Source organism: Arachis hypogaea, chromosome 13 (genome assembly GCF_003086295.3).
Source record: "Arachis hypogaea cultivar Tifrunner chromosome 13, arahy.Tifrunner.gnm2.J5K5, whole genome shotgun sequence".
Lineage (NCBI taxonomy): Eukaryota > Viridiplantae > Streptophyta > Magnoliopsida > Fabales > Fabaceae > Arachis > Arachis hypogaea.
In genome coordinates, this window is record NC_092048.1 from 42,844,142 (window position 1) to 42,988,320 (window position 144,179).

Genomic DNA, 144,179 nt, shown 5'->3' on the forward strand with positions numbered 1-144,179 from the left:
TCCGGAATCACTGATCTTAGACCCATTATTTTGTAATAATGGTTTGAATGTTCTTTAGTTAAGAACTTCCCTTGCTTCCAAAGTGGTTTTGGAACACTCTCTTTCTTGCCTCTTGGAGTGGGTTGTTTTCCTTTAGGAGCCATGATCTTAGTGGGTATGGTTTAGTGATCACGGATAAACACACCAAACTTAGAGGTTTGCTTGTCCTCAAGCAAAAGAAAAGAAAGGAGAGGGATAGAAGGAGAGCTAGTGTAGGATGGTGGATGAGAGGGGAGGGAGGCCGAATCCATATTTAAAGGGAGAGGGGGTGGGTTATTTCGAAAATACAAAGAAAGATAAGATAGAAGATATGATTTAAGATTGAAAAGATATGAAAGATATTTGAAAAAAGATAGATTTGGATTTTTGAAAAAGATAGTATGGAAATTTGAAAAAGATATTGATTAGTTGAGAAGATTTTTGAATGAAAAGGGATAGATTTGTTTTGAAAATTTTGAAAAAGGGTTGAATTGGATAAAAAAAGGATTTGTGCTTATGGATTAAGATATATTTGATATTTTTAAAATAGGGTTTTTAGAAATTAGGGATTTTAGAAATCAGGGTTCTTAACATGTTTATGCAAGAAATCATGAATTGAAACATGAAAATTAAATTTAGAATGAAAAATATGAAGTAAAAACGAATTCACCTCCTCCCCACCATCCTGGCGTCTGAACGCCCAAATGCTGCCTCTCTTGGGCGTTCAACGCCCAGCTGTTGCTTCTTTCTGGCGTTGAACGCTAAGAACTCCTTTGTCACTGGGCATTTTTCTGAACGCCCAGGACGCTGTAAATCTGGCGTTAAACACCCAGAAGGAGCTTCTTTCTGGCGTTCAACACCCAGAAGATGCTTCTGTCTGGCGTTTAACGCCCAGATGGCTATCCTTACTAGCGTTCAACGCCCAGTGGATGCTTCTTTTGGGCGTTGAACGCCCAAAACAGACTCTTACTGGCGTTTTCTTGCCAGTGAGCTCTTTTTCTCTGTTTTGTGTGCAGAATCCTTCTGTAACCCTGTGAACTTATACAATTGACTCTTTACCTTAGTATCAGTGAACTTTATATAAACAAATAAAATCAAGAATAGGGCAAAATGCTTAGAGGAAGTGATGCCCCATGGCTGGGTTGCCTCCCAGCAAGCGCTTCTTTATTGTCTTTAGCTGGACCTTGCTGAGCTTTTAATCTAGCTTCAGCCTTGAGCACTCTTGCTCAACATTGCCTTCAAGATAGTGCTTGATTCTCTGTCCATTAACAATGAACTTCTTGTTAGAATCAATATCTTGAAGCTCCACATAACCATATGGTGATACACTTGTAATCACATATAGTCCCCTCCACCGGGACTTCAGTTTCCCGGGGAATAGCCTGAGCCTAGAGTTAAACAACAGAACCTTTTGTCTTGGTTCAAAGATTCTAGATGACAGCTTTCTGTCATGCCACTTTTTTTATTTTTCTTTATAAAGCTTGGCATTTTCGAAAGCAGTGAATCTGAATTCCTCTAGCTCATTTAGCTGGAGCAATCTTTTTTCTCCAGCTAATTTGGCATCAAAGTTTAGGAATCTGGTTGCCCAGTAGGCTTTATGTTCCAGTTCCACGGACAGGTGGCATGCCTTACCATACACAAGTTGGTATGGAGAGGTCCCTATAGGAGTCTTGAATGCTGTTCTGTAAGCCCACAGAGCATCATCCAAGCTTCGTGCCCAATCCTTTCTACGGGTACTTACAGTCCGTTCCAGGATTCTTTTTAGTTCTCTGTTAGAGACTTCAGCTTGCCCATTTGTCTGTGGATGATATGGAGTCGCCACCTTGTGGCGAATCCCATACCGGACCATGGCAGAGTCAAGCTGTTTGTTGCAGAAGTGAGTGCCCCCATCACTGATTAGTACCCTGGGAACACCAAACCTGCTGAATATATGTTTCTGGAGGAACTTCAGCACTGTTTTAGTATCATTGGTGGGTGTGGCAATGGCCTCAACCCATTTTGATACATAGTCAACTGCCACCAGAATATAAGTGTTTGAGTATGATGGTGGGAAAGGCCCCATGAAATCAATACCCCATACATCAAACAACTCAATCTCCAAGATTCCTTGTTGAGGCATGGCGTAACTGTGAGGCAAATTACCAGCTCTCTGGCAACTATCACAGTTATGTACAAACTCTCGGGAATCTCTGTAGAGTGTAGGCCAGTAGAAGCCACATTGGAGGACCTTGGTGACTGTTCGCTCACCTCCGAAATGACCTCTATATTGTGACCCATGGCAATGCCATAAGATCCTTTGTGCTTCTTCTTTAGGCACACACCTACGGATTATGCCATCTGCACATCTCTTAAAGAGATAGGGTTCATCCCACAAGTAGTACTTTGCATCAATAATTATTTTTTTCTTTTGTTGCCTGCTGTATTCCTTGGGAATGAACCTTGCAGCTTTGTAGTTTGCAATGTCTGAAAACCATGGTGTTTCCTGAATGGCAAACAAATGCTCATCAGGAAAGGTCTCAGAGATTTCAAGAGAGGAGAATGACGTCCCTTCTATTGGCTCTATCCGGGACAGATGGTCAGCCACTTGGTTCTCTGTCCCTTTTTTGTCTCTTATTTCTATATCAAACTCTTGCAGAAGCAACACCCATCTTATGAGTCTGGGTTTTGAATCCTGCTTTGTGAGTAGATATTTAAGAGCAGCATGATCTGTGTACACAATCACTTTTGATCCTACTAAGTATGATCTAAACTTGTCAATGGCATAAACCACTGCAAGCAATTCTTTTTCTGTGGTTGTGTAATTTTTCTGGGCATCATTCAAAACACGGCTAGCATAATAAATGACATGCAGAAGCTTGTCATGCCTCTGCCCCAGTACTGCACCAATGGCGTGATCACTGGCATCACACATTAGCTCAAATGGTAATGTCCAGTCTGGTGCAGAAATAACTGGTGCTGTGACCAGCTTGGCTTTTAGCATTTCAAATGCCTACAGACACTCTGTGTCAAACACAAATGGCGTGTCAGCAGCTAGCAGATTGCTCAGAGGTTTTGCGATTTTTGAAAAATCCTTTATAAACCTCCTATAGAATCCTGCATGCCCCAGAAAGCTTCTAATTGCCTTAACATTGGCAGGTGGTGGTAATTTTTCAATTACCTCTATTTTTGCTTGATCCACCTCTATTCCCTTGTTTGAAATTTTATGCCCAAGGACAATCCCTTCAGTCACCATAAAGTGACATTTTTCCCAGTTTAAAACCAGGTTGGTCTCTTGGCATCTTTTTAGAACTAGTTTCAGGTGATCAAGACAGGAGCTGAATGAGTCTCCATATACTGAGAAGTCATCCATGAAGACTTCCAAAAATTTTTTCACCATATCAGAGAAAATAGAGAGCATGCATCTCTGGAAGGTTGCAGGCGCATTACACAGCCCAAATGGCATCCTTCTATAAGCAAACACTCCAAATGGACATGTGAATGTTGTTTTCTCTTGATCCTGGGGATCTACTGCAATCTGGTTATAGCCTGAGTAGTCATCCAAAAAGTAGTAATAATCATGACCTGCCAATCTTTCTAGCATCTGGTCTATGAATGTGATGAGCGGATATTTTATACGCTATTTGGGGTTAATTTCATATAGATTTTAGTATGTTTTAGTTGGTTTTTAGTTTATTTTCATTAGTTTCTAGGCAAAATTCATATTTTTGGACTTTACTATGAGTTTGTGTGTTTTTCTGTAATTTTAGGTATTTTCTGGCTGAAATTGAGGGAGCTGAGCAAAAATCTGATTCAGGCTGAAAAAGGACTGCTGATGCTGTTGGATTCTGACCTTTCTGCACTCAAAATGGATTTTCTGGAGATACAAAACTCCAAATGGCGTGCTTTCAATTGCGTTGGAAAGTAGACATCCAGGGCTTTCCAGAAATATATAATAGTCCATACTTTGCTCAAGGATAGACGACGTAAACTGGCGTTCAACGCCAGTTCTCTGTCCAATTCTGGCATCCAGCGCCAGAAACAAGTTGCAAGTTGGAGTTCAACGCCAGAAAAGGATCCAAAGCTGGCGTTGAACGCCCAAAACAGCCCTAGGCACGTGAAAGCTTTAGTCTCAGCCCCAGCACACACCAAGTGGGCCCCAGAAGTGGATTTCTGCACTATCTGTCATAGTTTACTCATTTTCTGTAAACCTAGGTTACTAGTTTAGTATTTAAACAACTTTTAGAGATTTATTTTGTATCTCATGACATTTTAGATCTGAACTTTGTATCCTTTGACGGCATGAGTCTCTAAACTCCATTGTTGGGGGTGAGGAGCTCTGCTGTGTCTCGATGAATTAATGCAAGTATTTCTGTTTTTCATTCAAACATGCGTGTTCCTATCTAAGATATCCATTCGTGCCTAACTATGGAAAGGGTGATGATCAGTGACACTCATCACCTTCCTCAATCCATGAACGTGTGTCTGACAATCAGTTCCGTTCTACATCAGATTGAATGAATATCTCTTAGATTCCCTAATCAGAATCTCTGTGGTATAAGCTAGATTGATGGCGGCATTCATGAGAATCCGGAAAGTCTAAACCTTGTCTGTGGTATTCCGAGTAGGATTCTGGGATTGGATGGCTGTGACGAACTTCAAACTCGCGAGTGCTGGGCGTAGTGTCAGACGCAAAAGGATAGTAAATCCTATTCCGGTACGACTGAGAACCTGCAGATGATTAGCCGTGCGGTGATAGCGCACCTGGACCCTTTTCACTGGAAGGATGGATGGTAGCCATTGACAACGGTGATCCACCTACACACAGCTTGCCATAGGAGGACGTGCGTGCTTGAATTAGAGGACAGAGGAAAGCAGAGATTCTGAAGACAAAGCATCTCCAAAACTCCAACATATTATCCATTACTGCTTAACAAGTAACCTTTAATCCATGCTCTCTTGTTTATTCGCAACTCAACTGATAAATATAATTGACTTCCTGACTAAGAATTGCAAGATAACCATAGATTGCTTCAAACCAACAATCTCCGTGGGATTCGACCCTTACTCATGTAAGGTATTACTTGGACGACCCAGTGCACTTGCTGGTTAGTGGTACGAGTGTGAAAAGTGTGATTCACAATTCGTGCACCAAGTTTTTGGCGCCGTTGCCGGGGATTGTTCGTGTTTGAACAAATGACGGTTTATTTTGTTGCTTAGATTAGAAAAATTTTTCTTTTTGGTTTAGAGTCTCTTATTATTGTTCTTGGTTAAAAATATCCTTCTTCAAAACAAGTCTTACATTTATTGCCCAATTGGCTAGAGTGTTGGTTTATGTTCTTGATGATTGGGCACCAGTTCTATTAAAAATCTTTTTCAAAAATAATTTTTCCTTGATTAAATCTTGTGCCAAACTTTAAGTTTGGTGTTTTCTTGTTGATTTTTTCTTTGGTGTTTGAAAATTTTATTTTGGTTTTCTAAAAATTTTAAGTTTGGTGTTCCTTATTCATGTTCTTGTGTTCTTGTGAATCTTCAAAGTGTTCTTGAGTTTTTCCTTGTGTCTTGATCTTAAAATTTTTAAGTTTGGTGTTCCTTGGTGTTTTCCCTTCAAAAATTTTCGAAAACAAGGAGCATTAGATCTAAAAATTTTAAATCTTGTGCTATTTTATTGTTTTTCTCTCTCCTCCTTAAATTCAAAAATATCTCCCCTCTCTATTTTAAAACAAATTTTCAAAAATTATTCTTAAAAAAAAATTCATACCTTTTTCAAAACTTTCTAACCACTTTCTCTCTCCTCAGTTTTTTGAAATTCTTCACCCATTTTTATTTATTTTATTTTAATTTTTTTATTTCAAAAATAAAATAAATTAAAAAAATATTATTTTTATTCTATTTTACATCATCTCCCTTTCTCCATCATGGATCTAAGCGGAAATGAACAGTCCAGGAGGACTCTGAGGTCATATGCTAACCCCTCTACTGCTTCATATGGGAGCAGTATCTGCATACCCTCCATTGGAGTCAGTAGCTTTGAGCTGAATCCTCAACTCATCATCATGGTGCAGCAAAATTGCCAGTATTCCGGTCTTCCACAGGAAGAACCTACAGAGTTTCTGGCACAATTTTTACAAATTGCTGACACAGTACATGATAAGGAAATAGATCAGGATGTCTACAGACTATTACTGTTTCCATTTGCTGTAAAAGATCAAGCTAAGAGGTGGTTAAATAACCAACCTAAAGCCAGCATAAGAACATGGAAACAGCTGACAGAAAAATTCCTGAATCAATACTTTGCCCCCAAAACGGATGACACAGCTAAGGCTGGACATCCAAGGCTTTAAACAAGGAGATAAGGAATCTCTTTATGATGCCTGGGAGAGATACAGAGAGATGCTACGAAAATGCCCCTCTGAAATATTTTCAGAGTGGGTTCAGTTAGACATCTTCTAATATGGGCTTGCAGAAGGAGCTCAGATGTCTCTAGATTACTCAGCTGGTAGATCTATCCACATGAGAAAGACAATTGAAGAGGCTCAAGAGCTCATTGATACAGTTGCCAGGAATCAGCATCTGTACCTAAGCAGTGACCCTTCCATGAAAGAAGAGGTTAAAACAGTAACTGCTGAACTCAGCCCTGTAAAACAAGCTGCTGAATTCAATTAGCAATTAGACTTTCTAACAAAGCAGTTAACCGAATTCAAGGATAAACTACAAGAGACAAGGATGGCTAATATAAATATGGAAGAACAATTGAAGCAAACAAAGCAGCAGCTGTCAAGACAAATAACAGAAGAATGCCAAGCAGTTCAATTAAGAAGTGGGAAAACATTAAATACCCCACCTCAAGGCAGCAAAGAGCTAAGGAATGAGCAAACCACCCAAAATTTACCTGAGGACAGTAAGAGCCCAGGGAAAAATAATTCTGGCATTAAAACGCCAGCAATCTTGTCGAAGGATGGCGTTGAACGCCCAGACCATGCCCAAGACTGGCGTTCAACGCCAGTAACAAGCAAGGACTGGCGTTCAACGCCAGAAACAAGCAAGGATCTGGCGTTGAACGCCTAAAATGGGCAAGATCTGGCGCTGAACGCCCAAAATGGGCACAGTTCTGGCGTTCAGACGTCAGGAACAGACAAGGAGTTGGCGTCTCACATCACTCCAGCTTCTAACTCTGGCACTCAATTGCCAGTGAGGGATCAGACACACACAAGTGCTGATGACAACCCCTCTAAAAAGGCTTCTTCAACCACTTCTGTAGGCAATAAACCTACAGCAACTAAGGTTGAGGAATATAAAGCCAAGATACCTTATCCTCAAAAACTCCGGAAAGAGGAACAGGATAAGCAATTTGCTCACTTTGCAGATTATCTCAGGACTCTTGAAATAAAGATTCCATTTGTAGAGGCACTTGAGCAAATACCTTCTTATGCCAAGTTCATGAAAGAGATCTTGAGTCATAAAAAGGATTGGAGAGAAACAGAAAGAGTTCTCCTCACTGAAGAATGCAGTGCAGTCATTCTAAAAAGCTTTCCTGAAAAGCTTAAAGACCCTGGGAGTTTTCTAATACCATGCATATTAGAAGGTAATTGCACCAAGACAGCTTTGTGCGATCTTGGGGCAAGCATCAACCTAATACCTGCATCAACTATCAGAAAGCTTGGCTTAACTGAAGAAGTTAAACCAACCAAGATATGTCTCCAACTTGCTGATGGCTCCATTAAATACCCATCAGGCGTGATTGAAGACATGATTGTCAAAGTTGGGCCATTCGCCTTTCCCACTGACTTTGTAGTGCTGGAAATGGAGGAGCACAAGAGTGCTACTCTCATTTTAGGAAGACCCTTCCTAGCAACTGGACAAACCCTCATTGATGTCCAACAAGGGGAAATAACCCTGAGAGTCAATGATGATGAGTTTAAGTTGAATGCTATCAAAGCCATGCAGCATCCAGACACATCAAAAGACTGCATGAAAGTTGATCTTATTGACTCTTTGGTAGAAGAGATCAACATGGCTGAGAGTCTCGAATCAGAGTTGGAAGACATCTTTAAAGATGTTCAGCCTGAATTGGAGAATTCAGAGGAGATGAAAGAGCCTATGAAAATTCCTCTAGAAGAGAAAAAACCTCCTAAACCCGAGCTCAAACCATTACCACCATCCCTGAAATATGTATTTCTGGGAGAAGGTGACACTTTTCCAGTGATCATAAGCTCTGCTTTAAATCCACAGGAAGAGAAAGCACTTATTCAAGTGCTAAGGACACACAAGACAGCTCTTGGGTGGTCCATAGGTGACCTTAAGGGCATAAGCCCAGCTAGATGCATGCACAAAATCTTATTAGAGGATAATGCTAAACCAGTGGTTCAACCACAGAGGCGGCTAAATCCAGCCATGAAGGAAGTGGTGCAGAAAGAGGTCACCAAATTACTAAAGGCTGGGATTATTTATCCTATTTCTGATAGCCCCTGGGTGAGTCCTGTCCAAGTCGTCCCAAAAAAGGGAGGCATGACAGTGATCCATAATGAAAAAAATGAACTGGTTCCTACAAGAACAGTTACAGGGTGGCGCATGTGTATTGACTACAGAAGGCTCAATACAGCCACCAGAAAGGATCATTTTCCTTTACCATTCATAGACCAGATGCTAGAAAGACTGGCAGGTCATGATTATTACTGCTTTTTGGATGGCTACTTAGGCTATAACCAGATTGCAGTAGATCCACAAGATCAAGAGAAAACAGCATTCACATGTCCATCTGGAGTGTTCGCTTATAGAAGGATGCCATTTGGGCTGTGTAATGCGCCTGCAACCTTCCAGAGATGCATGCTCTCTATTTTCTCTGATATGGTGGAAAAATTTTTGGAGGTCTTCATGGATGACTTCTCAGTATATGGAGACTCATTCAGCTCCTGTCTTGATCACCTGAAACTTGTCCTAAAGAGATGCCAAGAGACCAACCTAGTCTTAAACTGGGAAAAATGCCACTTCATGGTGACTGAAGGGATTGTCCTTGGGCATAAAATCTCAAACAAGGGAATAGAGGTGGATCAAGCAAAAATAGAGGTAATTGAAAAATTACCACCACCTGCCAATGTTAAGGCAATTAGAAGCTTTCTGGGGCATGCAGGATTCTATAGGAGGTTTATAAAGGATTTTTTAAAAATCGCAAAACCTCTAAGTAATCTGCTAGCTGCTGAGACGCCATTTTTGTTTGACACAGAGTGTCTGCAGGCGTTTGAAACGCTGAAAGCTAAGCTGGTCATAGCACCAGTTATTTCCGCACCAAACTGGACATTACCATTTGAGCTAATGTGTGATGCCAGTGATCACGCCATTGGTGCAGTATTGGGACAGAGGCATGACAAGCTTCTGCACGTCATTTATTATGCTAGTCGCGTTTTAAATGATGCCCAGAAAAATTACACAACCACAGAAAAAGAATTACTTGCAGTGGTTTATGCCATTGACAAGTTCAGATCATACTTAGTAGGATCAAAAGTGATTGTGTATACTGACGATGCTGCTCTTAAATATCTACTCACAAAGCAGGATTCAAAACCCAGGCTCATCAGATGGGTGTTGCTTCTGCAAGAGTTTGATATAGAAATAAGAGACAGAAAAGGGACAGAGAACCAAGTGGCTGATCATCTGTCCCGGATAGAGCCAGTAGAAGGGACGTCCCTCCCCTCTCTTGAGATCTCTGAGACTTTTCCGGATGAACATTTATTTGCCATTCAGGAAACACCATGGTTTGCCGATATTGCAAACTATAAAGCTGCAAGGTTCATACCCAAAGAGTACAACAGGCAACAGAAGAAAAAATTAATCACTGATGCAAAGTACTACTTGTGGGATGAACCCTATCTCTTTAAGAGATGTGCAGACGGAATAATCTGTAGGTGTGTTCCTAGAGAAGAAGCACAGAGGATCCTATGGCATTGCCATGGATCTCAATATGGAGGCCATTTCGGAGGTGAGCGAACATCCACCAAGGTCCTCCAATGTGGCTTCTATTGGCCCACACTCTATAAAGATTCCCGAGAGTTTGTACGTAACTGTGACAGTTGCCAAAGAGCTGGTAATCTACCGCATGGTTACGCCATGCCTCAACAAGGAATCTTGGAGATTGAGTTGTTTGACGTATGGGGAATTGACTTCATGGGACCTTTCCCACCATCATTCTCAAACACATATATTCTGGTGGCAGTTGACTATGTATCAAAATAGGTTGAGGCCATTGCCACACCCACCAATGATACTAAAACAGTGCTGAAGTTCCTCCAAAAATATATCTTCAGCAGGTTTGGGGTCCCTAGAGTACTAATCAGTGATGGGGGCACTCACTTCTGCAACAAACAGCTTTACTCTGCCATGGTCCGGTATGGGATTCTCCACAAGGTGGCGACTCCATATCATCCACAGACTAATGGACAAGCTGAAGTCTCTAACAGAGAGCTAAAAAGAATCCTAGAACAGACTGTAAATACCCGTAGAAAGGATTGGGCAAGAAGCTTGGATGATACTCTGTGGGCATACAGAACAGCATTCAAGACTCCTATAGGGACCTCTCCATACCAACTGGTCTATGGTAAGGCATGTCACCTGCCCGTGGAACTGGAACATAAAGCCTACTGGGCAACCAGATTCCTGAACTTTGATGCCAAATTAGCTGGAGAAAAAAGATTGCTCCAGCTAAATGAGCTAGAGAAATTCAGATTCACTGCTTTCGAAAATGCCAAGCTTTATAAAGAAAAATAAAAAAATGGCATGACAGAAAGCTGTCATCTAGAATCTTTGAACCAGGACAAAAGGTTCTGTTGTTCAACTCTAGGCTCAGGCTATTCCCCGGGAAACTGAAGTTCCGGTGGAGGGGACCATATGTGATTACAAGTGTATCACCATATGGTTATGTGGAGCTTCAAGATATTGATTCTGATAAGAAGTTCATTGTCAATGGACAGAGAATCAAGCACTATCTTGAAGGCAATGTTGAGCAAGAGTGCTCAAGGCTAAAGCTAGACTAAAAGCTCAGCAAGGTCCAGCTAAAGACAATAAAGAAGCGCTTGCTGGGAGGCAACCCAGCCATGGGGCATCAATCCTCTAAGCATTTTGCCCTATTTTTATTTTTATTTGTTTATATAAAGTTCATTGATAACAAGGTAAAGAATCAATTGCATAAGTTCACAGGGTTACAGAAGGAATCTGCACACAAAACAGAGAAAAAGAGCTCACTGGCAAGAAAACGCCAGTAAGAGTCTGTTTTGGGCGTTCAACGCCCAAAAGAAGCATCCACTGGGCATTGAACGCCAGTGAGGATAGCCATCTGGGCGTTAAACGCCAGAAAGAAGCTCTTTCTGGGCGTTTAACGCCAGATTTACAGCATTCTGGGCGTTCAGAAAAATGCCCAGTAACAAAGGACTTCCTGGCGTTCAACGCCAGAAAGAAGCAGCAGCTGGGCATTGAACGCCCAGGAGAGGCAGCATTTGGGCGTTCAAACGCCAGGATGGTGGGGAGGAGGTAAATTCATTTTTTCTTCATATTTTTCATTTTAATTTTGATTTTCATGTTTCAATTCATGATTTCTTACATAAACATGTTAAGAACCCTGATTTCTAAAATTCCTAAATTCCAAAAACCCTATTTTAAAAATATCAAATGTATCTTAATCCATAAGCACCAACCCTTTTTACCCAATTCAACTCTTTTTCAAAATTTTCAAAACAAATCTATCTCTTTTCATTCAAAAATCTTTTCAACTAATATCTTTTTCAAATCTCCACATTATATTTTTCAAAATTTTGATTTATCTTTTTCAAAAATCTTTTATATCTTTTCAATTTTAAACTATATCCTCTCTTATCATATCTTCTATCCTATCTTTTCCAAGTCAATCTTTTTTTTATCATATCTTTTCTAAATTTTCGAACCCACCCCCCTCCCTTTAAATATGGGTTCGGCCTCCCCCCCTTCCATCAACAATTGCACCTAGCTCTCCTTCTATCCCTCTCCTTTCTTTTCTTTTGCTTGAGGACAAGCAAACCTCTAAGTTTGGTGTGTTTATCCGTGATCACTAAGATCATGGCTCCTAAGAAAAAACAACCCACTTCAAGAGGCAAGAAAGAGAGCATTCCAAAACTACTTTGGAATCAAGGGAAGTTCTTATCTAAAGAACATTCAGATCATTATTACAAAATAATGGGTCTAAGATCAGTGATCCCGAAAGTTAGATTCGATCTGAAAGAAGACGAATATCCGGAGATCCAAGAGCAAATTCGAATCAGGAACTGGAAGGTCCTAGCTAATCCTGAAACGAAAGTGGGAAGGAATATGGTCCAGGAGTTCTATGCTAATATGTGGCAGACAGACAAGCAAAAACTATCTGGAACTGCTTTCTATGAATATCGAACCGTGGTCAGAGGAAAGATTGTTCATACCAACCCTGACAAGATCAGGGAGATCTTAAAGCTACCTCAGCTGAAAGATGATCCAGACTCTTTCAACAGGAGAATAATGAGAACAGACAAGGGCCTGGATAAGATTCTAGAGGATTTATGTATCGCTGGAGCCAGGTGGACCACCAGCACGAAGGGTGTCCCAAATTAACTCAAAAGAGAAGATCTCAAACCAGTCGCCAGAGGATGGCTGGACTTCATTGGGCATTCTCTGCTGCCCACCAGCAACCGTTCTGAAGTCACTGTTAAAAGAGCAGTGATGATCCATTGCATCATGATGGGAAAAGAAGTGGAAGTTCATCAACTGATTTCAACTGAATTCTACAAAATTGCTAATAAAAATTCTAAAGAGGCCAGGTTGGCTTACCCAAGCTTGATTTCTCTGCTCTGCAAGGACGCTGGAGTAAGGATGGGAATAACTGAGTATATCTCAATCGAGAAACCAATCACCAAAGCATCAATGGAAAAACAACAAGCACAGGATGATCCCATCAAGAAGAAAACACAGGAATTTCTCCCAGAAATCCCTCAATCTGAATATTGGGAGTATCTTGAAACATCAGTTACCAAAATGCAAGAAGCTATAGAACAAATAATAAAAGAACAGAAGGAACAAAGTCAAATTCTTTGCTATTTGATTAAAGAACAAGAGGAGTAAGGGCGTGATTTGAGGGAATTGAAGTGCCAGAAGTTATCTCTTGAAGGACCAAGCACCCCACAGATCCGAGGAACATCCACTTCCCAGAACAAAGGTTGTTAAATTCCAATTTCTGCTTTAACTCTGTGATAGTTGTCGTTATAGGAGTTTACCTTAGGAGTCATATAGTAGTAATTAGTATCTATTTTGATTTTATCTCCAATTAAGTTATAGTCTATTTTTCTCATCATCAGCAAACATGAATAAAATAGTAGATCTTTTGAATAAGAGGCAATAAAATTTTGAGTTTTTAATAATAAAAATTCTAATTAGTTACATGTGGTGGTAATGCTTTCTGTCTTCTGAATGAATGCTTGAACATTGCATATGTCTTTTGAATTTGTTGTTTAAGACTGTTAAATATGTTGGCTCTTGAAAGAATAATGAACATGAGACATGTTATTGATAATCTGAAAAATGATAAAAAATGATTCTTGAAGCAAGAAAAAGCAGCAAAGAACAAAGCTTGCAGAAAAAAAATAATATAAAGAAAGAAAAAGAGAAAGCAAGCAGAAAAAGCCAATAGCCCTTAAAACCAAAAGGCAAGGGTAATAAAAAGGATCCCAAGGCTTTGAGCATCATTGGATAGGAGGGCCTAAGGGAATAAAATCCTGGCCTAAGCGGCTAAACCAAGCTGTCCCTAACCATGTGCTTGTGGCGTGAAGGTGTCAAGTGAAAACTTGAGACTGAGCGGTTAAAGTCAAGGTCCAAAGAAAAAAAAAAGAGAGTGTGCTTAAGAACTCTGGATACCTCTAATTGGGGACTTTAGCAAAGCTGAGTTACAATCTAAAAGGTTCACCTAATTATGTGTCTGTGCCATTTATGTATCCGGTAGTAATACTGGAAAACAAAGTGCTTAGGGCCACAGCCAAGACTCATAAAATAGTTGTGTTCAAGAATCATCATACTGAAATAGGAGAATCAATAACACTATCTGAATTCTAAGTTCCTATAGATGCCAATCACTCTGAGCTTCAATGGATAAAGTGAGATGCCAAAACTATTCGGAAGCAAAAAGCTACTAGTCCCACTCATCTAATTAGAATCTGAGCTTCACTCAAAAACTCTGAGATATTATTGCTTCTCAACCTATTAGTCTTCTATTTTATTTGTCTAGTTGCTTGAGGACAAGCAACAGTTTAAGTTTGGTGTTGTGATGAGCGGATATTTTATACGCTTTTTGGGGTTAATTTCATATAGATTTTAGTATGTTTTAGTTGGTTTTTAGTTTATTTTCATTAGTTTCTAGGCAAAATTCATATTTCTGGACTTTACTATGAGTTTGTGTATTTTTCTGTAATTTCAGGTATTTTCTGGCTGAAATTGAGGGAGCTGAGCAAAAATCTGATTCAGGCTGAAAAAGGACTGCTGATGCTGTTGGATTCTGACCTCCCTGCACTCAAAATGGATGTTTTGGAGCTACAAGACTCAAAATGGCGTGCTTCCAATTGCGTTGGAAAGTAGACATCCAGGGCTTTCCAGCAATAATAGTCTATACTTTGCTCAAGGATAGATGACGTAAACTGGCGTTCAACGCCAGTTCTCTGCCCAATTCTGGCATCCAGCGCCAGAAACAAGTTGCAAGTTGGAGTTCAACGCCAGAAAAGGATCCAAAGCTGGCGTTGAATGCCCAAAACAGCCCCAGGCACGTGAAAGCTTTAGTCTCAGCCCCAGCACACACCAAGTGGGCCCCAGAAGTGGATTTCTGCACTATCTGTCATAGTTTACTCATTTTCTGTAAACTTAGGTTACTAGTTTAGTATTTAAACAACTTTTAGAGATTTATTTTGTATCTCATGACATTTTAGATCTGAACTTTGTATCCTTTGACGGCATGAGTCTCTAAACTCCATTGTTGGGGGTGAGGAGCTCTGCTGTGTCTCGATGAATTAATGCAAGTATTTCTGTTTTCCATTCAAACATGCGTGTTCCTATCTAAGATATCCATTCGCGCCTAACTATGGAAAGGGTGATGATCAGTGACACTCATCACCTTCCTCAATCCATGAACGTGTGTCTGACAATCACTTCCGTTCTATATCAGATTGAATGAATATCTCTTAGATTCCCTAATCAGAATCTCCGTGGTATAAGCTAGATTGATGGCGGCATTCATGAGAATCCGGAGAGTCTAAACCTTGTCTGTGGTATTCCGAGTAGGATTCTGGGATTGGATGGCTGTGACGAACTTCAAACTCGCGAGTGCTGGGCGTAGTGACAGACGCAAAAGGATAGTAAATCCTATTCCGGTACGACTGAGAACCTGCAGATGATTAGCCGTACGGTGACAGCACACCTGGACCCTTTTCACTGGAAGGATGGATGGTAGCCATTGACAACGGTGATCCACCTACACATAGCTTGCCATAGGAGGATGTGCATGCTTGAATTAGAGGACAGAGGAAAGCAGAGATTCTGAAGAGAAAGCATCTCCAAAACTCCAACATATTATCCATTACTGCTTAACAAGTAACCTTTAATCCATGCTCTCTTGTTTATTCGCAACTCAACTGATAAATATAATTGACTTCCTGACTAAGAATTGCAAGATAACCATAGATTGCTTCAAACCAACAATCTCCATGGGATTCGACCCTTACTCACGTAAGGTATTACTTGGACGACCCAGTGCACTTGCTGGTTAGTGGTGCGAGTGTGAAAAGTGTGATTCACAATTCGTGCACCAGAATGGTAAAGGAAAATGATCCTTTCTGGTGGCTGTATTGAGCCTTCTGTAGTCAATACACATGCGCCACCCTGTAACTGTTCTTGTAGGAATCAGTTCATTATTTTCATTATGAACCACTGTCATGCCTCCCATTTTGGGGACAACTTGAATAGGGCTCACCCAGGGGCTATCAGAAATAGGATAAATAATCCCAGCCTCCAGTAATTTGGTGACCTCTTTCTGTACCACTTCCTTCATGGCTGGATTTAGCCGCCTCTGTGGTTGAACCACTGGTTTAGCATTATCCTCCAATAAGATTTTGTGCATGCATCTAGCTGGGCTTATGCCCTTAAGGTCACCTATGGACCACCCAAGAGCTGTCTTGTGTGTCCTTAGCACTTGAATAAGTGCTTCCTCTTCCTGTGTATTTAAAGTAGAGCTTATGATCACTGGAAAAGTGTCACCTTCTCCCAGAAATGCATATTTCAGGGATGGTGGTAATGGTTTGAGCTCGGGTTTAGGAGGTTTTTCCTCTTCCAGAGGAAATTTCAGAGGCTCTTTCATCTCCTCTGAATTCTCCAATTCAGGCTGAACATCTTTAAAGATGTCTTCCAACTCTGATTCGAGACTCTCAGCCATGTTGATCTCTTCTACCAAAGAGTCAATAAGATCAACTTTCATGTAGTCTTTTGATGTGTCTGGATGCTGCATGGCTAACTGAAGATGTCTAACTGAGATCTGAGCTCTTTCTGTAAGCCCATAATAGAAGATGTCTAACTGAACCCACTCTGAAAATATTTCAGAGGGACATTTTCGTAGCATCTCTCTGTATCTCTCCCAGGAATCATAAAGAGATTCATTATCTCCTTATTTAAAGCCTTGGATGTCCAGCCTTAGCTGTGTCATCCGTTTTGGAGGAAAGTATTGATTCAGAAATTTTTCTGTCAGCTGTTTCCATGTCCTTATGCTAGCCTTAGGTTGGTTATTTAACCACCTCTTGGCTTGGTCTTTTACAGCAAATGGAAACAGTAATAATTTGTAGACATCCTGATCTACTTTCTTATCATGTACTGTGTCAGCAATTTGTAAAAACTGTGCCAGAAACTCTGTAGGTTCTTCCTGTGGAAGACCGGAATACTGGCAGCTTTGCTGCACCATGATAATGAGCTGAGGATTCAACTCAAAGCTACTGACTCCAATGGAGGGTATGCAGATACTACTCCCATAAGAAGCAGTAGAGGGGTTAGTATATGACCCCAGAGTCCTCCTGGACTGTTCATTTCCACTTAGATCCATGATGGAGAAAGGGAGATGATGTAAAATAAAAAAAATATTTTTATTTATTTATTTATTTAATTATTTCAGAAATAAAATGAATTAAAATAAAATAAATAAAAATAGGTGAAGATTTTCGAAAAATGAAAAAAATGGTTCAGGAAGTTTTGAAAAAGATATGATTTTTGAAAAAGGTTTTAAATTTTGAAATAAAAATCTGAATTTTAAGATCAATTTTCGAAAATTTGCTTTAGAATGGAGGGAAAAGATATTTTTTTTTGAATTTGATAAGGAGAGAGAAAAACAATAAAATAGCACAAGATTTAAAATTTTTAGATCTAATGCTCCTTGTTTTCGAAAATTTTGGAGGGAAAACACCAAGGAACACCAAACTTAAAAATTTTAAGATCAAGACACAAGGAAAAGTCAAGAACACCTTGAAGACTCACAAGAACAACAAGAACATGAAGATAGAACACCAAACTTAAAAGTTTTAGAAAACCAAACTAAAATTTTCGAAAACCAAAGGGAAATCAACAAGAAAACACCAAACTTAAAGTTTGGCACAAAATTTAATAGAGAAATTATTTTTGAAAAAGAAGATTTTGAAAAGAGTATACCAAATTGCCACGAACTTAGACCAACGCTCTAGCCAATTGGGCAGTAAATATAACACTTGTTTTGAAGAAGTATTTTTAAATAACTAAGAATAAAATATATATATATATATATATATATATATATATATATATATATATATATTTGAAAACTAATGTTTTAAAAAGGCACAAGAAAAACAAGAAAAATCACAAAACAAGAAAACCCAGAGATCAGACAAGAAAAAGTCAATAAAAAAAATAATTTTCGAAAAATTTTTTGAAAGAGAAAATAAGGATTCTAAAATTTTAACCAGAAACAATAATAAGAGACTCTAAACCAAAAAGAAAAGTTTTTCCTAATCTAAGCAACAAAATAAACCGTCAATTGTCCAAACACGAACAATCCCCAGCAACGGCGCCAAAAACTTGGTGCACGAATTGTGAATCACACTTTTCACAATTCGTACCACTAACCAGCAAGTGCACTGGGTCGTCCAAGTAATACCTTACGTGAGTAAGAGTCGAATCCCACGGAGATTGTTGGTTTGAAGCAATCTCTGGTTATCTTGTAAATCTCAGTTAGGAGGTCAATTATAATTATCAGTTGACTTGCAAATGAACAAGGGAACATAAAATAAATACTTGGTATGCAGTAATGGAGAATATGTTGGAGTTTTGGAGATGCTTTGTCTTTTGAATCTCTGCTTTCTCCCTGTCTTCTTCTTCACGCACGCAAGGTTCCTCCTATGGCAAGCTGTGTGTTGGTGGATCACCGTTGTCAATGGCTACCATCTGTCCTCTCAGTGAAAAAAGTCCAGGTGCGCTGTCACCGCACGGCTAATCATCTGTCGGTTCTCGATCATGTCAGAATAGGATCCATTGATCCTTTTGCGTCTGTCACTACGCCCAACACTCACGAGTTTGAAGCTCGTCACAGTCATTCAATCCCTGAATCCTACTCGGAATACCACAGACAAGGTTTAGACTTTCCGGATTCTCAAGAATGCTGCCAATGGATTCTAGCTTATACCACGAAGATTCTGATTAAGGAATCCAAGAGATATTCATTCAATCGAACATAGAACGGAGGTGGTTGTCAGGCACGCGTTCATAGGTTGAGAATGGTGATGATTGTCACGGATCATCACATCCATCATATTGAAGTGCAAATGAACATCTTAGATAGAAACAAGCGTGTTTGAATAGAAAACAGAAATAGTTGCATTAATTCATCGAAACACAGCAGAGCTCCTCACCCCCAACAATGGAGTTTAGAGACTCATGCCGTCAAAGAGTACAAAGTTCAGATCTAAAATTTCATGAGGTGTGAAATAAACCTCTAAAAGTTGTTTAAATACTAAACTAGTAACCTAGGTTTACAGAAAGTGAACAAACTATGATAGATGGTGCAGAAATCCACTTCTGGGGCCCACTTGGTGTGTGCTGGGGTTGAGACTTAAGCTAATCACGTGCATAGAGCTGTTTTGGGCATTCAACGCCAGCTTTGGATCCTTTTCTGGCATTGAACTCCAACTTGTAACTTGTTTCTGGCGCTGGATGCCAGACAGCAACATGGAACTGGTGTTGAATGCCAGTTTACGTCGTCTATCCTTGAGCAAAGTATGGACTATTATATATTTCTGGAAATCCCTAGATGTCTACTTTCTAACGCAATTGGAAGCACGCCATTTGGAGTTCTGTAGCTCCAGAAAATCCACTTTGAGTGCAGGGAGGTCAGAATCCAACAGCATCAGCAGTCCTTTTTCAGCCTGAATCAGATTTTTGCTCAGCTCCCTCAATTTCAGCCAGAAAATACCTGAAATCACAGAAAAACACAAAAACTCATAGTAAAGTCCAGAAATATGAATTTTGCCTAGAAAATACTAAAAATAAACTAAAAACTAACTAAAACACACTAAAAACTATATGAAATTAACCCCAAAAAGCGTATAAAATATCCGCTCATCAGCATACGCCCTATTTCTCAAATTTAAACTTTTGTTTTCAAATATTTCACCTTTCCAACAAGATTGTAAGCTTCTATGACACCATTTTAAGACTTTTGGACATAATTTTGGATATGAGAACATGGGAAAGAACTTTATAGATTTAGTTGTTGTCGTTTTGAAAAATTAGAAAATGGAGGATTAGGTTTCGGGTGTACTGAGGATGGTTTGATGGCGTGTAAAGAATGATTGTTATATGAGATGAGAATTGATGAACTGCTGAGTTTGGAATGAAAATGTGAATTGACAGTAGTTGAGATGAGTCGAGGACTCTGAATGGAAATGTTGATGTGACAGTGGTTGAAATGAGTCGAGGACTCGAATGTGCAATGATGAATCATTGATGTATTAAAAATATTTTCTGAAAAGCCACTGAACTACTGTTTTATACTGAGATTATGAGACGCTATGCGCCCGGCAGGGACGGTGGTTAATCCCGCCTATCGAGGTAGCGGCGGCGGCGTAAGGACGGTGGTTAATCCCACTTATGTTGAGATGTGAGGTCTGTGGCAAGAGTATCCCGCTCGCATCCCTTCGGATCAATAGAGTGTGTAGGCACAAAATCCTGGACAGTGATCTGAGCACTATATCTTGGGGGTTCCCAATGATGATTGCGAAGGGCGACATCTCCATGGAGGTGTGTCGGGTTGGCAGTTGAACCGACAATGTTATATCAAAGCCAATAAGACAAGCATTTATCATGTGCATTTCTATCTATTTGTTTTCTTTTGCCGACTTGTACTTGTATGCCTAATTGAATAATATGCCTATTTGCTTACTTTAATTGTAATTAATTGTAATTTCTACTGGGATTGAGGAGGTTTGGAAGACGGTGGCGATGGGATCACATGGAGGATAGGTTGGTGAAGGCTGTGGGACAACGGTGTTTGGTTAGAATAGAAATTCCTTAAGATAGAGTACTCTATTTAATTATGTTAAGATTTATATATGATTATGTTTTACTGTTTTTAGTTATGCCTTAAGATTGAATCTGGTGATGGATATGAAGTCTAGGATTGCCTTTGGCATCCCGGGGTCTTATATCTTACATCATTGGACACTGTTACCATACTGAGAACCTCCAGTTCTCATACCATATTTCTGTTGTGTTTTTCAGATGCAGGTCACAACCCACCTCGGTGAGTTGCTTGAATGGTGATAGAAGCGGAGGATCCTGTTACTCTTGGAGTCTTTTTGATTTATTTTGTTATACATCTCTCACTTTTGTAATTTACTTTTACCTAGAGGCTTGTATTGAGAGAGAAAAACTTGTATAAGCTGATTTTACTGTCTGGTTTTTGTGTAGTCTGTATATAGCTATCCGGCTTAAACTCCGCGAGCCATGGCTAGATTCTCATTATATTATACTATTATCTTATAATATCTTACTATATCTTGTGCTTTAAGTTAGTAGCTTCGTTAGTACATTTTGCACTTTTCAAATCCTATTTTTGAGCTATATCCTTCATCGGACTTCTAGATTATATAAATTCTTTCTATATATTATATGTATGAGCTTAGAACTGTCGTAACCTTTGATTAACCTTTGCTTTACGACGCGAGGTAAAGCTTAGGCTAATTAGGGTGTTACATTTAGTGGTATCAGAGCGGTTCATCCTCGTGAGTCTGAGGGATGGACCAATTGTGCTTCATTGCATACTCTGTGTGTCTTTTTCTTTGATGCTATTAGGTTATCTATTTGATATTGCATAGCATGCTTATTTGTGAGTGCCTGTTTCGGATAATTGAAGCACTAGGCTTTTGATATTGAGACTGATCACCTTGATATCGATTGTTTAGTGTAGACAGAAACCCTAATGGCCACTTGCGGACGAGGTCGAGCACGTTCACGAGAGAATAGGAATGAGCAGCCAGCTGACAATCATGCCAAATTCATGGCGGCAATAGCGAACTTAGCAAACACCATGGATGCTAATGCTACTGTAACTCTGCAAGTTGTGCAGAGGTTAGGCCAATCGGCCTGAAATGGAAACGGGAATGGCGAAGAAAATGCTAATGATAATACTGAGGGGAACAGCGACAATATGGGAGGCGCTCCGATGACCTTGGCAACTTTTCTCAAAGTTCATCCGCCAATTTTCCAAGGATCAACCAATCCTACTGAAGTGGACAACTGGTTTCAGGCCATGAAGCGTGCTTTACAGGCGCAGCACGTTCCGAATAACCAATATGTAGAATTTTCCGCTTGTCAGCTTGCAGGAGAGGCCCAGCATTGGTGGCAAGTTGAATGCCACCTACTACAGCTTCAGAAAGCCAATGTTCCTTGAGACGTATTCCAAACGGCCTTCTATAAGAAATACTTTTCTGAGTCTGCAAGGAAAGTAAAGGAGATGGAACTTATGCAGCTGAAGCAAGGTTCCTTGTCTGTGGCAGATTACATTAGCAAATTTGAGAAGCTTTGTAGGTTTTCTTGGGTGTGTCAGGGTGTCCCGAAGACCTACAAAGTCTGGAAGTGTATCAAGTACCAAAGAGGCTTGAAAGATAGCATTATGACAGCTGTGGTTCCTATGGAGATTCGTACCTTCTCCGACTTGGTGAACAAAGCAAGGGTGGTTGAGGAGTATGCCAAGACGGTAGCTTCATCCAAGGAAACTCACGGAGGAAACACTAGTAAGGGGCATGGCAAGTATTTTCGTCTGAGAGACCAAAGTTTCAAGAGAGGAGGATATGCGCCTCAAGGGCAAGGAGGTTTCAGAAAGAATACTCAGAATCAGTTTCAGTATGCTAAAGGAAGACAAAATCAGAGTAAGAATTCTCCAGATTTGACTTGTGTGCATTGTGGGCGTTTTCATCTATATGACTCTTTCAAGATTGGTTTAGGTGGTTGCTTCAACTGTGGTTTACCTGGTCATATTGCGAGGGATTGCACTCGTGGGAGGAACCCGAATGCGGGCCAGAGTCAGCATCAAGGACGGGTTTTTGTTGTGAACGCCAAGGATGCTTTTAAGGCGGATCCGTTGATGAGAGGTATATGTCTAATTGGTGATAAAACCTTAGTTGCATTATACTGGAGCTTCGCATTCGTTTATTTCATTTGCTAAGGTTGAGGAACTAGGTTTGAAAGTGTCAGAATTATCATTTGATCTGCACGTGCATACTCCGCATCAGACGGTCATGACTAGGTCAGGCTATAGGCAAGTATGTTTCAAGCTTGAGGGTAGAGACTTTGTGCATGATTTGATCTGTTTACCAATGATTGGGTTAGAGATGATTTTAGGGTTTGATTGGTTGTTAAAGAATCGGGTGTTGTTGGATTGCTTTGAGAGGACAATTCAGTTAATGCCGGAAGGGAAAAATGGGGCAGTGATAGCTGAGGGGTACTACCTGAACTCTGTAATGGTACACTGTAGTAGGGAAGAGTGTCAGGGTTATATTCTATTGGCTGCGAATCCATTAGGTGATGATCAGAACCTCAATCAAATTCCGGTAGTTAGAGACTTTCCGGAGGTATTCCTGGAAGATATCCCTGAGTTTCCACTTCAAAGGGAGATTGAATTTGCGATTAAATTGGCGCTGGGAGCCGGACCAGTGTCGATTGCGCTGTATAGGATGTCTCTGATAGAGCTGGCTGAATTAAAGACTCAGTTGGAAGAGCTTCTAAACAAGAGGTTCATTCGACCGAGTGTTTCCCCATGGGGAGTGCCAGTTTTGTTGGTGAAGAAGAAGGATGGAGGAATGCGACTGTGTGTGGATTACCGACAGTTGAACAAAGTGACGGTAAAGAACAAGTACCCGCTGCCAAGGATAGATGACTTGATGGATCAATTGCAAGGAGCTAGAGTATTTTCCAAGATTGATTTGAGATCCGGTTACCATCAGATAAGGGTGAAAGAGGATGATATCCCTAAAACTACGTTTAGGACACGCTATGGACACTACGAGTTTGCGGTAATGTCTTTTGGGTTAACGAATGCACCTGCTATTTTCATGGATTACATGAACAGAGTCTTTTGTCCCTTTTTGGACAAATTCGTGGTGGTTTTCATATACGATATCTTGGTTTATTCTAAGACAGCAAGGGAGCATGAGGAACACTTGAGGATTGTATTGCAAATCTTGAAGGAGCGGAAATCGTATGCTAAGTTGTCGAAGTGAGAGTTCTAGAAAGAGGAAGTAAAGTTCTTAGGTCATGTGGTAAGCAAAGGAGGAATAGTGGTAGATCCTTCTAAGGTAGAAGCGGTGATGGAATGGAAAAGGCCGACGACGGTGACGGAAGTTAGGAGTTTCTTCGGCTTGGCCAGATATTACTGGAGATTCATTGAAGGATTCTCCCGGATAGCACTGCCGATGACTAAGTTAATACGGAAGGAAGTGCCTTTTGTGTGGACGTTGGAGTGTGAAGAAAGTTTTCAAACTTTGAAGCAGAAGTTAACTTCAGTGCCTGTTCTAATCTTACCAGAATTGCATGAACCGTTTGAAGTGTATTGTGATGTGTCACTGAAGGATTTGGGTTGCGTGTTGATACAACACTGGAATGTGGTGGCTTACGCATCGCGTCAGCTGAGATCGCATGAGGTAAATTACCCAACTTATGACTTGGAATTAGCGGCGATTGTGTTTGCATTGAAGATTTGGAGACACCACTTGTACGGAGTGAGGTTTACGTCTTTTATGATCATAAGAGTCTCAAGTACATCTTTGATCAGAAAGAGCTTAATATGCGTCAGAGGATATGGATGGAGTGGCTAAAGGATTATGATTTTGAACGGAGTTATCAGCCTGGAAAGGCAAATGTGGTAGCAGACGCTTTGAGTCGGAAGTCTTTAACCGTAGCTTGCATGCGAATCAAGGAAGAGGATTTGGTGGATAAGTTTGTGGATCTTAAGCTAGATATTGGTGAAGTTGCCAGAAGAGCTTATTTGAATCAGTTGCAGATTACAAGTACATTTAAAACAGAGATTCAGAGGGCTCAGCAAGATGAGCAAAAGCTTCAGAAATTGTTTCAACCAGTTGGTGAGAAGAGGCTTGGAGAATTCACCAAAGGTGATGAAGGGTTGTGGAGATATAAAGGGAGGATTTGTATACCGGATGTCGGGAGTTTGAGGCAAGACTTGTTATCGGAAGCTCATAACAGTGGATTTTTTATTCATGCCGGAAGTACAAAGATGTACTACGACTTAAAGAAGATGTTCTGGTGGCCTGGGATGAAAGGTGATGTAGCAACAGTGGTATCCAAGTGCCTGATGTGTCAGAAGGTGAAGATAGAGCATAAGAAGCCATCGGGAATGTTACAGCCACTTGAGATTCCTTAGTGGAAGTGGGAAGTAATTACAATGGATTTTGTGACCGGATTACCGAGGACTAGGTCGGGATTTGATGCGGTTTGGGTGATCGTGGATTGCTTAACCAAATCTGCTCATTTTCTGCCTATCCGAGTGAACTATTCTATGGAGGAGTTAGAAAGGTTGTACATCAAAGAGATAGTAAGGTTGCACAGTGTGCCATCGAGCATAGTATCGGACCGTGATCCTCGGTTCACGTCAAGGTTTTGGGGAGCTTTCCAAAGGTCTTTCGGTACAAAACTATGTCTCGGTACTGCATATCATCCGTAAACTAATGGATAGTCAGAGAGGACTATTCAGACGTTGGAAGATATGCTAAGAGCGTGTGTATTGGATCAACCTGGAAGTTGGGACCTTTACATGCCATTGGTGGAGTTTGCGTACAACAATAGCTTTCATGCGAGCATTGGGATGGCTCCGTATCAGGCCTTGTATGGACAGAAGTGCGAATCTCCACTTTATTGGTATGAATCTGGTGAAGCAAGTATTTTGGATCCTGATTTGGTAGCAAAGACTTCTGAGAAGATTAAGAAGATTCGGGAGAGGATTCTAACTGCTCAGAGTCAACAAAAGAGTTATGCAGATCAGAGAAGGAAACCATTAGAATTTGAAGTGGGAGAGCATGTATTTCTGAAGATTACGCCAACAACTGGGTTTGGAAGAGCGATAAAAACTAAGAAGTTGAATCCAAGGTATATAGGACCGTTTGAGATTCTTAGCCGATTCGGGCCGGTGGCGTATCAAGTAGCTTTGCCACCTCATCTGTCTAACTTTCATGACGTATTCCACGTGTCACAACTCTGCAAGTACACGTCGGATGCGGCTCATGTGTTAGGACCTGAGTCGGTTGAGTTGAGGGAGAACTTAACTTTTCAAGTAACACCGGTGCGTATTGACGACACTAGTGTGAAGAAGCTGCGAGGAAAAGAAGTTCAGTTGGTTAAGGTAGCTTGGGAGCGAGCAGGAATTGAAGAGCATACTTGGGAGTTGGAAACCAAGATACGAAAAGATTACCCCGAGCTGTTCCCAAGTAATCACTAAATTTTGAGGGCAAAATTTCTTATTTGGTGGGTGATGCACGGAAAACTTGTCTCTCAACAAATCTCCCTTCGGCAAGTGTACCGAAGTTGTCGTCAAGTAAAAACTCACAATAAAGTGAGGTCGAATCCCACAGGGATTGATTGATCAAGAAACTTTAATTAGAAGAATGTTCTAGTTGAGCGAATCCAGAATTTGGGTTGAGAGTTGCAGAAATTAAAATGGCGGGAATGTAAATAACAGAAAAATAAATGCTAGAATTAAAGAACTAGAAGTAAATGACTGAAAATAAATTGCAGAATTGTAAATGGGAATGGGGGATTTGCTCATAAAAGTAAATGACAGAAATTAAAGAGAATGGGTAAGATCAGAGATGGGGAGTTCATTGGGCTTAGGAGATGTTGCAATTCTCCGGATCAAGTTCATTTTCATCTCTTCCTCAATCAATGCACTCATTGATCTCCTTGGCAATCTTAAGTGATTGAATTACAATTTCTTGCAATTCAATCTCTCAAATCTTGATCAATAGCCAATTCCTTGGTCAATTGCTCATGAGAAGAGATGAAGTATGGTCACTGATTATACCACATGCATTTCCCAAACCAAGTATTGAGAGGGTTATAGTCACATACCCATCCAAACCCAATTTGGTCCAGCATGAGAAAGCATTTCTAGCTTGATCTCTTCATTCCTCTTTCAAGGTTCAAAAGAGATCCAAGTTTGAATAGCTTCTCTTCCAAGATAACTACTCAATTGGATGAAGATCGAAAGCTTTCAAGTAAAATCAAGAGGAAAGATAGAAGAAGAATAATGAAAATTAGTATTGATCCATCAAATTACAACAGAGCTCCCTAACCCAATGAAAGGGGTTTAGTTGTTCATAGCTCTTGAAAATGAAAACAAAGATGGAGAATACATCATAAAACTAGAAATTGCAAAGAAAGTAAAATACAGAGAGTAGTTCCCTTTTTCCCAGCCTCCAGAACTTCTTTACAATTCAAAGCTACTCCTATATATACTACTCTTCTCAGCTTCTAGTTTACTCTTCAAGTCTTGGGCCTTTGGATCTTAAGTTTGAAGCAGTTCTTTTCTTGATTTGGGCTTGGCTTTACTTTCAGAGAGAAAGTGCTAAGTGTGCAGAGACTTCAGCTTAGGACGTTAGGGGTGTTAATATTTAGTGAGAATATAAGTTCGAGAACGTTAGTGACACTTAACATTGTCACTAACGTTCCAATGCACCCCTTTGCCTTACGTTAAAACCTACGTTAACTAGGTTAACGTGGCTTTTAACGTTGCCTTGTTAATCCTTCGAGAACGTTAGTGACACTCAACATTGTCACTAACGTTCCAGTGTGCCCCTTCTTGTTTCACGTTAAAGCCCACGTTAACTAGGTTAACGTGGCTTCTAACGTGGTCCTTGCCAACCTTCGAGAACGTTAGTGACACTCAACATTGTCACTAACGTTCCAATGTGCCCCTGGGTCTCACGTTAGAGTCCACGTTAACTAGGTTAACGTGGCCTCTAACGTGGCCATCTTTAGCCATCCCAACGTTAGTGACAATGTTGAGTGTCACTAACGTTGGCTCATCCTTCATTCCTCATCGTTAGCTTCCACGTTAACTAAGTTAACGTGGAGGTTAACGTGACTCTTGGGGGTTGTGTGGTTGCTTCAACGTTAGTGACAATGTTGAGTGTCACTAGGTTAACGTGGCTTCTAACGTGGCCACTTATGAGTGATTGCCAACGTTAGTGACAATGTTAAGTGTCACTAACGTTGGCTCAACTTCTCTTCTCCACGTTAGAGTTCACGTTAACTTAGTTAACGTGACTCTCTAACGTGGGCATTGATGGCTTTTTGAGAATGTTATTGGCAATCACTTTTCTCATTAATCTTGCAAGTTACCTCCCCTTTTCTTGCTTCCTTTTTGGTCTTGAAATCAAGCAATAAAGTGCATCAAAGCTCTAGTCCAAGTCATGAGTAATGCAACATAATATTTGTCACTAAACTTATGCAAAATCCTCATGAAATTATGTAAAATGCACAATGTATGCTTGAATCAAGGTATAAGTGAATATTTACCCGAAACTAGCTTATTTCCTAAAGAAATGTATGAAACTATCCTAAAAACAGTAAAAAAAAGGTCAGTGAAACTAGCCAAGATGCCCTGGCATCACAACACCAAACTTAAAGCTTGCTTGTCCCTAAGCAAGTACTGGAACAAGAGAATGATGAATGGAATATCTAGAGGAATGAGTCATCCTTGTGGAAGTCATATTACTGATTTTATGGTGGTTTCATGCATAGCAACTTAGGTTCATTCCATTACTGGCTTTCAGACCTTTATCATGTCCCTAAACACTTACTTTGTTTATATCTCATGAGACTTTTATTTATTGATCCTTTTATTGTTATTTCAAGGGTTATTTGTGTTATTTAGGCTAAGTGCTCTGTAAGGGGGCAACTCTTTAAGATAAGCTTTCAGCCAACACTCCCGAACCAGTTGGTTCAAGGTGCTAGGTGTTGAAGCACCCCTAAGGACTTACTCCCTCAAGTCTCTCCCCCATACATACACACCACAGGCATATAGTTTATTTATTTTCTTTTCTTGAGACCTTGGTGTCCAGCACCTCTTTGGGTTACTAAATGCTCTGTAGTGAGGGTTACTCTTGATAGTGGATTTTCAGCTGATAATCCCGGGTTAGTTAACCCAAGTTACCAAGTGATAAAGCACCCCTAAGAGCTTATTCATCCAAGTAGATCCCTCACACAGGAGAACCACAGACACTTCCCTCAAGAGTAAAACCATTGATGCCTAGTCTTATTGCTTACTCTTTTTCTTTTATTCCTTAACTTTGATTGTTCTTTCCCTTTTTCTTATTAGGATCTTCTTATTTAGCTAGTCTCATGGGGATATCCAAAGTCAAGTATTCAGGATAGATAGTTGTCCTCCTAACCTTGTGGTTGAACCAACTTAGCTAACTTATGACTACCCCAAAGATTCATGAATGCACCTCCACATTAGGAACTCTACTCTGGTCTTTTAAAAACCTAATCATTCTCTTCTTCAATTTGATTTAAAAGGGACAAGCTTACAAGAAAGGGAAGTAATGATGCAGTGACATAAAGACTAGTGCACATAGACCTATTCAGAACTTAAAAGACAGAATTTAAAAAGGGTTCAACTAAGAGTAACTATAAATCAGAAGTGCATTCGAGCTTCCAACTTTCAACAATTCTGAGTACAATGGAATTAGGTAACAATACAACCTTCGGTTGATGATCTCTGGTCCCCCTCTCTCTTTGTCATCATCCTAGTTTTTGCTGCTTCGCTTCTTTGGGTGAAGTTGCACCATTTCCTTATAAGATTCTTGCAAGGTTACTGGAAGTTGCTTGTTCCCAAAGCACTTGAGATATAGTTAGCTTACATGTATGCTTGTGCCTCTTGAACTCAATTTGGTGTGTGAACACCAAACTTAGTTCTTTGCCCAGTACAAGACATTGCATATATGCAGAGACCCTCATATCTTGTTATCAATAAAGCAATGATCACCTATAGTCTAACTACATCTAAGTGGTTTCTCTTGATTGGATGGAGCTAGCAATGTTCTTTTGGAGTGGAGTGTAATTCTAACCAATGTCCTTTAGTGGAATACCAAACTTAGAACTACACTATCACTCTTGGATTGTTCTGGTGTGGAATACCAAACTTAGCTCCTTACAATACAGGAGAAACAACTTTGTGATTTTTATTGAAATAAAGATGAAAGTGAAACTACCTGAGGTTGGGTTGCCTCCCAACAGAGCGCTCTTTTATCGTCGCTAGCTCGACGAGTCCTTCATCATGGTGGTTGGTAGTGCTTAAAGTCCTCCCCTCTTGCTGTGGATTTATATCCATTGGTTGGATCAATAATCTCCACATGTTCCAGGGAAAGAACTCTGTTGATAGTGAAGACCTTGGGTAATTGAGATGGCACAGTAGGGAGATTAGGGGGAATATCTGGGAAGTAGGCTGAGACAACTCTATCCCCTGGAGAGAAGTCTTCCGTAGGGATCTTCTTGTTCTTCCACCCTCTTGATACCTTCTTCTTTGTTTCTTTTGAGGTTGCCTTCCCCTTGGTGACCTCTTTTTCAAAAGGAGCTGTGGTGCTGTCTTCACCTGCCTCTAGAGGTTTAGGTTCCTCCAACTTTTCCTTGAGCTGTGGCAATTGCTGTTTTCCTTGTTTGTCAGTTAAGGGGATCTCAGAATGAACTGGCTGTACTTCAGTGCTTGTTTCCTCCTTCAGTGTCTCATTATTATTTGTGCTTAGTTCCTTGTCCTCTTGATCTGTTTCTTGCGAGAGTTTGAAAACATTGAAGCTGAGTCGTTCATCATGGATTCTCAATATTAGCTCCCTTTTCTCTACATCAATAAGTGCTCTGGCCGTAGCTAGGAATGGTCTTCCCAATATGATTGGATGAGTGTGACTCTCTTCCATGTCCAGAATGACAAAGTTTGTTGGGAGAAAGTACTTCCCAACCTTTAGCAACACATTTTCCACCACTCCTATTGCTTGCTTTTGAGTTTTGTCAGCCAGTCTGATAATGACATCTGTGGGCATTATCTCATTGATCTGCAGCCTCTTCACTAGGGATAAGGGCAGTAAGTTGATGCTGGCCCCTAAATCACATAGTGCTCTGTCGAACGTGTTTTCACCTATGGCACAAGGTATATGAAAACTTCCTGGGTCTCTTCTTTTTGTAGGCAACTCAGGTTGAATAAGGGCACTACATTCCTTGTTCATCACTATAGTCTGCCTTCCCTTGAGTGAGCTTTTCCTGGGAAGAAGTTCCTTCATATACTTGATGAATGCAGGCATTTGTTGAATTGCCTTGATGAATGGTATGTTCACATGCAGAGATGCAAACAAGTCTAGGAACCTTGAGTATATTCTTTTTCCCACAGCACCATTGAGCAGTTGAGGGAATGGTGCATAGAGCTTTAGCAGTTCTTGTTGTGAGATTTCTGGTTCTTTGTGATCTCTATCCTCCTCCTTTGTTGAGTTGTCTTCAGGTTGTTTGCACACTTTGCTTTGCTTGTCTTCAATCTCTTGATCACTTGTAGTGACCATTTTGCAGTCTTCCCATCTTACTTTCTTTACTTCTCCCTTGGGGTTTTTCTCCGTGTCACTTGGGAAGCTATCAGTAGGTTTGGGAATCTTCTTAGCTAAATATCCCACCTGGAATTTCAGCTTCCTGATGGTCTCTCCCTGGTTCTTAATATTGGCTCACACCTCCTCTTTGAACACCTTATTTTCTTGAATCTCTTGGCATATTCCTTCAAGTAAGGCTTCAATCTTAGAGAGCTTGTCATCAATTGATGAGTGATTCGGAGCAGACGTGCTGTTTTGGTTTTGATAAGTATGTGGAGAAGTGTTGTTGTGGGGGTGTTGAGATGTCCTCTGGGTGAATTGCTTTTGATCTTGCTCACTTCCCCACCCAAAGTTTGGGTGGTTTCTCCATCCAGGGTTGTAAGTCTTGGAGTATGGATCATAGTTTTTCCTTGGTGAATTCCCAATGTAATTGGCTTGCTCCTGACTCCCCTCTGCTTCTTCATTCATTCCTTCTTGTGTTGTTGACGAAGTGGAGATTGCTGCTACTTGGTTCCTCTCCATCTTCTTGGTGAGGTCAGCCAGTTGCTGGGTAATGAGCTTATTTTGGGCCAACAGAGCATCTACATTGTTTAGCTCCATCACTCCTCTTGTGTTCCCTCTTTCGGAAGCATAGAAGTAGTCGTTTTCTGCTACTGTTTCAATAACATCTATGGCTTCCTCAATGGTTTTTTTCTTGTTCAAGGATCCTCCAGATGAATGGTCTACTGCCTTCTTTGACTCATAAGAGAGCCCTTCATAGAAAATGTGCAACTGCACCCATTCATTGAACATGTCAGGTGGACACCTCCTTGTTAAGTCCTTGAACCTCTCCCATGCTTCATATAGAGTCTCACCATCTTGTTGCCTGAAAGTTTGAACCTCATCTCTCAGCCTATTGATTCGTTGAGGAGGGTAGAATCTTGCTAAGAATTTGTTCACCACATCTTCCCAAGTTGTCAAGCTCTCCCTTGGGAAGGATTCCAGCCACTTGGCTGCCTTGTCCCTGAGTGAGAAGAGAAATAAGAGCAGTCTATAGGCGTCAGGATGAACACCATTAGACTTCACTGTGTCACATATTCTCAGGAAGGTGGTTAAATGTTGATTGGGGTCTTCTTGAACACTTCCTCCAAACGAACAGTTGTTCTGAACAAGGGTGATGAGCTGTGGTTTAAGTTTGAAGTTGTTGGCATGGATTGTTGGCCTTTGGATGCTACTTCCACAATTGCCTGGGTTTGGATTGATGTAAGAGCCCAAAACTCTTCTATCCTCCCTAGCATGATTTGCTCCACCTCCTCTACCATGGTTGTGAGTCTCTTCTTCAAGATGATTTTCCATGTTTTCTTCCATGTTAGGTTCAAAGTATTCCTCAAAGTGTTCCTCCTCTTCTTCAGCACCAACTACATATTTTTCTTTTGCCTCCCTCCTTAGTCTAAGGAAGGTTCTCTCAGGTTCAGAATCAAAGGAAGTTGAAGCCTCGCTTCTTCTCCCTGTCATACAACCAACAAGTACAAGCAAAGAAAATAGGTGCAGACAGTATTTGTGTCAGAGTTATTGTTAGTTGTGGGTGATGCAATATATCAAACAGTTAGTGGTTAGCAAACAGAATTGAAAATAACAAAGAAAAATAAACGAGTAGAGGGAGAAGGGAAGAAGGTTAACTAAAAAAAAAAGTAAATCATTCAAATAGAAAAATAAAATTCACAAAATAAAAATGCTCAATCTAGTGATCTTCCAATTTAATCATTGTTGATGCACAATCAATCCCCGGCAACGGCACCATAAACTTGATGCACGAAAAACTTGTCTCTCAACAAATCTCCCTTCGGCAAGTGTACCGAAGTTGTCGTCAAGTAAAAACTCACAATAGAGTGAGGTCGAATCCCACAGGGATTGATTGATCAAGCAACTTTAATTAGAAGAATGTTCTAGTTGAGCGAATCCAGAATTTGGGTTGAGAGTTGCAGAAATTAAAATGGCGAGAATGTAAATAACAGAAAAGTAAATGCTAGAATTAAAGGACTGGAAGTAAATGACTGAAAATAAATTGCAGAATTATAAATGGGAATGGGGGATTTGCTCATAAAAGTAAATGACAGAAATTAAAGAGAATGGGTAAGATCAGAGATGGGGAGTTCATTGGGCTTAGGAGATGTTGCAATTCTTCGGATCAAGTTCATTTTCATCTCTTCCTCAATCAATGCACTCATTGATCTCCTTGGCAATCTTAAGTGATTGAATTACAATTTCTTGAAATTCAATCTCTCAAATCTTGATCAATAGCCAATTCCTTGGTCAATTGCTCATGAGAAGAGATGAAGTATGGTCACTGATTATACCACATGCATTTCCCAAACCAAGTATTGAGAGGGTTATAGTCACATACCCATCCAAACCCAATTTGGTCTAGCATGAGAAAGCATTTCTAGCTTGATCTCTTCATTCCTCTTTCAAGGTTCAAAAGAGATCCAAGTTTGAATAGCTTCTCTTCCAAGATAACTACTCAATTGGATGAAGATCGAAAGCTTTCAAGTAAAATCAAGAGGAAAGATAGAAGAAGAATAATGAAAATTAGTATTGATCCATCAAATTACAACAGAGCTCCCTAACCCAATGAAAGGGGTTTAGTTGTTCATAGCTCTTGAAAATGAAAACAAAGATGGAGAATACATCATAAAACTAGAAATTGCAAAGAAAGTAAAATACAGAGAGTAGTTCCCTTTTTCCCAGCCTCCAGAACTTCTTTACAATTCAAAGCTACTCCTATATATACTACTCTTCTCAGCTTCTAGTTTACTCTTCAAGTCTTGGGCCTTTGGATCTTAAGTTTGAAGCAGTTCTTTTCTTCATTTGGGCTTGGCTTTACTTTCAGAGAGAAAGTGCTAAGTGGGCAGAGACTTCAGCTTAGGACGTTAGAGGTGTTAATATTTAGTGAGAATATAAGTTTGAGAACGTTAGTGACACTTAACATTGTCACTAACGTTCCAATGCACCCCTTTGCCTTACGTTAAAACCTACGTTAACTAGGTTAACATGGCTTTTAACGTTGCCTTGTTAATCCTTCGAGAACGTTAGTGACACTCAACATTGTCACTAACGTTCCAGTGTGCCCCTTCTTGTTTCACGTTAAAGCCCACGTTAACTAGGTTAACGTGGCTTCTAACGTGGTCCTTGCCAACCTTCAAGAACGTTAGTGACACTCAACATTGTCACTAACGTTCCAATGTGCCCCTGGGTCTCACGTTAGAGTCCACGTTAACTAGGTTAACGTGGCCTCTAACGTGGCCATCTTTAGCCATCCCAACGTTAGTGACAATGTTGAGTGTCACTAACGTTGGCTCATCCTTCATTCCTCATCGTTAGCTTCCACGTTAACTAACTTAACGCGGAGGTTAACGTGACTCTTGGGGGTTGTGTGGTTGCTTCAACGTTAGTGACAATGTTGAGTGTCACTAACGTTGTCGACAACTCTTCATCCTTTACGTTAGTTCCCACGTTAACCAAGTTAACGTGGGAGTTAACGTGGTACTTTACACCATAGGCCAACGTTAGTGACAATGTTGGGTGTCACTAACGTTGGCTTCTCTTCCCCCCTTAACGTTAGAGGCCACGTTAACTAGGTTAACATGGCTTCTAACGTGGCCACTTATAAGTGATTGCCAACGTTAGTGACAATGTTAAGTGTCACTAACGTTGGCTCAACTTCTCTTCTCCACGTTAGAGTTCACGTTAACTTAGTTAACGTGACTCTCTAACGTGGGCATTGATGGCTTTTTGAGAATGTTATTGGCAATCACTTTTCTCATTAATCTTGCAAGTTACCTCCCCTTTTCTTGCTTCCTTTTTGGTCCTGAAATCAAGCAATAAAGTGCATCAAAGCTCTAGTCCAAGTCATGAGTAATGCAACATAATATTTGTCACTAAACTTATGCAAAATCCTCATGAAATTATGTAAAATGCACAATGTATGCTTGAATCAAGGCATAAGTGAATATTTACCTAAAACTAGCTTATTTCCTAAAGAAATGTATGAAACTATCCTAAAAACAGTAAAGAAAAGGTCAGTGAAACTGGCCAAGATGTCCTGGCATCAGTGGGGAGAGTGTAAGAACTGAGCTTAATTAATCATTTAATTAAGTAATTAGTATTGCCCAAATTAGGTTTCGAAAAATTAGAGTGAGAATTTGAGGATTTATAGATGATTTTTGGACTCAGTAAGTTTTTCTGAGTCAGAAAATATGTTTTCTGCGAAAAATCGCGAACTAGCAGTTGAATCGGTTCAAGTCTGCCCGGTGCTGCACGAGAAAAAGTGAAAACAGTCAAAAACCTTAGAAAAATATTAAAAATGGAAATCGGGCATTAATTTTAAAGGTTTTACCCAAAGTTGGGCCAAACGGGCTAAAAATGCTAACGGGTTAGACCGGGCCCAAGTTGGGCCAAAGCCTAACATATAAAAGGGTCCATTATTGAACCCATTCAGCACAAACCACACTCAAACACACACACTTCAGCTAAGAAGGAGAAGAAGAGAAACTCCATTGTCACTATTCACATAGAGCTTCACAAGCTCATATCTTGAGCTACAGAGCTCCCATCGCCGCACCATTTGTGGCTACGCGTTCCTTGTAAAGAGCTCTACAAAACCCACTAAGAAACTGGTAAGAGAATCTTGAATCCCTCTCAGTTCTTCTGTTTAAAATTTTGAGTTTTAGGGCTTTTGATTAAGTGAGGTTTTGTGATTTTTGGGTGTTTAGGTACACTCTAACCTTTGGTTAGCATTGGATTTGACATCCAAAACTGTTGGGCAAGGTAAGAGCTGTTGAAACCCTTGTGAGATCATGATTAAATTGAGCCCTAGGTTGATTAGTCATGATTTATGTGTATTATAGCTTGATTATTGTGAGTTTGGAAGCCTTTGGAATTTGTTGGTGCTTGTTGGAGTGGAATTGGAGGCTTGCTTGTGGTGGAAAACTCAAATTGTGCTCATTTAGGGTTTTTGGCATATTGGGAATCGGTCAAGGTATGGTTTCAGTTTCCTCTATGTAGTATATAATATTCATGGACACTTAAGCTAGTAACCCATAGGATAAGTTTGGATTTATGTGGTTGTTGATGATGGGTGATTGATAATGTATGTTGAATTGATATTGTTATATTGAGAAATAATGATGTTGAGGTATGATGCTTGATGACTTTGAATGATTGTATATTGTTGGATATTGATATAGAGCATGAATGAAGTTGATGATGAGAATTGATAGTGGTAGAATGATTATTGGTGAATGTGTTTGGTGGAGGATTGACTTTGGTATCATATATTTGAGGTTTAATGGTTGATAATGGTATAATATGTTATAAAAGGTATATTTTGATGGAAAATGGAGCTTGGAAAAGTTTTATTTGGTTTTGGTTGGTTCGAGTTGTGAAAATGAGGAAATTGGTGAATTGTGAACTTTTCGTAAAAGTTAGTTTTTGGTGAACTTTGTCTGATCATAACTTATGTCTCAGTTTTCAAAATTGGTTGAAATTTGTTTATAATTAAAATTTATTAAAAACCCTTCGAATCGATATAAAGATTGCAAAATTTAGATTTCTGTAGAGCGAGTTATGATCATTCAAAGTTTGGTGTAAAAATCTGAAATTCTACAAAGTTGTAGAATTTTGTGATTTCTGGTATGTGCGCACGTACAGCCTTGTGCGCATGCACAACCCTGCGAAATTTTAAACATGTACGCACGCACAGACCTGTGCGTACGCACAGGCAGGGGAAGGCTTTCTGTTTACAGCGCTAGCACAACTTGTGCACGCACATAACCAATGAGGATTTACAACCTGTGCGCATGCACAAGTTAGGAAGGGCAGTCTGTTGGAGCCACTAGCACACCTTGTACGAGCGAACAGACCTTGCAAAATTTGGTACCAGTGCGTACGCACACCCCTATGCGTACGCACACTTTTAAAAATCTTCCTGGGCGTGCGCGCGCACACACCTATGCGTACGCACACGCCCTGTTTCTCAAATTTAAATATTTGTTTTCAACTATTTCACCTTCCCAACAAGATTGTAAGCTTCCATGATACCATTTTAAGACTTTTGGACATAATTTTGGATATGAGAACATGGGAAAGAACTTTAGAGATTCAGTTGATGTCATTTTGAAAAATTAGAAAATGGAGGCTTAGGTTTCGGGTGTATTAAGGATGGTTTGATGGCGTGTAAAGAATGATTGATATTTAAGATGAGAACTGATGAACTACTGAGTTCGGAATGGAAATGTAAGTTGACAGTAGTTGAGATGAGTCGAGGACTCTGAATGAAAATGTTGATGTGACAGTGGATGATGTGAGTTGAGTACTCGAATGTGCAATGTTGAATCATTGATGTATTAAAAATGTTTTCTGAAAAACCACCGAACTACTATTTAATACTAAGATTATGAGACGCTATGCACTCAGCAGGGACGGTGGTTAATCCCGCCTATCGAGGTAGCAGCGGCGGCATAAGGATGGTGGTTAATCCCGCTTACGTTGAAATATGAGGTCTGTGGCAAGAGTATCCCGCTTGCATCCCTTCGGATCAATAGAGTGTGCAGGCACAAAATCCTGGACAGTGATCCGAGCACTATATCTCGGGGGTTCCCAATGATGATTCCGAAGGGCGACATCTCCATGGAGGTGTGTTAGGTTGGCAGTTGAACCGACAATGTGATATCACAGCCAATAGGACAGGCATTCATCATGCGCATTTCTATATGTTTGTTTGCTTTGCCGACTTGTAATTGTATGCCTAATTGAATAATATGCCTATTTGCTTACTTGAATTACTTGCCTTATATACTTCTACTTGTGTTTTACTTGCATTGTAATTAATTGTGATTTCTACTGGGATTGAGGAGGTTCGGAAGGCGGTGGCAATGGGATCGCATGGAGGATAGGTTGGTGAAGGCTGTGGGACAACGGTATTTGGTTAGAATAGAAATCCCTTAAGATAGAGTACCTTGTTTAATTATGTTAAGATTTATATATGATTATGCTTTACTGTTTTTAGTTATGCCTTAAGATTGAATCTTGTGATGGATATGAAGTCTAGGATTGCCTTTGGCATCCCGGGGTCTTATATCTTACATCACTGGAGACTGTTACCATACTGAGAACCTCCGGTTCTCATACCATATTTCTGTTGTATTTTTCAGATGTAGGTCGCAATCCACCTCAGTGAGTTGCTTGAATGGTGATAGAAGCGGAGGATCTTGTTACTCTTGGAGTCTTTTTTATTTATTTTGTTATACATCTCTCACTTTTGTAGTTTGCTTTTGCCTAGAGGCTTGTATTGAGATAGAAAAACTTGTATAAGCTGATTTTACTATTTGGTTTCTGTGTAGTCTGTATATAGCTATCCGGCTTAAACTCTGCAAGCCATGGCTAGATTCTCATGATATTATACTATTATCTTTTGCTATATCTTATCTATATCTTGTGCTTTAAGTTAGTAGCTTCGTTAGTATGTTTTGCACTTTTCAAATCCTATATTTGAGCTATATCCTTCATCGGGATTCTGGATTATATAAATTCTTTCTATATATTATGTGTATGAGCTTAGAACTGTCGTAACCTTTGATTAACCTTTGCTTTACGACGTGAGGTAAAGCTTAGGCTAATTAGGGTGTTACATTTAGTGGTATCAGAGTGGTTCGTCCTCGTGAGACTGAGAGATGGACCGATTGTGCTTCATTGCATACTCTGTGTGTCTTTTTCTTTGATGCTATTAGGTTATCTGTTTGATATTGCATAGCATGCTTGTTTGTGAGTGCCTGTTTGGGATAATTGAAGCACTAGGCTTTTGATATTGAGACTGATCACCTTGATATCGATTGTTTGGTGTAAACAGAAACTCTAATGGCCACTTGCGGATGAGGTCGAGCACGTTCACGAGAGAGTAGGAATGAGCAGCCGGTTGACAATCATGCCGAATTCATGGCGGTAATGGCAAACTTAGCGAACATCATGGAAGCTAATGCTACTGCAACCCTGCAAGATGTGCAGATGTTAGGCCAACTGGCCGGAAATGGAAACAAGAATGGCGAAGGAAATGCTAATGATCATGCTGAGGGGAACGACGACATTATGGAAGGTGCTCCGATGACCTTGGCAACTTTTCTCAAGGTTCATCCACCAATTTTCCGAGGATCAACCAACCCTACCGAAGCGGACAACTGGTTTCAGGCCATGGAGCGTGCTTTACAGGCGCAACACGTTCCGAATAACCAATATGTGGAATTTGCCGCTTATCAGCTTGCGGGAGAGGCCCAGCATTGGTGGCAAGCAGAATGCCGCCTACTAAAACTTCAGAATGCCGATGTTCCTTGGGACATGTTCCAAACGGCCTTCTACAAGAAGTACTTTTCTGAGTCTGTAAGGGAAGCAAAGGAGATGAAACTTATGTAGCTGAAGCAAGGTTCCTTGTCTGTGGCAGATTACACTAGCAAATTTGAGGAGCTTTGTAGGTTTTCTCGGGTGTGTCAGGATGCCCCGGAGACCTACTAAAGCTGGAAGTGTATCAAGTACCAAAGAGGCTTGAAAGATAGCATTATGACTGCTGTGGCTCCTGTGGAGATTCGTACCTTCTCCGACTTGGTGAACAAAGCAAGGGTGGTTGAGCAGTATGCCAAGACGGTAGTTTCGTCCAAGGAAACTCACGGAGGAAACACTAGTAAGGGGTATGGCAAGTATTTTCATCTGAGAGGCCAGAGTTTCAAGAGAGGAGGATATGCGCCTCAAGGGCAATAAGGTTTCAGAAAGAACACTCAGAATCAGTTTCAGTATGCTAAAGGAAGAGGAAATCAAAGTAAGAATTCTCCGGATTTGAGTTGTGTGTGTTGTGGGCGTTTTCATCCATATGACTCTTGCAAGATTGGTTTAGGTGATTGCTTCAAATGTGCTTCACCTGGTCATATTGCGAGGGTTTGCACTCGTGGGAGGAACCCGAATGCGGGCCAGAGTCAGCATCAAGGACAGGTTTTTGCTGTGAACGCCAAAGATGCTTCTAAGGCGGATCCATTGATGAGAGGTATATGTCTAATTGGTGATAAAACCTTTGTTGCATTATATGATAATGGAGCTTCGCATTCGTTTATTTCGTTTGCTAAGGTTGAGGAACTAGGTTTGAAAGTGTCAGAATTAGCATTTGATCTACATGTGCATACTCCGCATCAGACGGTCATGACTAGGTCAGGCTGTAGGCAAGTAGGTTTCAAGCTTGAGGGTAGAGACTTTGTGCATGATTTGATCTGTTTGCCAATGATTGGGTTAGAGATGATTTTGGGGTTCAATTGGTTGTCAAAGAATCGGGTGTTGTTGAATTGCTTTGAGCGGACAATTCAGTATATGCCGGAAGGGAAAAACGGGGCAGTGATAGCTGAGGGGTACTACCTGAACTCTGTAATGGTGCACTGTAGTGGGAAAGAGTGTCAGAGTTATATTCTGTTGGCTGCGAATGCGTTAGGTGATGATCAGAACCTTGATCAAATTCCGATAGTTAGAGACTTTCCAGAGGTATTCCCGGAAGATATCCCTAAGTTTCCACCTCAAAGAGAGATTGAATTTGCGATCAAATTGGTGCCGGGAGCCGGACCAGTGTCGATTGCGCCGTATAGGATGGCTCCGATAGAGCTGGCTGAATTAAAGACTCAGTTGGAAGAGCTTCTAAACAAGAGGTTCATTCGACCGAGTGTATCACTGTGGGGAGCACCAATTTTATTGGTGAAAAAGAAGGATGGAGGAATGTGACTGTGTGTGGATTACTGATGAGCGGATAATTTATACGCTTTTTGTCATTGTTTTTAGGTAGTTTTTAGTATGATTTAGTTAGTTTTTACTATGTTTTTATTAGTGTTTATGAAAAATTCACATTTCTGGACTTTACTATGAGTTTGTGTGTTTTTCTATGATTTTAGGTATTTTCTGGCTGAAATTGAGGGACCTGAGCAAAAATCTGATTCAGAGGCTGAAAAAGGACTACAGATGCTGTTGGATTCTGACCTCCCTGCACTCAAAATAGATTTTCTGGAGCTACAAGAGTCCAACTGGCGCGCTCTTAATTGCGTTGGAAAGTAGACATCCAGGGCTTTCCAGCAATATATAATAGTCCATACTTTGCTCAAAGATAAATGACGTAAACTGGCATTTAACGCCAGTTCCATGTTCCATTCTGGCGTTAAACGCCAGAAACAGCCTAGGCACGTGTAAAGCTCAAGTCTCAGCCCCAGCACCCACCAAGTGGGCCCTAGAAGTGGATTTCTGCACTATCTATCGTAGTTTACTCATTTTCTGTAAACCTAGGTTACTAGTTTAGTATTTAAACAACTTTTAGAGATTTATTTTGCACCTCATGACATTTTTACATGTTTCATATTGTATTTCTGACGGCATGAGTCTCTAAATCCCATGGTTGGGGGTGAGGAGCTCTGCTGTGTCTCGATGAATTAATGCAATTACTTCTGTTTTCTATTCAATCACGCTTGTTTCTATTCTAAGATACTCGCTTGTACTTAACCGTGATGAATGTGATGATCCGTGACACTCATCGTCATTCTCAACCTATGAACGCGTGCTTGACAACCACTTCCGTTCTACCTTAGATTGAGTGTGTATCTCTTAGCCTCTTGGTTTATGATCAGAGTCTTCGTGGTATAGGCTAGGATTATTGGCGGCCATTCCTGAGATCCGGAAAGTCTAAACCTTGTCTGTGGTATTTCGAGTAGGATCTGGGATGGGATGACTGTGACGAGCTTCAAACTCATGAGTGCTGGGCATAGTGACAGACGCAAAAGGATCAATGGATCCTATTCCAACATGAGTGAGAACCGACAGATGATTAGCCGTGCGGTGACAGCGCATTTGGACCATTTTCACTGAGAGGACGGATGGTAGCCATTGACAATGGTGATCCACCAACATACAGCTTGCCATGGAAGGAGCCTTGCATGCGTGAAAAAGAAGACAGTAGGAAAGCAGAGATTCGGAAGACAGAGCATCTCTAAATCCTCAATCTGTTCTCCATTACTGCATAACAAGTATTATTTATTTTATGTTAATTACTCTTCATAAACCCAACCATTTTTATTATTAATTTCTTGACTAAGAATTGCAAAATAACCATAGCTTGCTTCAAGCCGACAATCTCCGTGGGATCGACCCTTACTCACGTAAGGTATTACTTGGACGACCCAGTGCACTTGCTGGTTAGTGGTACGAGTTGTTAAAAGTGTGATTTACAATTCGTGCACCAAGTTTTTGGCGTCGTTGCCGGGGATTGTTCGAGTTTGGAAAACTGACGGTTTATTTTGTTGCTTAGATTAGGAAAATTTTTTCTTTTTGGTTTAGAGTCTTCTATTATTGTTTTTGGTTAAAATTTTAAGATCCTTATTTTATTTTTCTAAATTATTTTTGAAAATTTTTAAAACCAATAACTTCATGATTTAGTCTTCTGTTTGAGTTTATTATCATATTTTAAATTTGATGTCAATTGCATGTTTTTATTTTCCTTTAAATTTTCGAATTTGTGTTCATTTTTTTCTTGATCTTCAAGTTGTTCTTACTATTTTTCTTGTTTGATCTTTAGTTTTTCCTATTCTGTGTCTTTTTTTGTTTTTCTTGTGCATTTTCTATTTATCAGTATTCAAAAAAATTTATATACATTAAATACCTTTTTTAAAAACACGTTAAATTTATAGCTCAGTTGGCTAGAGTGTTGTGCTTATGTTCTTGGTAATTGGGTATCTTCCTTTTAAAACTTTTTCAAAAATAATTTTTCTTTGATTAAATCTTGTGTCAAACTTTTAAGTTTGGTGTTCTCTTGTTATTTTTCTTTAATTTTTGAAAATTTATTTTTAGTTTTCTAAAAGTTTTAAGTTTGGTGTTCTTTTTATGTTCTTGTGAGTCTTCAAGGTGTTCTTGAGTCTTCTTTGTATTTTGATCTTAAAATTTTTAAGTTTGGTGTTCCTTGGTGTTTTTCCTCCAAAATTTTTGAAAAAACAAGGAGCATTAGATCTAAAAATTTTAAGTCTTGTGTCATTTTATTGTTTTTCTCTTTCCTCATTAAATTCAAAAATATCTCTTCTCTTTATTTTAAATTGAATTTTCGAAAATTACTTTAAAAAATTCAAATTTTTATTTTATCTTATCTTAGTTTTAAAATTTCAAAATTCAAATCTTTTTCAAAAAAATAATATCTTTTTCAAAATCTTATCTTATCTTATTTCAAATTCAAATTTCAAATTTCAACTTCCAAAATTCAAATTTCAAATTTTAAATTTCAAATTTCAAAATTTAAAATTCAAAATTTAATTTTCAAATTTAAAAATCAAATCTTTTCAAAATTCAAAATCTTTTTCGAAAATCATATCCAAAGTTTTTCAAATCTTCTTAATTAAGTAATTATTTTTGTTTTCGAATTTATTTTTCTCTTGGTTTTCAAAATTTATATTTTAATTTCTAATTATTTTATTTTATCTTATTATTTTTATTTATCTTAATAATTCGGTTTGTTCTACTTAAATAAAATAAAAACAAAAATATATTTTCTTTGCAATTCATATCAATTCCATTTTATCCATCATGGACCTAAATGAAAATGAATAGTTCAGAAGGACTCTGGGGTCATATGCTAACCCCATTACTGCTGCATATGGGAGTAGCATATGTATACCTCCCATCAAAGCAAGTAGTTTTGAGCTAAATCCTCAGCTCATTGTCATGGTGCAGCAAAATTGCCAGTATTCCAGTCTTCCATAGGAAGAACCTACTGAGTTTCTAGCGCAGTTCTTGCAAATTGCTGACACAGTGCATGATAAGGAGGTAGATCAGGACGTATACAGGCTGTTACTATTTTCGTTTGATGTAAAAGATCAAGCTAAGAGGTGGTTAAATAACCAACCTACAACAAGCATAAGAACATGGAAACAGTTATCAGACAAATTCCTGAATCAATACTTCCCTCCAAAAAGGATGACACAGCTAAGGCTGGACATCCAAGGCTTTAAACAAGAGGATAATGAATCCCTTTATAACACCTGGGAGAGGTACAAAGGGATGCTAAGAAAATGCCCCTCTGAAATGTTTTCAGAGTGGGTGCAATTAGACATCTACTACGAGCTTACAGAAAAAGCTCAGGTGTCTCTAGAGCACTCAACTGGTGGATCTATACACATGAGAAAGACTATTGAAGAGGCTCAAGAGCTTATCGATATAGTTGCTAAAAATCAGCATCTGTACATAAGTAATGAGTCCTCCATGAAAGAAGAAACTAAGGCAGTATCAACTGACTTTAGTCCTCAGGAACAAGTTGCTGAACTCAATCAGCAACTATCTTCTATAACAAGGCAGTTAGCAGAAGTTAAGGAGATGCTACAAGAAACCAAAAATGCTAACAAGGATATGGAATCACAATTGAATCAGACAAAACAGCAGTTATCAAAACAGATAACAGAGGAGTGCCAAGCAGTTCAATTAAGAAGTGAAAAAACATTAAATACCTCAACTCAAAGTAGCAGAAAGCCAAAAAAGAACAGCTGACAGAGGATGAGCAACCTGCTGCCCAAAATTCCTTTGAGAACAGTAAGAGCCCAGAGAGGAATAAGTCTGGAGTTCAAATGCCAGAAAAGGGTGAAAAACTGGCGTTAAACGCCCAATCCATGTCCAATTCTGGCGTTCAAACACCAGAAAAGGGTAGGAATCTGGCGTTAAATGCCCAATCCATGTCCAGTTCTGGCGTTCAAATGCCAGTGATGGATCAGACACCTGCAAGTGCTGATAATAACTCCCTCAAGAAGGCTTCTCAACCTGCCTCTGTAGGAAATAAACCTGCAACAACTAAGGTTGAAGAATATAAAGCCAAAATACCTTATCCTAAAAAACTCCGCCAAGCGAAACAGGATAAACAATTTGCCCGCTTTGCAGACTATCTCAGGACTCTTGAAATAAAGATTTCGTTTACAGAGGCACTTGAGCAAATACCATCTTATGCTAAGTTCATGAAAAAGATCTTAAGTCATAAGAAGGATTGGAGAGAGACAAAAAAAAATTTTCTCACTGAAGAATGCAGTGCAGTCATCCTAACAAGCTTACCAGAAAAGCTTAAGGATCCCGGAAGCTTTATGATACCATGCACATTAGAGGGTACTTGTACCAAGACAGCTTTATGTGACCTTGGGGCAAGTATCAATCTAATTCCTACATCCACTATCAGAAAGTTTGGCTTGACTAAAGAGGTCAAACCAACCCGGATATGTCTTCAACTTGCTGATGGCTCCATTAAATATCCATCAGGCATAATTGAGGACATGATTGTCAAGGTTGGGCCATTTGCCTTCCCTACTGACTTTGTAGTGCTGGAAATGGAGGAGCATAAGAGTGCAACTCTCATTCTAGGAAGACCCTTCCTAGCAACAGGACGAACCCTCATTGACGTCCAAAAAGGGGAGGTAACCCTGAGAGTCAATGAGGATGAGTTTAAGTTGAATGTTGTCAAAGCTATGCAGCATCCAAACACATCAAAAGACTGTCTGAGCGTTGATATTATTGACTCCCTGGTGGAAGAGGTCAATATAACTGAGAGTCTCGAATCAGAGCTAGAGGACATTTTTAAAGATGTTCAGCCTGATTTGGAGGAACCAGAGGAAATAAAAGAACCTCTAAAAACTCCTCAGGAAGAGGAGAAACCTCCTAAACCCAAGCTCAAACCACTACCACCATCCCTGAAATATGTATTTCTGGGAGAAGGTGACACTTTTCCTGTAATCATAAGCTCTGCTTTAGAGCCACAGGAAGAGAAAGCACTAATTCAGGTGCTAAGGACACACAAGACAGCTCTTGGATGGTCCATAAGTGATCTTAAGGGCATTAGCCCAGCCAGATATATGCACAAGATCCTATTGGAGGATAATGCTAAGCCAGTGGTTTAACCACAGAGGCAACTAAATCCCTCCATGAAGGAGGTGGTGCAGAAAGAGGTCACTAAGTTACTAGAGGCTGGGATTATTTATCCTATTTCTGATAGCCCCTAGGTGAGCCCTGTCCTTGTTGTCCCTAAGAAGGGAAGAATGACAGTGGTTCATAATGAAAAGAATGAACTGGTTCCTACAAGAATAGTTACAGGGTGGCGTATGTGTATTGACTACAGAAGGCTCAATACAGCCAACAGGAAGGATCATTTTCCTTTACCATTCATAGACCAGATGCTGGAGAGACTAGCAGGTCATGAATACTACTACTTTTTGGATGGCTATTCAGGATACAACTAAATTGCAGTAGATTCTCAGGACCAAGAGAAAACAACATTACATGTCCATCTGGAGTATTTGCATACAGAAGAATGACTTTTGGTCTGTGCAATGCACCTGCAACCTTTCAGAGGTGCATGCTCTCTATCTTCTCTGATATGGTAGAGAAATTTCTGAAAGTCTTCATGGATGACTTCTCAGTATTTGGAGACTCATTTAACTCCTGTCTTAACCATCTAGCACTTGTTCTGAAAAGATGCCAAGAGACTAACCTGGTTTTAAATTGAAAAAAATGTCACTTTATGGTGACTGAAGGAATTGTCCTTGGGCATAAATTTTCAAACAAGGGAATAGAGGTGGATCAAGCTAAGGTAGAGGTAATTGAAAAATTACCACCACCCACCAATGTTAAGGCAATCAGAAGCTTTCTGGGGCATGCAGGATTCTATAGGAGGTTTATAAAGAATTTTTCAAAAATCGCAAAACCTCTGAGCAATCTGCTAGCTGCTGACATACCATTTGTCTTTAACACAGGGTGTTTGCAGGCCTTTGAGACTCTGAAGGCTAAGTTGGTCACAGTACTTGTCATTTCTGTACCAGACTGGACATTACCATTTAAACTAATGTGTGATGCTAGTGACCATGCCATTGGTGCAGTATTGGGACAGAGGCATAACAAGCTTTTGCACGTCATTTACTATGCTAGCCGTGTTTTGAATGATGCACAGAAGAATTACACAACCACAGAAAAGGAGTTGCTTGCAGTGGTTTATGCCATTGACAAGTTCAGATCTTATTTAGTGGGATCAAAAGTGATTGTGTACACTGACCACGCTGCTTTAAAATATCTCCACACAAAGCAGAATTCAAAACCCAGATTCATAAGATGGGTGTTGCTTCTGCAAGAGTTTGATATAGAAATACGAGACAGAAAATAGATAGAGAATCAAGTAGCTGATCACCTGTCCCGGATAGAACCAGTAGCAGGAGCGTCCCTCCCTCTTACTGAGATCTCTGAAACCTTTCCGGATGAGCAATTGTTTGCTATTCAGGAAGCTCTGTGGCTTGCAGACATTGCAAACTATAAGACTCAAGGTTCTTCTTCTGTAACCATGGAGAGGAAGCATGAAAAGCTTCTCTCAATACAGAGTCAAACAAAACCTCCACATTCAAACTCTAAGTTTGGTGTTGGGAGGCCACAACCAAACTCTAAGTTTGGTGTTGAGAGGCCACAACTAAACTCTAAGTTTGGTGTTTAGAGGCCCCAACCATGCTCTGATTATCTGTGAGGCTCCATGAGAGCTCACTGTCAAGCTATTGACATTAAAGAAGCGCTTCTTGGGAGGCAACCCAATGTTATTTAATTATATCTATTTATTTTCCATTGCTATTTTATGCTTTCTTTAGGTTGATGATCATATGAAGTCACAAAAACAACTGAAAAATAAAAAACAGAATGAAAAACAGCATTAAAAATAGCTCACCCTGGAGGAAGAGCTTACTGGCATTTAAACGCCAGTAAGAAGCATCAGACTGGCGTTTAACGCCAGAAAGAAGCATCAAGCTGGCGTTAAACACCAGAAACAAGCACCAGACTAGTGTTTAACACCAGAACAGAGCATCAAGTTGGCGTTTAACGCCAAGAAAGGGAGAAAAGCTGGCGTTTAACGCCAAAAACAAGCAGCAGTCTGGCGTTAAACGCCAGGATTGCACACTAAGGGCGTTTTTGCACGCCTCAATGGAGCAGGGATGATAAGTCCTTGACCTCTCAGGATCAGTAGATCCCACAGGATCCCCACCTACCTCACCATTCAAATTCAAACCATTCCCCTCCCAGACCCACCCATTCACACACCTCCATCTCCTCCACTTCTCCTTCCATTCCCTTCTTTCTTCTTTTGCTCGAGGACGAGCACACCTTTTAAGTTTGGTGTGGAAAAAAGCATTGCTTTTTGTTTTTCCATAACCATTTATGGCACCTAAGGCCGGAGAAACCTCTAGAAAGAGGAAAAGGAAGGCAGTCGCTTCCACCTCCGAGTCATGGGAGATGGAGAGGTTCATCTCAAAGGTCCATAGTTCAGTGGTAGAGCATTTGACTGCAAATCAAAGAACCATGAGGAAGGAGCAATAAAGGCAAGGAAGAGACATTGAGGAGCTAAAGCACTCCATAAGATCTTCAAGAGGAAGAACTAGCCGCCATCACTAAGGTGGACCCGTTCTTTAATTTCTTTGTTCTTTATTTTTCTGTTTTTCATTTACTATGCTCTATGTTTATTCATGTTTGTGTCTTTATTACATGATCATTAATGTTCAAGTGTCTATGTCTTAAAGCTATGAATGTCCTATGAATCCATCACCTTTTCTTAAATGAAAAATGCTTTAATTACAAAAGAACAAGAAGTACATGAATTTCAAATTCATCCTTGAGATTAGCTTAATTACTTTGATGTGGTGATAATACTTTCTGCTTTCTGAATGAATGCTTGAACAGTGCATATGTCTTTTGAATTTGTTGTTTATGAATGTTAAAATTGTTGGCTCTTGAAAGAATAACGAAAAAGGAGAAATGTTATTGATAATCTGAAAAATCATAAAATTGATTCTTAAAGCAAGAAAAAGCAGTGAAGAACAAAGCTTGCGAAAAAAAATTTATAAAAGAAAGAAAAAGGAAAAGCAAGCAGAAAAAGTCAACAGCTCTTTAAACCAAAAGTCAAGAGCAAAAAAGCCAGTAACCCTTTAAACCAAAAGGCAAGGGTAATAAAAAGGATCCAAGGCTTTGAGCATCAATGGATAGGAGGGCCCAAAGGAATAAAATCCCGACCTAAGCGGCTAAACCAAGCTGTCCCTAACCATGTGCTTGTAGCGTGAAGGTGTCAAGTGAAAAGCTTGAGACTGAGCGGTTAAAGTCGAGGTTCAAAGCAAAAAAAAAAGAGTGTGCTTAAGAACCCTGGACACCTCTAATTGGGGACTTTAGCAAAGCTGAGTTACAATCTGAAAAGGCTCACCCAGTTATGTGTCTGTGGCATTTATGTATCCGGTGGTAATACTGGAAAACAAAGTGCTTAGGGCCACGGCCATGACTCATAAAGTAGCTGTGTTCAATAGTCAACATACTGAACTAGGAGAATCAATAACACTATCTGAATTATGAGTTCCTATAGATGCCAACCATTCTGAACTTCAAAGGATAAAGTGAGATGCCAAAACTATTCAGAGACAAAAAGCTACTAGTCCCGCTCATCTAATTGGAGCTAAGTTTCATTGATATTTTGGAATTTATAGTATATTCTCTTCTTTTTATCCTATTTGATTTTCAGTTACTTGGAGACAAGCAACAATTTAAGTTTGGTGTTGTGATGAGCGAATAATTTATACGCTTTTTGGCATTATTTTTAGGTAGTTTTTAGTATGATTTAGATAGTTTTTACTATGTTTTTATTAGTTTTTATGAAAAATTAACATTTCTGGACTTTACTATGAGTTTGTGTATTTTTCTGTGATTTCAGATATTTTCTGGCTGAAATTGAGGGACCTGAGCAAAAATCTAATTCAGAGGCTGAAAAAGAACTGCAGATGCTGTTGGATTCTGACCTCCTTGCACTCGAAATGGATTTTCTGGAGCTAAAGGAGCCCAAATGGCGCGCTCTCAATTGCGTTGGAAAGTAGACATCCAGGGCTTTCCAGCAATATATAATAGTCCATATTTTGCTCAAAGATAAATGACGTAAACTGGCGTTTAACGCCAGTTCCATGTTCCATTCTGGCGTTAAACGCCAGAAACAGGTTACAAGTTGGAGTTAAACACCCAAAACAGGTTACAACCTAGCGTTTAACTCCAGAAACAGCCTAGGCACGTGTAAAGCTCAAGTCTCAGCCCTAGCACGCACCAAATGGGCCCCAGAAAGTGGATTTCTGCACTATCTATCGTAGTTTACTCATTTTCTGTAAACCTAGGTTACTAGTTTAGTATTTAAACAACTTTTAGAGATTTATTTTACACCTCATGACATTTTTACACGTTTCATATTGTATTTCTGATGGCATGAGTCTCTAAACCCCATGGTTGGGGGTGAGGAGCTCTGCTGTGTCTCGATGAATTAATGCAATTACTTCTATTTTCTATTCAATCACGCTTGTTTCTGTTCTAAGATACTCACTTGTACTTAACCGTGATGAATGTGATGATCCGTGACACTCATCGTCATTCTCAACCTATGAACGCGTGCCTGACAACCACTTCCGTTCTGCCTTAGATTGAGTGTGTATCTCTTAGCCTCTTGGTTCATGATCAGAGTATTCGTGGTATAGACTAGGATTATTGGCGGTTATTCCTGGGATCCGAAAAATCTAAACATTGTCTGTGGTATTCAGAGTAGGATCTAGGATGGGATGACTATGACGAGCTTCAAACTCACGAGTGCTGGCCATAGTGACAGACGCAAAAGGATCAATGGATCCTATTCCAACATGAGTGAGAACCGACAGATGATTAGCCGTGCGATGACAGCGCATTTGGACCATTTTCACTGAGAGAACGGATGGTAGCCATTGACAACGGTGATCCACCAACATACAGCTTGCCATGGAAGGAGCCTTGCGTGCATGTAAAAGAAGACAGTAGGAAAGCAGAGATTCGGAAGACAGAGCATCTCTAAATCCTCAATCTGTTCTCCATTACTGCATAACAAGTATTATTTATTTTATGTTAATTACTCTTTATAAACCCAACCATTTTTATTATTAATTTCCTGACTAAGAATTGCAAAATAACCATAGCTTGCTTCAAGCCAACAATCTCCGTGGGATCGACCCTTACTCACGTAAGGTATTACTTGGACGACCCAGTGCACTTGCTGGTTAGTGGTACGAGTTGTGAAAAGTGTGATTTATAATTCGTGCACCAATTACCGACAGTTGAACAAAGTGACGGTGAAGAATAAGTACCCGCTGCCAAGGATAGATGACTTGATGGATCAACTGCAAGGAGCTGAAGTATTTTCCAAGATTGGTTTGAGATCCGGTTACCATCAGATAAGGGTGAAAGAGGATGATATCCCTAAAACTGCGTTTAGGACATGCTATGGACACTACGAGTTTGTAGTAATGTCCTTTGGGTTAACGAATGCACCTGCTATTTTCATGAATTACATGAACAGAGTCTTTCGTCCCTTTTTGGACAAATTCGTGGTGATTTTCATAGATGATATCTTGGTTTATTCTAAGACGGCAAGGGAGCATGAGGAACACTTGTGGATTGTATTGTAAATCTTGAAGGAGCGGAAATTGTATGCTAAGTTGTCGAAGTGCGAGTTCTGGAAGGAGGAAGTAAAGTTCTTATGTCATGTGGTAAGCAAAGGAGGAATAGCGGTGGATCCTTCTAAGGTAGAAGCGGTGATGGAATGGGAAAGACCGACGACGGTGACAAAAGTTAGGAGTTTCTTGGGCTTGGCTGGATATTACCGGAGATTCATTGAAGGATTCTCCCGGATAGCACTGCCGATGACTAAGTTAACAAGGAAAGATGTGCCTTTTGTATGGACGTCAGAGTGTGAAGAAAGTTTTCAAACTTTGAAGTAGAAGTTAACTTCAGCGCCTGTTCTAATCTTACTAGATTTGCATGAACCGTTTGAAGTATATTGTGATGCGTCACTGAAGGGTTTGGGTTGCGTGTTGATGCAATGCGTAAGCTGAGACCGCATGAGGTAAATTACCCAACTCATGACTTGAAATTAGCGGCGATTGTGTTTGCATTGAAGATTTGGACAGTGTTTCTTAGAAAAATAATTTCAATCAAGAATTCAATTTGACTGTGTATGTATTACTACTCATTTTATTATTATTTATCTTTGAATAAAATGGTAAGGTCTTATAATGAAGATGTATGCCTTGTGGAGAGTGCAAGTTCGCACACCATTCTCAAAAGTGATATATATTTTACCCATCTTGTGCCAAAAGAGGAATATGTTAATACTATTATTGGCTCAGGAAATGTGATAGAAGACTCTGGAAGAGCTAGAATTTTGTTTCCCGGAGGAACAAAATTCATAATAAATAATGCACTATTGTCTATGAAGTCTCTAAGAAACTTGTTGAGTTTCAAAGATATTTGCCAAAATGGATATCATATTGAGACAATGAATGAGGGAAATCATGAGTACTTATGTATCACAACTCATGATTTAAATAAAAAGGTTATATTAGAAAAATTACCCTCACTCTCATCTGGGTTATACCAAAATTAGTGCAATTGAATCACATGCCATTGTAAACCAAAAGTTTACTAGCCCAAATGAATTCATAACTTGGCACGACCGATTGGGTCATCCGAGAACAACCATGATGGAGAGAATTATTGAAAACTCCCATGGACATTCACTAAAGAACTAGAAGATTGTTAAATCTAGGGAATTTTATTATCCTGCATGTTCTCAGGGAATGTTAATTTTAAGGCCATCACCAGTAAAGATTGGATTTGAGTCCCATGAATTCCTAGAAAGGATTCAAGGCGATATATGTGGACCTATTCATCCACCATGTGGATCTTTTAGATATTTTATGGTCCTAATAGACGCATCTTCGAGATGGTCACATGTGTGCTTATTGTCTTCTCGCAACCTGGCATTTGCGAGATTACTTGCTAAAAATATTCGATTAAAAGCACAAATTCCAGAAAATCCAATCAAAGCAATTCGTCTTGATAATGCTGGTGAATTTACTTCTCAAGCTTTTGATGCTTATTGTGTGGCCAATGGAATAAGTGTTGAAAATCCAGTAGCTCATGTTCACACACAAAATGAATTAGCAGAATCACTTATTAAATGCCTCCAATTACTTGCTAGACCCTTACTTATAAGAACAAATCTCCTAACTTCGGCTTGGGGGCATGCTATTTTACATGCTGCAGCACTTATTCGTTTGAGGCCAACGAGTTACCATCGATTCTCTCCTATGCAATTATCTTTTGGCCAGCAGCCAAATGTTTCCCATTTAAGAATATTCAGGTGTGCAATATATGTTCCCATTGCACCACCTTCTCGCACCAAAATTGTACCCCAAAGAAAATTAGGGATATATGTTGGATATGATTCTCCCTCTATAGTGAGGTATATTGAGATACACACTGGAGATGTACTAAATCCCGGTTTACGAATTGTCATTTTGATAAATCAAAAATTTCAATATTAGGGGGAGAGAATAAGCTTCCTGAAAAGGAACTTAATTGGAATGCATCATCCTTGACGCATTTAAATCCTCGATTAGGGCATTGTGAACTAGAAGTTCAAAAGATTATACATTCACAAAGAATAGCAAATGAATTGCCTGATGCATTTTCTGATATAAAGAGGATAACCAAATCTTATATACCAGCGGAAAATGTCCCAATTCGAATTGGTGTTCCAGTCGGACAAATAGCCACTGAAACAAATTCACGCCAAAAGCGTGGTAGGCCTGTCGGTTCCAAAGACAAAAATCTTCGAAAAAGAAAAAAGATAAATACTATTCCTGTTGAAAAAGATATAGTAGAGACACCTGCAGTTTTTCAAAATTCTGATATAATTTTAATGCCAGAAGATGTTCAGGTACCTGAAAATTGTGAAAATGGTGAGATCTCGATAAATTATGTCTTTACAGGAGAGAAATGGGACCGAAATAAGACAATTGTTAATGAAATATTTGCATATAATATGGCATTGAATATCATGCATGAAAGTAAGGATCTTGAACCAAGATCAGTCGAAGAATGTCGACAAAGAAATGATTGACCAAAATGGGAAGAAGCTATGAAGGCTGAGTTAGGCTCACTTGCAAAATGTGAAGTCTTTGGACCTGTAGTCTGTACACCAGAAGATGTAAAACCTGTTGGATACCGATGGGTATTTGTGAGAAAACGAAATGAGAAAAATGAAGTTGTACGCTACAAAACTTGACTTGTAGCACAAGGTACAGAGGCCCAGTATAGATTATGAAGAAACGTATTCCCCTGTAGTAAATGTGATAAAATTGCGTTATTTGGTCAGTTTATCTGCATATCATAAACTACATATGCATTTAATGGATGTGGTAACAGCCTACTTATACGGCTCATTAGATCGTGATATGTATATGAAAGTCCCTGAAGGATTAAAGATATCTAAACCATCGAATATTCACAAGGATTATACTCAGTCAAATTGCAAAGATCTTTATATGGTCTAAAGCAATCTGGACGAATGTGATATAATCGTCTTACTGAGTATCTGGCCAAAAATGGATTCAAGAATGATGATATCTACCCATGTGTTTTCATAAAGAAATCTACATCTGGATTCATTATAATTACTGTGTATGTTGATGATTTAAATATCATTGGAATTCCTGAAGAGATTCCAACAATTATAAAAACTCTAAAAGAAGAGTTTGAGATGAAAGATTTTGGAAATACTAAATTTTGTCTCGGCCTGCAGATCGAGCATACAAAAATGAGATCTTTATTCATCAAACAACATATACAGAAAAGATTTTGAAGAGATTTTATATGAATAAGTCACGTCCAATAAGTACCCCAATGATTGTAAGATCTTTGGACGTGGAAAAGGATTAATTTCGTCCTAAAGAAGAGAATGAAGATATCCTTGGTCCTGAAGTATCATATCTTAGTGTCATTAGAGCGCTAATGTATCTTACTAATAATACACGACCTGGCATATCATTTGCGGTGAATTTACTAGCAATGTATAGTTCCTCTCCAACCAGAAGACATTGGATTGGAATCAAGCAAATCTTTCGATATGTTCATGGAATGGTTGATATGGAATTGTTTTATCACTGTGGATCCAAGTCATAACTAATTGGCTATGCAGATGCAGGATACTTGTCTGATCCACACAAAGGAAAATCTCAAACATGATACCTGTTCACATATGGTGGTATAGCTATATCATGGAGGTCCACGAAACAGACGATAGCAGCAACCTCCTCTAATCATGCTGAAATACTAGCGATACATGAAGCTAGTCGCGAGTATTTTTGGCTCAGGAGTTTGATCCAATATATTCTGTCATCATGTGAACTAATTGATTAGAAGATAGCTCTAACTATCCTGTTTGAAGATAATACAGCATGCATTACTCAACTTAAAGGCGGATATATCAAAGGTGATAGAACAAAACATATTTCTTCCAAATTCTTCTTCACTCGTGATCTTCAAAATCAAGGGACAATTGATATCCAACAGATCCGCTCAAGTGATAATCTGGCATATTTATTTACAAAGTCACTCCCAAAATCCTCCTTTGAAAGATTGGTACATCAGATTGGAATGCGCCGATTTCGAGATATTAAATAATGTCGACAAGAGAGGGAGACTCTACTCTTTTTTCCTTGGTCAGGTTTTTTTCTATTGGGTTTTTCTTGACAAGGTTTTTAACGAGGCAGTCCCTATCACAAAGGATATTGTACTCTTTTTCCTTTACTAAAGTTTTTTTCCCAATGGATTTTTCTTTAGTAAGGTTTTAACGAGACATAATCTTGAATGGTCATCCAAGGGGGAGTGTTGTGATAAGGCATGAGGTGGATGCCCGTTAATGTTTGGACAGCTAATTTTTCCAAGTGAAAAGATTAAACTATCAAAGGAAGACTGAAGTTAATTGCATCTAAAACTTTAACTTTTGTACGCCTATAAATAGAGAGTCTGGTATGAAGAATAATACACATCAATAAGAACAAACATTCACTCTCTCTTTATACTGAATACTTCTCTCTCTCCTTATATATATAATTAGCTCAATATCAATAATTCATATATGTATTTACACATCTTTATTTTATATTTAGTACATCTTTATTTATTTTACAACATATATGATTTAATGGTTTGACATGCGATTATTTTTTTCCACCTAATAGGTTCAAGTACCAATTATTTAGCTCACTTATATTTTTATTTAATTAATTTAATATCGTATTCTCAAATCTTTATATTTTTTAAAAAAATTTTATATATTTATTTTTATATTCATTTTTTAAAATTTTTTTGCTTTTTCTTCGTAATATCAAAATAATAACATATTTAACATTTATATTTAATATATAAAAAGAAAAAAATTATCTTATATTTTTAGGATTTTTTATTTAAATAAATTAAAAAATATTTTATTTACTAAAATAAATAATTTTAAAAATAATTACGAAAGTACATAGTATGTCTTATCTCGTTTACAGTATAAACGAGATAAGACAAGCGAGTGGCACGTGTATATCTTGTTTACAGTATAAATGAGATACGTGCACTTATCTCGTTTATACTGTAAACGAAATACGTGGTAAATTTTCAACAGCTATAAAAGGATGTGCAACCCTTGGTATTCTCCACATACATTTTAGTTCTTTTTTTCCTTCGTTTTTCTTCCAAAAAATAGACAAAAATGTCCAGTAGTAGCGGATATGTGGTTGTTTGTGTGTATCCCAATTGGCGTATGAGAAACAGTGACAATGGGATGATATTTGAGTGTGATAATCCGTTACTGTTGCACACTCAGCGAGTAAGTTCCTTGTCCAAGTTAAATAGTCTGCTATTGAGTAACCTTGGTGGTATAGGGAGAAAAGAGATTGGAAGGGTGGGGTATAGGTTGCTAGCACTGCTGGAAAAAATTGAGTTTTTTGGTTTCATCTGTTTCGGCTCCCTGGCGACCAGCAAGTACTCCTCATGTTTGATATTCATGGAAGAATCATGGCAGAATAAGTGATGAAACTTTCTGCGGAGGTTGGTGATGTTGGTGGCAGTGGATCCGTCCACTCGACCTTTGTGGAGGATGACCTACCTTTCACATCACCACTTATTCATGTTGCTTGTTCAGTAGAAGACATGGACGTGGATGATGAAGACTCCGACGAAGAGTATGTTGCAGATAGCAACAACGGTGGTTCTTCTGAAGATGACGATGAGAAAGAGTTTGTACTAGAGATGCCGGCCGAGATAGCGGTGTGCTATGTTTTGCCTCCCCCCTCCCGATTCAGACGCTATCAGATGTACCAAGTCACTATCATGCATTGAATCTGGACGCAATGCATGAGAAATCTCTGTTTTTCAACACCAGGAAAGATGATTACAACCTAGACAGTGGGGTGGAGTTTCAGGTCGGCCACAGATTCAAAAGCATAGATGTAGTAATGCAGGGTGTGAAGAACGATAGCATTCGCAGAAGTGCTGAGTACTGAGTAGTCAAATCAAACTAATTAAAATACCATGTTCATTACCGCCAAGCTGCAACTGGATGTCCCTGGAGTCTCCATGTAGCCCTCTGACAGAACCTCGGATACTGGGGAGGTCAAGTTTAATTGTGGCGTATTTACTCATTTATGATTGTTATATCTGGTGTAGTTTCCAACCATGAATGTTTTATTTCATCAGGAAAGTCCGGAGGGTTGGTGGAGCCCATACGTGTGTAGCACCCACCATGTCCCAAGACTATCGACAGTTGGACAGCAGCCTCATCTGCAATGTCATCCTGTCGTTGATACAGTCCAACCTATTCGTCAGCATCCCTGTCCCACAGGGTGCAGTTTGGCAAAGCTATCACTTCAAATCCTCGTATAGAAAGGTTTGGATAGCGAAGCAAAAGGCAATTGCGCAGATATACGGGGACTGGGAGGAGTCATACAACAAGGTGCTGAAGCTGCTACAAGCACTGTAGAGTTGTCGTCCCGGAACAATATGTGAGCTCAGGGCCTTACCTTACTTTGATGGGCACCTTATTGTTCACAACTGTAGCATGTTCGACAAAGTATTATGGGCCTTCTCTTCATGTGTTGTGGCCTTCAAGCATTGCAAGTCGTTTGTTTATGTTGATGGCATGCACTTGTATGGCAATTACGGTAGTGTGTTGCGTATTGCAGTGGCACAAGACAACAACTGCAATATCCTTCCTATTGCTTTTGCAATTGTGGAGTCTCAGAGTATGGAGTTATGATCTTTTTTCTGACTAATTTGAGATGACATGTCACCCTACAAGAAGGCCTGCTGATTATTTCTAATAGATCCCAGGCGATCAAGGCTGCATTGAGGGTTGATGATAGTGATTGGCATGCTTCCAGGGCATTCCATGCTTATTGTGTTAGACACATGGGTGCAAACTTCATGTCTCGTTTTAAGTCTGCCGTGGGCAAGCGATACCTTATAAATGCTACTTATAGTCCAAGCAAGACTAGGTACGAGTGGTACATAGATCTCCTGAGAGTTTTGTCACGAGAGATGGTGGACTGGACTGGTAGGTTCAATAAAAAAAATATGGGTACAACACTGCGACAGCGATCGCCGGTTTGGTCACATGACAACGAATCTCTCGGAGTGCATCAATGCAGTGCTGAAGGGTACACGGTACTTGCCAATTTCTTCCAACGTGCGATGCACTTACGAGAGGCTGCAGAAGTTGTTCATCACGAAGGACAGGGAGGCACAGGCACAATTGGCGGCTGGAAATTGTTTCTCCCAACAGCTGATGGCTGCTATTGAAAAGAATCGAGAGAGAATCCTGAAGATGCGTGTTATTCACTTTGACAGACGGGCTTCAGTGTTTGTCGCTGAGGAGTTAGTGCCATTCGAGGTTTGGTCTCAAGGTTCGTTCCATGTTTGGCTTAGCGCGGGGACGTGTAACTGTGGCCTTTTTCAATCACTCCATTTCCCATACCGTCATGCGCTTACCGCTTGTGCCCTCGCAAGCATCGAATGGGCTCCATATGTTCATCCGGTGTACATACAAGAAGCTGTGTTCAAGGTATACAAGATGGAGTTTCCACCGATACCATACGAGGCACTTTGGCAGGAGTGGTATGGGACATGGCTTCTGATGCATATTGCATCATAAGTTGTTTTGGTTGTTTATTTCATATAGAAAGTTACTAAACTTTGCTCAATTATGAAGTTTTTTGTGCTTTACTTGAGATTACTTTGATTGCCTTGAAATTGTGAATTCTTATAGGAATTGATAGAGAAAGAAGAAACAAAGGCATCAACTCTAACTGTGAATGATTTATTCTATGGCAGGCTGTATGTGATCAACACCTTTCTTGAGAGGTCGCCAATCTTTCTCCAGACTGAACCCCAGGATTAGTGCGGATCCAGTCTGATTGAGGGTGAAGCTCCTGCAGTTCATTCCCCTTGATGATCCTACTCAAAACGCCACAGACATGGTCGAATCTTCCGGATCAGAGAATGCTGCTCCTTTGGTTCTAGCCTTTTCCACAAATACTCTAATCTCCCCATACCTCAGCTGAATAGGTGTCTCGAGAAGTCCCCAACAAAGTCGCGGATTAGCCGTCTAAGAGATGTATAATCAAGCTTGTGGTTCATCATTGTCTGATGAAAGGCTCACTCTGAACCCATATAAAATAGAGATAACCTTGTGCCGGTTCAACTCATTCATAAGGATAAAGAACGAAGATACATCTTAGAATAGAATCAAACACTAATTGAGAATAGAACAGTAGTACTTATTAATCTATAAAACTCAACAGAGCTCCTAGCCTCAACCTAGGAGGTTTAGAGACTCATACTGATAGAAAATCACAATGAAATTCAAAATATGCTAGGAGAGATCGTAAACAAGGGTGATCTTCTCCTTTAAATACTAAACTAATGACTAAGGATTACATAAAAAAGATAAAACAGTCTTTTAGTGTGAAAATCCACTTCCAGGACCCACTTGGTGAATGTTTGGGCTGAGCTTTGAGTGCCTCCACGTGCTAGGATGGTTCTAGGGCGTTGAACGCCTGCTTGGGGATCCTTTTTGGGCATTGGAACGCTGGCTACCCCCTTATGGGCGTTGGATGCCCGGACTAGGGTAGATAAAAAAATAAAAAAATAAAAAAATAAAAAATAGACTAAACAAGTATTTCACATTTCATAACTTAGCTGGAAATAGAATAATTAATTTTTAAAAATCAAATGTCGAAAAAACATATTGAATAATCATAAGTCCCATTAAAACATTGAATAACAGTTAAAAAAAAAGTGATCTATCAAGCTATCAAAATTAAAATTAAAAATATAAAAATCAAATAGTTTATAAATAACAAAATGAAATAAACATAATAAATTAATTTAACTAATAAGTTAAATTATACCTATCCATTAACACTTAACAAAAAAAAGTTATCTACCAAGTTATCAAAATTAAAATTAAAAATATAGAAATCAAATTAAATAAATAACAAAATGCAATAAACATTTACTTAATAAAATAGTTTAACTAATAAATTAAACCTTACCTATCAATTAACACTTATTAACAATAGATTCTACCACCTAACATATACTACATCTATAAAAGTACCTGTTACGGTGGGTAACCGGAGATTAATGGGCCGGATGACGTTGGTTGGCCCAAACGTATGAAGGAGGTGGCTTTCGAGTGGACCTGGTACTCGGTGTTCCTCCGTCTGACTTGTACGTGAGAGAGAATGGGGGGTGGTACCTGCAAAGACACTCCGATGCCTAAGTTAGCAAGAGTGTGAGCAGGTTAGAGAGTATTGGAACTTAGAGATACCTGAATGGTGTCAGTGTATTTATAGTGGTGAACCAATAACCACCGCTGAAGTAGTGCCACCTTTTTAGGTGGATAACCATTCCCATATCTTAGGGAGGTTAAGATATGGCTCTATGAAGTGGTTAGAGAGTTTCTAGGGGCAGTTACTCATTCGAATGAGTGTTATCTGCCAGCTAACCCTCGTATCCGACTTCTTTGGAGCATGTCGTGTTCAGTACCGACTTCTTGGGATGAAGGCTGGTACTGGGGGAGGGCCAACCCTTTGGGTTGGGCTTCTTTGCTTGGATCCTGGGCCCTATTTATTGGGCCAGGGTATGAACAGTGCCCCTACTCGAGCCCAATTTCTTTTTAGGATTTGGGTTCGAGTACTCAACTCGGGGTCGTAGCCGATTTGCGAGAGGACCGACGTGATGGTTTAAGAACCGACGTGATTTTTTCTTGACCTTTCGGTTCTGACAGTTACGTCTAATCAAGCATCGTGTCCGTTAGGGGTGTGCGTAGGGATTTAATGGCCTTGGTAACGGTGCATCTTCATTAATGACTGCCCCCATTTTACCATTATGCCCCTAACGTTCTTATAAATACTTTCCCTCTCTTTCGTTGTTTCGTTTCTGCGATCTTTCAAATTTCCCTTGCATTCGTTCGTGCTGCATTCTTGCGTTTCGAAGGCTTTTACTTCCTCCAGTCTTGGTTTCAGACTTAAAGGTTAGCTTTTTTTCCCCTTCTGTGACATGCTTTCTATTTGCGTGCCTTTATCTTATAGGTAGATTGGTTTGTAGGCTTTAGTTCCGTACCCCTTCCCTTAGAGACCGTGTGTTGATTTTCCCTTTTTTTTTTGTAGGTTTCTTGTCACCCTTTTTAAGAAAATGGCTTCCGTAGATGCTCTCTCCCAGTGGGTTGATGTTACGGTCCTAGGGGAGGAGCCCTCAGTTGATACTGAATTTATTACCCACCTTCGTACTCACTATAGAATTTGTACTTCTGAAGAAGATGAGCCGAAGTACGAGTTGGTAGTCCCGGGTCCAGAAGACCGGGTTTGCTTCGGGAGGGCCGACGAGACGGCCCCTCATTTCTTTTTTATGTATGAGAGTATGGTCACTCGTTTGGGCGTTTTTCTCCCTTTTTCAGAGTTTGAAATGTCTGTGTTGCGTCATTGCCGGGTTGCTCCTACCCAGCTTCACCCCAACTCTTGGGGTTTTCTGAAAATTTATCAATTTATCAGCCAGGCCCTAGAGTTTCCGACTTCTCTGAGGATTTTCTTTTACCTCTTCCATATGACCAAGCCCTTTAGTGGGCTAAATAATAAGCAACAGTGGGTGTCCTTTCCGAGCCATACAAGGTCGGAGGCTTTTTACCCTTTTTGACGAGTCCTTTCACGACTTCAAGAACTACTTTTTCAAAGTGCAAGCTATAGAGGGTCACCACCCCTTTTTCCTGGATGATCATTCTTCTCCCCGATTTCCTTTATATTGCCTGGAGGCCTCCCCCTGCGAGAAATATGGTCTGGATGACCTAAATGAGGTAGAAGCAGCCATTGTGGGGTTCCTCCGAGAAGTGTGGGGGAGAGCCCCATACTTGGATACTAAAAAATTTCTCCAGGGGTCGCCGGCCTTTGTCCAGTCACAACTAGGTAGCTTTTTGCGTTTCTCTCTTATTTCCGACTTGCAATTTCTTTTACCGACTTGTCTGACCTTTAGCTACCAATTTGTTTTTGCAGAGATGGCAAAGAAAAACGCTCAAGAGTCTTACCAGAGGGTTCAGGAAGCCAAGGCAAAGTCTCGAGCCAGATCTGGTGGTGTTAGGACGGTTGTCTCTCCTCCTCCTCCTCGGAACGTTGGGACTCCCTCTCAACCTATTGTAATTTCTTCCTCTGCTTCCTCTCTGCCACCCCCTCCTGTCCGACCTACTCCCGAACCAGAGTCGAAGAAGCGCAAGACCTTAGAGTCTGGCGTTTCTGGTGAGGCAGACGCTCTTGCGTTCGTCCGAAAGAACATTTATCCTCATGCTCGTATGAGTATGGATGATGTTTCTGTTCGGCACTACCTCACCACTGTGGTTGAGGAGAGTCTTAAGACGGCGGGGGTTTGTGGCAAACTCTTAGATATATTTGAGAAGACTCCTATCAGCTCTTTAGGGACGACCTCGAGGGTCGAGGAGCTGGAAGGTAGGCTTCGCATATATCAGGATCATGAGAGGGAGTTGGAGGGGGAAGTTACCAAGCTGAAGGAGGAGAGAGACAGCCTCCGGGAGAAGGGGAAGAAGTTGCAAGCCCAATGTAACATGGAGATGGATTTGAGGAAAGCAGCGCAAGCCAGCTACAACAGTTTATTTGCTGATCTTGTGTCTGTAAAGAATGACTTGCTGAATGCTCGGAAGGCCTATACCGAGTTGGAGGACTCTATTGCGGATGGTGCTGATGAGGCTTGGAGGATTTTCAAAGAACAGGTCGGAGTTATTGCTCCTGACTTGGACCTTTCTCCTTTGGACCCTGATAAGATTGTTATTGATGGTGCCATCGTGGATCCTCCTGTCCCCGTGGTGGAGTCTGAGTCTGATTTAAAGACTCGGGGGCAGAGGATCATAGAGTCCCCTCCTCGCTCTAAGGACGCTCCGAGTTCCTCTACCATTCTTCCGACTTCCTCTCCGACTCCTGCTCCTGGCGTTCCCCCTGACTCTGCTGGTGGTGATCCTCTTAAAAAGTGATTTTGGCTATTGGGGCCCGGCCTGTGGGCCCCTCTTTTTAAACTCTTTATATTTATTTGTCGGTGTTTGAACAATTTTTGGCCTTTTAAGGCCGTAAACAAAACAATTTATGATGCCCTTTCTTAATAAGGGTTTAATTTAGCGTTAAATAAATGCCCTTTTTGGATAAGGGTTTTGGGTTACCTTATGCGCTCATGCTTTTTCTGTTCGTGGTTCTTTTGACTCTTTGATCTTTTCTAGAAAAAACCTTTTCTTTGGGGCTTGCCTGCTTTTCTGAACTTCCTTGATTCTCAAGGCAGCCTTACTATTTTTTCTTAGTTTTTCCTTATCTCTTTTTGTTATTCTTAGTACTCAATTTTGTTTTATTGAGTTTTTCGTGGCTTAGGCTACTTTTGCGATTCATTTTAACTTTACTCGGCTTTGTTTTACGACTTATGAGTCAGATTGCTTCCGAGTTTATCATGATCGACTTCTATAGCCTCTTTACGCCGACTTGTACCTCGTCGTTTTATCCTGACGACCATCCTGGTCGGTTCATGGGATTTTCACGTTTTGTCGAGCTTAAATCGGCGCGTTTCGTAGAAAGAGAATAAAAAGGGAATTTAAAAGAGATATTTAAGATAAAAAAGATCTTTACTAATTGAGGAGGTACCTTATTGCTACTAAGGGCTTTTGATAATTTATTTCCCTTAGTCCCTACTATAATGCCTCGTTAAAAACCCTTCTCCAGAAAAAAACCCTTTGATTCTGGGAAAAAATCATGAAGCTGGGAAAAGAGTACATCAGGGAGTAGAGTTCATTTTTAACTGTAGTACCTTTTCATATTACAAGCATGCCATGATCTTGGTAACTCGGCGCCGCCTAAGTCGGTCACCTTATAATAGCCCTTTCCTAAGACCTCCTTGACCTTGTATGGTCCTTTCCAATTAGCAGCGAGCTTTCCCTCCCCCGATTTGTTGACTCCAATGTCGTTTCTGATTAAGACTAAGTCGTCAGGGGTGAAACTCCTTCGAATGACTTTTTTGTTGTACCTTGTAGTCATCCTTTGTTTCAACGCTGCTTCTCTTATCTGAGCTTCTTCTCGGACTTCAGGGAGCAAGTCGAGCTCTTCTTTGTGCCCCTGTATATTCCTGATCTCGTCGTGGAAAATCACTCTTGGGCTTTGCTCATTGACCTCTATTGGGATCATGGCTTCTACGCCATAGACTAGTCGGAAGGGTGTTTCTCCAGTGGCGGATTGGGGGGTTGTTCTGTAAGCCCATAGTACTTGTTGGAGCTCTTCGGCCCAAGCTCCTTTCGCATCTTGTAACCTTTTCTTCAGCCCTGCCAGTATGACTTTGTTGGCTGCTTCGACTTGCCCATTGGCTTGTGGGTGTTCCACTGAGGTGAACTGGTGTTTGATGTTCATACTGGCTACTAGGCTTCTGAAGGTGGAGTCGGTGAACTGGGTTCCGTTATCTGTGGTAATGGAATAAGGTATCCCATACCTTGTGATTATATTTTTGTAGAGGAACCTCCGACTTCTTTGTGCAGTGATGGTGGCCAGTGGTTCTGCTTTTCTATCCACTTTGTGAAATAATCTATTCCCACTATTAGGTATTTAACTTGTCCTGGCGCCTGGGGAAAAGGACCTAACAAATCCATTCCCCATTTTGCAAAGGGCCATGGAGAAGTGATACTAATGAGCTCTTCTGGGGGAGCCACGTGGAAATTTGCATGCATCTGACATGGCTGGCACTTTTTCACAAATTCTGTGGCATCTTTCTGTAAGGTTGGCCAGTAGAATCCAGCTCGGATCACTTTCCTGGCCAATGACCTGGCTCCGAGATGGTTCCCGCAGATTCCGCTATGTACCTCCTCCAACACCTCGGTGGCTCTTGAGGTCGGTACACACTTTAACAATGGTGTTGATATCCCCCTTCTATAGAGAACATTTTTCACCAAGGTATAGTGTTGTGCTTCCCTTCGGATTTTCTGGGCTTCTTTTTCCTCCTTGGGGAGGATGTCGAATTTTAGGTATTCGACTAAGGGGTTCATCCATCCGAGGTTTAATCTGACCACTTCAAAGACTTCTAGTGTGTCTTCCGTTTTTACCACTGAAGGTTCCTGGAGAGTCTCTTGAATCAGGCTTCTGTTATTTCCTCCCGGCTTGGTACTTGCTAGCTTGGATAGGGCGTCTGCTCTGCTGTTTAGATTCCGAGTTATGTGTTTCACCTCGGTTTCTGCAAAGCGCCCCAGGAGCTCCGAAGCTTTTTCCAAGTACCTTTTCATATTTGGGTCCTTTGCCTGATATTCCCCACTTATTTGGGAGGTCACCACTTGGGAGTCGCTGTATACCATCACCTTCATAGCACCGACTTCTTCTGCCAGCTTCAATCCTGCGGTCAAGGCTTCGTATTCTGCCTGATTATTTGAAGCTGGGAATTCAAACTTGAGGGAAACCTCTATCTGGGTTCCCCTTTCATCTACCAATATTATGCCTGCGCCGCTTCCTGTTTTATTGGAGGATCCATCTACATAGAGTTCCCATGTAGTTGGTTTATCCTCTTGATCCCCTGCATATTCTGCAACGAAGTCGGCGAGGCACTGGGCTTTAATCGCCGTCCGAGTTTCGTACTTCAAGTCGAACTCGGAGAGCTCTATTGCCCATTGGACCATTCTTCCTGCAATATCCGTCTTTTGGAGGATTTGCTTCATGGGTTGGTTCGTGCGGACTCTTATTGTGTGAGCCTGAAAGTAAGGCCGTAGCCTTCGGGAGGCTATTACTAAGGAGTAGGCAAACTTTTCTAATTTGTGATACCTTAGCTCAGGGCCCTGTAGAACTTTACTGATGAAATAGATTGGGTGTTGACTGACCTCGTCTTCTCTCATCAAGGCTGCCGAGACAGCCTTGTCTGCCACGGATAGGTATAGGACGAGGTCTTTTCTGGCTATAGGTCGGGTCAAGATAGGAGGTTGGCTCAAAAACTTTTTGAACTCCTGGAACGCCTCCTCGCATTCGGGAGTCCACTCAAACTGGTGCCCCTTTTTCAGTAGGGAGAACAGTGGAAGGGATCTTAATGCTGATCCTGCCAAAAATATGGAGAGAGCTGCTAGTCGGCCGTTCAGCTGTTGGACCTCTCTCAAACAAGTCGGGCTTTTCATCTCTAGGATAGCTCTACACTTGTCGGGATTGGCTTCGATCCCTCTTTGTGTTAGCATGAATCCTAGAAATTTTCCTGCCTCCACTGCGAAGGCGCACTTTGCAGGATTTAGTCTCATCCCGTGCAACCTTATGGTGTCAAAGACTTGTGAGAGGTCGGATAGGAGGTCGACTTCCTCCTTGGTTTTTACCAACATATCGTCGACATATGCTTCCATTAAGTTCCCTAAGTGGGGGGCAAACACCTTATTCATCAGCCTCTGATATGTGGCCCCTGCATTTTTCAATCCAAATGGCATGACCACGTAGCAATAGTTGGCTCTGGGCGTGATGAATGATGTTTTTTCCTGGTCTGGTTCATACATCGGGATTTGGTTATACCCTGAGTAGGCGTCCATGAATGACAGGTATTGATACCCCGAGCTAGAGTCCACTAGGGCGTCAATACTTGGTAGTGGATAAGGATCCTTGGGACATGCCTTATTTAAGTCGGTGTAGTCGACGCACATTCTCCATTTACCATTTTGTTTTTTGACTAGCACTACATTGGCTAGCCATGTTGGATATTTGACTTCTCTGATGAAACCGGCTTCTAGGAGCGCCTGCACTTGCTCTTCTACTACTAGGGCTCGCTCTGGGCCGAGCTTGCGTCTTCTTTGTTGCACAGGTCGGGACCCTGAGTAGACCGAGAGCTTGTGAGACATGAGCTCGGGATCTATCCCAGGCATGTCGGAGGCCTTCCAGGCGAAGAGATCTGAGTTATCTCTTAGGAGCTTAATCAACCCTTGTCTTAGGGTTTCCCCTAGGTTGGCTCCTATGTGAGTGTTTTTTCCTTCCTCTTTGCCGACCTGAATCTCCTCAGTTTTTCCCCCGGGCTGTGGTCGCAGCTCTTCTTTAACCCTTGCTCCCCCGAGTTCTATTGTGTGAACTTCTTTGCATTTTCCTCTCAGGTTTAGGCTTTCATTGTAGCATTTCCTTGCCAGCTTCTGATCTCCCCTCACCGTTGCTATCCCCGACGAGGTCGGGAACTTCATGCAGAGGTGGGGTGTCGATACCACCGCTCCGAGTCGGTTAAGGGTAGCTCTGCCGATTAAAGCATTATAGGCCGATCCCACGTCGATGACTATGAAGTCTATACTCAGAGTCTTTGATTTTTCCCCCTTTCCAAAGGTGGTGTGGAGGGGCAAAAATCATAGTGGCTTTATTGGCGTGTCACCTAATCCGTACAAGGTGTCGGGGTAGGCTCTTAACTCTTTCTCATCTAAACCTAGTTTGTCGAAAGCGGGCTTAAAGAGGATGTCTGCTGAGCTTCCTTGGTCTACTAGTGTTCTGTGTAGATGGACATTTGCCAGGATCATGGTAATTACCACTGGGTCATCGTGCCCCGAGATTACTCCTCGCCCGTCTTCCTTTGTGAATGAAATGGTCGGAAGGTCGGAGGACCCCTCTTCGACCTGGTAAACTCTCTTGAGATGTCTTTTACGAGAGGATTTTGTGAGTCCCCCTCCCGCAAACCCTCCTGAAATCATATGGATATGTCTCTCCGGAGTTTGTGGTGGTGGGTCTCTTCTATCCGTATCTTCTCGCTTTCTTTTTCCATGACCGTCCGACCTTTCTATGAGATATCTGTCAAGCCGACCTTCTCTGGCCAGCTTTTCTATCACATTTTTAAGGTCGTAACAGTCGTTTGTGGAGTGCCCATATATCTTATGGTACTCACAGTAATCACCGCGGCTCCCCCTTTTTTATTTTTAATGGGTCTGGGGGGAGGCAGCCTTTCGGTATTGCAAATTTCTCTGTATACATCTACTACAGGAATTTTCAGTGGAGTATAAGAGTGGTATTTTCTTGGCCTATCGAGGCCGAGTTCTTCCTTCTTCTTAGCTTCCCTCTCCCTCTCTTTCGTTGAGGGAGGGTGACCGGGTCGCAAACTCGGGTCTCTTAGCCTAGCGTTCTCTTCCATATTGATGTACTTTTCCGCTCTTTCCTGTACATCACTTAAAGAGGCGGGGTGTCTTTTTGATATGGACTGTGAGAAGGGACCTTCTCTAAGACCATTGACTAGCCCCATGATGACTGCTTCGGTGGGCAGGTCTTGAATCTCCAAACATGCTTTGTTAAACCTTTCCATATAGGCCCGTAAGGACTCCCCGACCTCCTGTTTTATTCCCAGGAGACTTGGTGCATGTTTTACTTTGTCTTTCTGGATGGAGAACCTCATCAAGAACTTTCTGGAGAGGTCTTCAAAACTGGTAATTGACCTCGGAGGGAGGCCGTCGAACCACTTCATCGCTGTTTTCGACAAGGTTGTCGGAAAAGCTTTGCATCGCGTAGCGTCAGAAGCGTCAGCCAGATACATCCGACTTTTAAAATTGCTCAGATGATGCTTTGGGTCGGGGGTTCCGTCGTAGAGGTCCATATCGGGGCTTCTAAAGTTTCTCGGAACTTTTGCCCTCATTATGTCCTCGCTGAAAGGATCTTTCTCCCCTAAGGGAGAATCTTCTCTACCGTCGTGGGAGTTCTGGCCTTTGAGGGAGGATTCTAACTTTAAGAGTTTTTTTTCTAACTCTTTTCGTCGCTCCATCTCCTCTTTCAGGTTCTTTTCGGTTTCCTTTTGTCGTTCCCGTTCCTGGTCTAGCTGCTCGAGGCGACTGTGGATTAATCCCATAAGCTCAATTGCGTGGGATGGTCCTTCTTTTTCTGATTCGCGCCCCTCCGAGGAATTCACCTTCGGGTTTTTGATTCCGGAGGTGCCTTCCCGGTGTTGGTCATTGGCTTCCTGGTGAAGGGTCTGGTCTGCCTCATTGTTTCCAATGTTCTTGTTCAGAATCAGTCTCCACATGACCCTCTTCAGGGGATCTATCCGCCATCACTGGTTGATCTCTCGGTTCCCCGGCAACGGCGCCAATGTTACGGTGGGTAACCGGAGATTAATGGGCCGGATGACGTTGGTTGGCCCAAACGTATGAAGGAGGTGGCTTTCGAGTGGACCTGGTACTCGGTGTTCCTCCGTCCGACTTGTACGTGAGAGAGAATGGGGGGTGGTACCTGCAAAGACACTCCGATGCCTAAGTTAGCAAGAGTGTGAGCAGGTTAGAGAGTATTGGAACTTAGAGATACCTGAATGGTGTCAGTGTATTTATAGTGGTGAACCAATAACCACCGCTGAAGTAGTGCCACCTTTTTAGGTGGATAACCGTTCCCATATCTTAGGGAGGTTAAGATATGGCTCTATGAAGTGGTTAGAGAGTTTCTAGGGGCAGTTACTCATTCGAATAAGTGTTATCTGCCAGCTAACCCTCGTATCCGACTTCTTTGGAGCATGTCGTGTTCAGTACCGACTTCTTGGGATGAAGGCTGGTACTGGGGGAGGGCCAACCCTTTGGGTTGGGCTTCTTTGCTTGGATCTTGGGCCCTATTTATTGGGTCAGGGTATGAACAGTACCCTAACCACCACTATAGATATATGCGCTTATTTAACTTAAACATGAAAATAACAATATAACAATACTAACATGGAAATCAATTGTCCCAACGATATGCTACATCGCATTCAGACGGTTGATATCCTCATCCCATGCATCTGCGCGCCCCATAATCTCCAAGTACCTCGACAATATGATTAGAAAAGGCTAGAAGAAAACTAGAAGAAATGAATGAAAAATGACTTCAAGTCACCCTGTAAACGAGTTCTATATATATGCGTCCTTCTTACTTGTCTTGTTTACAATGTAAATGAAATAGCATTGTGTATATCTTATTTACACTATAAACGAGATAAACACAATACACACGTGTGCAAATGTCATACATGCACGTCGTATCATGTCCAATAAACGAGATAAGTAATAGAGTGTAAATCAATAAAAAAAGCTACAAATTACATATTTTCGTAAATATTTTTTTTATTTATTTAAGAAAAATCCCAGGTTAGAGTTGGATTTTATAATTGAATATTGCAATACATGTGAGACAATTTTTTTTTTTGCAAAATAAATCCTCAGCTTCCATTAAATAGCTAAAACCTTCATGCAAGTACAAAAACGAAGCAAACGAAGCTTTTCTTCCTTTTGCTTCTATATATAATAAGTATATACGCAAACTATTAACTCAGGAATAGTTTTACCGTAAATACATACGCTGATGCCCATCATCAGGGATCATGCCACACTACAGTAATAGTTAAAGACCTAAAAACATGTTGCCAAAAGATGAGATACAAAGTTTATCAGCCCTTTACTTCAAAATTACAGAAATATAGCTAAGTCTGGCCATCAGCCCAAAGTATATTAATGCAGGATTCCAATATCAAGCAGCTGGAACCTTCTTTCCATCCTCTATGAAGTAAATTGCACTTTCTGGGACCTGCAAGAGGAAGATTAGTTTTCCATCATAAAGAAGTTCCAAAAGATTGGGATAAAGGAAACTCAGTTATCAAGAATCGGTGACAGTACGAATCCTGTACCGAAAACAAAAGTTATCAACTGCAAAAGACAACCCACTTGATCAAAACTTTCTGTTTTAGTTATAGATCCATATTTTCCAGCATATTTGTAGCATTGCTTCACATTTGTTATCTTGTCATAATTTCATGAGGACTGCAAGAAGTTAGTGAACTCCCAATTTACCTATTTAAGACAAAGGGAAGGAAATAGAATGACATCCCCTATAATTTTTACAGTTATTCATAATATAAGCTTCACACAATTATATTTGCTTTAGAAAGTTATATGATCACTTTATTTTTCTCACAAGTTGGTTTGTGAAGGAGCCGAGGAGGGGTGGCGGTAGAGGCAGTGGCGGTGATGGTTACAACTTGTAGAGGGAGCGGTGTTGCTACTGCTGAGTTTGGGAAGAGAAAAGGAAGGTCTGCGAGAGAGAAGGGGAGGATCATAGGAAGGGCAGGGTTTGGAGGCAAAAAAAAAAAAAAAGTTGACTAACTGTGGACTGTTCGATAGGGGTAAACTTGAAACTTGTTTTAATTGATAGAGACAAAATTGGATCAAATTAACGTCGTGTAGTTTTGAAACTTTTTGAAAACATTCATGACAAAAAGTATTCTTTACCCAATAAAAAAATGTAAAACACTTTTTTGGGGAAGACCATTGTATTTGCTAAGTAGTTATGCATCAACATTACACAGGATTGTTAATACTAATAAATCCATTGGTCCAACTTATCAAGATAATTAGATGACTAAAAGAAAATAAACAAATGTTACAAGTTATAATAAAAGAAACAAGTAAAATGTCTTTGCTCCATTCAAAAGTTGTACCGTTTGTAAATGAAGTGTTCCATAAATCACATAGGTTGGCGTACAACACATTAACACTTTGAGACAAACTTTCTTTATTATGCATTCCTATAGCGACATTAAAACATCCAATAGCAAGTACCCTCTCTTCACAAATTAATGACAATTTGATAACAGACACTATGACTAAATCATGATAACAGTAAATTTTATTGGTTAGGCTACCTACATTACAGCCTTTAGATACGGCCCTTTACCGGACCCTGCTTTAGCAAGATACTTGTGCTACCCTTTATATTTCAACATACTAAATCAGAACTAAATAGCAAATTGGAAATCAAAGTCACTTACATCAGGCCATGTATCTGTAATGAACTCCACAATGTCATAAGATATATCCCCTTGAACATCAATTTGGTCTTTCTCAGTTGGACCCTGACACCAATGAATCCACAGTAGTATAAGATATCAATTACATCTATTAGACAACTATGACCACCACCTAAAAGCTAATAGTTATTCACCTTTACAACAGAAGCTCCTGTAGCAAACTTTTTACCAAGTTTCTTTGAAGCATCACTAAGCTTGACACCTGGGATGCAATAAAATAGAATGACTTAAATATTAATAGCATCTGTTAATGAGTGTCTTGAGATAATGAAGTTACAGCTTACCAAAAAGTTCTAGTCCTTTCACAGTCGTGATACATTTTCGTTTGTTACGAATGACTTTCTCAATAACAACCTCTTGCTTCTCCTGTAAAACAATGCAAATTAAGAACATATCAAATGATTGGAATGATGGCATTTAGTATAAATGATGGTGATGATTGATGAGAATCTTTTATTTGAGAGCGAAAAAAAATTCCAAGACATGCCTTTTTCTTTATCTTCCCACCAGGAAGACGCTTGACCTCTTCTTGCTTTGGTGCTAAATCATAACAATATAACATCAGCAGGACTTCAAAATGCTTTGGCTATAACCAATTGGGAAGCAGTACAAGAACAACATCCAATTTATCAAACTCGTGAAATAACGAAACTGAAATGAATATGATGGTAAGCAAAGCAAAATATTCAATTCACTGACATGTCAGGTCTGAAACTTCTAGAATGTTGACTTTATGAATTGCATTTCATAAGAAGAAAACTACCAGGCAAAAATACAAAAAGAAGGGTGGGGGTGGGGAGGGGGCCTTAATTCCATGTACACTTTTGTTCTTCATTTGAAAAAAGAAAATGAAATGGAATTCCGCGACATAATAATACTCATATCTAGACAAATGTACACAATGAAAATATGAGTGTTGTTCCAATCAAAACAATACCCAAAATAAGTGAAACGAAACACAAGTAACCATTGCATTTGCTTGCCAGAACTAATAACCATTTCTCAGAAATAAAAACACTAATCACAACTCTAATCTTCAACATCAAATAGCAATGCAGCAAAATAGATATATAAATAAATAAGCGAAGGGGAAAAGAAAAAACAAAAAAGAAGAAAACCTGAGGTAGCAGCTCCATCACTAGACCCCGAAGATATACCGGTACCTTGAAGCTTATCAGCAACTTTATCAGCATCCCTTTCATTCGTTTCTGCGCCGTCAAAATTAAAATGAACAAACAAATTCGAAGGAGTTAGGTTTCAAATTGAAAATAAATCAATTCACAGTGAATATATTGGGAAATTTGAATTGTAACTGCTGTTCAGGAAAAAATAAAATAAAAATTTAAAAATTGGAAAGATTGATTACCTTTGAGAAGATCGGGATATAGGTCAGGGAAGTTTTGGATCAACCAGGGTTTGCATTTTTCGAAATCGGGTCCGAATTCGCAGTATTCGGGTGGCATAGAGCACACGGGGCAGTACACTACCCGAACCGGTTGGGGTTTGTCTGCCATTGTTGATTGTGTTGTGCGGAGCAACGAAACCAGAAACCCTTCTTATGTGGTTCGCGTGATTGTACTGTGCGGAGTTCAGGGAGGAAAGAAAAGAAGAGGAGGAGGAATAGGGACTGAGTGAGGAAGAGGAATGAAACGGTGCGTTATGGTGACGCAGCTCTTCGAAAAGGCAATGCCTGATCAAATCTCAATACTCTAGAACCGCAAGGGCTTTTTGCTAACTGTAATAAGCAGACGTCGTCGTTTCGAGAACCCACAGGCCACAGCCAAACTGGCTAACATTTGTGTTGCAAGAAGAGTACTAATAAATGATTAAATTTAAAGACTTCAATCTCACGAAGTATAAGATGTTCTTTGTCCCCAAAAAAAAAAAGATATTTCGGTATTTAATAATTTTTTGTTAGGATAACGCAACTTTTTTGTTAAAGAATTTATTAAATAATAACAAAAATTAATTTTGTGGAATTTTTATAGGAGTTTTAAACTCCCACAAATTATTAATAAATTTATTTTTTTAAAAAAATCTTATTGATGATGGTTAAGTAGAAAAAGACCATTATTAAAAATGATGTCGCAGAAAAAAATAATTGCAGTATTATTAGGCAAAAAACATTAGTATTTAAAAAAATGTTTTAAATAAATAAATATAAGATATTATTATCAATTTATGAAGTCCGTATCAATACATTAAAAAAAGGTTTTAATTGATACTATCAAAAGAAGTCATTTTTATTCAAAATTTAAGTTAGACATAAATTATGGACATGCTATGTTCGAGAATAGCTATCAACACATAGCGTCAAAGTAAAGTGCAAAACAGTTGTTAAGAAAATTAGAACGAAAACAGTTAATTCAAGTTTAGAAAAAAAAAAACTGGCGAAAATATTATAGAAATAATTGTCAATTAGGCATTAGTTTAGTCTATATATAGAGTTTTAAGCAAACATTGCAGAAAATTTAGTTTTTTTGAAAAACACTTAGAAACCTAAAACGCTTTCAGCCCCCTTGGTATCACAGAGTAAAAATTGGGAATCTTAAATAATTTATCTGAACTCAAACACTTGCAATTTGCTTCTTTCCAGTTTTTATTAATAAAATTTCTCTACTTTTACGTATTCTTCTCTTTTACATTTAGCTTTCCTTCTTCATCCTTTCTTTAATTTCCTATTTATTTTAATTTCTACAATTTACTTTACCTCCAACACCTTATATTTATTTGTTTATTTTCTAATTTTATTCCTTTTAATTTCTATTGACGTTACAATTGCGACATTGAAATACCCACATTTGCTTTTAAACATTAACAAAATTTGAGTAAAACAAGTGCGAAAATCTTTTAAAGGAAAAAATAGCATCGAACAAGAAATAAAATAAGATAACATTAATGTTGATGTATTTATATTAGTGATTATGACAATAGAGGAGATAACAGTGGTGATAAAATATGGTTACATAATAGAAATAATAGAGATAGAAATGATAATTACGAGAATGAAGAAGGTGGTGGTAGTAGTAGTCATAGTTGGTAGTTTTGCTTTTTCTGCGTCTGTCGAATCGAATCACTTCTTAACCAACGACAACAACAACTAGACGATGACACCAATAGAAGGTTTGAACCGCAAAGGTGGCAAGGGTGGCAAGGGTGGCAAGGGAGAGGGACTAGGGAGGTGGAGTTCCTTCTGCTCATTGGAGATGCAATGGAAATTAGGGTTGGAAGGAAGAGGGATAAGGGGGGCATTCGTAAGTGAGGGTGAGGGAAGTGGGTTAGTGGGATATGTTAGTGGGATTTTTTTTTTTCTTTCTTGGCATCAAAATGATGCCGTTTATGGGCTATATGACAAAATCGGAACATTAAAAAACTCGGTCGATTCGTCTAATTCACCAGTTCAACCAGTTTTTTAACTGATTTTTTGTAAAGCGGTTTTAAAATCAATCGAATCGATTAAATGGTCGATTTTCGGTTAATCTAATTGAATCGACTGATCCAGTCCGGCTTTTAGAACCCGCATTTACATGTAACAAATAATATTGTAACGATAATGTATGAGTTTGAAATTAGACCTACCTAAAAAAATGTCATATTCGTGAAAGACATTCAAAAGTTATTTGATGATGTTACCACAATCATGTGCATAGTAATTAAAAAACTATATAATAAATGTTTTAAAAATTGAATACATTTTTGTATATTATATTTATTGTATAAACATGTGTTGAGACTTTCTGAAGAATATATAATATTTATAATCTCCTTTTTATAAGAATTTGTATTTTAAGGATTATACTCTCTCCGTCTTAAAATAATTATTTATTCTTAAAATCTTATTTTGTCTAAAAATAATCATCTATTAAAAAGAATTAAACAACAATAATTAAGAAAATTTTGTTTCTAAAAACATAGGTTATCATATACTCTAATTTCTTTGTGGGATCTAAACAATTTAGATCATGACTAGCTTTATATTAGGATTTGGATTTTTTAAAGTTTGAATTTCACTTTGGATAGTAAAATGTGATCTTTTATCATTTATTTTATAGGTGAGACCAAGAAAAAATATAAAAAAAAAAACATTCAAATGTGAGAGATAACACTTTACCCTCTAAAATAAAAATTCAAATTTTAGAGAATCTAAATTCTTATATTAGTGATTTAGTGTGCTTGAACTTTAAGGGTTTTTTTTTTTTTTTCTTTTGCAATTTTTTCATTCTTTCAAGCCCAATAAGTAGAGATAGATATCAAAGTCCAAAACAAACCAGGATTACTCTCAAGCCACTCAATAAGTGGATTAAGGTTGGATCTCTTTCAAAAGAAGTATATATTCTTTTACAACGTTAGATTGTTGTTTAAACACTTATCCCAAAAAAAAAGTGATTGTTGTTTAAACAATCACTTTATTGATATAAGCATACAGACTTGGTTGTCACCATATTGATATTAAATGCCTCTTTATAACCAAATTGCTTTTTGATGTATGATGCCTATGCATTCCGAATTTCAATTAGTTTTCTTTGCAGTGAAGAAGGTGAACAATCATTGGTATGTATCCTGTGTTGTTGGAGGTGCTCCCCTGGGCAGTGGAAGGACCAATTCTTCCCTCAGAACCCAACAGTGGCATATGTTGCTAAAGAACTAATTTAGTAATATGATATGAGTTGCTTTGAAATCTCCACCGATCCCATGGCGACACATTGGTGGTGGCACACCAGACAACAAGTTAGCTCATGTTAATTGGTTAGTGACGTCATCAGCAAGCAATTCCTTGAGCCAAGTCACTTCCGAATTTTATTCATCATTGTACTTGTTGTAACACATGTTCATTTATATGCAGGATGGAAAATACAACTTTTTTTAAATATGAAAAGGAATTTCTAATTTTGTGTATGGTTAATAATAGGGAGGAAATCTGGGTTTGTCACGCAGCCATTCAACGTTTTTGTGTTGTTAATTGTTATATAGCGCAGAAGAGGAAGACTTGCCAATAAATGAAAAAGTAAATGTTTCCGCAGCCAGGATTCGAACCTGGAAATTCAGCTTCACAATTAATCAGAATTTATCCAAATTACTACTGCGGATGTTGTGCTAATCAACTGCAAAAACAAGTATTAAAAGTTTATAGTTTTAGAGTCAAATCCAGTTATTAATTTATTACACAAAATTAAGATGGAACAAACCACAAAATTGCCATTGGATTATTAACTGGCTAACAAAATTATCTTCTAGATTTGTTAACAAAAGAAATGATCTCATAATATTTTAAAATAAGACAAAAATACTCAACATTAAACTATATTTTTAAAATTTAATAATTTTATATCAAATAGATTTTTTTTGTAATTTTTTGTCAACGGTTAATAAATCAAATAAATTTTTTTGTGATGTTTTTGTTAACAACCAATAATACTTTAGAAAATAAAAAAAATTATATATAAAATTTTGGTTTGTATTTTTGCAAATATTTAAATAGAGTACACAAACAGTTTGTTAAATTCAAAAGTCATTTGTCACTTATAATCTTTTTTATTTTTGTTGAATCTCAAAATATTTTGAGAATATTTTTATTATATTTTAAATAAAAAATATTAGAGAACTATCAGAATTTATTATTTTTAGTCATCACTTAGTCATTAATTCTATTCTTTTAGTTTAGTTTTTTTAGCCTAGTAATCCAACAAGATACTTTATTTTATACTTTTAAATATTAATTACTAACTTATAGCTAAAAATAATAAATTCTGATAATCTTTTAGTATTTCTTTTTTAAATATTTCAAAGGCAATTTTTTTTTGTTAAATTTGGAGGATAATTCTCTCGGTGACTTAATAATTCAAGAATTTTTTGTGATTTACTAAGTTAAATTGAGGGAATCAGATTATGAGTGAGTTTTGTTTGATTTTTAAAAAGTATGTTTTAATTTTTTACTACAAAACACAGTTTTATATTTTTATAAAAAAATTTAATAAAATCTTCTTAAATTTAATAAAACTTTTTAGGGTTGAGTTATTGTAGTTGCATACTGCGTTTGTGGTGTCGCTGCTCCGGAGAGTCCTCGAAACTACTAGAACGGCAACTATAAGCCGTTTTCGATGATGTTGCTGTCGCAAAAACAGCAAGAATTGCTGCTGCTGCTGCAAAATAAGAATAAAAAGGAGTTTACCGCATAATTGTGTCATGATTGAGGTAGGAGATTTTTCTAAAATTTATTTTTATTTTAAAAAATTGTTATAAATCGATATTGATGTAAAAAAATATATTTTTGTAATTATGTAAGTCTTATGGATTAAATTGAACTGTTTTGGATTGTTTGTGGTTATGGACTATGATTGGTTTCCTGATTGTTGGAAAATGATTAGTTGTTAGAATTCTTGATTACGTTTGATTGGTACATGTTGAGAAACTGTTTGATTTGTATAGAACCCTTGAAGGTGAAAAAGTCCGAGTTTTGTAGGAGGTTTTGCCAAAATTTTCATAGGTGTTTAAGTAAAATTGAATAATAAGAAGGATAGAAACTAGTGTTATTTTCAAAAAACTAGAGATTTTGTGTTGAAGTTTGGTTAATTTTGATTAAAAAATTATGTTTTGAGAAGTTTTAGTGAATTTAAAGTATTTGAATTTGATTAGTAAAATGAAATGATTTTCGAGTCTTTTGGGGAAGTCTTAAACTTAACTTTTTAAAATTAGTTTTGAAAACTTCTTTTGAGATATAAATGTTGTGGAGATGGTGGTTCGTCCCGCCCATGGTGAGGACGGTGGTTTTATCCAGCTCACGGCTCGAGGATAGTTATTCTTGTTATAAATATGATTATATAGAATTATGATTAATGATGAATTTGATGATGATAATGGTTTTGATTGATGATGATTATTGATTGGCAAGGATGTGAATTTTGTCCCGCTTGCGTTATTCAGGTTGTGGGATGGTGGTTCGTCCCGCCCACGGTGAGGACAGTGGCTTTGTTCCACTTACGGATAAACAAGTTGACGTTGAGAATTTTCTCTCTTGTGTTACGGTGGACAAGTGGGATTGAGAATTTCTTTTCTTGTTACGTCGGGAGGATTGGATAAAAGGTTGAGGATTCCCTTCAATTCACTTTCTGATTGTAGTGTGGGAAGGCATTCTCTTTTGAGTGGCATGGTATAACACCCCTTATTTTCGAAAAATTTAATTATGAATAAGTTATGTTTTATTTTATTAAATTGGGATTTTTATTATAAAAATTACTTTATTAAAGGTATTTAAATTAAATTTTTATGATAATGAGTTATTGGTGATTTATTATATTTATTTATGATTTTATTTTTAAAAAATTTTCTTATGAAAATTAATTAAATCAAAGTTGTGATATTTTGAGTTTAAAATTAATTAGGATTTATATAATTTTTATGATAATTAGATATTTTTTATTTAAAATCTAAAGTTTTAGTACATAAAAAAAATGAGAATTTTATATAGTTTAATTTGAATATTGAGATTTTGAATTTAATTTTAATGAACTAAAAGAAAATTAATTAGATTATTTCTAATTTAAAAATTTGAGTAGCTATTTGAAACTAATTAATGAGTTTATAAATAAATAGTATTTTTAAAAAATAATTATATATTGAATTATGTTTTATTTTAAATTATTACTCTATTTTCTGATTTTATCAAATTCCCACACAAACCCTAACCTAACTCTAATTCCCAAATCAAAACTCTCTTAACCTTAACACTCACACTCAGACTCAGCTGTCGTCACTCTTCTTTCACACATACACACCCACGCCCAGAAAAGGGGAAGAGAGAACGGAAGAAAAAAAAGAAAGGGAGAAGAGTAAGAAGATGGCATCGGCGGAGGGTAGGACTGCCGCCGCTGTCACTACACCTCACCGTTGAGCACAAAATGGAGAGGGAGATATCCGCAGAGGAGTTGAGAGAGACAGACGAGACAGAACGTGAGGAGAGAGAGCACGCATGAAAGGCAGCATCGCCGTTTTGTTGTCACCGTCGTGTCCCGTCATCACTGCCATGTTCCTATCGCCACAACGCCGTTGCAGCCCCCACGTCTCATGATCGATGCTGCAAAGCTTCTGTCGCCGTTGCCACTGCATGAGGGGGAGAACGAGCAGAGCACGAACAGAGAGAAGAGGAACTCCCCGAAGGAGAAGAAGACCGCTTCGCCGTGATTGGTCACTAGGTATGGCGCTGTTGTCGCCGGAACCACTGTCGGAGCTACTGCTGCTCTGCTCTGTCGTTCCTTTTTAGATTACAGTAAGTACTCTTATTCTGAAATCCTCACCATTAGCATTCCGTTATTGTTTGTTAAGAATTTTGAGGTGTTGATGTCCTAGGGTTAAGTTACCGTAATTGTATGCTGCATTTGTGGCTATCGCTGCTGCTCGAAGTCATTAGAGCTACTAGTACTGCTACTGTTGCTGCTGTGTTAGGTAGGGGTTGTTTATTTTTAATGAATTTGGAATGTTTTGAAAGTTTAGAAAATACATGTTTTATTTGTTTTATTATCTTATATATTTTTCCTCGCCCTTGTTTTCGTTCTTTACATTTTGTAAAGAGGGATAAGAGTTGAGATTTATATTATATATTTGTGTATCACTCGTATATATTATTCATGTAAGTGTAAAAGTGTAGTGATGTATGTATGTATGTATGTATGTATAAAAGAAAAATATTTCCGGTTTTTCAAAGAAAAGTTAATAAGAATTGCAGGTAAAGGCTCCTACATATTATAGTTATATATAGAAGTCGTCATAATATCCTCGCTATCAGAGTGGCGCAGCTGGAAGCGTAACATTCTGGTGGTGAGGGTGTTACAGACGACACTATCTGTTGTTTCTATGGCACGGTCTATACCTCCAAGCAAAAGAACTCTCCTTTGTTTCATATGATTCCTCGATGATAATTTCCATTGGAGATGTGCAACAGAGAGACAATATTTGGATTAGTTACCAGATGCTTTAGGTCTGGCAGTTTAACTGACACGTGGGACAGGTGGTGCGGAATTTCTAACCACACTTACTAACCGGCAAGTGCACCGGGTCGTACCAAGTAATACCTTACGTGAGTAAGGGTCGATCCCACGAGGATTGATGGATTAAGCAACAATAGTGTTTGATAGGATTAGTTAGACAAACAGAAAAGAGTATTTGAATATTAAATTGTGCAGAAATTAAAATAGTAAAGTAAATAAATTGGGAAGAAAATATGGAGAAAATAGTTAACGTTTCAGAGTTATCTATTTTTCCGGATTAACTTTTCTTACTAACTAATTTAATTATGCAGGATTTAATTTATGGCAAACTGTATGTGACTAGACCCTAATTCCTTAGACCTTCCTAGTCTCCTCTAAAATTCATTAACTGCCAATTCCTTAGTCAATTAATTCCAATTAGAGTGTGATAATCAATTTCTAGTTTATATGCCACAAAAACTCTAATTATCCAAGAAGTAAAAGGATTATATGTCACGTATTCTGTTAAATTCAGATAATTAAAATTTAGGAGAAATTGTTTTCAAACTGTTATTCAAGTAAAGAGCTTTTCCAAGTTTTACAAGAAATCAATTAGAAAGAGTGTCATACTTCTGTTCCACCCAAATTCATAAGATAAAGAGCGAAAACAATTCTTAAATTATAAATCCATACATGAATTAAAATAGAAAAAGCAATAAAATTAATCCATAGAAATAGACAGAGCTCCTAACCTTAACAATGAAGGATTAGTTGCTCATAGTTCAGAGAAGAAAACTAGGATTCTGGTAAAATGTACAGCGTTCCAATCTGATGGCATCAGATCTCTTTTTATAACTAATCCTAATAAATTTAAAATCTAATATTTAAAATTAAACTTAAAATAATATCTTTTCTTAATTTAAGATTTGAATTTAAATTCAAATTAATTAACAAGTCTTCAACTGATGGGTGGAGACCACTTGATTTGTCCATTCTGCAGCTTCTAATCTGTGTTTTCTGGGCTGAAAACTGAGTTAAAACAGCCCAGAAATTGCCCCCAACGTTTTCTGTCAATTCTGCAGATCGCTCATGTGACGCGTCCGCGTCGTCCACGCGTTCGCGTCATTTGTGCAGATTCCAGTCCACCCATTCGTGTCAGGCACGCGATCGCGTCATTGCGATTTCCTCCATTCTGCGCGGTTGCGTGAGCCATGCGTCCGCGTCGGTATTCGCTGGTCATCTCCTTGGCTTCTGCTCTTTCTCTACAGAAACTTCATCAAATCCATCCGAATGCTACCTAAATTAAATAAAATTGCACAAAACTCAAAATAGCATCCATAGTGGCTAAAATATAATTAATTCTTAATTAAACTCAACAAATTATATGCAAATTCACTAGGAAAAGATAGGAAAGATGCTCACGCATCACAACACCAAACTTAAACGGTTGCTTGTCCTCAAGCAACCAAAACTAATATAAGCTTAGGATGTGAATTTGCATGAGAATGAGAGTTCGATTAAGCCCATGTCTTCTCTTATAGTGGGGTTTACAACTGCAATCCTGAACAGTTTTGGCATCTCACTTTATCCTTTGAAGTTCAGAATGATTGGCATCCATAGGAACTCAGAATTCAGATAGTGTTATTGATTCTCCTAGTTCAGTATGTTGATTCTTGAACACAGCTACTTTATGAGTCTTGGCTGTGACCCTAAGCATTTTGTTTTCCATTATTACCACCGGATACATAAATGCCACAGACACATAACTAGGTGAACCTTTTCAGATTGTGACTCAGCTTTGCTAGAGTCCCTAGTTAGAGGTGCCCAGAGTTCTTAAGCACACTCTTTTTGCTTTGGATCACGACTTTAACCGCTCAGTCTCAAGCTTTTCACTTGACACCTTCACGCCACAAGTACATGGTTAGGGACAGCTTGATTTAGCCGCTTAGGCCAGGATTTTATTCCTTTGGGCCCTCCTATCCATTAATGCTCAAAGCCTTGGATCCTTTTTACCCTTTGCCTTTTAGTTTAAAGGGTTATTGGCTTTTTCTGCTTGCTTTTTTTATTTTATTTCTTTCCGCAAGCTTTGTGTTTTTCACTGCTTTTTCTTGCTTCAAGAATCAATTTTATGATTTTTCAGATTATCAATAACATTTCTCTTTTTCATCATTCTTTCAAGAGCCAACAATTTTAACATTCATAAACTTCACTATAAAAATATGCACTGTTCATGTCATGCATTCAGAATCACAGAAAATACCACCACATTTAAGTAAATAAGACTATTCTTCAATATAGACCCCCTTTTTCATGCACTATATCACTCCTGTAATTTTTTTTCAAGCTTAGTGAGTAATACATGAGACATCTTTTCAGAATTAAGCAATTAAGAGAAAACTAAACTAGCCCTAGGATTTTAACTAATAAAGGATCATGCAGCAAACAAAGCAAAATAGCAGAAAATCGGAACATAATATAGTAAAAGCGGGAAGGAATATAGAATGAAAGGAACTCAACCACCTTAGTTATCCTAGCGGACGTTTTATTTTTCAGGTTGTACTCCTTTGTGAAGATGATTCGCCTCCCTTTGGTGCCATAAGAATAGACAGAAAACCTATAAGCGAAGCGTCAACACCAAACTTAAGGGTTTGCTTGTCCTCAAGCAAAGAAGAACTGAAAATAAAAAGAGACAAATATTAAGATGAAAGAAAAATAAAAGGATAAGAGAATAAGAGAGAATTAGGATTGGGAGAGAGAGAAAGAAAAATGGGCGGCGCAAGCGACGCGTTCGCGTACGGCACGCATACGCGTGGGTCGCGATTTTTTCATAATGACGTGCAAGCGTCAGGCACGCGTCCACGTGCTTTGGGTTTTGTGTGATTCGCACGAAGCCAGCCACGTGACTTTCTGTTCGCATGGCTTGGGAACCAAATTTTCATACGACGCGTGCATGTCATGCACGCGCTCGCGTGGATGGTCGTATGTGCAACTGACGCGAACGCGTCAGTCACACGTCCGCGTGACCAAATTTGTGCTTTTAGCACACTTCTTGCCCTAAGCCAGCACAACTCTCTGCCCAAACGCTCTTTTACATCGAATTTGCAGGTCACACGTTCGCGTCGATGATGCGCCCGCGTGAATGGCGAAAATCACAAATGACACGAACGCGTGGGGTACGCGTTCGCGTGGGATCGTTTGTGCGAAAGGCATGAGTCCAGTGCTACTCCCACGCAACTCTCTGTCAATTTTTATTTTTTACGCACACATGATTGACGCGTTCGCGTCAATGACGCTTGCGCGTCGTGTGCCTCCCCTTTTTTTTTTTGAAATATAGCTTGAGGTGTTCGGTTCCTGGAAGAACATAGCTGCATGATCAGAAAATTAGTAAGAACTCAATAAAAATAAAATAACTAAGAAAACTACTACTACGAAAAATAGCTAAGGATACGAAATTATCGGGTTGCCTCCCGACAAGCGCTTCTTTATCGTCACTAGCTTGACGGTCAGCTTCTCTAAGGAGGAGGATCATAGGGGCTCAGCTCTTCACCCCTTACTTTGAACTTCTTTCCTGTGTCTCCATAACGTAGCTCAATATGCTCCAGAGAGAGGATTCTGATTACTGTATAAACCCATGCTGGATTGCTGGTCAACACCACCTTCATTCCTGGGGAGAAACCTTCAGTGGGGATCTTTTTGTTTCTTCATCCTCTGGGTATTTTTTTTTTTGGGGACCTCCTCCTTGGTGGATGATGCAGTTCCAACACCAAACTTAGGTTTGATGTTAGGCAGAATTTTATCGGTTGTCACCACAGGAGGTTTGAGTTGCAAATTCTGCTGTGCATCATCAGGGGGTTCTTGAAGGTTTGGATCAATAAGCTCAGCCTGCATGCACCTCTCTTCTTCACCTGTTGAATGTACATCTTTGAAGACATGAAAGACCAGTTGCTCATTATGCACTCTAAGTACTAATTCACCCACTTCTACATCAATCAGAGCTCTTCCAGTGGCTAAGAATGGTCTTCCTAGAATTATAGAGGCATTCTCATCCTCCCCTGTATCAAGAATCACAAAATCTGCTGGGAGGAAGAACTTACCCACTTTGACCAAGATATTCTCCACTAATCCGTATGCAGGCTTCATAGATTTGTCCACCATCTGTAATGCAATCTTTGTGGGTTGTGCCTCTTGGATCTGCAGCTTCTTCATCACAGACAAGGGCATTAAATTGATGCTTGCTCCCAGATCACATAACGCTTTCTCAAAGGTTGTACTCCCGATGGTGCATGGAATTTGAAAGCTCCCTGGATCTGGCATCTTCTTTGGTAAGTTATTCTGAATGATGGCACTGCATTCTTTAGTCAGGACCACTGTCTCATCTCCCTTTAAAGGCTTCTTCTTTGACAACAGCTCCTTCATGAACTTGGCATAGAGGGGCATTTGTTCCAAAATCTCAGCAAAAGGAATATTGATTTGCAACTTTCTAAAGACTTCCAATAACTTTGAAAACTGTTTGTCCTTGGTCTCCTTTTGAAGTTCTGAGGATATGGCATTTTAGGCTTGTACTCAGGAGCCTTTGGCAATGTAGGATAAGTGTCAAGAGAGTTTGGGAATGGGTTGTCTGTACGCTTTGGAGGGGTGTGCTCCACTTCTCCCTTCTTCTCCTCTGGAGCTTCCTTTTCAACTAGCTCTTCATTGGCCTTGGTCTCAGAGCCAGCTACTTTACCACTTCTCAATTGAATAGCCTTGCAATCTTCTCCTGGGTTCACCACTGTATCCTCTTGAAATGTACTTGCAGACCTCTCAAATATTTGCTTGCTCAGTTGGCCCACTAGCACCTCTAAGTTTCTAATAGAGGCTCTGGTTTCCTGTATAACTTGTACTTCCGTACTTGCCACTTGTTCACTTATTACAGTGATAGCCTTGCATTCCTCTCTTGGATTTGGAATTGTGTTACCAGGAAGGCTATTAGTGGTCCTCTGATCGATTTCAGTGACTTTTGTAGCTAATTGACCCATTTGAATCTCCAGGTTCTTGATGGATGCTCTGGTTTCCTGTCTAAAACCTGTCAATATTGCTTCCAAATCATTGTTCTGCTGGAAACCGCCCTGAGAACTATTGTTGAAGTTCTGAGGTCTCTGAGGTTGGTCCCTCCATCCAAAATTTGGGTGATTTCTCCATCCCTGGTTGTATGTCTTAGAATATGGATCATTGTTGGGATTCCTAGGACCACTTCCCATGTAATTCACCTGTTCAGAAGAGGGTTGAGCATAATGATAATTATCATTTTGCATAAAGTTACCTGCCATGTCATAGGAGACTTTCTGTGGTGGATTTTGGGTGTTGATAGCTGAGACTTGCATGCCACTCATCTGTTGAGTAAGTAAATTTATTTGCTGAGACATCAGCTTGTTCTGAGCAAGAAGAGCATTAACATCTTCTACTTCCAACACGCTTCTCTTCTGAGGGGTCTCAGAGTTCACAGGATTCCTGTTAGATGAGTATAAATATTGGTTGCTTGCAACCAATTCAATCAGCTGAATAGTCTCCTTTAGTGTCTTCTTCTTGTGCAGTGAACCGCCTGCAGAAGTGTCTAGGCTCATCTTGGACATCTCACCCAAACCTTCATAAAAGATATCTAGTTGGGTCCATTTGGAGAACATGTCCGGAGGGCATTGCCTAGTCAGCAGCTTGTATCTCTCCCAAGCTTCATAAAGAGTTTCACCCTCCTTTTGCCTGAAAGTCTGAACCTCCAATCTAAGCTTAGTCAGCTTTTTTAGTGGGAAAAATTTAGTGAGAAATTCTGTAACAACCTTTTCCCAAGTATTCAGACTCTCCTTTGGTTGGGAATCTAGCCATAGCTTTGCTTTATCCCTCAGAGCAAACGGGAAGAGCATCAGTTTGTACACCTCTGGGTTCACTCCATTTGTCTTCACAGTATCGCAAATCTGCAGAAAATCATATATAAACTGGTTTGGATCTTCATGAGGAAGTCCATGATACTGACAGTTTTGTTGCATCAGGGTAACCAGTTGTGGCTTCAACTCAAAGTTGTTCGCAGCTATAGGAGGCACCACAATGCTCTTTCCATAAAGATCCGCAGTAGAGGCAGAATAAGAGCCAAGTACTCTCCTTTGTTGCTCATCCCCATTCGAATTTGCCACATTTGCATTAACAGCATTATTATTATCCATAGTGGACATTGCAGCTTTGTAAAGTCTTGCTTGTTGTAAACGCCGCCTCAAAGTTCTTTCAGGTTCAGGATCAAAGTCTAAGAGATGTTCTTTGTCTCTATTCCTGCGCATACACAAGCAGAAAACAAGAAAAAATGGGACTCTCTACGTTAGAGTGCACAGAAGTCCCTGTGAGGTAACCTGTGTAAAAAAAATAAAATAAAAATACAAAAATTCGAAAATTTAAAAGGAAAAATAAACAGAAAAATTTAAAATAAAATTCACTGTGTAACACGAAACTTAAATTCTGAAATTAAAAATAAATTTTAGTGCTATTTTATTTATTTAAATATTTTTTCTTAAATTTTATATATATTCTTTTTTTTTAATAAAAGTAAAAAAACAAAGGTACGGTATAAAGGGGAGGGGGAATGTAAACTAAAAGGAACAGAGAAAAAAATAACGTAAACAAAAGGGAAAAGAAAAAAAAGTAACGTAAAGAAAAGAAAAAAATAACATAAGAAAAAATGCAAAATAAAAATTAATAATAATAGAAAAAATATATATATAAAAAATTATCTAATCTAAGCAATCAAACAACGAATAGTTGTTAATCACTGTCAATCCCCGGCAACGGTGCCAAAAACTTGGTGCGGAATTTCTAACTACACTTACTAACCGGCAAGTGCACCAGGTCGTACCAAGTAATACCTTACGTGAGTAAGGGTCGATCCCACGAGGATTGATGGATTAAGCAACAATAGTATTTGATAGGATTAGTTAGACAAACAGAAAAGAGTATTTGAATATTCAATCGTGCAGAAATTAAAATAGTAAAGTAAATAAATTGGGAAGAAAATATGGAGAAAATAGTTAAGGTTTCAGAGTTATCTATTTTTCAGGATTAACTTTTCTTACTAACTAATTTAATTATGCAGGATTTAATTTATGGCAAACTGTATGTGACTAGACCCTAATTCCTTAGACCTTCTTAGTCTCCTCTAAAATTCATTAACTGCCAATTCCTTGATCAATTAATTCCAATTAGAGGGTGATAATCAATTTCTAGTTTATATGCCACAAAAACTCTAATTATCCAAGAAGTAAAAGGATTATATGTCACGTATCCTGTTAAATTCAGATAATTAAAATTTAGGAGAAATTGTTTTCAAGCTGTTATTCAAGTAAAGAGCTTTTCCAAGTTTTACAAGAACTCAATTAGAAAGAGGGTCATACTTCCGTTCCACCCAAATTCATAAGATAAAGAGCGAAAACAATTCTTAAATTATAAATCCATACATGAATTAAAATAGAAAAAGCAATAAAATTAATCCATAGAAATAGACAGAGCTCCTAACCTTAACAATGAAGGATTAGTTGCTCATAGTTCAGAGAAGAAAACTAGGATTCTGGTAAAATGTACAGCGTTCCAATCTGATGGCATCAGATCTCTTTTTATAACTAATCATAATAAATTTAAAATCTAATATTTAAAATTAAACTTAAAATAATATCTTTTCCTAATTTAAGATTTGAATTTAAATTCGAATTAATTAACAAGTCTTCAACTGATGGGTGGAGACCACTTGATTTGTCCATTCTGCAGCTTCTAATCTATGTTTTCTGGGCTGAAAACTGAGTTAAAACAGCCCAGAAATTGTCCCCAGCGTTTTCTGTCAATTCTGCAGATCGCTCATGTGACGCGTCCGCGTCATCCACGCGTTCGCGTCATTTGTGCAGATTCCAGTCCATGCATTCGCGTCAGGCACGCGATCGCATCATTGCGATTTTCTCCATTTCGCGCGGTTGCGTGAGCCATGCGTCCGTGTCGGTATTCGCTGGTCATCTCCTTGGCTTCTTCTCTTTCTCTGCAGAAACTTCATCAAATCCATCCGAATACTATCTAAATTAAATAAAATTGCACAAAACTCAAAATAGCATCCATAGTGGCTAAAATAGGAAAGATGCTCACGCATCAACAGGCATGCATCATATGCATTTGTTCATAATTTTTTGGGAATGCATAATTACTTGGCTTGCTTAATTAATAATCTATTTAACTACTAATTGTGCTACTTGTCATAATTGTTCTCTATGTGTGACTATGATGAGTTTGGAAAACTCTAATTTAAATTGATGATGATCAAACATTATTAACAGCAAAATTATTAAATTATTTTTGATTAAAGTATGTTAATTATAATAATTTTGCTGTGCAGAATTTTTTATGGGCCGAACAGAATAATATTTAAGCAAGCCCATTGGAATAATTCTCATTCAGCCTTGATGCCAAATTATTGTGATCATAATGGCTGAAACCATGTTTTGTTTAATTGGACCAAAAATAAAAGGAATTCTAGGGCAAGCCCAAATCAAAATTACACTCAGCCTTGATTAATGTTTCTTATGTTATAAGGCTGAATTGATTGTTATGTTACTTGGGCCAGAATGAGTTTCAATGCTCTAAGCCCAAAATTGTTTCTCATGCTTGATCCGAAAATAATTCATCAGGAAAGCAAATGTTATCATTTGCCTTATCTTCTAACGGATCTCAAAGCTTGCCACATGATGGATTTTAAATTCACTCAATTTTCATTAATTGCATGGGAACTATGAGAGAGATTATGAGTGACATGATTGATTTACTTTGTGCAGCACGCCACTCAAGCAAGGGAAGTAAAAGCAACTTTTTCTACTTAATTGTTTAACTTCATTTAATTACTTTTCTTTCATTTGTTTCTTCTCTCTCATTCATTCTTTCTTTCTTCTCTTTTCGGACAATACCCAGCAAACCATGGAAGCTACATTGAGCTACCGAAAAGAAGAAAAGGCACGCCAAAAGGCCATCACAATGATGGCAAGAAAACATAAAAAATGTAGTGGCTGAGATTCTTATCACTTGTAGTAAGATTCTGTGATGAGATCTTGGCTTCTCCATACCAAAAATGGATAAAGAAGATTCGACCAGCAAGGAAGAAGATCTTGGAGAGATGGCTTGTCTCTGATTCTGCTTAACCACCACAGAGAGTAGCTAGAGTGGCGAAGTGATGGAGGAGGCAGAGATTGGAGCAGATGAAGCTATCATCATCATGAAGCATCAAGGGCCAGAAATCCATCTTGGAGAGCAAGCCAAGGATGGGGCGCTCGTATTGATGAAGAGTGGTGACTAAGGAAGGACTAGAGGTAATTACATGTTGGGTTTTGCATGGTTATCTCTTCTCTCTCTCTCTGTGTGGCCAAACCGGTTCTATTTCTTGGAGAAGAAGAAGTTGGCTCGGTTTTTGGCTTCAAAGGTGGAGGCTTCCCTCTTCTATAAAAAGGGAGAACAGCCACGGTTTGAAGCAAGGAGAAAGTTTGAGAGTGCAAGGCACAGTGTTCTCAGAGCTACCTGAGCTAACAGTTTTCTCTTCTCCTTCAATATATTCTGTTTTGTAATTTTTCTGTTTAATTTTGTCATGTCTTGAGTCTCATGGAAAAAGGCAAACAGTGAGGTTTGTATGAAAAAGCCATAGAGCGGAAAAAGGCAGAGAGTGTAAAATTAAAAAAAAAAGTCATAGATGTCTTTAGAGTTCCTTTGTTCATCTATGTTGTGTTTCATGATTCTGTGGGAATCCCCTTGTAAGTTGGGTTAGCACTTTACAGTTTGTAATAAGAAAGATTATAGTGAAATTCCATCATGTTTGTGATGGAGACTGGATGTAGGCTGCACTGCACTTAGCAGCTGAACCAGGATATATCTGGGTGTAATTTTCTCTTTTCTCTACTCCATTTCTGTTTCTACTGCACAGGAGCAAAAACCAAAAATATCTCGTGTCAAGTGACGAGACAAAAAGAAAAATTTCGTGGCTGAGGACGAGACAAAAGAAAAAATCTCGTGGCTAGTTACGAGATAAAAGACAAAAAGTTTCCAAAATTGGTTTCAAAGGTTAGCAAGTATTTTCAAGCAAAAAGGGGCTAAGATTCAACCCCCCTTCTCTTAGCCACTGATAACCATCAATTGGTATCAGAGCTTGGTCTCAAAGAGATCAAGCTTTGCAGCTTGGAGTAAAAATCCTCATGGCAGAAAACAGTGGCTCAAATGTGGTGTCCTACAATCTGACCGAAGGACAATCAAGCAACAGACCTCCTCTTTTCAATGAGAAAAATTATACCTATTGGAAGGAGAGGATGAAGATATTTGTACAAGTAGTGGATTACAGACTTTGGAAGATCATCCTGGAAGGGCCTCAATATCCAACTGTTACAAGTGCCGAAGGAGTTGTTTCTCTTAAACCAGAAGCAAGTTGGACGGATGAAGATAGAAAAAAGGTGGAGCTCAACGTCAAGGCCATCAATCTGCTCAACTTTGTTATCAGCTTTGAGGAGTACCGACGGGTATCACGTTGCACAACAGCAAAGGAAATCTGGGATAAACTCCTAGTCACTCATGAAGGAACAACCATTGTGAAAAAGACCAGGATTGATATGTTGAACTGAGAATACAAAATGTTTGCAATGAAGGAAGGAGAATCCATCGATGAGATGTTTGAACGCTTCAACACCATTATTGTTGGCTTGGATGCTATGGAAATCAAGTATCCTGAATCTGTGCTAGTGAGAAGAGAGTTGAGATGTCTCACAAAAGAGTGGAAAACAAAAGCTTTAATTATCTCTGAGAGTAGTGGTCTTGACTCTATGACTTATGATGATTTGAGAGGAAATTTACTTGCTTTTGAAAACACCTACTTGAAAAAAGATTCAAAAAAGAAAGGAATAGCTTTTTCTTCTGTCACTAACCCTCTGGATGATGAATCTAGTGATAACTCATTTGAAAATGAATTTGTGTTGTTTGCAAAAAAATTCAGGAAAATGATGAAGCTCAAAGGCAAAGGCAGCAGCTCAAGGAAAATGAAGAAAGACCTTAGCAAAGTAACTTGTTACAACTGCAAGGAAATTGGGCATTTCAAATCTGATTGTCCTAAGTTAAAGAAGGAAGAGAAGCCAAAAAGAGGAAAGAAGAAGGGACTGATGGCTTCATAGGAAGATTTGGAAAATGACTCGGATGATGATGATGAAGAATCCGAGACCAAGTCACAACCTTGTCTCATGGCAGATCACATAGATCAGGTAGTCTTTCATAACCCTAACACTGAAGATCTTCATCTTATGATAGACCACCTTTCTGAAAAAATAAGATGCTTTCTGCTGGAAAATCAAGAACTTGAATAACAAATCACCATTCTTAAAGCTGAAAACAGTTTTCTTAAAGAAAAAGTGAGGGAGGCCGAAACTGCCTGTGATCTTGTTGAAGAAAATAAGCAGTTAAAAGCCCAAATTAAGAGCTGTGAAAGTGATCATTCCGTTTTTGCATATGTAGACTGTTTTAAAAGAAATGAAGAGTTGCTTAAAGAGGTTAAGAGGCTTAAGGAAGACTTAGCCAAGTTCACCCAAAGTTCTGAAAATCTGAATCAAATCTTGGCTAGTCAAAAACCTCTTTATGATAAGGCTGGGTTGGGGTTTTATAAATCTGCTGAAAAATCTCATTTTGAAAACTTTGCTTCATCCTCTAATGATATAAGATTTCAAGATCCCACTTACTTTAACAAAACAGCAACTCCAAGATTTTGTAGACTATGCAATCGAAATGGACACTTTCCTATTCAATATTTTTTTGGTGAAAGAATGATTGGTGATAAAGTTTGTAAAGTTGTTTTTGATTACAATGGCTTAGGACATAAGAGATGGTTTAACGTGAAAAGATCCAAGAAAATTTGGATACCTAAGGTCACTTAAGCTTGTTTTGTAGGTGTGCCTAGCATCCAAACGGAAAGAAAATATGTGGTATATGGATAGCGGATGCTCTAGGCATATGATCGGAAAGACAACCTTCTTCATAAAGCTTGATGAATATGATGGAGGACTTGTCACTTTCGGTGATGATGCAAAAAGAAAAATAGTGGCTGTTGGGAAAGTTGGTAAAAATTTTTCATCTTGTATAAATGATGTTCTTCTTGTACATGGTTTGAAACATAATTTACTTAGTGTTAGCCAATTGTGTGATTTAGGCTTTGAGGTTATTTTTAGGAAGTTTGTTTGTTTAGTTGTTTGTGAGAAAACTGGGGATATTTTATTTAAAGCTAAAAAATGCAATAATGTGTATGGATTGACTCTTGAGGACCTAAAAGAACAAAATGTGACATGCTTTACATCTCTTGAATCTAAAAAATGGCTATGGCATAGAAAGTTGGGTCATGCAAGCATGTACCAAATTTCTAAGCTTGTTAAGAAAAATCTTGTTAGAGGAATTCCAAACATCAAATTTGATAAGGATCTTACTTGTGATGCTTGCCAATTGGGCAAACAAGTAAAATCCACCTTTAAACCTAAAGATGGAATCTCAACCAAAAGGCCATTAGAGATGTTACATATTGATCTTTTTGGACCAACAAGAACTCAAAGTTTAGGAGGTAAACACTATGGTCTTGTGGTGGTAGATGAATACTCTAGATTTGGTTGGGTACTTTTTCTTGCTCATAAAAATGATGCTTTTCATGCCTTCTCCACTCTTTGCAAGAAAATTCAAAATGAAAAGGATTTAACAATTGCCCATTTAAGAAGTGATCACGGAAGAGAATTTGAAAACCAAGACTTTGAAAAATTCTGTGATGATTTAGGAATTTCTCATAACTTTTCATGCCCTAGAACCCCCCAACAAAATGGGGTGGTTGAAAGAAGGAATAGGAGCCTTCAAGAGATGACTAGGGCTATGCTTTGTGAGAATGAGATTCCTAAATTTTTATGGGCTAAAGCTGTGAATACAGCTTGTTACATTTTGAATAGGACAATCATTAGAAAAGGGTTGAAGAAGACCCCTTATGAGCTATGGAAAGGAACCCCTCCAAATCTTAAGTACTTTCATGTTTTTTGATGCAAATGCTTTGTACTTAATAATAGAGAAAACCTTGGAAAATTTGATCCAAAATCTTATGAAGGAATGTTTGTTGGATATTCCACCACAAGCGAGGCCTATAGAGTTTATCTCAAGGAACATAGAACTATAGAGGAATCCATACATGTTACCTTTTGTGATTCTAACTTAATTCCCAGTGCTGTGATAGATAATGATTCAGATGGTGAAGAGGCTGGAACAATTAAAGAAAATCCCAAATCTGCTCAAAACGAAGAATCTGCCAGTTCAGTTTTGTCTCGTCAGATTGGAGGAGATATTTCCATTTTATCTCCTGAGCAGACACGAGAAACTGAAACAGTGAGACCACCAGAAACTCATCAAAGCTCAACACCACTTCGGAAGCCTAGAGAATGGAAGTCTATGAGGGGTTATCCTCATGACTTCATAATTGGTGATCCCTCTCAAGGAGTAACAACAAGATCCTCCACCAAAAGGCAATCCGAACCAAGCAATTTTGCCCTCTTGTCTCAAATGGAGCCCAACAATGTCAAAAAAGCTCTTGAAGATCCATCTTGGGTCAAAGCAATGCAAGAAGAGCTTGCTCAATTCGACAAGAATGAGGTTTGGACACTAGTACCTCATCCGGATGGTAAGAAAGTTACGGGTACTAAGTGGGTATTTAAAAATAAACTTGGTGAGGATGGACAAGTTGTTCGTAACAAAGCTAGATTAGTGGCCCAAGGTTATGATCAATAAGAGGGTATAGATTTTGATGAGTCTTTTGCTCCGGTAGCTAGAATGGAAGCAATTAGGTTGCTTCTTGCCTATGCAGCCCATAAAGGTTTCAAAATGTTTCAAATGGATGTTAAATGTGCTTTCCTTAATGGCTTTATTGATAGAGAAGTGTATGTGGCTCAAACCCCAGTTTTGAACATAAAGATTTCCCAAATCATGTCTTCAAACTATCTAAGGCTCTTTATGGTCTTAGACAAGCTCCAAGAGCTTGTTATGAAAGGCTTAGTGCCTTCTTGTTGGAAAATCAATTTCAAAGGAGTACCACCGACACTACTTTATTTATTAAAGCATCTAATGATGATATACTCCTTGTTCAAGTTTATGTTGATGACATTGTACTTGGATCGGCCAATGTATCCTTGTGTGAAGAGTTTGGAAAACTTATGACTAGTGAGTTTGAAATGAGTTTAATGGGAGAGCTAACTTTCTTTCTTGGCCTCCAAATCTAACAAACTCCTAGTGGTACTTTTATTCACCAAGGAAAGTATGCAAAAGAACTTATCAAAAAGTTTGGCCTAGAAAATTCCAAACCAATGGGTACACCAATGCATCCTAACACAAAACTTGAAAAGGATGATGATGGCCAAGATGTGGATGAAACAAGGTATAGAGGAATGATAGGTTCACTTATGTACCTTACCTCCTCTAGACCGGATATTGTCCAAAGTGTGGGTGTATGCTCAAGGTTTCAATCTCATCCAAAAGAATCTCATCTTACGGTTGTTAAACGCATCATTAGATACATTAAGGGGACTTATAATTTTGGATTATGGTATCCTAAATCTGATGACTTTTGTGCAGTAGGATTTTGTGATGCAGATTATGCGGGAGATAGAGTGGATAGACGGAGCACATCCGGCATGTGTTGCTTCCTTGGAAGCTTACTCAACATGTGGTCAAGCAAGAAGCAAGCCACAGTAGCTTTATCCATGGCTGAAGCAGAATACATTTCCGCATCCGCATGTTGCTCTCAATTAATTTGGTTAAAAACACAATTGGAAGATTACAAATTAAAAATCAATAGTATACCCTTATTTTGTGATAATATGAGTGCTATAAAAATTTCAAAAAATCCTGTTCTGCACTCAAGAACCAAGCACATTGAGATAAAATATCATTTTATTAGAGAGCATGTGCAAAAGGGTACTATTGATATTCAATTTGTAAAATCTGAAGACCAAATTGCTGATATTTTTACAAAACCCCTCTGTGAAGACAGATTCTGCACCTTGAGAAAAAGTTTGGGAATGTTTGATTTAAGTTCTATTGATAACTTGTGAATATTTGACTCTGTTCAGTTTTGTCTCGTAGGTTTGGACGAGATAAAAATGAGGGCATGATGGAAGAGCTATAATCAAGGGGGAGGCAACGCAAAATTCAATTTTCATGGGCCCTACCAAATATCTTTGACCCCACCATGGCAGTTTTGTTAGTTCCTCATTTTTTTGAAAAATAAAATCACAAAATCTCTTGGTTGTCTTATCAAATCTTGTTAGAAGAAGCATGTTGTCAAATCAAATCTTTCCTTCCAACTAATCCCTTGATTCAAGGAAACTCCTTTTCAGTTTTTTTTTTTTTGAAACTTCCCTGGTTAATAACCGCGCTTTTAATGGTTAATAACTCCCTCCACTATCTCTTTCCAATCAGCATTTAATGTCCCTCTAACCTCCCTCCACTCACCTCACCATTCGACCACCTCTCTCTCTCCAACTTCCATCACCATTCATCTTTCTCATAATGAAAAAGAAAACAGCACCAAGGAAGAGTGAAAGAATTCGTCTCTCTCAAAAGCCTTCCACTCCCCAAACACATATACACATACACATTCACTCCACTTCTTCATCTTCTCCTTCACCTCCCACCAAGAAAACCGAATCAATGAGGCGCAAAGTTATAGCCCAGAAATCTTCTGGAAAGAGAAAAAATGACAAGAACAAGGAACCAAGCATAGAGGAAGAGGAAGAGGAATCTCATACATCACCTCCTCCATCACCACCGAAGAAGTTCACCCCTCATGCGTCTGGAAAAAGCTCTCAGAAAACCAAAGGTTTCGTGCTTCATGAGACCCGAGAACCCGCAAACCTTGGATCAATGGATTTCAAGAACAAATTTCATAAGCCACATTCTCATTTTGATCCTTCAAGGTTTTCTACATGTGCATTCTATGAATTCCACAAAGAGGTTTTGGAAAAACGGCATCTGTGTCCCTCATACTTGGTGAATCTTGATTCTCTGGCCTCCAAAGGGATTGATTTGCATCCTCTGTTTGACAATCTCAAATGGTCCATTGCTCCTCATTCACAAAATGGTTTACCCAGGGTTGGTAAAACAGTTTTATGCGAATCTGAGATTGATTGATGGTAGTCTTCACTCCTACGTGAAGCGCATGCATATTACTCTGAATGCTGAGACCATTGGCTCTGCCCTTGGTTACACTGATGAAGGGCCGAGGGTTTATATGACTGACAAATGGGATGCGCACGTTGGGGTCACATACAAGCAAGTTCTTCATCAAATTTGTGAGAATCTGTCTGGACTAGACGGCACTGTTCCTACTCACAAGGCTCTTGGACCAACCAACTCCCTACTGCACCGCATCATAACTCACATTCTTACCCCCACAGAGTGGCTCTCATAACAGGGTAATCGTATCTAATTGTCTCATAATATTTGCTCTCGTTACTTCATCTTCTATTTCATTTAGCTATCTCATGATTAGACATATGTGGAAATCTGTAAAGAGTACAAAAAAGGCTAATTTACCTTATGGAATGTTTCTCACATGCATCTTTGAGTACTTTAAGGTAGATTTAACAAATGAGGATGTAGAGAACAAAGTCTCTATGATCAAAGGAGGCGGAGCTGTTAAAAAGGGAAAGAAATCTATGGCTTCTGATGATGACTTTGAGAGCCGGCCAGAATCCTCAAAGGCGACCGATTCCCTAAGAGACATTCTGACAGAATTCTCAAACATGTCCGATCTCATGGTTCAATTTCATAAGTCTTCACGCAAACTTGCATATGAAAATGAGTCGGTCTGGAAGAAATGCCAAGAAAGGGTCGGTCTAATGCTTGAAAGCCTGGATGATGAAGTGGGTAGTGAAGCAGGGGCCGAGGGATCTGACTTCAATCTCTCTGATGATTAAACTTATGTATGTTTACTATTTGATATTGGCACACTTAGGCTCAATTTAGTACTTTGTTTTGGCTTGTTTTTATTGGAACACTAACTCTGTGATACTTTGTAGACACTTTTGGGTTATATTTTGTATATTATGCTTCCATGTTAAATCTTCTTGCAGGTGCCCCTTTGATGACAAAAAGGGGGAGAAAGTTTTGAAAATTGAAATGAAAAAACAGGGGATGAACAGGGGAACAAGGGATGAAATTTTTATTTGAAAATTCATGATCACCCTTGTTAAAAGGATACATCTGATTAAGCATGTTGATATTGCATCATTTGGTTCACTGTGATTACTGCTGCTGGAAATGCATTTGGCATTTAGTTTGTGATGTTTGGCAATACATTTGTTTTGATTACATGAATACTTGGTTGTTAATTAATCTTGATGAATATGCATACTCTGATTCATCTTGGTTAACATGCTTGATATTTTTTGGCAGTTCTTTTAACAACTGTGATATCTAACAATTGCCATGATTTGATGTGTGTTTCAAAAATTATTTTCCTTACCATAATAATATTGCTCTGATATCTTGACTGGAAAATATTTGAAAATCATTTGAACAGCATTTCTTAAATACTCATCTGATGTGTGAAATTATTTGAGCAGAAAATCAATTTATGATAACAAATGAGTTTTGATTATGAAACCAAATCTGCTCATAAATCAAGCATTTAGCATCATGTAATGAATATGCTAAATAACATTGTTACTTGAAGCTTGATTAAAATTGTTACAGGTTAGTTCTTCCCTTGATAAGAATGGCATATATTAAGGGGAAGTCTTGTGACAATTTGAAAGGGGGAGAAATTCAAATCTCCAAAGGGAGTACTTTATACTCTAATCTTTAAATTTCTTTCCATTTCAAATTTTAATAAATGTTTGTCATCAAGGGGGAGATTGATGAGTTTGGAAAACTCTAATTTAAATTGATGATGATCAAACATTATTAACAGCAAAATTATTAAATTATTTTTTATTAAAGTATGTTAATTATAATAATTTTTGCTGTGCAGAATTATTTATGGGCCGAACAGAATAATATTTAAGCAAGCCCATTGGAATAATTCTCATTCAGCCTTGATGCCAAATTGTTGTGATCATAGTGGCTGAAACCATGTTTTGTTTAATTGGACCGAAAATAAAAGGAATTCTGGTGCAAGCCCAAATCAAAATTACACTCAACCTTGATTAATGTTTCTTATGTTATAAGGCTGAATTGATTGTTATGTTACTTGGGCCAAAATGAGTTTCAATGCTCCAAGCCCAAAATTGTTTCTCATGCTTGATCCGAAAACAATTCATCAGGAAAGCAAATGTTATCATTTGCCTTATGTCTTCTAACGGATCTCAAAGCTTGCCACATGATGGATTTCAAATTCACTCAATTTTCATTAATTGCATGGGAACTATGAGAGAGATTATGAGTGACATGATTGATTTACTTTGTGCAGCACGCCACTCAAGCAAGGGAAGTAAAAGCAACTTTTTCTACTTAATTGTTTAACTTCATTTAATTACTTCTCTTTCATTTGTTTCTTCTCTCTCATTCATTCTTTATTTCTTCTCTTTTTGGACAATACCCAGCAAACCATGGAAGCTACATTGAGCTACCAAAAAGAAGAAAAGGCACGCCAAAAGACCATCACAATGATGGCAAGAAAACATAAAAAATATAGTGGCTGAGATTCTTATCACTTGTAGTAAGATTCTGTGATGAGATCTTAGCTTCTCCATACCAAAAATGGATGAAGAAGATTCGGCCAGCAAGGAAGAAGATCTTGGAGAGATGGCTTGTCTCTGATTCTGCTCAACCACCACAGAGAGTAGCTAGAGTGGCGAAGTGATAGAGGAGGCAGAGATTGGAGCAGATGAAGCTATCATCATCATGAAGCATCAAGGGCCAGAAATTCATGTTGGAGAGCAAGCCAAGGATGGAGCGCTCGGATTGATGAAGAGTGGTGACCAAGGAAGGACTAGAGGTAATTGCATGTTGGATTTTGCATGGTTATCTCTTCTCTCTCTCTCTGTGTGGCCGAACCGGTTCTGTTTCTTGGAGAAGAAGAAGTTGGCTCGGTTTTTGGCTTCAAAGGTGGAAGCTTCCCTCTTCTATAAAAAGGGAGAACAGCCACGGTTTGAAGCAAGGAGAAAGTTTGAGAGTGCAAGGCACAGTATTCTCAGAGCTACCTGAGCTAACAATTTTCTCTTCTCCTTCAATGTATTCTGTTTTGTAATTTTTCTGTTTAATTTTGTCATGTCTTGAGTCTCATGGAAAAAGGCAAACAGTGATGTTTGTATGAAAAAGCCATAGAGCAGAAAAAGGCAGAGAGTGCAAAATTAAAAGAAAAAGCCATAGATGTCCTTAGAGTTCCTTTGTTCATCTATGTTGTGTTTCATGATTCTGTGGAAATCCCCTTGTAAGTTGGTTAGCACTTTACAGTTTGTAATCAGGAAGATTATAGTGAAATTCCATCATGTTTGTGATGGAGACTGGATGTAGGCTGCACTGCACTTAACAGCTGAACCAGGATATATCTGGGTGTAATTTTCTCTCTTCTCTACTCCATTTTTGTTTCTACTGCACAGGAGCAAAAACCAAAAATATCTCGTGTCAAGTGACGAGACAAAAAGAAAAGTCTCGTGGCTGAGGACGAGACAAAAGAAAAAGTCTCGTGGCTAGTTACGAGATAAAAAGACAAAAAATTTCCAAAATTGGTTTCAAAGGTCAGCAAGTATTTTCAAGCAAAAAGGGGCTAAGATTCAACCCCCCTTCTCTTAGCCACTGATAACCATCAGACTATTTGTTTGACTGTTTGATTGCTTGCGATTGTGATTTCGGTTTGGATTTGTAGTGGAGTTTGTATATTGAATTGTATGTTGTATGTTGTCTATTGTCGAGAATGACATCGATGAGGGTAATAGCCTAAACTTGATGAGAGTTGAATACCTATTATTGGAATGCCCAAACTTGACATTGATAATCTGTTGCCTATTGCTCTACCCTTTTATTTTTATTAATATTTTACTGATAAGAAATTATTGGCACTTAGGAATTTTAATACAATAGATAAGGATTATTCAGTAAAGGACACACCCTAAGAGACACAACAGATGATAAGAAATTAGAACGAAGGATAAAGGGATAAGAAAAAGATAGAGAAAAGACGCAACAGAAAAGACACTGTAAAAACATAAAATGATAGATAAGGGGTTTTCCTACTAGACCTCTAAGAAACCTGTTCTTAGCAACCTAGGTCACTGGAAGGGTTTTTCCTACTAGACTTTCAAAGAACCTATCCTTGACAACCTAGATCAAAGGGATGAAAACTGAAAGAAACCACCACGCAAATTCACCATAATGCTGGATCCATCAATATTCTTCATCGAACAAGCAAAGCAAATTACTCACCTCACTTAATCACACTAAAAAAATGTGCATAAAGCAACTGGAAATTTTATTCATCAATAAATCCTTATGACAAAGTAACTAGCAAATCTTCTTCATGTCATTATACAACGAACCCTTATGATTGATCAACATATACTTCTTCTACTAGTTCTCCATGTAGAAAGGCAGATTTTACGTCCAATTGATAGATCTTACATTACTTTTGTGCGGCTAGTGCAATGAATGCCCTTATTGTATCTAAGCAAGCTACATATGCAAATGTCTCTGTGTAATCTATCCCAGGAATTTGTGCATATCCTTTAGCTATGAGCCTTGCCTTATGCTTCTGAATAGATCCATCGAGATTGAGCTTAGTCTTGTATACCTATTTTATTCCAATGATATCTTTATTTGAAGAGCGATCTACCAGTTCCCATGTGTTGTTCTTCTCGATTATCTTGATTTCTTCTTCCTTGGAATTTCTCCATTTTTCTTTCTTTTCTACTTCTTCAAATCTTGTAAGCTCGATCTTGGCTTACATGTTTCATATACATCTTGTAGAGGTTTAGTTTTTCTTGGAGGAGAATCAGTGGTTGTACGATGGATATTCTTAGTTCATATCTTGGTGTGTACGATGATTGTACCTTTACCATTCGCCTGTACGATCATTCTGTCTCCAAGTATAATGCCAAATTGAACAGATTTATTGATGTCACTCAATAGGCTTTGGTCATCTGTTATGTGATTACTACAACCACTATCGAGATATCATATGTCATTTTTTTTTGCACTCTTCTTGTGATGATGCATAGAAGAGGCACTCTTCTCCCTCTTTTTCTTCAGAGAAGTTTGCGCCATGATTGATCTTCATCTTACAGTCTTTCTTCATATGTTCAAACCTTTTACAATTGCAGCACCGTTGTTTTCCACGATGCCAACAATCTTTTTCTAGGTGGTTGGTCTTCTTGCATATGTCACATGGAGAATATTGTTTTCTATCTTCAGTTTTATTTTCTATTTTTCTAGAAGTGTCTGAACTTCTAGAATTTTCTTGTCTTTTTCCTCCTCTTTTATTTAGATTCTGAGATTTTATATTGAGCTTAAACTAAAATACATTTTTTATTGAATTTTCATCATCTCTACTTGCCACTCTTTGTTAAAAAATGAGTAATGAGCTTATTAACTCTAGTAGTGTTAACGTTGATGAATTCTTAGTTTCTTCAATTGTAGACACTTTAGGATCAAATTTAGAAGGCAAACTAATAAATATTTTTCCACTATCTTTTTATCGGGTAAGTGACGTTGGGATTTTTGCTAGTAAAAAATTTTATAAAAATAGTCGCATTGTAGATATAGATTCTAAACCAACAGAAATCCCTTCGTGTAAACGTTTTGGTTGTCACAAGTAACAAACCCCTAAATAAATTGATAACTGAAGTATTCAAACCTCGGGTCGTCTTCTCAAGGAACTGCAGGGAAGTATGTTCTTATTATTGGTTATGGAGATTGTAAATTGGGGTTTTGAGAATGAGGAGAGAATGGTTTAATTAGCAATTAAAGTAAACGAAGAACAAGTAATTTAAATGGCAAGTAAAATAAAAAAATGAATGTAAATAAACTTTTGGCAAGGTATGAGAAATTAGAGGTCCTATCCTAGTTATCCTTATCAATGATGATGAGAATTGAATCTTAATTCCACTTTGTTAACCTTTACTAAGATAAAGGAAGGTCAAGGGATTAATTGGTTTGATCTTCGGATCCTATTTATTTCCTAAGAAAAGATTGGGATTATTGAAATTCAATTTAATTAACAAAGATAACAATTATCAATCATGTTTGAGTTTGATAACTCCTGAGTTACTGATTTCTTAACCAAGACAAAAAGGAGAAAAGTAAATCTACTGGAATAAAAATGTCTTCAGATGGGAATAACAATAATGTAAATAAAAGAAAGCAATATTAAACTGAAATACCTCAAATAACATTAATTCAAAAGAGTAATCTATAACATGAAAGAATTCATAAATTAAATTACAAAAGTAAATAAAAAGAAATATTGAACCTGATAAAGAGATAATCCTGAAAGCGAATAAAATCCTAATTCTAAATCCTAATCCTAAAGAGAGAAGAGAGAGGAGAGAACCTCTCTCTAAACTAAATCTAAATCATGAAAACTAACTAAAGTGGAGACTCTCCTTGAATGGATGCATTTCTCCACTTCATAACCTCTGGTCTATGCCTTCTGAACTTGGATTTGGGCCAAAAAGGGCTTCAGAATTCGCTATGAGCGTTTTCTTCAATTTCTGGTGCGTGGCCTCTATCACGCGTCCGCGTGGGTCACGCGTCCGCGTGGGTCACGCGGTCGCATCATTCGGAGTTTTCCTTGTCACGCGGTCGCGTCAGTTATGCGACCGCGTCATATGTGTTTCGCTCGAGGCGTGCGGTCGCATCAGTCATGCGGCCGTGTCAATGCCTTTTCGCGTTGGCATGCGGCCGCGTCGCCCATGCCATCGCGTGGCTGCCAGTTTCTTCACAAACTCCGTTTTATGCTTTTCTTCCATTTTTGTATGTTTCCTTTCCATCCTTTGAGTCATTCCTGCCTTAGAAGATCTGAAACTACTCAACACACTAATCACGGCATTGAATGGAAATAAATGTAATTAAAATAATTAATTTTAAAGCATAGGAAACATGTTTTTCACATACATCACATAATTAGGAAAGGAAAGTAAAACCATGCAATTAATATGAATAAGTGGGTGAAGGATTGAATAAATCACTCAAACTAAGCATAAAATATATCCTAAAATATGGGTTTATCAACCTCCCCACACTTAAACAATAGCATGTCCTCATGCTAAGTCCAAGATAAAGAGTAAGGTAAGGTTAAAGTGGTGGAATGTCATGCAATTCAATCTAATCTAAATGCAACTACCTAAATGAATGATGCATCATGCAATTCTAATTTTTATTCACTTGAATATAAAGCTTGCATGTAGTTGAATTAATTCACATTCTCAAGGAGTCATATATATATATATATATAGCAAAACCTTAGATAGTTGATAAAGTGCCTTTACAATTGAAATGGGAGAGAAAAATATTTTATAAACTTGCAAGACAATTAATAATTTCAGCAGAGATATATGTTAATGAGCTATTGAACCCTCACTGAATTTTGTGTTTACTCTCTAGTCACTCAGTGTTTATTGGGTTAATCACTCTATTCTTCTTTTTATTCTTACTTTCTATAACTTTGTTCTTCATCTAACCAATCAACAATTATAGAATATAGACATACCAAAAATCATGAAGTCTTTAGTTAAGGTTGTAATGGGGCCAAGGTAAAGGTAAGGGTATATGTATAAGGCTAAGTGAGCTAATAAGTGAATCCTTAATTAGTCTAAGATCTCACCTAACATACATACTTTGTAAAGCAAAACTTCTTTACCTATTTTCCTATATTTTCCCACTTTTGATGTTACATGCTCATGTTTCAATATTTATTATTTTTATCCCATGTGCATTGCTTTATTTCACATTTGGGGAATTCTTTTGTGTCCCCTTTATTCAACTACTGAAAAATAACACTTTTTTTTAATGCACATGGTAATTCAATTATTTTTATTTCACATGAGCATGCTTCCCAAAAATTTTTATTTTGAATTATTTTATTCTTATCAACTTTTCTACCTTTTGTTTTTATCATCCATGTTCCCAATAGGTTTCCCGTACTTAAACAGTTACACAATTTTTATCTTAAGCTAACCAAGGATTCAACTTGGGATTTTTATTTTGTTTTTCTGCTTAAGGCTAGTAATGTGGCTGATAGAATAAAAGGGGATTTAAAGGCTCAAGGGGCTAACAAGGGTGATGTAAAATTAAATAATGGCCTCAATCACTCTCTTGGTATGTATTTCTATTCTATAATTGGACATATAGATTAAAACAAAGTAAAGAACAACAGAATAAATAAGAAGGGCGGAACACACAGGAATAAAAATTATGGTTTGAATGTAACCATACAATTAAGCTCAAAACTCACAGGCTGTGTATTCTCTAGCTCAAAAATCATTTATCAGTTATGTATGTCATGCAAGTAAAATTAAAAGTTCCCATTATTCTCAATGTAAAATTTATTTTGAATGGCTTTAAAGTTTTAGTGTTTCTCCTTGATGAAATGTTGTTAACTAACTAACATATAATGCTATATATACAAGTTGTGTGGATTGTTTCTATTATGTTCAAGTCTCTAGTTTACTTCCTTTTTATATTTTCAAATTAAACTAAGCTATCTTATGCTAAAAAGGGTAAACTATACTAATTAATCCACAATTTCTATAACTAATAAGTTAGAATTGCTACTAAACTAAATGGCTAAAATATGAACTGAAAATGCGAAATGCAGAAATAGAGTAAAAATACATAAAAATAGCAATATATAAGTACTGAGAAAAGAAAAATAAAAATAAAGAGAAAAATACAGAAAAGTAGCAAAATAAAATGAAAGAGTCTGTAGTGGTTCACCAAAATGTACGCCAGAGATGGCGACCTCCCCACACTTAAAATGAAGCATCGTCCCTGATGCTCACTCAAGCAGGGTGTGAAGGGGTGTCATCACTGGAAGGGTGGGTAGCTGGAGTCTCTGTGGTGGCGGTCTGAAGATCTGTCTGCTACAGAGGAGGTGCTGACTGGATAGGGATCTCGGGGTCTACAGCCTGAATCTGAGGCGGAGCCTCCTGATGTGATGCGGCCTGCTCTGTGCCTGCCTACGCAGCCTCGCTCTGTGGATGGGTCTCTGCCTCGTGATCATCCGCCTCCTCCTCAGATGCCTCGGATGGTGTGTCAGGCTCGGAGGGGATGTCGCCTGATCGTATCATCAGCTTCAGGTGCTCATAGCGTCGCTTGTTGCGACGCTCCATCTGGTCAAGTCGTCGAAACAGGTGGTGCACTAGATGATAGACGGGCTTTGGGGCAAGTGGAGGTGCAGTGGTGGTAGCAGGGGTAGCTGTGGAAGAAGAGGGGCCGGCAGATGGTATGGCTATCTCAGTAGTAGCAGTGAGGAATGGAGGTCTGTAGCCCAAAGCCAGAAAGTTCCTGCTGTGAGGGATAATCTTCTTGCATTCTGCAGCAGGTGGCTTTTCATCAGCATCCTCCCAAGGCACGTCAGCTCGACGGCCTAGCTGTGTAATCAGATAAGGAAAGGGAAGAGTGCCTCGGATGTGGACCCTGGCCATATAGTACCGGATAAAGCGTGGCAGGTACAGGTCCTTACCCTCCATCACACACCATAGGAGGGTGATCATAGCGGCTGGTATCTCAGTCTCGTGAGTGCTCGGCATGATGAAGTTGCTAAGTATCTGATGCCATAGCCGAGCCTCATCATTCAAGTAAATCCGCTTAATTCCCTTTGGCATGGTAGTGTTCTGACCCATAATCCAAGGAACGGTCGGGTCAAGGGCTATCCTGGCCTTGACTGCATCCCAATCAAACTTCATGAAGCGCATATCCTCCTCAGCTTTTTGATATCCATCCAGCTGATCAGATTTAGGTAGAAGTTTCAGAACATCTTCAATGGCCTCTTCAGTGACCAGAATCTGCTTCCCTCTTAGGTTCACTGCATCTAGGGAAGTTTTGAAGTAATTACAGTAGAATTTCCTAACCCAAAATGCATTGACCTCAGTCAGGTTTCTCTCCAGAAAGAACCAGCCTCTTTGTTTGATCTGATCAGAGGTGTATTGCTGGAGTTCTTCTGGGATCTTCAAAGTCCTCTCTAGGTATAGGTTCCTGGAGGTTGCAAACACCGGATACTTCAGCTCACTGTATCGGTTTGCAAACTTTACTGGATCATTAGCAGGGAGTAGCTGGTCAGTCTTCTCCTGTGGGGTAAAATTTTTCTCCCGCCAGGAGTCATCGTGCATGATATCCAGGATGGACATAGCGGATTCTCCTCTTTTACGTTTGCCAGTAGTTGTCTTTGCTTTTCCCTTTCTCTGGGTGGCAGACATCCTGAAAAACAGAAAACCAGGATATAATAAAACAGGAAAACAAATAGGCAAATAGTCAAAAGAAACACAAAGTGGCAAAGGAGCAATAGGATAAGGAAAATGAGTTAAGTAAATGTGCATTAAGGATTGTATAGGAATTAAAAGTTCGAAAGGAAGAATTCACAATCCAAAATGTAATAGAAGGCATGTTAATTAGGAAAAAAATTATCAGTATGCCATGGTTAGAAGGTTAAAAGAAAGTGAAAAACCAGAAGAGATGTTTTGAAAGGTTAGTTTGGTTAGAATTGAAAAAGAGTTCAGGAAGTTAAAATTAGTGAGTTAGTGCATAAGGATAAGTTTCTAAGTAACAAGCATTCATAATTAGAAGCTACGGGTAACTCATAACCAAACAAGGAAAACAGGTTGATGATGATTCAGATAGATATAGAAATAGCAAAAATTAGAATCAAACATCAAAAATGCAATTTATGAACCAGGAAATCAGAGAATAAGAATGCTTGCCCTGGCATTCATGAATTGGTTTGGTGAAATCTAAGGAAAGCACAATTGAAAATGGCAAAACCAAGACATGAATGAAAATATTTTACAGAAATTTGGGCAGCATTCTAGCTAAAATTGGATTGTCTCGGAAAATAAACAGCAACAGAATAGTTCATATGAATCAAAAATAAACCTGCAATTACATATAAGGAATAAGAATCATGAAAAATCAGAGTAAAGAGCAGCATGAAACAAGAAATTACAGCATATGAACAAAACTAACATCACAGCAACAGCAGAATTGCAAAAATAATGAAACAAGAAACACGAACAGCGCAATTAAACAGACCTAAATCCACTAACCACATCCTAGGCTACCTAACAACCTAGAATCCACTACAACATGCATATCTAACTAGCCTAAATAGGAACATAAACAGAAAAATATGAATTAACTACGAATGGATAGAAGGGTGGCGTTCGGCGGAACCTGGTAGGCGAATTAAGGAGAGTGGGGCAGAGAGGTGGCTGGGGATGGTGGCGGTGGTGTCTGGCGCGGCGGAGGAGGGTGGCGCGGCGGCGGTGGCTGTCCGGGGGCAGGGGGAAAGGTAGGGGTAATGGGGGTAGGGGGTAATAGGGGAAGGAAGGGGGGCGTGGGTGGCGCTGGGCGGCGACGGCAGTGCGGTGATGGTGATCGCGGAGGAGGGCAGTGGCGGTGGAGGGAGGAGGAAGAAGGAAGAAGAAGAAAGAGGGGGGAAGGAAGGGGGTGGGTGGCGGCGGGGTCTGGGTGGTCGGCGGGGTGGCAGTCGTTCGGTGATGGTGGCTGGGTGGTGGTGGTGTGATCGGAGAAGAAGAGAGGGAGGAGATGGGTTTAGGGGGCGAATGTTAGGGTTCGCGTGACTGGAGGGTTATAAATTTGAATCCACACGATCGCGTGGCTGGAGTGAAATGGGGTCGACGCGATCGCGTGGGTGGCGCGATCGCATGGAATAGCTAAAAGAGTGAATGACGCGATCACCTGGGGCATGCGATCGCGTCGCTGGTAATTGTGCTAAACGCACGAATCCAGCGTCGTTTCAGCGCAACTCTCTGTCTCCTTTTGGGGTGTTGTGTAATCCATGCGACGCGATCGCGTCGCTCACGCTGTCGCATGGGATTGATGTTGTGCAAGTGACGCGATCGCATCAGGGACGCGATCGCGTGGGCCGTTTGTGCAAAACGCACAATGGCCGCACGATTCCATCCTAACTTTCTGGACATTGGATCTTTATGCCGATCTCCAGATCACGCGGCCGGGTGAATGATGCGGTCGCGTCACGCACCTTTTTTTTATGCAGTATGCAGAATGCAATGATTAATATGAATGCGATACAAAACTCTAGGTTCAATATAATAAAATGAAATAAGACTTGAAAACAAATAAAACTAAATAAAAAAAATTGAAAAAGCAACGATCATACCATGGTAGGTTGTCTCCCACCTAGCACTTTTAGTTAAAGTCCTTAAGTTGGACATTGGATGAGCTTCCTGTTATGGCGGCTTATGCTTAAATTCATCCAGAAATCTCCACCAATGCTTGGAATGCCAATAGCCTCCGGGATCCCAAACTAGGCATGTGAAGCTTCTGAGCAGCTTCAAACAGATTCTCAGGCTCCCGGGGTGATGATTGTCAGCATAGATTCCAGGATCCCAAACTTTGCTTTTAAATCCGCCTTCGTCTTGATCTATATTTTTCCATCCGGGCGGTTTAGAAATTAGATTCTCACCAGAATAACCAAACGTTTTCCGAGATCCATCCGATTGATCATGATGCCAATCCGTGCACTTCGAGTCGAAGCGTGGAACCTTATTGAACCTTGTGCACCAGCTTTGAGTACGAGCCATTTCCCTTTTACTCTTAAAGCCGCAGAGAGCTCTAAGCTGGCCATCTGTTTCAAGCAAACCATATTCAAGTGGAAAAACACAGTTAAAGGTTAAGGATTGTACCCACTTGAAACTTGTATTGGGTGGTAATGGCCTTGGGATAGGTTGTTCCAGTGGTTCTGTGAGTTCTACTCCCTTGTGCTCTTCTGTGAATTTCTCCACTTCTTTGCAAGATTCTTCAAACATATCTATGTCCTGATCAAAGCCATCTATGTCTTCCTCATCACTTAAGTCATAGACTGGAGGTTGAGAGAAATCTACCTCCATATCATCTTCGTAGTCACTTGGGGAAGATCCTTCGATCTCAGAGAATTCACTCGCGGATGCAAGCTCATTACTAGAAGAACTTGACTTGAGATTATCATTATCAAGGAGACTTGCTTCTTGGGTTATTCTGTCTAGTTCTTCATGAAAGACTTGCTCTGGGGATTGTGAACAATTCCTCTTAGCATCAATTGTAACATCCTTGACAGAATGCTCCACAACCTTGGATTCCCATGGAGGTTCAGCGTCTCCTAAGTCTTCAACCAACTCTTCTTCTTCAATAATGACAGCTTCCTCTACTTGTTCCAGGATGAAGCCATGCTCTGTCTTGTCCACTGGAGTTTCTAGTATTTCCTTCATGCTACGCTCTTCGTTAGATTGTCCACACGGGGCTGTGGGAGGTTCTTGAATGTTCGAACGCCTAGAAGATAATTGACTTACTGCTTGCTCCAGTTGATAAAGGGTTGTTTGAAGTCGAGCCACTGTTTCCTTGAGGCGAACCTTTGATTCTCGGGGTGATAGATTTGGATATGGTGCATGGGGAAGTGGTGATGTTTGGGAGTAATTTGATTGGAATCGGGGTAAATGAGGATCATACGGTGGTGAATGGTGAAAAGGAGCTTGTGAGTGTGGTGGTTCGGAGTTATGTTGAGAGGATGGTCTATAAGCACACAGTGGGGCTTGTTGGTAATTACAAGGTTATCCACCACGTCTATTTTCTTGGTATGCATTGTAGAATGGTCTTTGTCCATGATATCTTGGAGGGTGTTGTTGCCTAAAGGGTTGATCAGATCCTCTTGGCTCCATCCATCTTTGATTGTTCTGACCTTGATGCATGTTCCTGTTATAACTTTCATTCCTTTCAATAACATTAGAACCAAACTCAAAGCGAAAAGGGTGAGAATTCATAATGGCTAATAAAAATAAAAGGGGAAAATAAAGACAAATAACAAGTAAAAGAAAAATATTTATAATAACCAATAATAAGGCACACGATTGCAGTTCCCCGGCAACGGCGCCATTTTGACGTTGGAATTTTTGCTAGTAAAGAATTTTATAAAAATAGTCGTGTTGTAGATATAGATTCTAAACCAACAGAAATCCCTTCGTGCAAACGTTTTGGTTGTCACAAGTAACAAACCCCTAAATAAATTGATAACCGAAGTATTCAAACCTCGGGTCGTCTTCTCAAGGAACTGCAGGGAAGTATGTTCTTATTATTGGTTATGGAGATTGTAAATTGGGGTTTTGAGAATGAGGAGCGAATGGTTTAATTAGCAATTAAAGTAAATGAAGAACAAGTAATTTAAATGGCAAGTAAAATAAATAAATGACTGTAAATAAACTTTTGGCAAGGTATGAGAAATTAGAGGTCCTATCCTAGTTATCCTTATCAATGATGATGAGAATTTGAATCTTAATTCCACTTTGTTAACCTTTACTAAGATAAAGGAAGGTCAAGGGATTAATTGGTTTGAGCTTCGGATCCTATTTATTTCCTAAGAAAAGATTGGGATTATTGAAATTCAATTTAATTAAAAAGATAACAATTATCAATCATGTTTGAGTTTGATAACTCCTGAGTTACTGATTTCTTAACCAAGACCAAAAGGAGAAAAGTAAATCTACTGGAATAAAAATGTCTTCAGATGGGAATAACAATAATGTAAATAAAAGAAAGTAATATTAAACTGAAATACCTCAAATAACATTAATTCAAAAGAGTAATCTGTAACATGGAAGAATTCATAAATTAAATTGCAAAAGTAAATAAAAGGGAATATTGAACCTGATAAAGAGATAGTCCTGAAAGCGAATAAAATCCTAATTCTAAATCCTAATCCTAAAGAGAGAAGAGAGAAGAGAGAACCTCTCTCTAAACTAAATCTAAATCATGAAAACTAACTAAAGTGGAGACTCTCCTTGAATGGATGCATTCCCCCACTTCATAACCTCTGGACTATGCCTTCTGGACTTGGATTTGGGCCAAAAAGGGCTTCAGAATTCGCTATGAGCGTTTTTTGCAATTTCTGGTGCGTGACCTCTGTCACGCGTCCGCGTGGGTCACGCGGTCGCGTCATTCGGAGTTTTCCTTGTCACGCGGTCGCGTAAGTCAAGCGGCCGCGTCAATGCCTTTTCGTGCTGGCATGCGGCCGCGTCGCCCATGCGATCGCGTGGCTGCCAGTTTCTTCACAAACTCAGTTTTATGCTTTCCTTCCATTTTTGTATGTTTCCTTTCCATCCTTTGAGTCATTCCTGCCTTAGAAGATCTGAAACTACTCAACACACTAATCACGGCATTGAATAGAAATAAAGGTAATTAAAATAATTAATTTTAAAGCATAGGAAACATGTTTTTCACATACATCACATAATAAGGAAGGAAAAGTAAAACCATGCAATTAATATGAATAAGTGGGTGAAGGATTGAATAAATCACTCAAACTAAGCATAAAATATATCATAAAATATGGGTTTATCAGTAAGTCCTCCCATAAGCTTTCATTTCAGTTATTAAGTGCATTAATCTTGTATAGCAACTTTTTATTTTCTGAAAATCTTTCATTTTCATATTTGCATATTGCTTCTTTAGAGATTGGAGGAGAATTCTGTGTACCTTTGTGTTGCCTCTGAACTCTTGCTCTGAGTTTTTCCACACTTCTTTAGCTAACGATATTTCTCTTATCCTTGAGAAGATTGTCTTCGTTATAACTTATTAGAGGAAATATAGAGCAATATAATTTTTTTTGTTTTTCTTCCTTCAATTTTTCTTTTCTACAACGAAAAGTGTTTCTTAATTCTCTAGCATGGTGAACCCTTCGTGGACAACATCTCAGAAGTCTTGTGCTTGTAGAAAGATTTTCATTTGAGAATGCTAGTCCTCATAATTGTCTTCTGACAATATGGGCATGAGAATATTTATGGTTGAGATTGTCATAGTTATGGATAAATTGGTTTGAATGGGTTATAATGTGGTGGATATATATATATATATATATATATATATATATATATATATATATAGTTGACAGGTTAGAAAAAAAAATTTTACGCCTAGTAGATGACCGAACGTAACTTTGATGCCACTGTTAGTTTTATGAAATAGTTTGATGTTGATTTAGTATATTATGGATTTCAATATTGTAGCAAGAATAATTTTGATGAATAAGTAGTTTGCATGAATGGTTTGAGAAAATTGATAATTATATTATTGATGAGTTAAGAAAAAAGTACAAAGACTAGTGAAATTTGCTTTTGCTAGTTAGTTACAATGAGTTTTATGATGGCCTATTTATAGGCTTCACAAATTGATTCATTATAATTTTTAGATAATTCTAATTCTTAGATATTATAAATATTTTTAAATATTATCTATCTTTTTAAATTTTTTAGTTACCTGATTTATTTACTTATTTTTTAAAATTTTTTATTATAATATTTAAATATTTATTTTTATAAAATAAAATCATAAAAATTCTAAAAAGTTCCATAATGTAGAGCATAATCAATAAGAACTATGATCAAAGAATTGGGTTTTTGAATAGCGAAAGGTATAGGTGAGTTGGGTGGTTTTGTGTTGGCGCATGAAAGATTTGTTAGGTGGTTGATGTATATTGTTTTTTTAAACGTATAAAAATACATAGATACATGATTTTGGTGTGTATATAAATTTTTTGTTGAAACCATCCAACAAGCTCACTCGATCTGAACTAAACTATATTCTGCACTAAAACTTTATTTAGCCCTTTAATTTACTGCTTGCCACCTTGAGCTTCTGGTTTTCGAATATATTTATTTAATTACTTATTGATACCCACATACAGAACTTCCAGTAAGGTTAGCTATTAATAAAAAATATTGGCTTTAATAATCCCAAAAGCAAAGGGAATCTCTCATCAGCATAATCCTCTCAATTAAATTCATCAAACCCAAACAACACGCCTTAAGGTAATTATGATGAGCACCAACATCAAATTGGTCGAGCAATAAACTAACAATTTTTTATATTGATAAAGATTTGCTACATCTCAATGAAAACTTAGATTCCAAGTCCTCAATTCTAATTGCTATTATGACAATCCATTTGCAAAGCACTTTATATATATATATTCAAATATCTTTTAAATTTTGCAGGCATATTAGTTGATTATTCTTAATCTACCTTAAACATTTTGGTATATACATAAAGCTGCTTTGATTTTACTTTTTCTTTTTTATATTGCGACAGTTTTGAGTTTGGACACTAAACATTAAAAAAAATAGAAAATCACATTTAAAAAAAAAAACAAATTGACAGCTTGGTCAAAATTTTGCAAGAAAATCCAAAAATAGATGGTAAAAATAAAAAATATAGAAAACTACTTATTTGTTAGTCAATTTTAGCTAACTTCATTTTTCTTTTTTAATTATAAATTTTTTTTAGAAGATTTAGGATCTAGCTAGGATTTATATTTTATAATTTAAAATTTAAAATTTATTATTTAAAATCTAATTTTTAAGATAAATAGAATAATTTTTAAAAAGTTAGCTGATATTAATTGAAAATTTTATCTCTCTAATATTACTCAATAAAATTAAGAGGAGCACAACATTCGAAGTTGTAAAAATAGCTAATTTTAGTTTAACTTCATCAACTTAACGAGGTTACGATATTAGGTACATATATACATGGGCAAAAAACCATATTGAGCCAGAGCAAGAAACTTGTAACCAAAATGCGCCAAATCCAATTTCGTTTCAGCAATGAGCCAAAGTGTATTTTAATACAATTCGAACCAAGCTGGTTCGAATTGCACTCCTTCATAATTCGAACCAAGATGGTTCGATTTAGTGTTCTACGTTTTTGAATAATTCGAACCAAGATGGTTCGAACTTCTCCCACACATAATTCGAACCAATATGGTTCGAACTTCTCTCATGCATAATTCGAACCAGGGTGGTTCGAATTATGCTTTGTATTCGAGTCCATGTAATTCGAACCAGGTCGGTTCGAATTACTCCTAATGCACTCCTTCATAATTCGAACCAGGCTGGTTCGAATTATGTGTGATTCGACTATATAAGGAGTTCGAATCACCCTCATTCGAACCATTATCCCTCCCCCCTACCCCACAAAATCTCAGAGAAAACGACCCAGATTCGAACAGACTACTCTGCTGATGGGGGACGATCCGGCACGGTTATATCGTTTGGACGGAGTCGCTCATATAGCCGGGGTCATCAACGACGAGGTTAGTACGGAAATTTTTTTTGATTCAAGCGTTAGTTGTGCCTTAGTGGTTTTGTATCTTGGTTAGACGGTACTTTATGTTAGTGGTTTATGTAGGTGGTTTAGGTGAGGGGATTATGTAGGTGGTTTATCATAGTGGTTTAAGCTAGCGGTATAAGTTAGTGGTTTATGTAAGTGGTTTAGGGTGGTGGTTTAGGGTAGTGGTTTTTGTTAGTGGTTTAAGTCAGTGGTTTTTGGTAGTGGTTTATGTTGGTGGTTTATGTTAGCGGTTTTTGTTAGCGGTTTTCGCAAGTGGTTTTTTTATGTGGTTTATGGTAGTTGTTTAATGCTAGGTGGTTTAAGTAAGCCGGTTTATTGAATTTGTTTCTTGTTAATGGGTCTCGTTAATTGTGGTATATGCTAGCGGTTTAGTTGTGTGGTTTAGGGTTTGTTTTCCAGTTAGTTATCTTTCATGTAATGTTATGCTGTTTAATTTAGAAAAATGGTTAATGTAAACCTGTTTATGGAAACCGTTTTATGTAAACCCGTTTACGTAGACCGGTTTACTGTGAACCGGTTTATGTGAACCGGTTTACTGTAAAACCTGTGTAGTTATATATCTCAGTATGCGGTTCTTTTCATGCGCAGCCCGAGCGATGCATTAGGAGCATGAGGCGGCAGCAGGGCATGCGTCTTGATGACAGATACGTTCCATACTTGCAGATGGCAGGGCTATACCATCTTGCAAGGCTGAACGACCGGTGGTTCCGGCCAGACGAGGCGCTCGTCAGTGCATTCGTGGAGAGATGGCGTCCCGAGACGCACACTTTTCATATGCCGTTCGGAGAGTGCACGATCACACTCCAGGACGTGGCATACCAGCTGGGTTTGCCAGTCGATGGCCGTTACGTGAGCGGGTGCCTGTCAGAGTTCCATATATACATCGATGGAGGCCGTCCACCCTGGGTCTGGTTCCAGGAGTTGCTAGGAGTTATACCTCCTCCCAGTCAGGTTCAGAAGTACGCAGTGAACTGCAGCTGGTTTCAGGAGACCTTTGGTGAGTGCCCTGAGGATGCAGATGATGACACTGTTCGCCGATATGCCCGTGCGTACATCATGATGTTGCTAGGCACGCAGTTGTTTGCGGACAAGTCTGGCAACCGGATTCACATTAGATGGCTTCCATATGTAGCGAGGCTGGAGGAGCTGGGTACGTACAGCTGGGGTTCGGCAGCACTGGCGTGGTTGTACCGGTGCATGTGCAGAGTGGCAAACAGACATGTTGTGAAGTTAGCGGGCCCGCTCCAGCTACTGCAGTCTTGGATCTTTTGGCGGTTTCCTCAGTTTAGGCCTGCAGGACATGAGACGTTTAGCTGGCCGTTGGCGTCGAGGTACTATACTGGGCCTATTCTTTTTCAATATGACTTAGAGAATTGCGTGTATGTTAATACTCTATTGCATAATGTAAACACAGATATTAGTATATGTTAATAATGTGTATGGTGCAGATGGGCAGGTTACAACCCTTCCGGTAGCGAGAAGGGTCCGAGAGTGCGGTCGTGGAGGCTTAGGATAGACCGGTTACAGTCCAGGGAGGTTAGTCTGCTAATTAATAACTGAGGCATTTTAGTTAAATATTTTACACTTGGGTCGTACAGTTGCCCTGATAAGGGTCGGTTTGTTCTGCAGTTTATATGGATGCCGTACAGTAGCCCCGACGTACTTCAGGTGTTGCACCCGGAGGTTTTGGAGCCTCGGCACATGGCGGTGTGGCGCAGTGTGACCGCGCTGATCTACTTTGCTGTCATAGAGTGGCATCAGATAGATCGTGTTCTTCCTCAGTTTGGAGGGGTACAGGCCCCTCCGCGGCCCGCCTTGAACATCGACTTTCTGATGTCCAAGGACGGGAGAGGCGGCGATCGATGGTTCCCCTCTTCCATGCCGAAGTGGCATGCATACTGGGACGCTCGTCATGACAGTGTATTGAGGTTCGACGTTGTTGCCGACCCTGGACCGTCTCATCAGTTCCTTCAATGGTGGAGTCAGTATGGGAAGAGGTTCTTGGCCCCGGACATTGACCTGGGGGATCCGAGATCAGTTCCTATACCAGTTGAGGCCTCACAGCGGGGTCCGGGGCGAGTGCCTGACATGGATCCTCCGGATGACGTGCCTGACAGGCGCAGGGTTGAGAGGAGGATGGGTGTAGGGACACGGAGGAGCCAGCGTCAGTTCAGGTGGCCGGATCATACGGCGAGGAGTGGTACTGACCTTGGGGACGACGATGACGACCAGCCGGGCCACGTTGGAGGTACTAGTACACACGATGGCGGTCATGGAGGTGAGTGGTATGGCACAGGGCTCGGTGACGGGGCTGATACTGGTGACGCTGGACCTGGACCGGGCCCGCTTGGAGATTACTTCGTTGGTGTGCCAGCGGATGATCAGGCTGAGCAGGGTGGTACACCTTGGCGCATATCAGGATCACAGTGGGCAGACTTTGTTGGGTCAGACTCGTTTGTTGGGGACTTCGGGAGTCCACGCTTCCTAGATGAGATCACCGCCATCATGCAGGGTGAGGTGACCCCCCGCAGAGCTGGCCAGACCTCAGGGATCCAGGCCCCCTTAGATGTTGATCTGAACGAGCCTCCATCCTCATCCGCTGGTCAGCAGTTTCGTCTTGGAGGTACCCCTACATCCGCCTTCACCGCTGCATCTGAGTCTATCGCAGGATCCTCTGCAGCACCGTTGCGTGTTGCGCCACCAGTACAGCCTGCTCCGCAGGAGGAGGAGGATGAGATAGAGGATGAGGAGCCGCTTGTCCGTCGTGGTCAGAGGGCACGGGTAGCACGTCGCTGTGGTACTGGTTCGCATCTGTTTAGATGAGTCACATTTCATGTATTTTGTTTCCTGTATTTCAGTCATGTATGATAATTAGGTGTAGTTTTCTTGTTATGTAGTGCTGTGTTTATGTATGTTGTTTGTAACTTGTGTTCGGGGACGTTGACTATTTGTATTAAATGAAACATGATAAGGTATAATGATTTCCTTTAGTTATTAAAATGAGAATCAACGAGTCCTGTAGCATAACTTCAAATGAAAGACAACATATTCATTACTACTCACAAATACCAAAGTTCAAAGAATTAATCTCAACAAGTTACATTCGTGCTCAAGCAATGCATATAACAAGACAACTTAAATGTAAATAACACTAACAATAACATCATGGAAACTAATTTCGCCCTGTCTGAGACGATCCTACTACCTGTGGGCATCTACGTCTAGTGTGACCGGGTTGGCGACAAAGGCCACACCGTTTTGGCCTGTTTGGATCTGCCTCATCCATATTCGTCCGTATCCTTGTGGATCTAGGCCTCCCCTCTCTCGCACGCCTTCTGTTTGGGTCCGGAATCACCATGGGCCCATCGTAGGGTGGCTCCGGGATTGGAGGAGTGAATCCCATCCGATAGACATTGAACACCGAGCTAATCTGATAGACGCTATGAACATAGGAGCTCCAGCTCACACGTGCGTAGGCACAGCATGCAAGTGCGTGCTGACACGGGAAATGAAGAGCCTGAAAGTACCCGCAGTCACATGTCCGGGAGGCAAGCGATACTCGGTAAGTACCCAATGAGAAAGTACCAGTCGGAGTGGTCTCCGCTACGGTGAACTCGGAGTTATCACGGTCATACAACGTCACCGTGAAGCACCTGGCCGTCTTCAAGTTGGCCTCAATACACTTCACCAAATGCTGACTGAACTGCTGTCCGGTGCCCATCTGGGCCTCAGCCTCTCGCCCCTTGCGAACAAAGAGTTCGGCCAGCCTACCATATGTTGCCTTCACCAGGGATGCTACAGGAAGATTTCTTACACCCTTGAGGATTGAGTTTACACACTCGGAGATATTCGTCGTCATGTGACCGAATCTCCTCCCCTCATCGCGATGCTGCGTCCACAAGGAGTAATCAATACGGTTCGCCCACTCACACATCGCCGGGTCTTCAGACCTCAGTATATCAAACCAGTAATCAAACTCAACCTTAGTCTTCGCGTACGCTGCATTCACGAGAAGCCTCCTAGCGTCTTTGCCCTTGAAGGTAAGGGCGAAATTGGCCGCTACGTGTCGTATGCAGAATGCACGGTACGCAGAAGGTGGTAACCAACCTCCGTCCGGGGCCTCAAGCGCAGACTTGATGCCGTTGTGCCTATCCGATATAACCAGCAGACCGGGAAGCGGGGTCATGTGCTGCCGAAGGTGCGAGAGAAAGAATGTCCACGACTCCGCATTCTCACCCTCTACTAGTGCGAATGCGACAGGTAGAATGTTGGAGTTCCCGTCCTGTGCAATCGCAATTAGCAACGTTCCCCCATACTTACCATATAGATGTGTGCCGTCAATGCTGACTAGCGGCTTGCAATGCCGGAATGCCTCGATGCATGGAGGGAAAGTCCAGAAAAGTCTGTGGAAATAAGCTTGAGACTCGTCCACCTGTCCTCCAACTAGAACCAGGCTCGTTCTGAGGACCGCAACAGTACCAGGCATCGTCAGCTGGACACCCAACACCCACCTAGGTATCTCGCTGTATGACTCATCCCAGTCACCGTAGATGAGGCCAACGGCCTTCTGCTTCGCCATCCAAACCCTCCTGTAAGTCGGCCTAAAACCAAAATGCGCTGCCGTGGCGTTCAGGAGCACCTTGATGCTAACCGATGCGTCAGCCCTAACCATTGGCATAATGAACGCCGAAATCACAGAATGATCCAAACTTCTGTGATCACTTGATATGGATGTGGCCAGGCAAGTGTGAGGGCCATTGTACCGTTTGACCTCCCAAATGCCCTTGCGCTTCCGGAGACTGAGCCGAATCAACCATGTGCACCCATTCCCGAACTCGGAACACTTGCCCACATACCGGCGGTGATCGGACTCCACCACCTTGTACTGTACCCCTCGCCGGATGCTGTAAGTCTTCACACTTAACAGGGCCTTATCTTTATCCTGGAATTGCTGACCAACCTGGAACTCTGTGAGACCAGCATTTCCTTCCGCATCTCTAGCTCCGAATCCAACAGGGTGACCTAGCGCACCCTCATGCGTCATGGCGTCCAGGTCCAGAGAAGAAAAATATGGTGGATACTGCTGTGTGCCCGAGCTAGAACCACCGCCAGCCAATGCAGGCCCAGCCGCTTGAACCTCGTCCCCGCTATCATCCTCAATCGTTTCGGGCTCAACGTCGTCCTCATCATGATCACCCAATTCTCCGTCTCCGACACCAACCGGTGGAACGCCCTGTAAAGCGTTTGCCAGAACATCAAAGGCTCCTACCTCGTCGCGGACGCCGTCATCCAAATCAACAGCAAATGACGGAGAGGCAACAAGTTGGGCCGCTGGCTCGTAAACTGGGACGGAGGAAGAAGCCACAGCAGCCATCGAACTGGAGCCAGCTGCCGTGGCTACATTGGCGGTATTCCGGTTCGAACCCCCTGAGCTGGATACCACATCAACCAGCTTTGCCAGCAACTCTGGTGTGCGGACCTCCGGAAACTGCCTCCGATAAAGAAACATGACTTGGAGGTCCTCATCACTACCAATCGTCAGACAATCATACTTCACCGTATCGTGCAGGATCGTGACTGGAATGCGATAGAAAAACTTCTTAATCCGCTTCGCACCTTCCAGGCCAAGTTTCATCAGCACAGCTCTAACCAGGTCATCATAGCTTGTCGTTCGATTCACCACAATATAGAGAGGATTCTTATCTGTGAACTTCACTCCGGACCGAGTTTTCCTCTTGATGGATCCTTTGTGGTGTACCAAAACAGCAAAACTCTCCTCCTCACTAGCCATCTTACGTCCTCTAATGAGAGCAATTCACGTTTACAGCGTTTATATAGAGCTCTGATTCCTACTAATTCGAACTAACCTGGTTCGAACCATGATACATGTAATTCGAACCAAGCTGGTTCGAATTACTACAATCAACCTCTCTTTGGTTCGAACCAACCTGGTTCGAACCAAGAAAGCATGTAATTCGAACCAGCCTGGTTCGAATTACTACAACCAAGCTCTCTCCCCATAATTCGAACCAACCAGGTTCGAATTACATGCTTTCTTGGTTCGAACCTATCTGGTTCGAATTATTCAAACTTTTCCAGTAGTAGTTCGAACCAAGTTGGTTCGAATTACTAGTTAATACAGTTCGAACCTTGGTGGTTCGATTTATATAAAAATGCCTCTTGGTTTATTGCTGAAACAAATTTCTGTTTGGCGTATTTTGGTTAAACTTTTCTGCATGTGGCTTAATATGGTTTTTTGCCCTATATACATTGGGCAATTGGTTTTGACCCCCAACATTTTTTGGAAAAAAAAGTAGTAGTTTTGCTATATATATGTAGTATTGATTAATATTTTTTGGTTAATATTTTTGGTTTTCTAACTCAAGTATCTTAGAGTATCTAGGTTCAAATTCATATTCAATTGTAATAATACATAACATATTGGATTAATAGATAAGATGGATTTAAATAATTGAGCTTATTGAATTTTGACTAATTAAAACACTCAACTAAATAAAGACAAAACAACAAAACCTTCCAAAATTTTATAAAATTTTTAAATTCTTAATTTTGTAAATTTTTCTTATCTACTTAACTTAGTATTGTTATTTTATTCTTTATAAGTTTTTTATTGGAATTTTTTTTACTAAACAAAGACATTAAAATATTCAATAATTATTATAATTTTTAATATTTATCAATCTAATTATAATTTTTTTTAAATATTTTATGCTTATATATTCCAAATTTCTTACGACTATAATAATAAAAAATTAAAGAATTAATATTTTTTTAAGAAAAAGGCTAATACATACTAAAATATAGATTCAATAATATCAACTCCAGTTGATAATTTTATAACTTTAATAATTTATGAAAAAAGTGAGATACAACTTTTAAAAGTTTAAAGAGTCGAATTGAATAATAAATTTGATTTTAATTATTAACAATAAAATTTCGAAAAATAACTTCAAATTTTATAATAACACCCTAAATAAAGTGAGGCAAATTTATTTTAAGTAGAGTCTATACCAAAATTGTTTATACAATTATCCTTTATCCTTTATTTAGTATAAATCCAAAACCAACCCCCCCCCCCCCCCCTTTACTCCTCCAAGATGATGTTAAACTCCGTCACTGTGCAGATACACGGCAAACTTTAGGATTTGCGGAAAAAGCAACAAAGAAGTTTCGATTTCGTTATGATTAGATGCCATCATAATTAATGTTACACTATAATAATTCAGAGTGTGTGAATGTTGGAATCTTGTCCTGGATTTTCCACAACAATTAGACATACATCAATCCTCATACAATTTCTATATTCTCTAGGTACCAAAAAAAAAAGTAAAAGAAAGAAAAGGTCAACAAAATGATGATGGTGCTAACTTTTTATGTCCCCTGATTTCCTGTAAGCTGGAATTAAGTGTTATATAGCCGGTTTTGCATATCAAATTATTAATATCTGCTCTAATAATTAATTAAACAATGTTGTTTTCATTTCATTGGTTCCTATGGAGGCCGCAAAAGAAAAGTTTCGCTTTCATGGGGGCAAAGATCAGGGCTACATTATTACGAAATCTTGCCGAGTTAATTAATATATATATAACAACTAATGCAATACGTACGTATTCAATCAAATAGAATGTTGTTTACTTTAATTTAATTTAAATGAACATTTTGATTAGAGGAATAACTAGTTACTTGGCTTAGGATTCGGTGGTCCAAGAACGTTTGGATCACTTAGTGGTCCCATAACAAAACATGTTTTTTAAGTTTTTTTTAATAACTGCTACAGAGTCCTTTAACTAATTTTAATTATAAATTGACCCCATATATTTTATATAATTATAAAAACAATTTTTTATTTTATAAATAATTAATTTATCATAAATCTATCATGTTCATTAACAATCAAAAGCAAAAACAATTTTTTGGACATTACAATCGATTAAAATATTAAATTTGATTCATCTCGTTCGCGAGGAATCATAAAATTGTGTTTTCTGCGAAAACTAATCGATTGGAATAATGAATCAATCGATTGAATTATATCTCAATCGATTGGATTACAGTTTACCACTAAACAATCGATTGAAAATTGCCAAAAGCATGGTTTTTGCATAACTCAATCGATTGGTCATACGATCCAATCGATAGAACGATGAATAAAAATTGGATTTTTGTAATTCAATCGATTGTTTAGAATTTCCAATCGATTGAATGCTTCAAAACAACCTGGGTCTCACCAAATTCAATCGATTGCTTTTGTGACTCAATCGATTGAATTTACCCAAACAATATGAATTTGCCAATTTCAATCGATTGTAGTGTGTGTGAATTCAAATTCAATCGATTGAAATGATAATTCAATCGATTGGAACGCGATGTATTACGCCTATGTCAGTCTTGTTTTCGTTTTTAAAAACTATCTTCTTATTCATCTATCTTATCTTTAAAATTCTATCTTCCTTTTTTAAGGTTTTATTTTGAATTAGATACTCTAATCTTATCTTTTCCTTAATATTAACATTATAAATTGGTGAATAATCCATCACTAATTATTCAATCCCACCATTAAAATCGTGTATCATTTTCTTTATAAAAAATTTCATTGTTTTTCTTTCGAACATCCATCCATCTACTGAATATCCAATTTTTTTTATTTTTTATCCGTCTATTTAATATCTACTTTTTGTTCATCGTTAATTGACAATCACCGTTTGCAGCAATCAGCAAAGGTCCAATCAATTTTTTTCATTGTAGTGTTCAGAAAACAATCCATCGTTTTGATTATAAAATCGAGGTAAGTGGATAGAATCTCTAATTTTCCAATTATTCGTTTCGATACTTTATTCGTAAAATTGATTGTGTAATGAAAAAATATTTTTTTTATCTTTTATTAACTGACAAGACATTGAGAATTACTAAAAAGTAAATAGATGTTATTATTTTTTATTACTAATTAGCTAGCAATCAGGGACGGACCTAGAGGGGGCGAGTAGTGGCCTGGACCCCCCAAAATTTTAAGAAATTATACTTATATATAAGATTTGTGTTTAAAAAATAAAAACAAATATTAGGTAATTTAATAGTTTTATATGTATTATTTTTCACTATGTAATAGATTTATGTCTTAATTATTAATTCACTAATATTTTTACCTAAATAATTTAATATCATACCCTCAAGTCTTTGTACCTTTCAAATTAGTTTTTATATAATAATTTCTATATTTATTTTTTTTAAAAATCATTTGTTTTTTTATATTAATATATTTAACATTCATATTTTTATATTAATAATAACTTAAGTAGTTATGTTTTGGTAATCACATTATGTACTGTAGATATTATTTTCTTGTAAAAAATATTAATTCTTCTTCTAAATTCACATTGGTAAAAGAAAAATTTTATAAAGATATCGTATATCTTGTATTCTACAATGGTACCGTGTCTTTCAATTAATTAATAATTTATAATTTATTTTCAAATTTTTTTAAAACTTTTGAAAGAATGAATTTTAATTAATAAGATATGGGATCATTTTTAGCAAATCCCGTTATAAATTATATGGTATTTTATAAATTTGTAATCTACAATTGTTAAAGTTATATTTTATTTATGTAATTATCATATTAAAAATAAAATTGTTGGAAAAAATTATAATTATATGTATCTTAATAAATCTATTAAAAAACTAACTCCAATAATTATATGTTAATTATTTTTATAGATTAAAAAAAATTATATAAAAATTGGCACCTCAATATTAAAATCTCTGGATCCGTCCCTGCTAGCAATATACGAAGAATTTGGCCTTGAGGATAAGCCGTGGGTGATCAACATGTACGAAGAGAAGCATATGTGGGCTACTGCATATATAAGAGGAAAATTCTTTGCTGGCTTTAGAACTACCTCAAGATGTGAAGGTTTACACTCAATTGTTGCAAGGTATGTGGGGTCGCGGCATGATTTGACAAGTTTCGTAGAGTATTTTCAAAGGTGTGTTGCACACATGCGCTTTAAAGAATTTAATGCTGATTATGAATCTACACGTGGGGTGCCCGTCATGCAGACTTGTATAGAGCTGCTAGAGAGATATGCTGCTGAGTTATACACTCATGAGATATTTCATTTCTTTCGGCCATTTCTTTCTAGAGCTGGATCAATGCGGGTGCTAAACATAGAGAATAACGATGATGGCATAAAGTACATTATGTGTAAGCATGGGAGGCCCGATTTTATGTGGACCATTGATTTTCGTCAAGAAGAAATGATCTTCATGTGTACCTGTTTAAGAATGGAGTCATTTGGAATTCCCTGCGAACATATTGTGAAAGTTCTGGTTGACATTGACATTTGTGAGATTCCCCGGTCATTGGTATTGGATAGATGGACAAAAAAGGTTAAGTCAGCACTCATTGATCCAAGTGGGTTCACGAGGGATGCTGTTGTTATTAGTCGCCAAAGTGCCTTGATGGAATTTTCTAAACAATTGGCTGCTGTTGCTGCTAAAGTACCAGAGAGATATGAAGAGACACGTGACCTAATTATGGGATTGTACTCATCTTACAAGGCTGTAGACGAAGGCACTAATCAACCTCATTCAGGTGTAGCTAAAAGTAGCGATTATTGAGCAGAAGTGAGCCCTAACCCCACGCCTCCCACCCCCAATCCAAAGCTCTCAGTCTCAGCCTCTCACCGTCGCACTCTCCTCTCACCGTCGCGCTCTCCTCTCTGCAGTAGCGCACGACACTCGCCCCACAGCCTGAACGATGCTTGCACACAGCGCACGACCCTCGTCCCTCGCAGGCTCGCACCCAGCGCCAGCAGTAGCAGAGCACGAGCCTCCTTCCTCGCACCCAGCAGTAGCAGAGCCACAACCCTCGCCAGTCGCCACCCACAACACAGCACCCACCAGTCACCGATTCAAGTCTCCCACCCAGCCACCGATTCAAGTCAGATATGGAGCCCGAGCCACCGAGTCAGGTATGTGATTTGGTTAAATCGTTGATTCATTGATATTGTTTACTTAATCTCGCAACCCTCGCAACCTCACACCCAAATATGCTTTACATTCACGTCATTATAGTCTTCATTTGTCTTACCATGGTAAAATACTCCCCACTGGACAATTCCTATCATATAAAACTAACATGGTAAAATCTAATGTCATTATTCATCTTGCAACATAATATGCGCATACAACTATCTTTGTAAGATCAGTATGACAAAAAGAAGTGAATAAACTTCATTAAAATTAGATTGATCACATAATTGTTTCTCAACACAATATTTTAACTGTAATGGAGATTTGAACTTAAAAGCTGGAGTATACCACCAAAGTTATTGCTGACTTGCTGACTTGTTAATTTGATTCATTGTTGCTGGTTATTGATTTATTTTGTTAGGTATTGTTGCTAGTTAGGATTCGGATTAGGATAATTTTGATTTCCCATTGTCTCTTTCAGGTTAGACTAGGCACTGCAAGAGGTGCAGAGGTAGTGAAAGTGGCAGTCATGGCACTCTATGCTCTTTTGATTGCTTTCGGTCTGTGCAAGGCGCTTCCCCTAGCCAGTATTGTATGCAACTCTAAACACTTAATTTCTGATATCTTCTCATCTCATTATGAGCTTATGATTTGTTTGTCTTCTCTCTTGCTATGACTATGGTGGTTCTAGTTCCTTTGTGCCTTGACCTTACCAATTGGAAACTTGGTAGTGAGATTTGTGCAAGAAAATCATAAGGCACGTCCAAGACTTTGTGACCCTTTTATGATTCCTGGAGTTTGGTATTAAGCCTTGGTTATGTTATTTACTTACAGGACAAAAGCAATGTCTTCATGGCAGAGTACTTCTGTGTGAGGTTACATGCTTTGTTTGGAGCAGCTCTGGCTTGTGGGCTGGTAGCGGCTAGAGTGGTTTAACAACAGTTCTATGCATGCAAGAGACCATATCTCTGAAGATGGAAGTTGTCTCAGAATTTTATACTGATTCTTTGCATTCTTCATTTCAAGTGTTTTTCATTTGCCTCCACTTCTTATGGCCAAATAAATAGTGGAGAAAATTTATATCTTATATGTTGAGATACCAATCTAGTTAGAAGTCTCACTTAGGCTTTTTTGATAGTTAAACATTTTTTGGTGTTACATACAAGGACACATACCTTTGTTTGTTTTCAAACCTGATTGCTCCTTGTCCAGTTGTCCCTAATGATGTAATTGCATAGTTTGTAGTCCAAGTGAATATATGCACGGTTGATTCTTCTATGTTACCTAAGAAACTCTAGAATGGAAATCCAATTTACCACATGTTCTCTACAATTAAAATATGTGTAATGAATTTTTCATTCCCCTCGGAATTTTTCATTATGTGGTCTCACCTTGGTTTTTCTAGCCGAACCAAGAATTTCTATATCTCATATCATACAGTATTAAAATTAAAAGGTATTTTAGTAAGTCCCTATGAAATATTAAGGGTTAAGAACGATTTTGGTTCTTAAGGTATAGGCTAAAATTTTTTTCGTTTCTAATCTTTTTTTGTATACGAAATCGTCTTTTTTACTTAGATGTTAAAATTTTGGATCAAATTATCCATAATAAAAAATTATAAAATGAAAAAAAAAGAGAAAGAGTATCTCTGTTCGTCCGAAAGGGGAAGGGAAGAAAAAGAAGGGAGAAGGGAAGAAGAAGAAACTGTTCTTTATGTAATTTGAATTTCTGGTTTGCTATTCTAATTTATTGCTTCTTGATTTTTCGTTATGTTGTTTTAAAAAAGTCTCTCTTTCCAAATGCAATATATAGTAATCATGATTGATTGTTCTTATGGTTACTCTTATCTAGATTTTTTATCTATTAGCAACATATATAAAATTAATTAAAATAGAGAGGTCAAATCTTGATAAGATGCAAAAATCCAAAATAGAATGCAAACAAATAAAAAGACATGGAATTTTTTTATTTATAAATTAATTAAATAATATAAAATATAATTCACAAGACATAATATTTGTATGCCATTGTTGTTGAAATAATAAATGAAAATAACATTACTTCATCAAAATAATATGAGTTTTTTAAACTAAAGTATCTATAAATTGCATAGAAATAAAGAAAAATTGTAGAAGCCACCAAACGATAAATATCTATTTAAGAAGTCATTGAAAAATAACTAAAGAAGTACATCCACCAAACATAACAAATAAATTGACAATAACCAAAGTATTAAGTTTTATCTAGATTACTACTATAATCTTTACATCTCATGGTTAGTGTGCAATTTCCAAAAATCATCGGCCGACGCTATAATTTGTGCCTTCTTATGGTTGATCCGATTCCGGAGTAAATACACAGCGGTTATCATGCGAATATCGTGATCCTCAAGCTGCAATTTATTCACTATAAATTAGTACAAAAAATGGTAAGTAAATATTAGAGAGTTGTTTCTAAAAACAATGGATTGTTTTCTGAACACTACAATGAAAAAAATTGATTGGACCTTTGCTGATTGCCGCAAACGGTGATTGTCAATTAACGATGAACAAAAAGTGGATATTAAATAGACGGATAAAAAATAAAAAAATTGGATATTCTGTAGATGGATGGATGTTCGAAAGAAAAACAATGAAATTTTTTATAAAGAGAATGATACACGATTTTAATGGTGGGATTGAATAATTGGTGATGGATTATTCACCAATTTATAATGTTAATATTAAGGAAAAGATAAGATTAGAGTATCTAATTCAAAATAAAACCTTAAAAAAGGAAGATAGAATTTTAAAGATAAGATAGATGAATAAAAAGATAATTTTTAAAAACGAAAACAAGACCGACATAGGCGTAATACATCGCGTTCCAATCGATTGAATTATCATTTCAATCAATTGAATTTGAATTCACACACACTACAATCGATTGAAATTGACAAATTCATATTGTTTGGGTAAATTCAATCGATTGAGTCACAAAAGCAATCGATTGAATTTGGTGAGACCCAGGTTGTTTTGAAGCATTCAATCGATTGGAAATTCTAAACAATCGATTGAATTACAAAAATCCAATTTTTATTCATCGTTCTATCGATTGGATCGTATGACCAATCGATTGAGTTATGCGAAAACCATGCTTTTGGCAATTTTCAATCGATTGTTTAGTGGTAAACTGTAATCCAATCGATTGAGATATAATTCAATCGATTGATTCATTATTCCAATCGATTGGTTTTCGCAGAAAACACAATTTTATGATTCCTCGCGAACGAGACGAATCAAATTTAATATTTTAATTGATTGTAATGGCCAAAAAATTGTTTTTGTTTTTGATTGTTAATGAACATGATAGATTTATGATAAATTAATTATTTATAAAATAAAAAATCATTTTTATAATTATATAAAATATATGGGGTCAATTTATAATTAAAATTAGTTAAAGGACTATGTAGCAGTTATTAAAAAAACTTAAAAAACATGTTTTGTTATGGGACCACTAAGTGGTCCAAACGTTCTTGGACCACCGAATCCTAAGCCTAGTTACTTTATACTTTTGACAACAAAAGCACTCGTGCGACTCTGTCCGAAACCCCAAAAGCCTAAACGTATTCATATTCCAATTCATTTATTTTTTATTATTATTTACTACATGTTCCAGCACATTTAGATTGTCGATAATATGGGAAATGTTTAGACAGTAGTACTAATAATATGAACCACACAAATGGTAATTAATTTATAAGGTGAGGAGTAGATATTTTATACACTTTTTAGTACCGTTATCTTAATGTTTTGGTTAATATTTGTTAAGTTTTATTGAGTTTTAGTAGGCTTTAGTACAAAATTACTATTTAGATGTTACTTTGAATTTTTGTGGTTTTTCTATAATTTTAGGTGATTTCTGGGTGATTCTGACAAGTTTTGAAAAAGTCTGATTCAAAGATAGAGAGGTTGCAGATACTGTCAGATTCTGACTTTTGTACATTCAAACGAGCATTTTTGGAGTTACAGAAGTTCAAATGATGCTCTCTCAACGGCGTTGGAAAGCTAATATCCAGGACTTTCCAACAATATATAATAGTTTATACTTATCTTTGAAAATGATGGCCCAAAACGGGCTTTGAACACCCTACTGACCCCCTTGCTTGGCGTTTGGACGCCCCAGAAGGACCAAGATGGCGTTTGGATACCCAAAAGGGAGCAAGCCTGGCGTCCAACGCCCCAAGAGGAGTCTTAGCACGTGGAGTCACCCCAAGTTTAGCCCAAACACTCACCAAGTGGGCCCAAGAAGTGGATTTCTACACCAGGAGTCCAGTTAATCTTACTTTTGTAATCCTTAGTCATTAGAATAGTATATATAGACAAGAGTTCACCCTTGTTAGGAACTTTTGTCCTTTTGCACGTTTTACTACTTTTTGTAAGCTATGAGCAACTAAACCTCCTAAGTTAGGATTAGGAGCTCTGCTAATTATCGTGGATTAATAATATTACTGTTTCTATTTCAATATGTTTGATTCTATTCTCTTATGAATTCTCGTTCTTCATCTCATGAATTGAGGATGAACAATGACATTCATCCTTGTTCTACATGGGTTCCGTGTGAGTCCTGACCCGGATAGTATTGAACCACAGTTAGAGAGTGCATTGCGGATTCCAAGAGAGTACCTGGACAACTTTGGATATGTGACATAAAATTTCGTTGACTGTGGGTTACTGAGGTCTTTGTGGCGCTAAGGCTAGAGTCAGAAAAGCAGCATTCTCTGATCCAGAAGATCCGACCTTATCTGTGGCGTTTTGAGTAGGATCGTGAAGAGGAGTGGATTGCTTAGAGATTCATCTTCAGCTACAGTGAGAAGCCATGAGTCAACTTGATGGGAGGACATGAGTTACTCGGATATGGTGGACTGTTGTGGTTTAGAAGAGATTAACTTGATGGGAGGACATGAGTTAGTCACTTACGGCTGCCATTGAATGAATCATTCGTTATTGAAGTAGACAGTAAGAAAAGTTAATCTGGAAAGAAATAGCATCTCTGAAGCCTTAACTGAATCCTTAACACTGTTTTCACACCAATCAGATATTTTGTTCTTTACTAGTTTGTTTATGCTTTCAAGCAAACAACTATCTTTTCTAATCGCCTGACTAAGATTTACAAGATAGCCATTGCTTGCTCAATCTGACAATCTCCGTGAGATTCGACCCTCACTCACCTAAGGTATTACTTAGACGAGCCGGTGTACTTGCCGGTTCAATTGTGTGGAGTTCCATAAGGCCCTTTTCTAATTACCTTAGTTGGGTCGTTAGAATGTAGGGATGCATATAGAATGGATTGGATCGGATATGGCCAAAATTTCGATCCGATTTACACTAATCTCATCAGATCGAATCGGATCCCATATCTATACTTTTTGTGTTCGGATTCGATTCGATCCGATCAGCACATTTACAAATAAAATTATATCAGAATTCGGATATATTCTCAAAAATAAAATTATTTTTAATTTTAAAAGAATCAACAAAATAAAAAAAAAAATACACAAACTGGAACCTATACCCAAATTTGGCATCAATGTTTACACTAAAATATATCAATTATAGCCTACACAACAATAACAAAGGTATACATTTCAAAAATTAAAATCACATTTGTTCTAACAATGGAAACAAAAACAGAATCAGATTAAGAAACAAGCATAAACAGATCTGCATTTCAAAACTCAAAGATCAACAAAATAAAAAAACATATTTGGAGCCCTAATTGCGCGGAAGCAGATATGCGTTAGAGAAGCACAAGCAGAAGGAAGAAACTACAAAACGACGATGATGCAATGACAAAGAGCAACAACGAGTGGGGGAGGAACAGAGGCAAGCGCATGAGCAAGGAACAGCGGTGAAAAGAGACGACGACCGTGCCGATGGAGGAGACGACGAACCGAGACGACAATCACACCGATGGAGGAGACGATCGCCATGCCAAAGGAGGAGACAACGACGTGACAATGGAGACGAAGAAGTAGACGTGGTCTCAGTGGTCTGAGATGTCGATGGAGGAGATGCGGTGACAGAGGTGAATGGAAGTGATGGATGAGGTAAACGGCAGTGATGGATGCCAGGGAATGGGACTAGGTCTAGGTGAGAGAGAAGAGGGAGAGCAGCGCCGTTAGGTTTCTATTTCTTAACTATAGTATTTATATTATGGGTGCGGATCCGTGGATATGCGGATCGTATCTGCGGATATCATGGCAATATCCACTATTCAATCCAATGACTCTACGGATCGGATAATATCCACAAAATGTGGATTGGATGTGAATAAATATCGCATATATACGGATATTATCCGATCTATGTGCAGCCATATTAGTATGTTTTGTAAAAAATTTGCAACTTATTCATATAAAACTCATAAGTTGCAAATTTTATTAATTTGTGGAATTATCCCTTTTAAGAGTATGAGATAGGTTAAAGTAATAACAGAACCAAGCTAAAGATTGTGTTTTTCTGTTGTTATTTATTTAATTTTACTTTTGGGTTTATTTATGTTCCGATGTTGGTAATATTGTTTTGAAGTCTAGTTTATCGACGATGAGATTCCTCATTCAAATCCTTTCTTATAGAGTACGTAGACAGAATCAGATGGTGATTCTGAGTTATAATTGGGTTGGAAAGTTCTTTATCGATCGTTCTTCAATAATTATGGTTAGAGTCAAACAAAAAATAAGTGAAGATGTATTTGTAAAAAATATTTTGATACTCAAATCAGTAAATATTTTAGAAATATATAAAAATTCAATAAATATAGAATGTCAGAAGTAAATATAAAAACATAAAATATGATATTAGTTTGTAAAAATTTGTAAATCTCTCTTTGTGAGGAGGTAAAAAAATGTTTAATATATACATTATTAGGTTGATGAATAACATGAATATTATGATTGTTCGGTCATGAAGTTGGTAATAATGAATAATAATATCATTAGTTACAAGTTAAAAATGAATATACAATTAATTAAAGATCAAATTATAACTTATCATGAGCAATAAAAATCGAATTATAATTTATATTGAGCAACAAATTAGTTTAATTTTTCAAGAGTGGTATATATCAAGTGCTTTTGCTTTGGTGTGTGACAATACACACTAAAAGATACTTTAGATAGAGAATGTAGTAAGGTAGGTCTGCTAGTTGCGGTTTTAGTGGAAGAAAAAACCTTTCAAGTAGCTTAGAAGAATGACAATCAACAACTTATTGAGTTTATTCATATATAGTAAAGCTACAAGTACTTATTACCAAAAAAAAAAAAAAAAAGCTACAAGTACTATTATTTGGTTAGTTTTTGGCTCTTGCAATCTAGTACATGGTATAACATAAAGATACCAAATTCAAAGAGAATGGAGAGCGGATGGCGAGCGATCTTGAGAATGGGAAACATGGTGAGGCATCGGCCATGTCGAAGGAAGCTATAAAGAGGAGAACGTGGAGATGGATGCATCTAGTGTTAGAGAGGAGGGATTTAACGGGTTTAGGATCTCCTTTGCGAATAAAGTGGTTAGAGATACCATACCAAAACTGCTTTATTTCTAGAAAAATAATTTTTAGCGGACATTTATTTTGCTTTTAGCGATAATAAGAATAATTATTAATATATTTATCAGTAATTAGACATTAGTCATTTTATGTTTTGCAGCTAAAAAGTTTTTGCAGCAATTATATATTTATTAGTTAAGATCTTTTTAATGGCTAGAAAAAGTATATAATTGTCATTATAATATATAGTAACAACAACAAATATATAATTACTACAAAAATATAACTTAAATAAAATATATAATCACTACAAGATTTCTATTTATTTATGGGATTTTTTTATGGAAGTTTTTTAAAACCTCCCCAATCTATTTTATTTGTGGCATAATCTAAAACTCCCATTAATTAATGCTAGTTAAAATTTAAAAATCTCAAGTCCAAAATAGTCCAAAATCCAAATCAATGTTTATGTGAGATCTGAAATCCTAGATCTACCGCCACCACTTTCATCTCTTCTCCATTATTACCATCAAGCTCGCTCCAGTGTTCGAGATCAGAGGGAGAGTAAGCTCGCCACTGTCGCCATTCATGTCCTCGTCGTTGCCGCCATCAAGCTTCTATGTCAATGTGTTGTTTCCTTCGTCTACACGCCATAGCTTTTGAGATCAGAGAGAGTGAGTTCGTAGCCACCGCCGGCGCCTCCATCAAGCTTATCCGTCGACGCGTTTGATTTTCTCCTCAATCACCTAAGTTCAATTTCTGTTTGTTCATTTTTTTTCTTTTTTATTGTTATTTATTTAACTCAATCACCTAATTTGATGTGGTGTTGGTTTGTAGGATGCTGGAAAAAGTATGTAAGGATCCACATATGCTTGTTTGAAAGAATGGTAAAATCTGACAGTGATTTTGTGTGGCATGAACATCATTTAGTTTATTCATGTACGTGTTGGTGAATACAATAATCTCTATTGTCTTTCAATTTAACATGTAGGTTACACCTCTATCAAAAATAACTCAGGGTACTCAAAATACTGATCCAAATTGCTGTTGCTGTTTCTCAAACAGCTTCAATTATATGGGAAACAAGTAGTTCATTCGAGGTTTAGTTACTTTAAAATTCTCTATAGTTTCATTGAACTTCCATATTGGGTTTGAAACTGATTTTTTTTTGTGTGGATATTATTGTAAGTTAGTGGAAAAATAAACCTGCTTCAGTTGCTCAATTTTTGAAGAACACTTCCAATCTGGATAAGGTTGTAACTTTCATGTAGTGCAATTTAATTCTAGATTCATGTTTGTTCTTGTAATATATACCTCTTCGTTGTATTGGGGTAAAAAATTATGAATGGAAACTCCATGGAATTGATCCTTGTGTATTTTGACTCATGTGCAAAAAACACTCTTGGTGTTGAATTTTGATAGAAAATTCTATGATTGATAAGTAGCTAATTAATGAGATGAGAGTATGTAAATGAGATGAGATTAATGAATGATTTGAAATTAAAAATAAATAAATAATTACAGGATTTGTGTAGGTTTGAAAATCTCACAAAATAGTTAATTTTTGTTAATTTTAAAAATTAATTTGTGGAATTTTTAAACTATCACAAAAGTAATTTTAAACTGTCACAAAAGTTCAATATAAAACTCTCACTAAACACATATAAAACCCCCACTGAATAGATTGTGGAGGTTTTTAAAAACTCCCACAAAAGACCTCGTGGCACCTCAAATTTTGGGGGTTTTGAAAACCCCCACAAATCATTTGGTGGGGGTTATAAACCTCCACAAATAAGAGAAAAAACTGCCACAAATAAACAAAAACCTTGTAGTGAATGGCCATTATGTTATTGCCACTAAAAATTTGTCAATAAAAATAATTTTAGTTGTAGTGTTCTTAATGATGTTATTGACGGAAATGATCTAGCTATATATGGTGTCAAGAGGATAAGGGAGTGGCACAATTCTATCAGTAAACTTTACGAAGAGTAAACTACCATTTCTACTCATAAAAGTTGAAAACGCTGATATATCTACCCATAGAAAACAGAAATTACCATTTGTACCCATAAAAAATAGTTTTTACAAGCAAAATTATCCAAACCCTAAAAAATTAAATAAAATTCTTAAACTACCCTTCTCTCTACCACTACCACTATCATCTCCTCCCCTCCCCCCTCCCTCTCTCTCTCTCTCTCTCTCAATGTTCTCATCTTTTCCCCACCACTTCCACCACCACCACTAACCCATCCTCTCTCTCTCTCCTTCCATTTTCTGAGCTCGTCGCCGCCGCCATAATCCGTCAACTCTACCAACTCCTTTCTCTTTCACTTTCTCTCGCTTTCCTTCTGTGTTTTGCTTTTCTCTCTCTCTTCTGCTTCTTCAAATTTCAACCCAGAAAAAGGACTTCACCATCATCAACAACAACAGAACCATCTTCAGATTTCTTACCCCCACACTCTCTCTTACCTGCAAAATCTCTTCGGGTTGACTCATAATCTGTTTGCCCCTCCTCCTGGTGTACCCCAAACCCTAACCCCAATTCCCAACTCCAATATTGGAATCAACGATCTCAGGAGATTAGGGTTTCCAGTCGAAACTACCACTACTACTACTAATATAAGCAATAATAGCAACACTATAGTTGATGCTTTTGTTATGCAGCAGGAGCTGAAGCTAAAGTTCGGGTCTTTGCCTAAGGAGGTTGAAGATTGAGTTATGAAAAGGAGCGAGAAGAAAATAAAAAACAGGGGACTAAAAGTCGTGAATGGCATGGATGAGTTGGGCCACGGCCCGCCACCTCCGTCGTCGCCATCACCGTCGGCAACGAGTACCTCACCACCACCGTTGACACGGGTACGGCGGCGCTGGTGCTGACGAAGCATTTGAGTGGCTGTGCGAAGTAAGGATCGTCGATGGGGCCCATGGAGGCGTACTTGCATTTGAGGGTGGAGTTCCAGTGGTTCTTAATGGCATTATCGGTTCTGCCAAAAAGGAGTCGGGCTATGGTGGCCCACTTGTTGCCGAACCGAGCGTGAGCTCTGATTATGGTGTCGTCCTCTTCGGGGGTGAAGGCCCAATGCTCCACGGGTGGGGAGAGCTGGTTGCACCATCGAAGCTTGCAAGACTTGCACTATCGGAATATTGAGAGAGAGAGAGAGAGAGAGAGAGGAGGGGGAGGAGATGATAGTGGTAGTGGTGGAGAGAAGGGTAGTTTAGGAATTTTATTTAATTTTTTAGAGTTTGGATAATTTTGCTTGTAAAAATCATATTTTATGGGTACAAATGGTAATTTCTGTTTTTTATGGGTAGATATGTCAGCGTTTTCAACTTTTATGGGTAGAAATGGTAGTTTACTCCCTTTATGAAAGAAGGTAAAATGGCTTTGGTGAATTATGAAGGATCTATTGTCATCAATGCAAGGTCTTGGGAAAACACTTTAGCTATTCACCTATGGTTCATTGTTTAAAACACAATAATGCAGTTAGAGCATATTAGAGAATTTTCAATATGTTTGGTTTGGTATTTTTTTTTATGATTAGAGTATTTACTTTTTGAAGATGTTAGATATTATTTATTTGTTATTTAGTTACTAAAAAATTCAGTGGACATTTTGAGTCTGATGTTTTTATTAGCAAAGAATTTAGTAGTTAAAAAAAGTTAATAATAGAGTGAAATCAGTGAATTGTGCTCTTTTTTTAAGTATATTGGAGATGATTCTTGTTCATTACACAATAGTGTAATTAGAACATGTCTAGATTATCGAATGAAGTATATATGCCATATCCAAAATGTAATTTAGGATCATACTTTTTAGAAAATTTAAACGAACCATTTAAGTCTAAAATTCTCCATTGATGTAATTTGTCGACTAACATTTTAAGTTTATGTTTTTAGAAGCCTTGATGAGACTCATAATATCTTATGGTGATGAAGTTACAAAGACTGTGTTAAAAAAATATTCCATATAATATTTGGTATAGTTCACATTAAATTCAAATAGACATCTTGCATATTCTTTCAAATAAGGTGAGATAAAACATATTGTGAAAAACATATAGATTTACATTATAGTAGAGGAAGCTTGTGATGAATCTAGAAGAGAATAAATGACACTTGTTTTAAGATTTGTGAATATACATGATTTTATTCGAGAGCGTTTGTTGATCTTATACATGTTAAAGATACTACACATCGTTCTCTTAAACAAGAATTGTATGGTGTTCTTTCCCAATATTGATAAGGAAAAAAAAGTACGAGGAATAAAAGACACAACCGAAATAAAAAGATAACAATAAAAGGATAAAGGATATTAGTTTTTCTATTAGACCTCTAAAAAATTGGTTTTTAGCAAACTAAGTCACCAGAAGTATTTTCTTTACTAGATCTTCAAAGAACATATCTATGACAACCTAGATCAAAGGAATAAAATTGAAAGACCTAACTAAAAATTAAGTATTGTTTTGGTTGCTAATATCTGGTGTCAAAATTAAAATCGTTCATAACCTTTTTTTGTTCATCAAAATGATTTTCAACGTTCTGTTTAGTATTAAAATCATCCTTTTGAACACAATAATTTTTTAAATGACAGAAATACCTTTTTTTTTTATTTCAATGACATCACATCTACCACCACACTACTGCCTCCTCCTCTATAGTCACCACCACTAACAATACCATACTTCAAATTCTTCACATATAACAAAGAAGGCACACCTTTATATACACCATGGGATTTACCCATATCATCTCAAGTAACCTAGTTCAAGCTCTAAACCAACAGGGTTACTGCTCCATAAAATCCATCTAACCCCATGGGATCTCACTTTTTCACTGTTTAATACATTAAAAAATATCTTATCTACTTCCGCAACTCCACCACTCTCACCTTCTTTCCACCTCTCACAAGCCGTTTCATCATAACCATAGTGACAAATACGAGACCACCATATGTCACATCCTCTATAACAATCAAGGATCACTCTTCGTCCATGTTATAGCAGAGAACACAACCGTCAACAACATTTTTCAATCCAAGTATGTTCCTGTCATTGTTCGCTCATTCTTCCCGCTTAACGGCTTTCAAAACCACAAAGGAACGTCGCAGCCACTGCTTGCAAGTGCAAGTCTTGGAAGATGATGGAGGCTGATCAAAGACAATGGTGGAAAGGAGGGCGTAGAGGAGTGTTTTCAATTATCAAATTTTATCAAGGATAAATTTATCAAAAAGATAATTTTATACTAAATTTAACGTTTGGGACTATTTTGAACCAAAAAAATATTAGGGACGATTTCGATTTCGACCCCAAACTTTATGAACCAAAACAGTACTTATCCCTAAAAATTACTTTAGGTTGGATCTTTCAATTTCTTCATGCAACAAGCAAAACAATCACACATCTCACTTGAATACACATAAAAAAAGTGCATAAAAAAAGCATCCATAAAATTTATTCATAAAAAAACTTTATAAAATGTCTTACAGATTTGTTTAAATAGACCGCTAATTAATAAGCCTAAAAGTGAGCCAAATCTTCCTAGAATAAATAATAAAATCTAAAATTAAATAAAAGATATGACTCCAAAATTAATTCTAATTAATTTTAATTATATTTGATCTTAGTATATCAAATCAGATTTGATTGAAATTTAAACTCCTAAAGTTATGATAACTAATTTAAATCAAATTTGATCTTATTAGATTAAATTAGATTTGATTTAAGTTTTAAACTCCTAAATATACAATAACCAATATAAATCAAATTTGATCTTATTAGATTAGATCATATTTGTTTTAAATTTTAAATGCTTAAAAATACTACTAAACAAATCAAAATAAAATAAAAAATATTTTGAAAAATCCTGATAATAAACTAAATTTAATTTTAATAAAATGAATTTGAATTTTGTACCTCCTAAATGAACTTGAAAGGAACTCTTAAGCTTCTTGTTGTCCTTATTTTGTCCAATAGATCTTATCTTTTTTTAATTCTTTAGCTAACAATTGGTGCATTTTTTCATTTATGAGTGCCAACAAGTTAGCATCATTATTTTTTAGATAAACTCTTTGTCTCTTTGATGTTCAAGATTAATATAATATAATTCTTCTAGTATTTAGATTTTTGAACATGACAAGATTACCATTCTGTATATTATCTCTAAAATGACAAAAATATCCTTTTGAGCACGTATTAGATATGGTCTTGATGCCTCTAATATATATTCAATAATATGAGAGGAGAATGGAAATGGTTACAAGCATTACTCTTAAAATATTATCCTTATACTTATTATATCAATTGTTTTGCTCATTGATTATAATTTGTATTGGTTGCTGCATTTAGAGAAATTATTCCTGTACATTAATTAGTTTTTTTTTTAAATTAACTTTCATTGTCAACACTATTTGTTCTTCTAGTAACTGACATGATAAGTTGTATGCTTCCAAGATAGATGAAATTGTTTATTTATTAGAGATTGATAAACTTAAAACTGGTAAAAGGGTAAATCAAATTGGTACTTTGTAACGAGTAAGCGATACTCTATGGGGTTCTCATAATTTTTCTTCTATTTACAGTTTGATAAATTTTTATGGTACAACTTTGACTGTTTTACAAAATGTTATTGTTGATATATATCAACTTATTCTCAGCATGGTGATATAGATAATAGTGCTTTTGGGTATGTCTAAAATGAGCACAACAATTATGTGCTTATTAGATGCGCCACATTTATATAGACCATTAGATTTTATTTGATGAAAATCAAAAGCTAATATGAAAGAAGAACATTGATGGACTTTAATAAATATAGAATATCCTAATACATAAATAAATGCTTTAAATGGTAATACTTTAATACACAATACTTTAAATAGCAACAGAATCTTTTATTCTTAAATAATTAAATATAAAACATATAAATACAAAAATATGAGTATTCTTTATTTAATAAAATTAATTATTATGCAGAAAATTTTTATAATATTAAAAAATTATATTAAAATTTTATTTTATATTACTTGATAAATAATTAGATTATTATATTCAAAATTTATTAACTAACTAATTTTGTTAAAGATATTATTATATAAAATAATTTTTCATCAAAATATTTCGAAAATATAATTTATTTAAAATATTATATATAATACATGAAAACATTAATCTTTTTTATTTTTCTCATTTTTTTTCAGAAAAATAAAATAAATAATATAATTCTAAATACATACCTATCACATTATATATTTACTTATATTAGTAAGACCTAAACTAATCAAACTTACGTAATTAAAAATGTAAAACATATAAATACAAAAAATAAATATTTTTTATTTATTAAAATTAATTACTATGAAAATTTTTTATAATATTAAAAAATTATATTAAAATAATATTTTAAACTCCAACATAAAAATATAAAATTAATTATATTCTGTTTTATATTACTTGATAAATAATTAGATTATTACATTTAATATTTATTAACTAACTATTTTTTTTAAATATTATTATATAATATAATTTTTTATCAAATATTTGTCAAAATATAGTTTATTTAAAATATTATATATAATACATGAAAGTATTTTTTTTTAAGAAAAACTGAATAAATAATATATATCAACTACGTATATGTATTATATGTGTATATAATAGTGACTAATATAGGATTGATATATATTCTTTTATTTTTTAGACTCTCTAATATATATGCCACTTTATGGTTCTCTCCTCTAGTCTTTTTTATTCATATTTATTTTGTGGTAATATTAAGTAGATAATAATTCAAAATTATTTTTTACATTTAACATTTATAGTTTCATATATATAATATTTAAAATTATATAATTATAATAAGATCATTTATTATTTTTATTATTTTCAAGTATTTTTTTATTGTTTTAGTTAAATTTTTTATTCTCTAACTCGACCAGGTTATATATATATATATATATATATATATATATATATATAAGAAATTAGTGTACAAATATCATAATATTTTTAAAATAATTTTTTTGTATTTATATGTTTTATATTTTTAATTACGTAAAGTTGATTAGTTTAAGTCTTACTAATATAAATAAATATATAATATGATAGACATATTTTTAGAATTATATTATTTATTCTGTTTTTTGATAAAAATAAAAAAAAATTAAAAGGTTAATATTTTCATGTATTATATATAATATTTTAAATAAATTATATTTTTAAAATATTTTGATAAAAAATTATATTATATAATAATATCTTTAATAAAATTAGTTAGTTAATAAATTTTGAATATAATAATTTAATTATTTGTCAAGTAATATAAAATAAAATTTTAATTATTTTATATTTTTATATTACAGTTTAAAATTTTATTTTAATATAATTTTTTAATATCATAAAAATTTTTTGCATAATAATTAATCTTATTGAATAAAGAATATTCATATTTTTGTATTTATATATTTTATATTTAATTATTTAAGAATAAAAGATTTTGTTGCCATTTAAAGTATTGTATATTAAAGTATTGCTATTTAAAATATTTATTTATGTACTAGGATATTCTGTATTTATTAGAATCCATCAATACTCTTCTTTCATATTAGCCTTTGATTTTCATCTAATAAAATCTAATAATCTATATAAATATGGCGCATCCAATAATCACATAATTATTCTACTCATTTTAAACATACCCAATATTATTCATTTATAACCGATATTTATTAATATTATACTAATTTAATTAGACTTAAATATACAGTACTATTCTTCTTCTATATATTCCCATTCTTCGCAAAAGAATTTACTGTAGTGCGCGCATGGATCATTCCTTTTTAACTTTCTGAGGTGCAATATTGTGCTAATATTAATGTTAAAAAATATTGCTATATTCGTTTCTTCGTACTTTAATTGATTTTAGTTTTATTCGAAAAATATACTTTTATACATACTGTGAAAAGAAAATTAAAGGGAGGCTGGGGACATTTAGAATCCAAACTTTAAATTAAAATACTCATGATTGTTGTACCACTTGTATTTCACTTGGGAGATACTCAATAATAATATCTCCAACAAAAATAAATATTAAGAGACATACATAGGTTCCATTCCCTTGAAGGAATCCCAATTATTCATCTCTACTAGACTCTTCAATTTAAATATTAGTTTCCCTTTAAGGACTACAACAGTATCATTTCTTTAATAGTTTTGATTCTCTAATTGATTAGGAGCTATCATCAGCTGCTTTATTTGTTGCATTCTCTTGTAAATTAAAGCAGCGTTATCTTTTCTATACACAACACATTATTATTATTATGAACAAAGATCTTTGCAGTGAATAATTTTATATATATATAGTATTTGAAAGCCATCATCATGCACGTCTATCTAGCAAACCTACGATGATTAATTATTATGCCACACAGCGAGGACTCTTCGTTAAGGCATAATAATAATAATAATAATAATAATAATAATAATAATAATAATAATAATAATAATAATAATAATGATGTTCATTCATTTGATTTAATTTGTTAACCTAGGATCTCAATTATTGCTAGGTTCCACTGCACAAAATTAGAAAGGTAAAATGAAATTATTATTATACACTAATATATAACAAAGACAAAGAATCATTAATGCACCAAACACACTCATTTCCCATTAACAATGAAAGACTAAGAAGAACATTATGAAATTTCCTCAATTATAATCTTTTCCTCTCTACACAATTAGGGGGGAGAGAGAGAAAGAGAAGAAGAAGAAGAAAAAGGAAAGAAGATACAGCTAGCATTGTGCACCTTTCACATATGATTTTGTCAACCTAACGTATCTAAGGGTATGTGTAACCTGATTTATATATATGCCAA

General features: G+C 38.0%; 3 protein-coding genes, 1 long non-coding RNA gene and 1 other non-coding gene across 5 annotated transcripts in view; 3 read left to right on the top strand and 2 right to left on the bottom strand.

Annotated features, from left to right (window-relative positions):
* The first annotated feature begins 31,956 nt into the window (after positions 1 to 31,956).
* On the top strand, positions 31,957 to 32,060 carry LOC112739918 (small nucleolar RNA R71). The gene has a single exon (XR_003170853.1). It is a non-coding gene; the product is annotated as a small nucleolar RNA R71 (small nucleolar RNA).
* A 7,692-nt stretch (positions 32,061 to 39,752) lies between these two features.
* On the top strand, positions 39,753 to 52,018 carry LOC140177581 (uncharacterized). Its single transcript, XM_072210711.1, has 4 exons — positions 39,753 to 39,836; positions 40,074 to 40,715; positions 51,356 to 51,541; positions 51,716 to 52,018. The coding sequence occupies exons 1-4, from the start codon at positions 39,753 to 39,755 to the stop codon at positions 52,016 to 52,018; spliced, it is 1,215 nt and encodes a 404-aa protein (XP_072066812.1).
* An 18,969-nt stretch (positions 52,019 to 70,987) lies between these two features.
* Positions 70,988 to 74,328, bottom strand: LOC112738219 (translation machinery-associated protein 22). Its single transcript, XM_025788567.2, has 7 exons — positions 73,819 to 74,328; positions 73,571 to 73,660; positions 72,940 to 72,992; positions 72,737 to 72,818; positions 72,587 to 72,654; positions 72,414 to 72,497; positions 70,988 to 71,173 (listed from the first exon to the last, which is right to left on the bottom strand). Exons 1-7 carry the CDS (start codon positions 73,964 to 73,966, stop codon positions 71,117 to 71,119), a joined length of 582 nt encoding a protein of 193 aa, XP_025644352.1. The 5' UTR covers positions 73,967 to 74,328; the 3' UTR covers positions 70,988 to 71,116.
* Positions 74,329 to 126,474: 52,146 nt separating this feature from the next.
* On the top strand, positions 126,475 to 127,533 carry LOC112735902 (uncharacterized). Its single transcript, XR_003168610.3, has 3 exons — positions 126,475 to 126,774; positions 127,257 to 127,367; positions 127,467 to 127,533. It is a non-coding gene; the product is annotated as an uncharacterized lncRNA (long non-coding RNA).
* A 16,412-nt stretch (positions 127,534 to 143,945) lies between these two features.
* The window catches only part of LOC112738221 (cytokinin dehydrogenase 3), a 4,834-nt gene continuing 4,600 nt past the window's right edge, over positions 143,946 to 144,179 (bottom strand). Inside the window, exon 5 of the mRNA XM_025788568.3 lies at positions 143,946 to 144,179. This exon is cut by the window's right edge and continues 799 nt beyond it. The gene's annotated coding sequence lies outside the window, so the exon portion shown is untranslated.

What these genes read in the sequence shown, in the direction of transcription:
- LOC140177581 (XM_072210711.1), top strand. Translation starts at nt 39,753, where the DNA reads ATGACTGCTGTGGCTCCTGTGGAGATTCGTACCTTCTCCGACTTGGTG. An exon ending in TAGTTAGAGACTTTCCAGAG is followed by an intron (nt 40,716 to 51,355) that starts GTATTCCCGGAA and finishes AATTACCGACAG; the next exon opens with TTGAACAAAGTGACGGTGAA. An exon ending in ATGGACACTACGAGTTTGTA is followed by an intron (nt 51,542 to 51,715) that starts GTAATGTCCTTT and finishes TAAATCTTGAAG; the next exon opens with GAGCGGAAATTGTATGCTAA.
- LOC112738219 (XM_025788567.2), bottom strand. Translation starts at nt 73,966, where the DNA reads ATGGCAGACAAACCCCAACCGGTTCGGGTAGTGTACTGCCCCGTGTGC. An exon ending in TGATGGAGCTGCTACCTCAG is followed by an intron (nt 72,993 to 73,570) that starts GTTTTCTTCTTT and finishes GTTATGATTTAG; the next exon opens with CACCAAAGCAAGAAGAGGTC. An exon ending in GTGGGAAGATAAAGAAAAAG is followed by an intron (nt 72,819 to 72,939) that starts GCATGTCTTGGA and finishes ATTGTTTTACAG; the next exon opens with GAGAAGCAAGAGGTTGTTAT.